The 144,179-nt window shown below is 47.0% G+C and overlaps 3 protein-coding genes across 4 annotated transcripts; 1 reads left to right on the top strand and 2 right to left on the bottom strand.

Moving 5' to 3' along the window:
* The first annotated feature begins 27,990 nt into the window (after nucleotides 1–27,990).
* On the top strand, nucleotides 27,991–34,394 carry SQSTM1 (sequestosome 1). The gene is made up of 8 exons (XM_073568012.1): nucleotides 27,991–28,286; nucleotides 30,746–30,841; nucleotides 31,408–31,622; nucleotides 31,723–31,882; nucleotides 32,200–32,295; nucleotides 32,648–32,874; nucleotides 33,008–33,215; nucleotides 34,039–34,394. The coding sequence occupies exons 1-8, from the start codon at nucleotides 28,106–28,108 to the stop codon at nucleotides 34,194–34,196; spliced, it is 1,341 nt and encodes a 446-aa protein (XP_073424113.1). The 5' UTR covers nucleotides 27,991–28,105; the 3' UTR covers nucleotides 34,197–34,394.
* Nucleotides 34,395–39,592: 5,198 nt separating this feature from the next.
* On the bottom strand, nucleotides 39,593–55,265 carry MRNIP (MRN complex interacting protein). Its single transcript, XM_073568011.1, has 7 exons — nucleotides 55,111–55,265; nucleotides 54,978–55,037; nucleotides 53,628–53,716; nucleotides 45,925–45,997; nucleotides 44,703–44,827; nucleotides 40,692–40,776; nucleotides 39,593–40,161 (listed from the first exon to the last, which is right to left on the bottom strand). The coding sequence occupies exons 1-7, from the start codon at nucleotides 55,165–55,167 to the stop codon at nucleotides 39,703–39,705; spliced, it is 948 nt and encodes a 315-aa protein (XP_073424112.1). The 5' UTR covers nucleotides 55,168–55,265; the 3' UTR covers nucleotides 39,593–39,702.
* Nucleotides 55,266–59,095: 3,830 nt separating this feature from the next.
* Nucleotides 59,096–129,776, bottom strand: TBC1D9B (TBC1 domain family member 9B). 2 transcript variants are annotated; one of them, XM_073568009.1, is made up of 22 exons: nucleotides 129,408–129,776; nucleotides 123,265–123,375; nucleotides 119,357–119,475; nucleotides 114,972–115,200; nucleotides 105,921–106,179; nucleotides 105,612–105,819; nucleotides 95,835–96,065; nucleotides 95,166–95,309; nucleotides 94,392–94,542; nucleotides 93,673–93,887; nucleotides 93,432–93,549; nucleotides 84,510–84,795; nucleotides 84,277–84,406; nucleotides 83,675–83,773; nucleotides 83,266–83,334; nucleotides 79,210–79,450; nucleotides 78,826–78,891; nucleotides 74,501–74,572; nucleotides 71,144–71,194; nucleotides 69,606–69,665; nucleotides 63,749–63,855; nucleotides 59,096–63,548 (listed from the first exon to the last, which is right to left on the bottom strand). In XM_073568009.1, the coding sequence occupies exons 1-22, from the start codon at nucleotides 129,523–129,525 to the stop codon at nucleotides 62,856–62,858; spliced, it is 3,777 nt and encodes a 1,258-aa protein (XP_073424110.1). In that variant the 5' UTR covers nucleotides 129,526–129,776; the 3' UTR covers nucleotides 59,096–62,855. The 2 variants fall into 2 exon arrangements, with proteins under 2 accessions (XP_073424110.1, XP_073424111.1); XM_073568010.1 differs by lacking the exon at nucleotides 71,144–71,194 and having other exon boundaries at nucleotides 129,408–129,775.
* Nucleotides 129,777–144,179: the final 14,403 nt, after the last annotated feature.

The following is a 144,179-nucleotide window of genomic DNA, read 5'->3' as shown; positions in this document are numbered from 1 at the left end:
TATATATAACACAGTGACTATCAAAGCACAGGCAATTTAAAGGGCACTGACACAATAAACAACCTGAATAGAACACATCGAGGTAAGGCAGTTGAATGCAATTATATGGCATTTACAGTGGAGTACAACAATGGCACACAGTGAGAACGTACATGAGACATATTTTACACAAAGCGCACGGGCAGGAGAGAGGGCGCACTGAGGTCCTCCGCTACCTCCTTACACCTGCATCAAAAAATATATCAAATAAGGGAGGGGAAAAACGCAAAGAAAACATGCAATAATCAAAGAACATTGTTTTATTATGTTGTGTGATTCCAACTCCTGCAGAAGGAAAACAATAGAAAAAAATGCAGCTTTTGCGCTATATGCCTTAGTGTTACATTTTTATTACATTTTTTAATGGGTTTATCCCATTTATGAAATCCACCGTACATATACGGCGCATGTCACAAGCGGGTATATGGAACGAGCTCCCGCAGTGAGCCCACCCCATACCCTGCAGGTGATTGTTAGGCGTCAGGATTCTTCGGCTGCACGGGATGGATCTCAAGCCTTGTCTGGTGCTGTGGTCTCGCATTCAGGCTCGGCCGCTGGGATGACTGCTCAGCGCTTTGCCCAGGATCTTGCTGCATGTGTAGTGACTGCTGGTTCTCCAGCTAAGCCTATGGTGACTACTAGTTTACATGTGCAGCACTGTGTCCAGATTTCACTCTACTGAGCCTGTCCATAATATGGTGCCTTCCCATTGGTGCTCGGATGTCAGGTGCTCTGGTGATGTGGCAGCTTCAGATTGTTCCACAGGCAAGGTCCTGTCTGTCTGGACTTGAGCAAGGTATAAAAAGCTCTCAATGGCGCACGCCTGTGCACTAGTATCTTGTGTTTGTGGTGTGCTGGTGGCTTCTACTGTATACCACCTTGTGTGAACGTGTGCCGCTATTGCACTGTGAGTGTTGGTCTAGACAGGCAGTGTAGGGTGTGAACTCCGGCTTGAATTTAGCATCTGTACCGGGTATCCTCAGGCGTGCGTACTAAAGCACACCGTGTGTCAGAGCAGGGTCAGCCACCAGCTTAGTCTTCCCTGGGGGTTAAGTTATAGGGACCCCAACTAGTATTTTTCTATACGCCTGTGCAGTCTAGCAGTTTATAGTCCTTTGTGCGATGCTTCATAGTACCGCTCTGTGGTGTAACAGCTTGTTACTTTGCACTCTGTACACACTGAGCGACATTTAACTCAGTGTGCTTTAAGTGTTTTCTCGCAGCTTTGCTCCACCATTGTGCTAGCTGCGGTTTCTCCATCACTGCACGCTGGACCCTGGGTTGCGAACGCACCTTATTATAATTTCTTATTTGGTGCATTCCGCCAATCCTAACAGTGATGGCTGTGTTTTACAGCCAGGACCTGACGTTAACAACTGCGGAAGGAGCAATTACACCATTTTTTTATGCCATTTACTGATCACCATGGTTAATATGATTGCTGTGTTGTACAGATGTTTAGGGTTGCCGCCAGCAATTTCAAGGCCCCATACTGGCAAAATTTCCAGGCCCCCTTGAGACTCCAGGCCAGGCTCCACCCTCCTCCCCTTCCCCAGTCCCACCATCCATTCTTGGAGAAACTCAATTTCTGCACCAAGTCCTCACCAATCACACATTAACAGCTCTCTTTGAACACCATATCTGTTAGGTGTTGGGTTCCTGTTGCTGCACAGCGGGAATCCCGAGCCCTGCTCCCGGCGGTCTCCCATTCCTCCCCAGCCGCAGAGGAGGTTGCTCAGCAAACTCATCGGTCCTGGCGCTCTGCCCAGACCACCCCGTTGGTTTGCTTGCTGCTGCCACCTCTGGCACAGCTATGGCAATGCAGGCTGCTCAGCAGCGAGATTCTCCAGGGACTAGGTCCTCATGTCGGGCCACTGAGCATGCCCGTGGAGTAATCTCCCATTGGAGATCGAAGGTCACGTGCTCAGGTCCTGCTCCTGTTCGGATTGGCCTATCCGAGAATCCAGGAAGGTCCCGGACGCTCACGGCTATAAAAGGTTCGCATGGCCGCTCGGACATAGTAACATAGTAACATAGTTTTGAAGGCTGAAGGAAGACCTTATCTCCATCTAGTTCAGCCCATTTTTAGTGCAGCTGTTCTGCATTGTTGTTCCTGGGGAAGGCAAAAAACCCACAGAGTAGAAGCCAATTTTCTCCATAGGGAAAAAAATTCCTTCCCCTAAGCTGGGTCAACCATCTACCTATAATATTATGTTATTCGTAACCTTCTATACTGTTACTCACAAGAAAAGCATCCATTCCTTTCTTAAATTCATTCAGTGAGTTGGCCATCACCACTTCCTCAGGAAGAGAATTCCAGAGCCTCACTGCTCTTACCGTGAAGAACCCTCTTCTATGCTGGTGCAGAAATTGTCTTTCCTCCAAACGAAGAGAATGCCCCCTTGTTCTTGTCACAGTCCTTGGTTCAGTTCAAACAGTTCATTGGAGAGATCTCTGTATTGCCCTCTGATATACTTGTACACATATATTAGGTCTCCCCTAAGTCTTCTCTTTTCTAGAGTAAATAGACCTAATTTTGATAACCTTTCTGGGTATTGTAGTGAACCAACTCCATATATCATTTTAGTAGCCCGCCTTTGAACCCTTTCAAGTTCAGTAATGTCTTTCTTGAGCACCGGCGTCCAAAATTGCACACAATACTCCAAGTGTGGTCTGACGAGTGATTTGTACAGAGGAAGAATTATGTTTTCATCTCGTGTCCCCAGACCTCTTCTAATGCATCCCATGACCCTATTGGCTTTGGTGGCAGCTGCCTGACACTGGGCACTCCAATTTAACTTCTTATTAACTAAGATGCCCAAGTCTTTTTCCATGTCTGATTTCCCCAGCAGTTTCCCATTTAGTAAGTAATTGTAGCATCTGTTTCTCCTTCCCATGTGCATAACCTTACACTTATCTGTGTTAAACCTCATTTGCCATTTTTCAGCCCAATTCTCCAATTTACTCAAATCTGTCTGTAGTTGCAAACTGTCCTCCTTTGTGTAACTACCTTACATAGTTTTGTATCATCTACAAATACTAATATTTTACTGTGTAAGCCATCCACTAGATCATTAATAAATATTTTAAATAGTAGGGGGCCCAATACAGAACCCTGTGGTACCCCACTAGTAACCCTGGCCCAATCTGAGTATTCCCCATTAATAACCACTCTTTGCTTTCTATCACTAAGCCAGCTACCTACCCATCTACACACATTTTCCCCTAGCCCAAGCTTTCTCATCTTACTTACCAGTCTTTTATGTGGGACAGTGTCAAATGCTTTAGAGAAGTCAAGATACATGACATCCAATGATTCTCCTTGGTCCATTTGAGAGCTTACATCCTCATAGAAGCTGATCAGGTTAGTTTGACAGGAGCGATCCTTCATAAATCCATGTTGATATGGAGTTAAACATTTATTAACATTGAGATATTCCATAATGGTATCCCTCAGAAACCCTTCAAAAATTTTACCCACAACAGATGTTAAGCTTACCGGCCTATAGTTTCCAGGTTCCCTTTTACACCCCTTTTTGAATATTGGTACCACATTTGCTTGCCGCCAATCAAAAGGAACAGACCCTGTTTCTATAGAGTCTTTACATATAAGGAATAGAGGCCTGTCTATCACATTACTTAACTCCCTTAATACCCGAGGGTGAATGCCATCAGGGCCTGGTGATTTGTCAATTTTAATCTTACTATAGCGGTTCTGCACTTCTTCCTGGGTTAGGCAGGTAATACTTAATGGGGAGTTTACATTATCACTCTGCATTTCCCCTGGCAAATCCTTTTCCTGTGTGAACACTGTTGAGAAAAAAGTATTTAAAACATTTGCTTTTCCCACATCGCTCTCTATGATTTCACCCTCATTGTTCTTTAAAGGGCCGACACCATCAATTTTAATCATTTTACTGTTTATATAATTAAAGAATAGTTTGGGGTTTGTTTTACTTTCCTTAGCAATGAGTCTCTCAGTTTCCACTTTTGCTAAATGTATTTGTTTTTTACACATTTTATTTTTTTCTCTATAACTCTTTAATGCTTCTTCATTGCCTTCTTGTTTTAGCTTCCTAAATACCTTGTTCTTGTTATTTATTGCCCTTTTTACATCCTTATTTAGCCACATTGGTGTTCTCCTGTTCCTAGCCCTTTTATTTCTGTATGGTATGGCTAGATCGCAGTGGGTGTGTAAAACGGATTTAAATATTTCCCATTTATTTTATGTGCTGCTATTTTTGAGGACATTGTCCCAATCAATTCAGCGAAGGTCCTCTCTAAGCTGATCAAACTTTGCTTTCCTGAAATTCAGCGTTTTTGTAACCCCCTTCCAGGGCACCATACTGAAGGACAAGTGGAGTTATATTATATTGTGGTCACTGTTCCCTAGGTGCCCATCGACTCGTACTTCTGTTATTCTATCTGGCCTGTTGCTTAAAATTAAGTCCAGAAGGGCTGTCCCTCTAGTTGGGCCCTGCACAAGTTGTGACAGATACAGTGGGGCAAAAAAGTATTTAGTCAGTCAGCAATAGTGCAGGTTCCACCACTTAAAAAGATGAGAGGCGTCTGTAATTTACATCATAGGTAGACCTCAACTATGGGAGACAAACTGAGAAAAAAAAATCCAGAAAATCACATTGTCTGTTTTTTTTTCATTTTATTTGCATATTATGGTGGAAAATAAGTATTTGGTCAGAAACAAAATTTCATCTCAATACTTTGTGATATATCCTTTGTTGGCAATGACAGAGGTCAAACGTTTTCTGTAAGTCTTCACAAGGTTGCCACACACTGTTGTTGGTATGTTGGCCCATTCCTCCATGCAGATCTCCTCTAGAGCAGTGATGTTTTTGGCTTTTCGCTTGGCAACACGGACTTTCAACTCCCTCCAAAGGTTTTCTATAGGGTTGAGATCTGGAGACTGGCTAGGCCACTCCAGGACCTTGAAATGCTTCTTACGAAGCCACTCCTTCGTTGCCCTGGCGGTGTGCTTTGGATCATTGTCATGTTGAAAGACCCAGCCACGTTTCATCATCAATGCCCTTGCTGATGGAAGGAGGTTTGCACTCAAAATCTCACGATACATGGCCCCATTCATTCTTTCATGTACCCGGATCAGTCGTCCTGGCCCCTTTGCAGAGAAACAGCCCCAAAGCATGATGTTTCCACCACCATGCTTTACAGTAGGTATGGTGTTTGATGGATGCAACTCAGTATTCTTTTTCCTCCAAACACGACAAGTTGTGTTTCTACCAAACAGTTCCAGTTTGGTTTCATCAGACCATAGGACATTCTCCCAAAACTCCTCTGGATCATCCAAATGCTCTCTAGCAAACTTCAGACGGGCCCGGACATGTACAGGCTTAAGCAGTGGGACACGTCTGGCACTGCAGGATCTGAGTCCATGGTGGCGTAGTGTGTTACTTATGGTAGGCCTTGTTACATTGGTCCCAGCTCTCTGCAGTTCATTCACTAGGTCCCCCCCGCGTGGTTCTGGGATTTTTGCTCACCGTTCTTGTGATCATTCTGACCCCACGGGGTGGGATTTTGCGTGGAGCACCAGATCGAGGGAGATTATCAGTGGTCTTGTACGTCTTCCATTTTCTAATTATTGCTCCCACAGTTGATTTCTTCACTCCAAGCTGGTTGGCTATTGCAGATTCAGTCTTCCCAGCCTGGTGCAGGGCTACAATTTTGTTTCTGGTGTCCTTTGACAGCTCTTTGGTCTTCACCATAGTGGAGTTTGGAGTCAGACTGTTTGAGGGTGTGCACAGGTGTCTTTTTATGCTGATAACAAGTTTAAACAGGTGCCATTACTACAGGTAATGAGTGGAGGAAAGAGGAGACTCTTAAAGAAGAAGTTACAGGTCTGTGAGAGCCAGAAATCTTGATTGCTTGTTTCTGACCAAATACTTATTTTCCACCATAATATGCAAATAAAATGAAAAAAAAAACAGACAATGTGATTTTCTGGATTTTTTTTTCTCAGTTTGTCTCCTATAGTTGAGGTCTACCTATGATGTAAATTACAGACGCCTCTCATCTTTTTAAGTGGTGGAACTTGCACTATTGCTGACTGACTAAATACTTTTTTGCCCCACTGTAATTATCCTTGGTCACTGACAGAAATTGGTTTCCTTTCTGAGATACGCAGGTTTCAGTTTCCCAGTCTATGTCGGGGTAGTTGAAGTCCCCCATAATAATCACCTCATTGTGATTTGCTGCTTTGTCTATTTGTTTCAATAATGCATTCTCAGTGGTTTCTGTTATATTTGGTGGCTTATAACAAACCCCTACGAGGATTTTATTACTTTTCCCTCCTTGTATCTCCACCCATAGAGACTCCACCTCTTCATTTCCCTCTTGTAAATCTTCTCTTAGTGTGGGCTTTAAAGTGGACTTTATATATAGACAGACTCCACCCCCTTTCCTTTTTTTACGCGCTAGGATACACTGTATTTTCAGACTATGAGGAGTGAGTGATGTATACACGTTTGAATGTCTCTGGTGACTGACTCATTAAGAAACCCCTACCCTTGGTACGCATGTGTTGTGCAGCCTAGCCTGCTAGCGCCCAGGCTTAGGTGTAGGTAGGGCAGAGTCGGAGTCAGGCATTAGCCCCCATCAGTGACTCGGCACGCCTCAATGCACGTGCTCCACACTCCGTAGCAAGCGTCTATAGCGGCGTTCGCGGCAGCGACGCTGTGCGCTCAGAGGGCCTAGAGGAACTCTAACCCCATGTCCTTGGGGTAGAGTTCTGTGGCCGCTTTCTGTGCGCTTTTTGGCCGGGCTCTGTGAGCTAAACAGGCTCCGGTATTTGCGTTCAGCGGCTGTGCGGCTCTGTGAGTCAACAGAGTTCGCTCCTGTTCACACTGGGTGACGTAACCCACGTGTGACTGTTTTCACGCCGGAGGGTAGGTTGACAGCGCTAGAGCGTTCCACCTCAGCTGCGGATGTTACCTCTGTCGCTGTTCAAGCAGCTACAGAGGCTGTCGCCCGTGTCTCCACAGCCAGCCCTGCCCCAACCTTGTCTCGCCTCCCGCTGCCCGAGAAATTCTCGGGTGATAGTGCATCATTCAGGGGTTTCGTGAGTCAGTGCTCCATTCACCTGGAGTTGCTGGCCACACGATTTCCCACTGAGCGGGCCAAAGTGGGATTTATCATCTCCCTCCTGTAGGGCAGGTCCTTGTGGGCCACCCCACTGTGGGAGCGTGAGGATACCCTGGTACAGAGTGCCACCCATTTTCTGCTCACTCTGAAGCAGGTGTTCCTGGGACCTCGGGTCACGCATGACACCGCACTTCAGTTGCTGGCCCTAACCCAGGGTCCGTCAATGGTCAGCCAGTATGCCATCTTCTTCAGAACTCTGGCCTCCGAGCTGGAGTGGCCAGATAAGGTTCTCATACCTATATTCTGAAGAGGCCTGGCTCATCATGTCAAAGATGCCCTGGCTACCAGGGAGGTGCCCACCACTTTGGAGGATCTAATTACGGTCTCCACCCGAATTAATATTCGCTTCACCGAGCGAGGGCTGGAGCGCTCCAAGTCCAGCCAATGATATAGGTTGGCTCCAAACTTTGCTAGACCGCTGGAATCTCTCCCGGTCAGCCGCCCGAGCCTCCAGAGGCCATGGAGCTGTCCCGCACGGGTTTCCAAGTCCTGGCCTGCACGGGTATCTCCAGTCTGTTTCCGTTGTCCGCAGACTGGGCACGTTGCTAACCAGTGCCCACAGCGGTCGGGAAACGCTCACGTCTAATGGTTATCAGAGGGGGCCTACAAGACACAGCGACTTTCTCGTCCAAGCTCCTGTTTAAAGGGGCGTTAGAGTTCAATTCTTCCACTGTGATTGTGGAGGTTTGCGTGGACACTGGGGTGGAGGGCAATTTCATGTCGTCTGCCTTCGCCCAACAACACGCAATCCCCCTGGTCCTGCTACCTCAACCAGTCACTATCAGAGTGGTGAATGGTGCGACACTCCCGTCCCAAATCACCCACCAGACGGCTCCACTGAGACTCTCACTGTCTCCTTTTCATCAGATGCTGTCTCTTCTTGTTATGCCCGAAGGTATCGACCAGGTCCTCCTAGGGGTTCCCTGGCTACGATTTCACTCTCCCCACATAGAGTGGTCCTCTGGAAAAATCCTCGGTTGGAGCAAGTCCTGCGAGGGTAGGTGTCTGAGGGACTGCGTACAGGTCGCTACCTCTGAGGTTCCCACAGATCTGTCCTCGCTTCCCAAGCAGTATCAGCAGTATGCAGACGTTTTCTCCAAGAAGGCGTCAGAGACCCTTCCGATGCACCGCCCTTACGACTGTCCTATTGACCTCTTGCCCGGTGCTGAGCCTCCTCGGGGTCGAGTCTACCCCCTATCTCTCCCAGAGACATAGGCCATGTCTCAGTATATCAGGGAGAATCTGGCAAGAGGATTCATTAGAAAGTCGGTGTCCCCGGCGGGAGCGGGATGCTTCTTTGTCCAAAAGAAGAATGGAGAATTACGTCCGTGCATCGATTACAGGGGTCTTAACGCCATAACCGTTAAGAACAAATATCCTCTGCCCCTGATATCAGAACTGTTTGATAGGCTACGGGGAGCGAGAGTGTTTACTAAGTTTGATCTGCGGGGAGCCTATAACCTCATTCGCATCCGTGATGGGGACGAATGGAAGACGGCATTTAACACCAGAGACGGGCACTATGAATACCTGGTGATGCCCTACGGGCTATGTAATGCTCCAGCCGTCTTCCAAGACTTTGTGAATGATATCTTCCGGGATATGCTTACCACCTCGGTAGTAGTCTATCTGGACGATATTCTCATTTACTCTCCAGATATTGACTCCCACCGGAGTGATGTTTGCAAAGTTTTCGATCACCTGCGGGCAAACTCCCTTTATGCCAAGTTGGAGAAATGTGTGTTTGAGCAGGAGTCCTTGCCTTTCCTGGGCTACATCATCTCTGCCCAGGGTTTGGCCATGGATCCTGCCAAACTACAGGCGGTGATGGATTGGCAAGAACCCCATTCTCTCAAAGCGGTGCAGCGCTTTATGGAGTTCATAAATTACTATCGACAATTCATTCCCCATTTCTCAACTTTGGTAGCACCCTTGGTAGCCCTCACCAAGAAGGGTGCAAACCCCAAACTGTGGACGGAAACTGTCTCCAAGGCCTTCGCTTCTATTAAATCCCACTTCGCTAGTGCTCCCATTCTACATCGCCCCGATGTAGATAAGCTCTTCATTCTGGAGGTGGATGCCTCTTCCGTCGGTGCTGGAGCGGTCCTGTTCCAGAAGGACTCGCAAGGTCGGAAGCACCCATGCTTCTTCTTCTCTAAGACCTTCACACCGGTGGAGAGGAATTATTCCATCGGGGACAGGGAGTTGCTAGCAATGAAGCTGGCATCTCAGAGTGGAGACACCTCCTGGAGGGGGCTCGCCACCCTTTCCAGGTGTTCACCGACCACAAAAAGTTGGTCTATCTACAGACAGCCCAGCGGCTGAATTCTCGCCAGGCCAGATGGTCCTTGTTCTTCTCCCGATTCCATTACACCCTGCATTTTCTCTCCGGGAAGAAGAACGTCTGGGTCGACGCTCTTTCTCGCTCCGTGGTGTCATCGGAGGAGGAGCCTCGGCTGATAGTCCCATCGGAGAGCCTGAGGACCGTGGCTCCGGTTGCTCTCGAGTCGGTATCTCCGGGCAAGACTTTTGTCCCTGCCCATCTGCGACCAGAGGTCCTCTCTTGGGCTCATTTGTCCATGGTAGGGGGACATTTTGGGACCAAGTGGACCTCTGATCTCCTGGCAAGGACGTACTGGTGGCCGCATATGGCCTGTGACGTCAGGGACTATAATGTATTCAGGCGTGCGTCTATTGCACCCAGAATCGGTCCTCTCGGCAGCGGCCCGCTGGGTTACTCTATCCCATGCCGGTAGCGGACAGGCCCTGGGAGATGGTTGGTATGGACTTTGTGGTGGATCTGCCCAAGTCCAGTGGCAGCACCGTCATTTGGGTGGTCACCGATTATTTCTCCAAGATGGTGCATCTGGTGCCACTCTCGCGGCTGCCTTCTGCACGTGGCCTGACAGCGTTGTTTATTAAACATGTCTTCCGCCTGCACGGCATGCCGGATAAGTTTGTCAGTGACCGGGGTCCTCAGTTTGCGTCTCGGTTCTGGAGAGAGCTCTGTTCTCTGCTCAGCATCGAGCTAAATCTCTCCTCAGCCTATCATCCCGAGAAGAACGGGTTGGTTGAGAGAGACAACCAGACCCTGGTGACATATCTGCAACATTTTGTCTTGGCCAGGCAGGATGACTGGGCATCCTTGCTGCCGTGGGCGGAGTTTGCTTTGAACAACGCTGTGGCCGACTCCACCGGTCAGACCCCATTCCTCTTAAATTATGACCAGCATCCGTGCGTCCCCGTGCCCATACCCGTGTCATCCACCGACTCTAGGGTGGCAGACAGGGCGGTGGAGGCACGTGACATTTGGGATCGCACACAGGATGCTATCCGGGCCTCCAAGGAGAGAATGAGGGCCTCCGCTGACGCACACAGGCGTCCTGCTCTGACCTTCGCCCCTGGCGACTTAGTCTGGCTTTCTGCCCGAAACATCAGGCTGCGGGCTGAATCCGCTAAGTTCGCACCGCGCTATATTGGCCCTTTCAAGGTCCTCGAGCAGATCAATCCTGTGGTCTACCGCCTGGCCCTTCTACCACACTTGGCTATTTCTGACACGTTTCATGTGTCCCTCCTTAAGCCGGTTCACATGTCCGGGTTTTCTGAGCCATCTGCCAGGACATCAGACCTGTCGAGTTTGAGGTCAATGCCATTGTGGGATGCAAGATGATGCGGGGCAAAAAGTTTTATTTGGTGGATTGGAAGGGTCATGGTCCAGAGGCTCGGTCCTGGGAGCCGGTGGAGATCATCCACGCTCCACTTCTCATTGTGGAATTCAAGCGGAGCGAGGCTCGGAGAGGGGGGGCCCTAGGAGGGAGGATAATGTTAGGCGTCGGGTTCCTGTTGCTGCACAGCGGGAATCCCGAGCCCTGCTCCCGGCGGTCTCCTATTCCTCCCCAGCCGCAGGAGGTTGCTCAGCAAACTCGTCGGTCCCGGCGCTCTGCCCAGACCACCTCCGTGGGTTTGCTTGCTGCTGCCACCTCTGGCACAGTTATGGCAATGCAGGCTGCTCCGCAGCGAGATTCTCCAGGGACTAGGTCCTCATGTCGGGCCACTGAGCATGCCCGTGGAGTGATCTCCCATTGGAGATCGAAGGTCACGTGCTCAGGTCCTGCTCCTGTTCGGATTGGTCCATCCGAGAAGCCAGGAAGGTCCCGGACGCTCACGGCTGTAAAAGGTTTGCATGGCCACTCGGCCATGTGCTAGGATACACTGTATTTTCAGACTATGAGGAGTGAGTGATGTATGCACGTCTGAATGTCTCTGGTGACTGACTCATTATGAAACCCCTACCCTTGGTACGCATGTGTTGTGCAGCCTAGCCTGCTAGCGCCCAGGCTTAGGTGTAGGTAGGGCAGAGTCGGAGTCAGGCATTAGCCCCCATCAGTGACTCGGCACGCCTCAGTGCACATGCTCCACACTCCGTAGCCAGCGTCTATAGCGGCTTTCGCGGCAGCGGAGCCGTGCGCTTAGAGGGCCTAGAGGAACTCTAACCCCCTGCCCTTGGGGTAGAGTTCTGTAGCCGCTTTCTGTGCGCTTTTTGGCCGGGCTCTGTGAGTTAAACAGGCTCCGGTATTTGCGTTCAGCGGCTATGCGGCTCTGTGAGTCAACAGAGTTCGCTCCTGTTCACACTGGGTGACGTAACCCACTTGTGACTGTTTTCACACCTCTCTATTCTTCCACCATTACCTAGCAGCAGTGTACCACCTCTGCACGGTGGACCCCGGGCTGCGAACGCACCTACTATTATTTATAATTTGGTGCTTTCCGCCAGCCCTAACAATATCACATACATAGTCATCTGAATTTGCTTTGGTGTAAAAGATTCTGCCACCATGACAAGATACACTATTTTGGCAAGGCCCTACTCTACTCTATCCTATTAAAAATGTCTCAAAATATCCAATACTCTTTTTAGGTATAGTTTTACTTATTTTCCTTCAAGGGAATGTGTCACATAACTTTTTTAAAATGACCAAAAAACCACATACAAGTAACAAATACCATCACACCATGACCAGACTACATATTACCACCACATAGTGAACGAATAATCCAATCCTGACATTTAATGAAAAAACCCCACAATACTAATATTATACACAGGAGCTCTGTACATAGTATACAATGTATCGTGTCAGTGTTCAGGTAATACACTGACTCACCAGTGACATCTCTAGTCAAAGTCGTTCATCTTCACTTTTCTTCTTCATCCAGCGCAGACCGCCATCACTTCTTCCAACCAGGACTTATCTCTGCAGAAAATTACACACAATTATCTAGAGCACCACTTCCAGAGCATATTCCCCACTTTTTCATCAACTTCTACACTACATCAGATTCAGAAAAAAGCGACATAGTGTCACCCTGGACAGTAACAGGACCACCCATTGAAAATAGTATCCTCAAAAATAAAATACATCACAACAGTAATATTATTCCTTAATTAGCCCCAACAGTAATAATGTCCCACATCCTGGCCCTTTCCAGTAATAATAATTTCACATCCTGGCCCCACATGTCTCATTCCTGGCCCCTATGTATGTAATTTCTGGCCTCCAGGTGTCTTCTTTGTGACCCCCATGTGTCTCATTTCTGGCCCCCATATATCTGTTCCCCATATTGAGGCTTTTCAGCACAAGCAAATAAAGAAAAACGGTTCTTATTACGTGGCCATGGTCCAGCAGCATCCTCTTCCTTTTTGATATACGGTCCGGATGCGCCGGCACATGGCGGTGACATCATACACCAGCGATGTGCATGCCAACATCAGCTGCCGGCCTTTGACTGGGTGGTGGCTGGTAACTATTAAGTGCAAGAAGTCGGTGGCAATATATTTCAACTGCATGTGCAGTAGAGGTTGCACGTTCAGTTGAGTACTGAACCATTTATTCACCGTGAGAAACCCCAATTTAAAGATACATTAAAAATATAACTTTTAATAAATGTTATAGAATTACTAATATAGTGAAATAAACACATACCACCACCAAAGTATCATATAGACACTTCATAAGAAATACGGTACCTAGGGAGGTGCGTGTCCCTATAGTACACTGACTTGCCCCTACCTAACAGCGGAGGTTGGCACCCTAAATCCTGTGCAATAGCTCCCCCGCTTGTCGACGGCTCACCCTGATGACCCTATAGGCCCTACTATTCAGCAGGAGAGAAAGAAAAAAGTTTCAGCACTAAAAGGAGATGTCAGAGTATTGGAAAAAAATGGTGCTTGAGATATTTTAGTTTGTAATTCAAAGATGCCTTGTATAGAAATTATTTTTAGCTGCCCCTATATTCTCAACACTTCCTAACAATGGGGGTTGGCACTCTAGATGCTGCGAGAATGGTGCCCTGCTCGTCGGCGGCTGTCCCTTCTATCCCTTTACTGAATGTAGATGCCCAAAGAGCCTAATCTAGAGGGAGAGGGTTAGGGGTGCTTGATATCAATGGCTATAAAGAAGTAATTGATGCCACATGGTGTATAGCCATAATATTAAAGTGGGAATGATAATAAGATAATAAGAATGTTTCAAACACTCAAATAAGTTAAAGTGCTTAGTGCCTTGTAAGCTCAAAGAATGTAATAATTATATATAAAATCACTCAGATAATTATAACGGTGGGACAGTTCAGTGACAAATGTGCAGCATAATCAGCAGAGTCATAGTAGACAACCTGTGACAATGTCACATTTAGCAACTAGTATAATCAGAAGTCCAGCATGGTCAACAGAGCAATAATAGACAATCTGTGACCACATAACACTGAACAGACAGCCATACACACAAAGTATACTCCTTCACCTACATTTTTTCTGTGAAAACAAATTCTGAACCAGCCCAACCCATCCCTGCCCTTGGGGTCTGGTGAGCAGAAACAAAAGTGGGGGAAACCCGGGCTGGGTGAGACCGCTGTCAGATTCTTTCTTTACCGCCCAATGGTATACATTTTTGTGAGGCACATGTGGTGTCAACATACTCATTTGACCCCTAGATGAATTAATTCAGAGGCGTAGTTTGTAATATAACATAATTTATGGGGGGTTTCTGCTGTTCTTGAATCTCAGGGGATCAGTCAATGTGACATGGCACCCTCAAACCATTCCAGCAAAATAGGACCTCCAATATGGCACTACTTCCCTCCTGAGCTTTGTACTGTGCCTCAAAAGTAGTTTTCAACCACATATGGGATATCAATGTGCTCAGGAGAAATTGCAGAACAAATTGTATGGTACATTTACTCTTGTCACCCTTGTGAAAATGAAAAAATTGGGGCAAAACCAACTTTTTTTGTGGCAGAATTTTTTTTTCTCATTTTCACAGTTAAACTTTTAAAATTCTGTGAAGCACCTGTGGGTTCAAGGTGCTCACCACACATCTAGATAAATTCCTTGAAGGGTCAGATTTCCAAAATGGCTTCTCTTTTGCGGAGTTTCCACTGTTTAGGCACATAAGGGGCTCTCCAATCCTGACATGGCATCTGCTAATGATTCCAGCCAATTTTGTGTTCAAAAAGTCAAATGGCGCTTCTTCCCTTCCGACCCCTGATGTGCGCTCACACAGTAGTTTTGCAACTCATATGGGGTGTTGGCTCACTCAGTAGAAATTGCACAACAAGAGTCGATATTCTCCTATTACCCTTGTGAAAACAAAAAATGTTGGGCTAAGAGAACATTTTTGTTGGAATAATTAGATTTTTTATTTTCACAGGTCAACGTTATAAGAACGTTCTAAGAAGTACATGGGAGTCAAAAGCGTTCAACACACATTTAGATAAGTTCCTTTATGGGAGTAGTTTCCAAAATGGGGTCACTTGTGGGGGTTTCCACTGTTTAGGCACATCAGGGGCTCTCCAAACGCGACATGGCATCCGCTAATGATTCCAGCCAATTTTGCGTTCAAAAAGTCAAATGGCCCTCCTTCCCTTGTGAGCTCTGCCATGAGACCAAACAGTAGTTTTCCTCCACATATGGGGTATTGGCAAATTTTATGTTGCATCTCCTACTGTTACCCTTGTGAAAAGCTAATTTGGGGCTAAAACAACATTTTTGTGGGGAAAATATGATTTTTCATTTTCTCGGCTTAACGTTATAAACTTCTATTAAGCACTTGCTGTTCAAAGTGCTCACCACACATCTAGATAAATTCCTTGAGTGTTCTAGTTTCTAAAATAGGGTCACTTGTGGGGTGCTCCCACTGTTTAGGCACATCAGGGGCTCTCCAAATATAACATGTCGTCCGCTCTCATTTCCAGCCATTTTTGCATCAAAAAGTCAAATAGTGCTTCTTCCGTTCTGAATCCTGCCATGCCCCCAAACAGTAGTTTCCCCCATACAAGTGGAGTGTCAACGTACACTCAGAAATTGCACAACAAATTTTGGGGTCCATTTTCTCCTGTTACCCTTGAGAAAACAAAAAAATTGTGGATAAAGTATTTTTAGTGTGAAAAAAAGTAAAATGTAATATTTTTCCTTCCACGTTAACTTCTGTGAAGCACCTGAATGGTTAATAAACTTCTTGAACGTGGTTTTGAGAACCTTGATGGATGCAGTCTATAGAATGTTGTCACTTTTGTGTATTTTCTGTCATATAGGCCCCCCAAAGTCACTTCAAATGTAATGTGGGCCCTAAGATAATGGTTTTGTAAATGTTGTTGGAAAAATGAGATCAGCTGTTCCCGATGTCGGTGATGGCCGGAACCACTTAGGCTGTGTGCACATGTTGCGGATTCTGCTGCGGTTCCGCTGCGGTTTTGGCCCTGCGGAAACGCAGCAGTTCCGCTGACAAGGTACAGTACAATGTAACCCTATGGGTTTTCAAAAATGCTGTGCTCACGCTGCGTTTTTTTCCGCGCGGTTTTGCTGCGGTTTACAAACCGCAGCATGTCAATTGTTTGGGCGTTTTCCGCAGCGGTTTCACACCTTTACCATAGTAGAGGTGTGAAACCGCAGGGCAAAACCGCAGGATAATCCGCAGATAAACTGCAGGTCACTTGACCTGCGGTTTTACCTGCGGATCCGCACGGAAAAAAACGCAGATGAATCTGCAGCGTGTGCACATAGCCTTAGTGACGGAGCTGCACGGCACAGCTCTGCCAACTGAATAGTGACCGCGTCCAGGCACATCCACCCCCTATTGATTCAGTTGTTTGCAAACACTGTGAACTGCTGATCAGTGGGAGTGACGGGTGTCGCATCCCCACCGATCAGACATTGATGACCTGTCCTAAAGATAGGCCATCAATGTTAAAGTACTGGACAACCCCTTTAAATAGGCAAATCTAGGTATAGGGAATCTGACAACAGTTTTTTTGCTACTCCATATGAGAACAGCAAAACGTAAGGACAGAGACCCTGATTCCAGCTTGGTATCGCTTGCTAATTTTTGATAAAATCAGTGTTTTATCTGTCCTCTGATTACTGAGCTCTATATAACCTTGCCCACACCACTGATTGACTGTTATCTGCCCATGTACAGTGTTCACAGAAAGCTGTCAATCAGTGGTAGGGGCGGGGTTATATAAAAGCAGGTTTACTAGTTCTCTAGTGATAATCTCCTACTGATAAAAGGGATTTAATCAAAACTACAGCAAGCAGCCCAGTAAAGGCCCCGTCTCACATAACGAGATCGCTAGCGAGATCGCTACATGTGACACGCAGCGGCGACCGCCCCCCCGCTGGATATCGCTGATCGTACTCGAATATTCTGGGCCATTTTTTTTGTGTCCCGCTGGCCAGCGCGCATCGCTGTGTTTGACGCCGACGAGCGACCTCGTTGGCGACGCAGAACTCAGGGACACAGGCGTGAGTCGTCAGAATAGCTGCTGTGTGACAAGGTCCCAACGTCCGCCGAGGTCGTTAAACAGATCGCCGTATCGCTGGTGCGTCATTGAGTAGATCTGCCTGGTTGGCAGCTTACTAGCAGCCATGTAGCGACGCACCAGCGATCCTTACCAGGTCGTATCGTTGTCGGGATCGCTGGTGCGTCGCTATGTGAAACGGGACCCTAAGTGAATCAGTGCCTCTGCATTGATTAGGTGGCAAAAACCTGGTTTCAAATTCCCTTTAATGATAAAAATTAAGCTTTTTTTATAAATAAGAATTTATGTTACAGAATTGACAAATGTAGAATATCTAAAAAAAAAAAAAAAAAGGAAAAAGGTCATAAGAAAAAAAAATGACGTTTTTGCGTGACATGTTCTGGTCTGATGAAAGCAGGCGTAACCGGACTAGACAAGAACATGAGAGATAGCAGACCCGGAGGCCGGCACCGTGTGAGCATGACTCACAGTCACCTGATCCCTCGGGGAGGAAGCAGCCATTGTATCGTGCGAGTCATTATATAACTGACAGGTGCAGACTATGACATGATGAACCTGAGGCCCAGAGTGACTCAGCAGATCTGCGGCCTACAGTGACAGCACACTTTATGGCATGTCATCAGCTCCATGTAGGCACTGCCATATATACCGATGGGATCTGTGAAGATGGCTGAGCTCGGTGATCACCATATTCTAATAATATATTAATATATCAAAGGATTGCATTGTTGCCTAATATATAAATATATAATATGGAGTAATGGATTGTGCCTCCTTTTTACAACATTTTGCAGGTGTCCGTGGGAAATTTTTGCCAGGCTCACAATCTCCTTTCTAGTTAATCACAAAGGTGTTGAATGGGGCTGAGGTTCGGGCTCATGTTCTTCTACACCAAACAAGCGTTTCTAGACCCTGGCCTCATCACGGGGCCTACCGGCGAAACGTGTGGAAATTGTTCCCCCACATGGTCGCTTCAATTGCCATACATATAGCTACTAACACCTTCATGTTTACCCTTCAGCATCTTAAAGGCCTACTACTGTATCCATATTACAGTTGTGCTCAAAAGTTTACATACCCCAGCAGAATTTTTACTTTCTTTGCCATTGTTCAGAGAATATAAATGATAACACCAAAACTTTTTCTCCACTTATGGTTAGTGGTTGGTAGATGCTATTTATTGTCATACTACTGTGTTTTCTCTTTTTAAATCATAATGACAACCCAAAACATCCAAATGACCCTGATCAAAAGTTCACATACTCCATTTCTTAATACCATGTATTGACCCCTCTAACATTAATGACAGCATGAAGTCTTTTGTGGTAGTTGTGGATGAGGTTCTTTATTTTCTCATATGGTAAAGCTGCCCACTCTTCTTGGCAAAAAGCCCCAGTTCCTGTAAATTCCTGGGCTGTCTAACATGAACAGCGCACTTGTGATCTCCTCAGAGTGGCTCAATGATATTGAGCTCAGGAGACTGAGATGGCCACCCCAGAACCTTCACTTTGTTCTGCTGTAGCCAATGACAGGTCGACTTGGCCTTGTAACCAGTTTTGGATCGTTGTCATGTTGGAACGTCCAAGTACTTCCCAGGCCCAACTTCCGGGCTGATGATTGCAAATTTGCCTCCAGTATTTGCTGATAACGTGCTGCATTCATCTTTCCTTCAACTTTGATCAAGTTTCCTGTGCCTTTTGTAGCTCACACATCCCCAAAACCTCAGCGATCCACCTCCGTGCTGTACAGTAGGAATGGTGTTCCTTTCATCATAGGCCTTGTTGACCTCTCTCCAAATGTAACATTTATGGTTGTGGCCAAAAAGTTCAATTATGGTTTCCTCACTCCAAATTACCTTGTTCCAGAAGTTTTGAGTCTTGTCTCTGTGCTGTTTTGCATATTGTAGGTGAGATACTTTGTGGCATTTGTGCAGTAATGTTTTTCTTCTGACGACTCGACCATGCAGCCCATTTTTCTTCAAGTGCCTCCTTATTGCACATCTTGAAACATCCACACCGCTAATTTTCAGAGAATCCAGTATTTCAGCTGATGTTATTTGTGGGTTTTGCTTTGCATCCTGAATAATTTTCCTGGCAGTTGTGGATGACATTTTTGTTGGCCTGCCTGACCGTGGTTTTCTTTTTACAGAGCCCCTGATTTTCCATTCGTTAATCACAGTTTGAACGCTGCTGACTGGCAATATCCTGGGGGCAGCGCATGCTCAGATTCAGATCTCGTCTCTCGAATCCCGATCTGAATCTGAGTATACGTGGGCTCCAGTGGCCATTTTCCCGGAGGCCACCGCATCGCAGCAATGTAGCTACCTGGGCCTCCGGGCTTTGGGGAAATGCCGCCGCAGCGTAGAGCCCACATGCTGCACAAAGAGGAGCCATCGCCGACCCCCAGCACAGAGCCGCCACACTGCTGATGGAGGAGCCGCTGCCGCCCCCCCAGCACAGAGACCCGCAGATAGCACCTCTGCCACCAATGAAGTAAAAGGGGGATGATAACTCCACTTACACCTTCCCTGTGAGACGCCCCCTCCCCTTGTCATCGGGACCACTCCCCCACTATATGCAGATTGCTCCACACCCGGTGTATAAGACGACACCCGGCGTATACGACGACCCCCAACTTTTAAGAAGATTTTCAGGGGTTAAAAGGTCATCTTATATGCCGGAAAATACGGTATCTATTATTTTAAGATTTGCTGTATGTAATCCATCTCTTCTATCCTGTCGGCTCCTGCAGTGATTTTACAGAACCCCACTTGATTTACCGGCTTTTCTTCTATCTATCTCTCTATGCAATATAAATACATATATTTATGTGTATATACACTGTATATATACACTCACTGGCCACTTTATTAGGTACACCATGCTAGTAACGGGTTGGACCCCCTTTTGCCTTCAGAACTGCCTCAATTCTTCGTGGCAGAGATTCAACAAGGTGCTGGAAGCATTCCTCAGAGATTTTGGACCATATTGACATGATGGCATCACACAGTTGGCGCAGATTTGTCGGCTGCACATCCCTGATGCGAATCTCCCGTTCCACCACATCCCAAAGATGCTCTATTGGATTGAGATCTGGTGACTGAGGAGGCCATTTGAGTACAGTGAACTCATTGTCATGTTCAAGAAACCAATCTGAGATGATTCGAGCTTTATGACATGGCGCATTATCCTGCTGAAAGTAGCCATCAGATGTTGGGTACATTGTGGTCATAAAGGGATGGACATGGTCAGCAACAATACTCAGGTAGGCTGTGGCGTTGCAACGATGCTCAATTGGTACCAAGGGGCCCAAAGAGTGCCAAGAAAAAATTCCCCACACCATGACACCACCACCACCAGCCTGAACCGTTGATACAAGGCAGGATGGATCCATGCTTTCATGTTGTTTACGCCAAATTCTGACCCTACCATCCGAATGTCGCAGCAGAAATCGAGACTCATCAGACCAGGCAACGTTTTTCCAATCTTCTACTGTCCAATTTCGATGAGCTTGTGCAAATTGTAGCCTCAGTTTCCTGTTCTTAGCTGAGAGGAGTGGTACCCGGTGTGGTCTTCTGCTGCTGTAGCCCATCTGCCTCAAAGTTCGACGCACTGTGCGTTCAGAGATGCTCTTCTGCCTACCTTGGTTGTAACGGGTGGCAATTTGAGTCACTGTTGCCTTTCTATCAGCTCGAACCAGTCTGCTCATTCTCCTCTGACCTCTGGCATCAACAAGGCATTTCCGGCCACAGAACTGCCGCTCACTGGATTTTTTTTCTTTTTCGGACCATTCTCTGTAAACCCTAGAGATGGTTGTGCGTGAAAATCCCAGTAGATCAGCAGTTTCTGAAATTCTCAGACCAGCCCTTCTGGCACCAACAATCATGCCACGTTCAAAGGCACTCAAATCACCTTTCTTCCCCATACTGATGCTCGGTTTGAACTGCAGGAGATTGTCTTGACCATGTCTACATGCCTAAATGCACTGAGTTGCCGCCATGTGATTGGCAGATTAGAAATTAAGTCTTAACACACAGTTGGACAGGTGTACCTAATAAAGTGGCCAGTGAGTGTATATGTCACTGACATATATATATACACACATCTATTCTATGTGTATATTTTTATTCTATCTATTTTATTCTAACCTGTCAGTGTGATTTTACTGTAAACTGCACTGAAATGCCGGCTTTTCAAAGGACACCGATGCGTATTTCTCGCAAGTCACACTGATGGTCCGGGTGGTGTGTGATTTTTTTCACGCACCCTCAGGCTTGCATTGGCGAGACTCGGCCGATATACACGTACTATTGCAGCATGGTGCGATTTTGCTTGCACGTATAATACAGATGAGAAAGAAACGGATGATGGGAGCTGCCCCATAGATTACCATTGGTCCGAGTGCTATGTGATGTTTTCTATCATAGCACTCGTCCGTATTCAACGCTAGTGTGACTCCGGTCACACATAACGACTCACCAGTGATCCCGACAACGATATGAACTTGTCAGGATCGCTGGTGAATCGCTACATGATCGCTGGTGAGCTGCCAAACAGACAGCTTCACCAGCGATCAGCACCAGTGACGCCGAGCGGGCGCGTCGCTGTGTATGTTAGTTACCAGCGCACTGATGCAGGGAGCTGGTAACCAAGGTAAACAGCGGGTTTCTAAGCGTCACGCGTCACGTAGAAACCCGATGTGTACCTTTGTTACCAGCGCGCTGATCGCTGGTCTCCCGCCTGTCACACGCAGCGATGTGTGGTGGCCAGCGGGAGACCAACGACCCAAAAAAAGTCCTGACCTTTCATGAACGATCAGCGATACCCGGCAGGGGGGCTGATCGCTGATCGCTGTCACACACAGTGATCTCGCTCGTGAGATCGCTGTTGCATCACAAAACTTGACTCAGCAGCGATCTCGCTACCGAGATTTAGTGTGACGGAGGCTTTAGTTTGTGTGGCATGAATCTCTGGTTTACACATGTGAGCATTCTGTAATGAGTCATCTCCCTCTGGGTCTCACTGCACTGTTATATTATTATTTATATAGCACCATTGATTCCATGGTTCTGTACATGAGAAGGGGTTACATGCTAATTACAGATATCACTTACAGTAAACAAACTAACAATGACAGACTGATGCAGAGGGGAGAGGACCCTGCCCTTTCAGGCTTACATGCTACAGAATGGTGGGGAAGGAGACAGTAGGTTGGGGGGTTGCAGCAGCTCCAGTGTTGGTTGAGGCGATATATCCAGTAGTGGTGAGGATGCAGCGGGGATCATTGCAGGTTGTAGGCTTTCTTGAAGAGGTGGGTTTTCAGGCTCCGTCTGAAGGATCCAAATGTGGTTGATAGACGGGACGTGTTGGGGCTAAGAATTCCAGAGGATGGGGACTATTCGGCAGAAGTCTTGGAGGCGGTTGGGTGAGGAGCGAATAAGTGTGGAGGAGAGAAGGAGGTCTTGGGCGATTACGTGAGGGAAGGTATCGGGAGATTAGTTCAGAGATGTATGGGGGAGACAGGTTATAGATGGCCTTGTAGGTCAGTATTAGTAATTTGAACTGGATATGCTGAGGGAATGGGAGCCAGTGAAGAGATTTGCAGAGGGGAGAAGCGGAGGAGTAGCGAGGAGAGAGATGAATATGATCCTGGCAGCATGACTCAGCCGTGGTGCTGTGTACAGGATCCATTACCCAGGCTGCAATGACAACAAGGCCAGAGCTGCGCAGCAAGTGATCACATGACTCGTCTCACTGTACCAGCAGGGCCCCTCCAAGGGGGTCTGACTTCTCAAACAGTTGAGTTCCCTCCTCAAGGGCTGGTAGTGGGGGGGAGGAACTGAGGCCGCACGTGACGGAGCACTGGCTTATTATATTATATAACAGCTCAGGATGGGACAGAATAACCCACCGGGCACAGGATGGGACGGTATAAGCCACCGGGCACAGGATGGGACGGTATAAGCCACCGGGCACAGGATGGGACGGTATAAGCCACCGGGCACAGGATGGGACGGTATAACCCACCGGGCACAGGATGGGACGGTATAAGCCACCGGGCACAGGATGGGACGGTATAAGCCACCGGGCACAGGATGGGACGGTATAAGCCACCGGGCACAGGATGGGACGGTATAAGCCACCGGGCACAGGATGGGACGGTATAACCCACCGGGCACAGTATGGGACGGTATAAGCCACCGGGCACAGGATGGGACGGTATAAGCCACCGGGCACAGGATGGGACGGTATAACCCACCGGGCACAGGATGGGACGGTATAAGCCACCGGGCACAGGATGGGACGGTATAAGCCATCGGGCACAGGATGGGACGGTATAAGCCACCGGGCACAGGATGGGACGGTATAACCCACCGGGCACAGTATGGGACGGTATAAGCCACCGGGCACAGGATGGGACGGTATAAGCCACCGGGCACAGGATGGGACGGTATAACCCACCGGGCACAGGATGGGACGGTATAACCCACCGGGCACGGGATGGGACGGTATAAGCCACCGGGCACAGGATGGGACGGTATAAGCCACCAGGCACAGGATGGGACGGTATAACCCACCGGGCACGGGATGGGACGGTATAACCCACCGGGCACGGGATGGGACGGTATAAGCCACCGGGCACAGGATGGGACGGTATAAGCCACCGGGCACAGGATGGGACGGTATAAGCCACCGGGCACAGGATGGGACGGTATAACCCACCGGGCACAGGATGGGACGGTATAACCCACCGGGCACGGGATGGGACGGTATAAGCCACCGGGCACAGGATGGGACGGTATAAGCCACCGGGCACAGGATGGGACGGTATAAGCCACCGGGCACAGGATGGGACGGTATAACCCACCGGGCACAGGATGGGACGGTATAAGCCACCGGGCACAGGATGGGACGGTATAAGCCACCGGGCACAGGATGGGACGGTATAAGCCACCGGGCACAGGATGGGACGGTATAACCCACCGGGCACAGGATGGGACGGTATAACCCACCGGGCACGGGATGGGACGGTATAAGCCACCGGGCACAGGATGGGACGGTATAAGCCACCGGGCACAGGATGGGACGGTATAAGCCACCGGGCACAGGATGGGACGGAATAACCCACCGGGCACAGGATGGGACGGTATAAGCCACCGGGCACAGGATGGGACGGTATAAGCCACCGGACACAGGATGGGACGGTATAACCCACCGGGCACAGGATGGGACGGAGTAACCCACCGGGCACAGGATGGGGGTATAAGCCACCGGGCACAGGATGGGACGGTATAAGCCACCGGGCACAGGATGGGACGGTATAAGCCACCGGGCACAGGATGGGACGGTATAAGCCACCGGGCACAGGATGGGACGGTATAACCCACCGGGCACAGGATGGGACGGTATAAGCCACCGGGCACAGGATGGGACGGTATAACCCACCGGGCACAGGATGGAACGGAATAACCGACCGGGCACAGGATGGGACGGTATAAGCCACTGGGCACAGGATGGGACGGTATAACCCACCGGGCACAGGATGGAACGGAATAACCGACCGGGCACAGGATGGGACGGAATAACCCACCGGGCACAGGATGGGACGGTATAAGCCACCGGGCACGGACCCCAAATATTCACATACAGGAATGGTGGCATTGCATGCTTGTGTCAGCTTTCTCTATTGTTGTCCTCCATGACGGGTCTGGAATCACTGACTCCATATTATATAGTCCATCTATTCTCACATGATAACAGACACCTAATGTTTTCCTCTTACTGTTATGTTTTTAATTATCACTTAAAAAAATAAATAGGGGCAGTGTGATGGCTCAGTGGTTAATAGTGTGATGGCTCAGTGGTTAATAGTGTGATGGCTCAATGATTAGCAGCATGATTTTTCAATGGATATAGTGCAATGGCTCAGTGGTTAACAGCGCGGTGGCTCAGTGGTCAACAGTGTGGTCACTCAGTGGTTAGTAATGCAGTGGTTGTTAGCAGTGTGGTGACTCAGTGGTTAGTAGCATGGTGTGGTGGTTCAGTGGTCAACTAAATGGTTAGTAATGCAGTGGTTAGCAGCATGGTGGCTCAGTGGTTAGCAGTGTGGTGGTCCTGTGGTTAGCAGCATGGTGGTCCTGTGGTTAGCAGCATGGTGGCTCAGTGGTTAGCAGTGTGGTGGTCCTGTGGTTAGCAGCATGGTGGTCCTGTGGTTAGCAGCATGGTGGCTCAGTGGTTAGCAGTGTGGTGGTCCTGTGGTTAGCAGCGTGGTGGCTCAGTGGTTAGCAGTGTGGTGGTCCTGTGGCTAGCAGCATGGTGGTCCTGTGGTTAGCAGCATGGTGGCTCAGTGGTTAGCAGTGTGGTGGTCCTGTGGTTAGCAGCATGGTGGCTCAGTGGTTAGCAGTGTGGTGGTCCTGTGGTTAGCAGCATGGTGGCTCAGTGGTTAGCAGTGTGGTGGTCCTGTGGTTAGCAGCATGGTGGCTCAGTGGTTAGCAGTGTGGTGGTCCTGTGGTTAGCAGCATGGTGGTCCTGTGGTTAGCAGCATGGTGGCTCAGTGGTTAGCAGTGTGGTGGTCCTGTGGTTAGCAGCGTGGTGGCTCAGTGGTTAGCAGTGTGGTGGTCCTGTGGTTAGCAGCATGGTGGCTCAGTGGTTAGCAGTGTGGTGGTCCTGTGGTTAGCAGTGTGGTGGCTCAGTGGTTAGCAGTGTGGTGGTCCTGTGGTTAGCAGTGTGGTGGCTCAGTGGTTAGCAGTGTGGTGGTCCTGTGGTTAGCAGTGCAGTGGCTCAGTGGTTAGCAGCATGGTGGCTCAGTGGTTAGCAGTGTGGTGGCTCAGTGGTTAGCAGCGTGGTGGCTCAGTGGTTAGCAGTGTGGTGGCTCAGTGGTTAGCAGTGTGGTGGCTCAGTGGTTAGCAGTGTGGTGGTCCTGTGGTTAGCAGTGTGGTGGTCCTGTGGTTAGTAGCGTGGTGGTCCTGTGGTTAGCAGTGTGGTGGTCCTGTGGTTAGTAGCAGTGTGGTGGCTCAGTGGTTAGCAGTGTGGTGGCTCAGTGGTTAGCAGTGTGGTGGTCCTGTGGTTAGCAGTGTGGTGGTCCTGTGGTTAGTAGCAGTGTGGTGGTCCTGTGGTTAGTAGCAGTGTGGTGGTCCTGTGGTTAGTAGCAGTGTGGTGGTCCTGTGGTTAGTAGCAGTGTGGTGGTCCTGTGGTTAGCAGCATGGTGGCTCAGTGGTTAGCAGTGTGGTGGTCCTGTGGTTAGCAGCATGGTGGCTCAGTGGTTAGCAGTGTGGTGGTCCTGTGGTTAGCAGCATGGTGGCTCAGTGGTTAGCAGTGTGGTGGTCCTGTGGTTAGCAGCATGGTGGTCCTGTGGTTAGCAGCATGGTGGCTCAGTGGTTAGCAGTGTGGTGGTCCTGTGGTTAGCAGCGTGGTGGCTCAGTGGTTAGCAGTGTGGTGGTCCTGTGGTTAGCAGCATGGTGGCTCAGTGGTTAGCAGTGTGGTGGTCCTGTGGTTAGCAGTGTGGTGGCTCAGTGGTTAGCAGTGTGGTGGTCCTGTGGTTAGCAGTGTGGTGGCTCAGTGGTTAGCAGTGTGGTGGTCCTGTGGTTAGCAGTGCAGTGGCTCAGTGGTTAGCAGCATGGTGGCTCAGTGGTTAGCAGTGTGGTGGCTCAGTGGTTAGCAGCGTGGTGGCTCAGTGGTTAGCAGTGTGGTGGCTCAGTGGTTAGCAGTGTGGTGGCTCAGTGGTTAGCAGTGTGGTGGTCCTGTGGTTAGCAGTGTGGTGGTCCTGTGGTTAGTAGCGTGGTGGTCCTGTGGTTAGCAGTGTGGTGGTCCTGTGGTTAGTAGCAGTGTGGTGGCTCAGTGGTTAGCAGTGTGGTGGCTCAGTGGTTAGCAGTGTGGTGGTCCTGTGGTTAGCAGTGTGGTGGTCCTGTGGTTAGTAGCAGTGTGGTGGTCCTGTGGTTAGTAGCAGTGTGGTGGTCCTGTGGTTAGTAGCAGTGTGGTGGTCCTGTGGTTAGTAGCAGTGGGGTGGCTCAGTGGTTAGCAGTGCAGTGGTTCAGTGGTTAGCAGTGTGGTGGTCCTGTGGTTAGTAGCAGTGTGGTGGCTCAGTGGTTAGCAGTGCAGTGGTTCAGTGGTTAGCAGTGTGGTGGTCCTGTGGTTAGTAGCAGTGTGGTGGCTCAGTGGTTAGCAGTGCAGTAGTTCAGTGGTTAGCAGTGTGGTGGTCCTGTGGTTAGTAGCAGTGTGGTGGCTCAGTGGTTAGCAGTGCAGTGGTTCAGTGGTTAGCAGTGTGGTGGTCCTGTGGTTAGTAGCAGTGTGGTGGCTCAGTGGTTAGCAGTGCAGTGGTTCAGTGGTTAGCAGTGTGGTGGTCCTGTGGTTAGTAGCAGTGTGGTGGCTCAGTGGTTAGCAGTGCAGTGGCTCGGTGCGGCTCTGAATACATTTGTGCTACATAAATAATACATAGAATAATGCAATAAATTACTGTAAAGTTGAAACAAGTTAATGTTTGTATGGATTCTCCACCATTGGGACAATTTTTTTTACTTATATTTGGGGATAAAAATCATTTTTGCAATTCTGACCATAAATATTGACAATCTTGCCCAGTTTGGCATTTCCATTGGTTTCCAGAGATCATGACTCAGCTATTCTCTCCACATACGGGCCCTGGGATCTGCGGCCACCCAGCATGCACCGCGCCCCCCCCCCAGCTCGGGGGATCCCCCTGTGTTTTGCTATCTCATCGTGACATCACACAATCCTTCCAAAGCCTGATGGGCGTGGTCAGCCTGGGCTGTCAATCAAGAGTAGGCGTGGCTTAGCTTTAGAACTCGGGTAGTAGGCGTGGTTATATGGCAGTCGATCAAAAGTAGGCAGGCAAACCACAAGGCGTGGCTAGCATTTATTGGGCGTGGCTAGTGGCAGAGGGGGTGGATCTGGGTGCGATCAGCTGGTGGGAGGGGGATTTCCCGGGACCTTGTTTATATGCGGGAGGCTGCGAGGACCGGACCGGACACAGACGAGCTGCGTACTCCGAGCTCTGCGCATTCCTGCTGCGACATCAGCGCCACACATCCGGGAAGAAGAAGAAGCCGCCCGCCGCCATGCCAGTCACAGTGAAGGCGTACCTGCTGGGCAAAGACGAGAGCCACAAGGAGATCCGGCGCTTCACCGTGCCGCTGGGCAAGTCCGCCCCGCCGAGCTCCGGCTGCGAGCTGCTCAGCACCAAGGTGACGGAGGTGTTCCAGGGCCTGAGAGGGGGCTCCTTCCAGATGCTCTACAGAGGTGAGTGTGCACCGAGGGCCCTGCGGCATCGGGGGCTGCTGCCAGCACAGGGGGCGCGGGGTGTGCCCAGTGCCAGCTGGAGACCGGCGCCATATACAGCGATAACCCCCCCCCCCCCCATGCACTGATGCCCCCCATACACTGAAGCCCCCCATATAGTGATGCCCCCTATAAGACAGAACTCTGTGCTCTCCTGCAGCGCTGCCCCAGCATATGTTGGCGCTGTGCCCCCGCTCTTCAGTCATTATTAGCCTGAATAATCTATCGGGGAGGGGGCACCACTCAGAAACACATTACTAGATACAATGGGGGCTACCTAAGGCATGTGACAGTATGCTGCAAGAAAGAAGAGGCCAGCCGATGGCCGGGGACCGCTGCACATAGTAACAAATAGCTTTATTACAGTATAGGAGAAGCCCCCAGACCTCACACTGATCATAGCCCGTCTAGAAGAGAGCTTCCCATAAACCGTTCTTGGCCCCAGTGCCGACACTGCACACGGACCAAGGCGAGCAGGCTGATAATGGCTGACCCGCAGACCACCCTTGCCCCAGAGGAAGCCACCCTAGTGGCGAAACACGTTGGGCTTCGTTCTGGCCCCCTGACTATGCACCAGCGGAGTGATCTGTCTGTAGCATCTCAATCATGGACCTGAGCAGCGGCATTAGAGCGGCGGCTCTGCCAATAAGCTATTATTCGCCTGCTTGCCTTCGCCCTTTCCCGATCTTTCAGCCTTTGGATCTGTGGCTAGTAGAACACACCGCTCTAGATGTGCCGTGACTGTCGTTCAGTATTCGCAGGTTTCGCCGCTGGTTTTATGTCTTCATTTGCTTCTGTATCTTCATTATTTCGGTGGTCTCTCCTGTGCTCTGAGTGGACAGGCACTGTAGCTTTTGGGGTCTCGCCAGTGACCTTCTGACTCCCTTTATTGTAGGACAAGAATGGTTTATAGCTATCTCTCGTCTGCACATCTATGATGGGTTTGATGTCTGGGGGGCTTCTCGCATACCGTAATAAAGCTCTTTGTTATGTGCGGTGGTCCCCGGCCATCGGCAGGTTTCTTCTTTCTTGCAGTCGTTGTTAGCGAGTGTCTTCCATCTCCTCCCACGATCTGAGCGGTGACGCCGGAGGAATGTGCCCTCTGTGACCATTAGATCATGTGACAGAGGAGGAGTGGGAGCGCTGTAGGGTAAAGGTGGCTGCGGAGCTCCTGTGGGTGCGGGGCGGCCCGGGGTGCACACCACTTCTCACCTTAGCGCCGTTCACACCAGAGTTAGACAATTGTTTCTCCAAATTCCTGTACGACCTTGTGTGTCAGCGCCTCCCTGGTTTCTGTAATGGGATCTGTCTGGTTTTTGTTATGTTTTCATTTTACCGGAAAGGCACAGGTTCCTTCTACATCAGCCTCATATATGGCGATGCATGAGGCTGGGGAGTCTGGGGTCAGGAGGCACGGTGGGCAATGTGACGCCGGCTTTAGACTAGAGAGTGGGCACAAAACTGATCGGGCGGCATGAGTGACTATGATAAATCAGGCTGTGTCTGTACGACTGTAGAAAATCAGCCACATGGTGCTTGGAGGAATACGTGGCAGAGCAGGGAGGCTGATTCTTGTCCTGTACCTGCATATATGCTGGATGTTGGCCCCCTAGTGTGCCCACCCCTGGGTTCACTGCTGTAGGGTCAGAAGTTCAGTGGGAACATATAATGACTGTTCTCTAATGGAATTAGTACCTAGATATAAGCCACCGTCCCCTCTTTTCTATGCCTGTTTTGGCTGCAGACCTGAGCCGGCGCTTAGACGTTGGCTGCTGGTTTGTACTTGGTATTAACTAAGAAATGCAGTAAAAGCAGTGGGTGGCTGAGATGGGTAGAGTCCAGCAGAACGCGACACGCACTGCCTGGATGCCAGCAGCTCCATTCTAAACTCGTGTATAATTGGAAAATTATAATCTGCCAAGCTGCCTCCAGCACTGCCCAGCTGTTACCTGCCTGCCTCCAGCACTGCCCAGCTGTTACCTGCCTGCCTCCAGCACTGCCCAGAAGCGTGGGTCTGCTGTTGTTACCTGCCTGCCTCCAGCACTGCCCAGAAGCGTGGGTCTGCTGTTGTTACCTGCCTGCCTCCAGCACTGCCCAGAAGCGTGGGTCTGTCGTTGTCACTTGCCTCCAGCACTGCCCAGCTGTTGTCACCTGCCTTCCTACACTGCCCAGAAGGGCAGGTCTGCTGTTGTTACCTGCCTGCCTCCAGCACTGCCCAGAAGCGTGGGTCTGCCGTTGTCACCTGCCTTTCAGACCTCCAGTTGCTAAGCAACAGGCAGAAAACATTTAAACATTTTGTTTATAAATAAGTATTTCCGAGGCCAGCTGACCCGGGAGGATGGAAGTGACACAACGGTTTCCTTGATCTGAGCTCGTTATTCACTTATCAGCATTTAATTTTCTGTTTCCTTTATTTCCAGATGAGGAGGGCGATCTTGTTGCTTTCTCCACTGATGACGAATTGAACATGGGCCTGGAAATGATCAATGATGGTGTTTTCCGTCTGTACATTAAAGGTTTGTGTTGCCTCATGTTTAATTTTCATGGCTACTATCATTCATGAACATTTCTAGAACAAAAACCTAAAAAAAAATGAACTGGACTATAAGTTGGTACACAGTGTGTAGGTGCGTGTTCACACTGAACAGACAAAACCCAAGTTAAAAACAGCGAGCAAATAACTAGCAATTGTGCGTAAAAATAACACGGGGTACTTGATCCACACCTCTGCTTGTTATTGATCGAATCTAAAATCGCCCACCCGAACTTATTATTTAGGGGTCCAAAGGCAGGGAACCCTGCTGACCTTAACAGGTCGCTTGTTGAGGTGGATCAGTCACGGCAATCACTCCAGTTGTTCTCTATGGGACTGTGGAGATGACAAAGTTCATTGCTCGACTTTATTCCTCTTCCTTTGGATGGGATATAACGGTGTACGGTTCACAGGGGCCCATTGTGATACTGCCACTGAAGGGCCACGTACATCTGAAGTCGGCCATGGTCTTCTAGTTGTGGCCTGACGCCCCCATGTCTCTAGATCTCTGCTGTGATCACCTTCTCATTTTACTTATTTCTTTCCCAGAAAGGAGAGAGTGCAAGCGAGAACACCGCGCACATGGTGGACCAGAAACCCCCCAGAACGTGGTGCACCCCAACGTGACCTGTGACGGGTGTGAGGGTCCTGTCGTTGGCAATAGGTACAAATGTCTGACTTGCCCTGACTACGACCTGTGCAGCACCTGTGAGGGCAAAGGGATCCACAAGGAGCACAACATGATCATGTTCCCGACTCCCATGGTAAGGAGCCTTTCTGAATGCGTTTATTCCTAATACGACCTTTGTGTGTATTTGTGGACACGCCGTCTGTCTTACACTGACCGTTTATTCTTTTATCCAGCCCTTTGCACATGGTCGCTGGATGCGCAAGATGCGCCATGGAGGGCCACCATATCCATGGATGCATGGCTGGGGGTTCCCGGGCAGAGGACATCTCTGGGCTAACTGTCAGCGTCCACAAGGATGCAATGCTCCAACTAACCAGCCCACCGCCCCGGAAGGTAAATACTACGTTTCTGACAATTGCTGTGTGCTTTTTTTTTTAACCTTAGTTTCTCCAATCAGAGGAAATGTAGAATAGAAATACGTCACCACTTCTGTATTTATCATTCTCTCTGGATTTTGGATCACATGTACTGAACGTGTGAATGCGGCCTTAAAAAATTATTTTGTCCCCCCCCCCCCCCATATTGAGCAGTTAATAGCAATGACTTGTAGCCACTGTTGCTGTCACCCAGAGACGCTAATTGCTTCATTTACAAACTTTGCTCTCCTATGTGACTTTGTTTTTCTTTTCAATTTTCCTTTGAAACCAAAGGCGACTCTGGCAATCCTTCACAGCCGTGCAGCGATCCTAATGTCGCCTTCTTGCAGAATGTCGGCGAGAGCGTGGCTGCCATGCTGAGCCCCCTGGGTAGGTTTATTCTATTACTGTCCGTCCTCGCAATTCACTTATAATGTAACACTGAAAAATATATATTAAAGTTTAGCTGTTCCTTCATAGAAAACTGGATAAAAAAGAAAATCTTTATTTCCCCCATAAAGTAAAAACTGCCTTTCCTGCACAGACCAGTCTATGCCCAGAGACGGTCCTCTATCTCAAGCACTTTAAATTGTCATCCAGTCTTTTAGTGAGTGGTATTTCTCAGTCGGCATTCTGCCAGCACTATAGGCGCTAGAACTTAATTTCCCTCCCTGATTTTGCTCTCTGCGCCATGACAAATGTTTGTGTGTATGTCTTCCTAATACATTATGAATCCCTGCAGGAATCAACGTGGACATTGATGTGGAGCATGGTGGAAAGCGCAGTAAGGTTTCAACTCCACAGCCCGGTTCTGAAGCCAAAGACTCTCAATCAAGCAGCACCTCCTCCACCCAAAATCCCCCGAGTGACAACAGTAGATCTGAAGAGGGCGCCGCTCCCATGGACACAGACAACATTGCTAAACAGATGGAAGGCGTACACTTGGATACGAACACACAGCAGAGCAATGTGAGTACCGGTGTTGGGGAGCGATGGCGGATGTGTACTGTGTGTCTATGGCATATACTGTATAGGCCCCCCGAGCTTTTACAGACACTGGACACATTTGTTTAGTAAAATGTGTAATTTTCATTCTCTGCAGGAACAAGGCGAACAGAGCGGTGGCAGCGCGTCAGGGGGCGATGAAGACTGGACTCATGTGTCACCTAAAGAAGTCGATCCGTCCTCCGGTGAGCTGCAGTCCCTTCATCTTCTGGATACAGACGTCCCGAGTCCCTTAGACCCACAAAGAGCTACACAAGCACCCACAGGTCTAAGAGAAGCGGCTGTCTATCCACATCTCCCCGCAGGTAACTTGATATTCTGGACATTTGGGTTTTTTTTTTGTATATAGTGTACATTTGGGCGTGACTTAAATGAAATATAGATTTTATTTTTTTTTTTTTTTTTTCCCTCTTCACCATTTGTCCTTCCAGATTAGTTTTAAGTGTATAGAATTCAGGACCCCATAGAGGTGCTGGGGCATATTGCAATCCTCGATGAGGCCAGCCATTTTTGGACTACCAGTTCTCTATTTTAAAAGGAGTCAGTTAGCACAAGATGACTGTTCAAACCAAGTACAAGCGCTTGGTGCACCCCTAGCTTGGCTAAACTGTTAGTTTCCCCCTCCCATCTATCTGTTCCTTCTCCTCGCTGTGTAAAGCCAGAGCTGTCAATCAAAGAAGAAGGCAGAGATGGCTGAAGAACAAGTATGGTTGTGTAGGTGCACAGAACTGTTTGGCCACGCCTTAACGCACCGAGCACCTGGGCTTGGTTTGAACAGTCATTTTGTACTGAAGGTTCCTTTTAAGGACTCAGATTTGAAGGTTACCGCTGTAGTACGATCGTATATTGTCTGATATATAATGCGCATTTCATAAAGATGAGAGGACAGGCTGGTTTACATTACTATTATGGTCAGCTCCTCTCAAATTAAATAGGAATTAATGGGGGGGTATTCCATTTTGCATAAATGATTTAGTAGATAGCTTGATCAGTGTGGGATCCATTTTATTTTAAGAGGAGAAAAAGAAGCTGCGAGGGGACGTTCATTGAGAGTGTCCGACATTGCGGGAGTAGGGTCGTAGTAATTGATCCTGTGCAGTAATCGCTCTTATTTGCCCCCTTTTCTAGAAGCAGACCCTCGTCTCATCGAGACCCTTTCACAGATGCTGTCCATGGGATTCACAGATGAAGGCGGCTGGCTGACTCGTCTTCTGGAAGCTAAGCAGTATGACATAGGGTCTGCCCTGGACACCATGCAGTCTGTGCGCCATATTCCTCGCGAATAGACAGCGTTCCTCTATGCTTTTATTATATCTTTGCCTTCTATATATTCCACTAAATTACTAGTATGATTACTGTGGGGAAATCTCATCTATTTCTTCAAATGTTGAAAAAAAGTTATATGAACTATTTCTCATATAATCTGTCACCTCTGCGCATTGTGATGGTTCCTGTCAAGATCATGGAATAAATCATATCAAGTACTTGTCTCGCATCATTAATGGGTTCATAGTCCCTCTGCGTCTATGCCGGGGGTCCCCCATCCTTTACATTGAGAGCCACATTCGGCTCTGCAAAATGGTTGTGAGCAAAGAAATTGCAGGAGGGTCTAATATCCAGAGTGCCCGTTATAACAGTGCAGGTTCCCCCTAGTAATGCCCGGGGTGCCTTAAAAAGTAATGATGCCCCAAGTGACCCTGTAGTAATGCCTCCTTTGAGGAGTCCTCTACAATGAGGCATAAAGCCACCTGCAATTTACAAGTGTGGGAGCGATGGAGCCATGGGGGGTGTATTGGCATCCTGCAGATGAGGGTTAGCGTGGCCTTCGCAGCCCCTGATCTAAACCTAAAGGTCCTAGGAGTTGGGGTCTACTTCTATCACTTTGCGTTGAGAGCTTTGATATTCTGCCAATAGGCTCCCATTATTATAGAATTGACATTGTCTTGTGTAAAATATTTATATTACACATAATCGGGTTACGATGAATACTTTCATCTTCCACAAAGTGATTGGGATTTATACTGTACGTTAACAGACCTGCAGTGCGTTGTTTAAATCTGCAACATCAATTTCTCTTGCGGGCACGCTGATTTTTATGTGGCTTTTCCCCATAGAATTGAATGCTGGAACTCTGTGCCATTAATAACTCACATGACTCAAAGTTTTGTCAAATTAGATAAATCTATTAAACCTGATTCTTCATAGTTTTTACTGAATATATGAATTGATATCTTCATATTCCTAATTTACTCTCACAGTTGTCCAATGCTAACTATTAATCTACAAAATCTCCAACTTGTCACAAAACCATTTATATATTTCACAACTGTTTGTCCTTCAAGCCATCATCCAGAGGTCAAGAGGAAGGGGTGAAATGGGATTAACTCCCATTGTCTTCAGGTCAATAAACCACACAATGGTCAATCAACATTCTCAAACGATAATAGGTCGATGACCCGCTCACCTGTCTAGCAGAGATAAAACAATAAGTTAGGGCCCTGTCACACATAGCGATACCCGGCAGGGGGGCCGGTCGCTGATAGCTGTCACAGCGATCTCACTGGTGAGATCGCTGTTGCGTCACGAAACTTGTGACTCAGCAGCGATCTCGCTGTGTGTGATGGGGGCTTTACAATAAACAGCAGCTTAAGTGTCAACATCCAGGCTTCAAGCAAAGACAGACACAAACTGAAAAGTCTACATAAAAATAATGTATGGCTTCTGGCCTACTGAGTATACAGTTAGGTCCATATATATTTGGACAGAGACAACATTTTTCTAATTTTGGTTCTAGACATTACCACAATGAATTTTAAACAAAACAATTCAGATGCAGTTGAAGTTCAGACTTTCATTTGAGGGTATCCACATTAAAATTGGATGAAGGGTATAGGAGTTTCAGCTCTAACATGTGCCACCCTGTTTTTAAAGGGATCAAAAGTAATTGGACAATTGACTCCAAGGCTGTTTCATGGACAGGTGTGGGCAATCCCTTCGTTATGTCATTCTCAAGATAAAAGGCCTGGAGTTGATTTGAGGTGTGGCGCTTGCATTTGGAAGGTTTTGCTGTGAAGGAAACAGGCGGTCAAAGGAGCTCTCCATGCAGGTAAAACAAGCCATCCTTAAGCTGCAAAAACAGAAAAAGCCCATCCGAGAAATTGCTACAACATTAGGACTGGCAAAATCTACAGTTTGGTACATCCTGAGAAAGAAAGCAAGCACTGGTGAACTCATCAATGCAAAAAGACCTGGGCGCCCACGGAAGACAACAGTGTTGGATGATCGCAGAATAATCTCCATGGTGAAGAGAAACCCCTTCACAACAGCCAACCAAGTGAACAACACTCTCCAGGAGGTAGGCGTATCAATATCCAAATCTACCATAAAGAGAAGACTGCATGAAAGTAAATACAGAGGGTTCACTGCACGGTGCAAGCCACTCATAAGCATCAAGAATCAAAAGACTAGACTGGACTTTGCTAAAAAACATCTAAAAAAGCCAGCACAGTTCTGGAAGAACATTCTTTGGACAGATGAAACCAAGATCAACCTCTACCAGAATGATGGAAAGAGAAAAGTATGGCGAAGGCGTGGTACAGCTCATGATCCAAAGCATACCACATCATCTGTAAAACACGGCGGAGGCAGTGTGATGGCTTGGGCATCCATGGCTGCCAGTGGCACTGGGTCACTAGTGTTTATTGATGATGTGACACAGGACAGAAGCAGCCGAATGAATTCTGAGGTATTCAGAGCCATACTGTGTGCTCAGATCCAGCCAAACTGATTGGTCGTCGTTTCATACTACAGATGGACAATGACCCAAAACATAAAGCCAAAGCAACCCAGGAGTTTATTACAGCAAAGAAGTGGAATATTCTTGAATGGCCAAGTCAGTCACCTGATCTCAACCCAATTGAGCATGCATTTCACTTGTTAAAGATTAAACTTCAAACAGAAAGGCCCACAAACAAACAGCACCTGGAAACCACCGCAGTGAAGGCCTGGCAGAGCATCAAAAAGGAGGAAACACAGCGTCTGGTGATGTCCATGAGTTCAAGACTTCAGGCAGTCATTGCCAACAAAGGGTTTTCAACCAAGTACTAGAAATGAACATTTTATTTACAATTATTTAATCTGTCCAATTACTTTTGGTCCCTTTAAAAACAGGGCAGCACATGTTAAGGAGCTGAAACTCCTAAACCCTTCATCCAGTTTTAATGTGGATACCCTCAAATGAAAGCTGAAAGTCTGAACTTCAACTGCATCTGAATTGTTTTGTTTAAAATTCATTGTGGTAATGTCTAGAACCAAAATTAGAAAAATGTTGTCTATGTCCAAATATATATGGACCTAACTGTACGTCTGGATCATTAAGATTAAATGCTCTGTCGTCACACATGTTTAATAGGTTGTGCCTGGTCTTGCAGTCCAGCTCTATGTGAGTGAATAGGTCAGTGCTGGAATCCCAGACTAACATGGCACCATACTTGAAAGAAAGTCATGGTTTTATTTTGGACAACCCCTCTAAGGGGCCTGTCACACATAGCGAGATCGCTGATTTTGTGCCGCATCAGCGACCGGCCACCCCCCGTCGGGTATTGCTGATCGTGCAGGAATGTCCTGGGCCATTTTTTGATCATTGGTCTCCCGCTCACCAGCACGCATCGCTGCGTGTGGCAGTAGGAGACCAACGATCAGCGAGCTCCCTGCGCTGCAAGCAGATGCTAGGAGCTGGTATCCAAGGTAAATATCGGGTAACTAAGCACGCACGGTGCTTAATTACCCGCTGTGTACCTTGGATACCAGCGTGCTCACGCTGGGAGCTGGTATCCAAGGTAAACAGCGGGTAACTAAGTGCCACGTGCGCTTAGTTACTCGATATTTACCTCGGATGCGAGCTCTCTGCGTGAGCACGCTGGTATCCAAGGTACACAGCGGGTAACTAAGCGACGTGCGCGCTTAGTTACCCAATACTTACCTTGGATACCAGCGTCCTCCCTGATCGCTGGTCGGTCTGCCTGTTTAGCAGCTCACCAGCGATCCTGACCAGGTCGTATCGTTGTCGGGATCACTGGTGCATCGTTTGGTGTGGCGGGACCCTAAGAGGCTGCTCATTAAAAGTCAACATGCAACTTGTTACATGCAGGGGTCTGTTTTTTAGCTTGTATGTGTTCTGCAATAACCCCTCAGGGCTAATCTGTAATCCTCTAAATATGTAATGAAATCCTCCAAATAAACCTTTACTACTAAGCAACTCGTGACTGTCCGTGTGAGCCTGAGTCATTATGTGATAACGGCACGCTGGGAGTTGTAGATTCACTAAACAGATTTTAGTTTTTGCTCAGTAGTCTGCTTTGTGACCAGAATAATTCAGTAATACTCATTTATGGGCTGTTACATTGCCATATTGAGGATCAATATCAGATTGGTGGGGTCCAGCTCTTCACCGATCCAGCAGAGGTCAAGTATAAACCATTGTGTAGCTGAACAGCACTGTATCCAGCTAGTGGCCGCTGCACAGCAACTCCAAGTCAAATAAAACATACAAACCTGCTCTATGGGCCAGAACTATGGTAGTGCATCCCATCCTGGACGATTAAAGCCATCAGCCAGTCAGCACAAGCCACCATATACATACTCATGTTCTGCTGCGTGCGCGAGGGGCCTCCATAGCAAAACACTCCCCATAGTACATGGTCGGCCAGATTTGTTTAGATGAACAGCAACTACACCACTGATTTAATGTGTTTGGGCTCCTTAAGGGCATGTGCAGGACACCAACGAACACACCGGGTTTTGCCAGAGGAAGACGCATGATGACATGCCAGCATCTTTGGTCCTAAAGAGTCTATTCGATTAGTTTTACAAACTATTCAGCAGTTTCTAAGCAGATGGTGCCTGAAGAATGGTCAGGTTATGACTACCCAAAAACTGAACATGGGCGCTGCAAGTACCGTATATACTAGTGTATAAGCCGACCCCCCCTAATTTTTCCACAAAAAACTGGGAAAACTTATGGACTCACGTATAAGCCTAGGGTAGAAAATGCAGCAGCTACTGGTAAATTTCAAAAATAAAAATAGATACCAATAAAATTGAGACATCAGTAGTTAAATGTTTTTGAATATCCATATTGAATCAGGAGCCCCATATAATGCTCCATAGAGTTCATGATGGCCCCATATAATGCTGCACAAAGGTTAATAATGGCCCCATAAGATGCTCCATAGAATATACCCCATATGCTGCTCCATAAAGGTTATGACCCCATAAGATGCTCCATAGATTATGCCCCCACATGCTGCTGCAAAAAAAATGCCACTCACCTCTCAAGAAGGCAGATGCTGCTTAAACGGAGATCAATGTGACTATGCCTACCTCATTAGCCAATGGTCCCATAAGTGGTCCTGCCCCAATCATTTAATTGCTGCAAATCAAATGGGCCTTGCTGTGCTCCGCTCTCTCCAGACCCACCAAAAAATAAATGTGAAAGGCTAAAAAAGCTAAGATTCTCAGCCTCAATCCACAAAATTTCAGAAATTCCAAAACTAATTAGTTTAGATTCAGTTTGCTTGTGGCGTGGCCTAAACAGGTGAGCAAGGTTTCTTTCATAATTTTAATGTTTCCTCCCCCATTGGCCAATTCTCTGTTCATCATGAAGAACCCCTTTAATAACCTGTACATTGTTAAAACATTTTATTAACTGCTCGAACACTCAATCTGTGCACCTTTATAGTGCTGAACTAATGTATATATTACTGTACACAAAAAATGCATTTTACATCCATCTTAATAGTCGGCATCAAAATCTTCATCAGTCTGAAACAGATTAGATAGGATACTGGATCTCTGTAGACAACTGGCTTTAAGGCTGACGCCTGCCTGCAGATCTGCCCCGCGCAGACTCCATCCTAGAGGAGAGACCTGTGCAGATGACCTGTGTGCTGCAGTAGGCTCATTATTCTGCAAAACATCTTGCCTGTTGGTTTTGAAGCCATCTGGCCCGTTCCTCTTACTTCGGTCAACTGGATTAAAAACCATGTCCATTTTGGGCTCCCTCTTCAGGATGCTGGCAGTACTGCAGGTGGAGTGTTTAGAACATCCCTCTGATGTGTTCATCAGAAGAAATGTTCCAGAGCTGTTGGGCAGAGGCAATGTATGCGATACAGGTCTGTCTTGCCATGTCAGGCATCCCATGTCTTCTGATGTTCTACAGGAAAACTGATTTGTTCCTAATGGGTTCTCACTCTTAAAATGAAAATAAATACAAATTAACATTGCCAAGTAAAATTCCACATGTAGCACAATAAAACAAAAAGCTTATTGTAGTACAGTTTTACAATATAATTTCATCATTAGGGACTAAGGGCACAAGTACATGCTGACACATCGTTTATACTGGTCCACCAGACCCACAGGTGCTATAAAGTGACGGTACGGTGTCTGAAAGTAATCAGTCCACGGAAGAATAACTCTATAAAACTACCTACGGTATATTATGCTACAATTTTTTATTCTAGGCCTTCTCAGGTTCCATGTAAAAATGCTCCAGTCCCCAACTAAAAATTTCAGTTGTATTATGGGCCCATAGAAAGCTGGAGACCACAGACATGATAGACGGCGGTAAAAATGAGGCGTACAATTTTGCTGCCCGACATAAGATCTTCAGGATTGGCCTAAGATCAAAACTTCACCAACGTGATCTTCCATCAATCTACCAAATATCGGGAGACCACTTGGACCGGATTTTCCGTTTTATTTAAGCTTTTAGCACCCACCTGGTAGATTTTCTTCTTTGAAATGCTTTCTTTCTTATTCTCCTTGTAGAAATCTCCTTCAGGGTCTGGTGAATGCAAACGTTTCCTAAAATAGAAGATTATAAAAAAACAGAATTACACACACTTTCTAACAAACATGTCTCAGGGCTCTTTGGATCACTGAAATCCATCTCACAAACCCATGAATTAATTTGCCAGGTGAGCCCAATTAAAGGAAAACTACTTAAGAAGGACATTCCACATTAATAAGAAGGCCACAGGTTTCAAACAGTAATGGGAAAGAAAAAGAATCTTTTGCCGAAAAGCATCAAATAGTGCAATGTCTTGGACAAGGAATGAAAGCATAAGTTTTCGTGAAATTTCTAAAGTGTGAGCATAGTAATGTGAACAGATTTGAGGCTGATACAGTGCACAGGTTCATGCAGATAAAGGCATAATGAGGAAGGTTTCTGAGAATCAGATTAATTGGACTAAGCATACTAATACTAACTTTAAAACAGTCTTGTGTTACTGATGAGTGCCGTGGAACCTTGGAAGGTTTAGATGGATGGGCTACTTGATGGTTGGTAGAAGGCTATCAAGTCCCAACACCGCTGCGACATCAGCAAAGAGGTGGCAGAGTCATGTTTTAGGGCAGAATCATGGGGAGTGAGCAGGTAGGCCCCTTTAGGTTCCCTGAAGGTGTAAAAATGACCTTGGCAAAGTACACTGCTCAAAAAAATAAAGGGAACACTTAGGCTAGTTTCAAATTTGCGGACGGAGGAGCTGCAGACTTCCTCCGTGAAGCTCCGCCTACTCCGATCAGTTCCGCCTATTTCTGCATGCTGTCTGTGTACCTACCTTTAGCATTGGGTACGCAGGTCGTGTGGATATATGCGGATGCCTCCGCATGCTTTGTTTCGATGATGCGGCGAATATAAATTCCAACATGCTGCGTTCGGCGCAGGTCGCCGCACCGTCAAAACGACGCATGTGGAGGCAACTGCATACAGCGGCACGGCCTGCGTACCCAATGCTAAATATAGGGTACGCAGGCCGCATGCAGAAGTATGCGGCCGTAGGCAGAGCTGACTGGAGGAGGCACGGCAGGGGGTGGAGCTGACCGGAGGAAGTCCGCTGCCCACCGCAGCTACTCCGTCCGCAAATGTGAAACTAGCCTTAACCCCTTAATGTCCAATGACGGACACAGTCCATCATTGGACTTCTCCCCTGCTTTGATAAGGGCTTCGGCGCTGAGCCCGTATCAAAGCCGGGACATGTCAGCTGTTTTGAACAGCTGACATGTGCCCGCAATAGGCGCAGGTGGAATCTGACGGGCCGGAAATGAGGTCATCGCTGACCCCAGTCATGTGATCGGGGGTCAGTGATGCATTGGCATAACAACCAGAGGTCTCTTGGAGACCTCTATGATTGTTGATGCCGCTTTGCTATGAGCGCCACCCGGTGGTCAGCGCTCATAGCTATGCAGTAATTCTGCTACACATAGGCGATCAGCTCATCGCCTATATGTAGCAGAGCCGATAAAGTATGGCATGCTTCTAGCCTCCCATGAAGGCTACTGAAGCATGACAAAATTAGAAAAAAAGTATTTTAAAAAAATATGAAAAAAATAAAAAAGTTCAAATCACCCCCCCCTTTCATAGAATCATAGAGTTGGAAGGGACCTCCTGGGTCATCTGGTCCAACCCCCTGCTCAAAGCAGGATTCACTAAATCATCCCAGTCAGATGTCTGTCTAGCCTCTTTTTGAAGACTTCCATTGAAGGAGAACTCACCACTTCTCGTGGCAGCTTGTTCCACTCATTGATCACTGTCAAAAAGTTTTTTCTAATATCTAATCTGTGTCTCCTCCCATTCAGTTTCATCCCATTGCTTCTAGTCTTTCCTTGTGCAAATGAGAATAAAGTTGATCCTTCTACAATGTGACAGCCCTTTAGATATTTGTAGACAGCTATTAAGTCTCCTCTCAGTCTTCTCTTTTGCAAACTAAACATTCCCAAATCCTGCAACCTTTCCTCATAAGACAGGGTTTGCAGACCGGTCACCATTCTGGTCGCTCTTTTCTGAACTTGCTCCAGTTTGTTGATGTCTTTTTTAAAATGTGGCGCCCAAAACTGGACACAATATTCCAGATGAGGTCTGACCAAAGAGGAGTAGAGGGAAATAATGACTTCACGTGATCTAGACTGTATGCTTCTGTTAATACATCCTAGAATTGCACTTGCCTTTTTTGCTGCTGCATCACACTGTTGACTCATATTCAGTCTGTGATCTATTAGTATACCCAAGTCTTGTTCACATGTGCTGTCACTTAGCCCTATTCCTCCCATTCTGTATATGCTTTTTTCATTTTTATTGCCCAGATGTAGTACTTTGCATTTCTCCCTGTTAAAAACCATTCTGTTAGTTGCTGCCCACTTCTCCACTTTCGCCCTATTCAAAATAAAAAAAAAAAAAAAAAATCCCACATACACATATTAGGTATTGCCGTGTTCAGAATCGCCCGATCAATAAAAAAAAGCATTAACCTGATCGCTAAACGGCGTAGCAAGAAAAAAAAATCAAAACCCCAGAGTTACTTTTTTTTGATCTCTGTGACAATGCATTAAAATGCAATAACGGGCGATCAAAAGAACGTGTCTGCATAAAAGTGGTATCATTAAAAATGTCAGTTCGGCACGCAAAAAATAAGCCCTCACTCGACCCCAGATCACGAAAAATGGAGGCGCTACGGTTCTCGGAAAATGGTGGGGTTTTTTTTAGCAAACTTTGGATTTTTTTTTTCACCACTTAGATAAAAAAGAACCTAGACATGTTTGGTCTATGAACTCGTAATGACCTGGCGAATCATAATGGTGGGTCAGTTTTAGCATTTAGTGAACCTAGCAAAAAATCCAAGCAACAAACAAGTGTGGGATTGCACTTTTGTTGCAATTTCACCGCACTTGGAATTTTTTTCCCGTTTTGTAGTACACGACATGGTAAAATCAATGGTGTTGATCAAAGGTACAACTCGTCCTGCAAAAAATAAGCCCTCACATGGCCATATTGACGGAAAAATAAAAAAGCTATGCCTCTGGGAAGAAAGGGAGCGAAAAACAAAAACGCAAAAACGAAAATAACCCCGGTCCTTAAGGGGTTAAACAACAGAATATAACTCCAAGTCATTCAAACTTCTGTGAAATGAAACTGTCCATTTAGGATGCAACACTGATTGACAATTTCACACGCTGTTGTGCAAATAGAATAGACAACAGATGGAAATTATTGGCAATTATCAAGACACCCTCAATAAAGGAGTGGTTCTGCAGGTGGGGACCACATCTCAGTACCAATGCTTTCTGGCTGGTGTTTTGGTCACTTTTGAATGTTGGTTGTGCTTTCACACTCGTGGTAGCATGAGACGGACTCTACAACCCACACAAGTGGCTCATGTAGTGCAGCTCATCCAGGATGGCACATCAATGCGAGCTGTGGCAAAAAGGTTTGCTGTGAATGTCTGCTTGAAGAAATTCAAGAAGAAACTATCCAAAAACTCATAAGTTCAATGGATGCAAGAATTTTGAAGGTGCTATCTAAGAAGGGGTTCTATGTTGGCATGTACACTGCTCAAAAAATAAAGGGAACAATTAAACAACACAATGTAACACCAAGTTGATTACATGTCTGTGAAGTCAACCGGTCCAGTTATGAAGCAACACCGATTGTCAATAAATTTCTCCTGCTGTCGTGCGCATGGAACAGACAACAGGTAGAAATGATAAGTGTGAAGACACAGCATTTTATCTTGATTAACCAGATGTCTAAATTCAGTAAATGTTTGGAAACTCTGTGGTACATAATTTGGAAAAACACTTTGTGAGTTTTTTTTTTTTACTTTAGTTTTGAAATAAATCATGTTATAATCGGGAGGATTACACCACCGGTCAGTGATGATAGTTACCATATTTGAAGTCATTGCATATATTTTTTTTTTAAAGATATATCTATGAAAAGGCAGAGAAGACACAACCTGACAGTCGTCGGTGGACAATCCTGATGAGGGTAGTAGTGCTCGCGTTCAGTATTAATATGACCCTGCTCCTCGTCACGGTTTTCTTCCAGATATTTATTCCAGCGGCTCATGAGGGCGGCTTCCTGTGTAGAATAATTCACCACTTATTATGATTTATATATAAAGTTATAACTACAGAGGATCCCTCGGCTCTCAGGACAGGTTGCTTTTAGTTAACTTCACAATTCGTCCATATGAAATACAAGCACTGCAATGGACGTGTCGGCTGTCTGCGCCTCTTTAATGGGGGTGTCAAACTATAATAAAAAGTATCTCTAAAGTCCATCAGTCCATGTTTACATGTCTGCCCCGGTGATGCCACCATCTAGGACTCGTGACAAGGGAAGTGTTTGTCAGCTGTGGCCGTGTCAGGACAAAGACTAGTGCGGGACCTGAATAGGGGACTTACAAGAGGTATTGCCCCAACAAGACCCCCCAAATGTATCTGTAACTATTAAAGGGAAGGTGTTATCAGAAAATGACATTGTATAAATGAGGAGTTAAAGTTAAGGATAAGGCCATTAACCTGCAGATATATATAGTGGCACAGCTGTATACAGAATAAGTGATTAAATGATGGAAGGATTGCGTCCCCTAAGAAAAAAAGGGGTGCTAAAAAACAACGTTAAAAAATATGTATTTTTTCAAGAATATAAAAATTTTAATCACATCCCCCCTCCCAAAAAAAAATAAAATAATCAAAACAAACATAAAAGTCCAGTCTATCAAAATATTAATCACATTGGTAAACGCCATAAAAGAGAACATGATAACATTGACGTGGCAGGATCACGCGTTTTCGGACCCAGCAGCACGGTGAAAGATGCAATAAGCGATCAAAACGTCGTTACCCCAAAGCAGTGGCAACAAAAACGTCACATCAGCAACACAAAAAAAGTCCTCACAAAACAATCAATGTGGAAATGAACGCATTACAGGTGTCGGAAAATGGCGACACAGGCAAGAGGTTTTCATTCTTCCAGTTCTTGGGATGTTTGGCATTGCTGTACTCTTACTGACCTGGAGAATCCGGCTAAAAGGTCACTTTTTACTACACAATGAACGTTGCAAAGAGAAAAGCCCCAAAATCAGTTATGTCGTGGCTTCTAGAAGAAGGGGAGAAAAAAAAAACGATAGCGCAAAAACGGAAAATAGCCCGGTCATGAGGGGGTTAAGCTACCTGTGAAGCCGTAGGACTCGGATGTGATTCACCACCAGGGTCTTCATCAGAGACAGAACTTGGACAGATTCCTCTACAAAACATAACAAAAAAGGAGCCCAAGCGTCATCAATATCATCAATCTCATCACCCTCCTCATCACAACACATTTTATATTTAGCACAAATAAGATCTCTATTACAGCGAATGTAAAAACATGGAAACCGCTGAGAATGATCCCTTGATTGGACCCTTCTACTAGACTGACAGTTACACCATCACTTAATTATTGGGGGGCTGGGGAAATCTGTGACCCCATAGCGATGCTCCCAGGACATTCAGCTGTGCAGGGAACTGCGGCCGCCTCATTCACTCGGAGATGTTGGGCTGGATTAGAAAAACATGGCAGCTTTCTTCAGAAACAGCACCACCACTGACCATTGGCTGTGCGTGGTATTGCAGCTCAGCTCCTTTCACTTCAAAGTTGCAACAAATAACTGATGGTCAGGAGTGACGCTGTTTCTGTTAGAAAAGTGATAATTACTTACCGGTAATTTGATTTTCCAGAGCCATGACAGCACCGCAGACATGAGAGATGGTATACGCCCCCAGGAAACCTGTAGCAGAGACATAAGAAGGGGGCGGCACCTCTCTCCTCAGTTTGTTTCAGAGTATGCAAAGGTAACCGCCTTATTAGTTTACATACATGTTATATAACAGTGTTACTAATATACACACACACACACACACACACACACATTCAGATACAACCTTACATTTTCTAGTGCACCACACACCCATCACCAAGATAGGGCGGGAGTAATGCGGTGCTGTCATGGCTCTGGAAAATCATATTACCGGTAAGTAATTATCATTTTTTCCCTTCCCCATGACAGCACCGCAGACATGAGAGGAAAGATAGAATAGACTCCTAGGGTGGGACAACAGCAGACAACACCTTTCTCCCAAAGGCCAGATCTGAGGGCCCTAGGTCTAGTCTATAGTGCCAGAAATGGATGGCGAGGACCACACTGCTGCTTTACAGATCTGCTCAACCGAAGCATTTGCCCTTTCAGCCCAGGACGTGGCTATGGCTCGTAGAGTGAGCTGTTACACCCAGTGGGGGAGTCAGACCTGAGGAAGAGTAAGCCAATGCAATACTCATACGTAGCAATCGTGCAATCGTTGACTTTGAAACTTTCTTACCCGTTTGTCCCCTGAAAGGAGACAAAAAGGGCTGATGACTGTCACCATGATTTTGAGGCTTCTATATATTGAAGCAGGCAACGTCTGACATCTAGACAATGGAAAGCTTTTTCTCCCTGGGATTTGGGGTTTGGACAAAACAAGGGCAAAATTATCTCCTGCTCCCTGTGGAATTTACCTTCAGTAGGAAGGCCGGATCCGTTTTTATGATCATTCTATCACCCAAAAAGGTGGTATATGGTGGATTTACAGATATTGCCTTCAGCTTGCAGACACGACGAGCTGAGGTTAGGGCCACCAGGAGTACTGTTTTTAGCGTTAGCTCCTTTATGGAGATGGAAGCAATAGGTTCAAATGGAGACGCTGTCAGTGCCATTAATACTAAATTTAGATCCCAGGGAGCTACATTAGATGGTAATTTTGTGGGTCTGGATGTAAAGGAGGCCCGAATGAATCTATAGATCCATGGGTGATCAGCCAGTTTTTGATCAAACAACGCCCCCAGGGCCGATACCTGCACCTTTAAGGTGCTTGTGGACAGTCCTTTTTCCAGCCCTTTCTGGAGGAACTCTAGGACCTCTTTTATTTGGTATTTTTTGGGCTGTCCCAGTCCATTGTCGGTCCGTGAACTGTAAGAATTTTTCCCAAATTTTTTGGTATTTACGTGAAGTTACCTCATTTCTGCTAGCGAGCAGGGTGGTTATTAACGGGACTGAGAACCCTTTTGCTAGAAGGAGTCCCCTCTCAAGTTCCACGCAGTGAGGTGCAGCCCGTGAACCCGGGGATTTTCTACTGGGCTCTGGTATAGCAGATTCGGGGTATCTGGGAAGATCCATGGGTCCGAGATAGATATGCATTTGAGCCATGTGAACCATGCCCTCTTCGGCCAGATGGGGCAACCAGGATTATTCAAGCTTTGTCCTGTCGGATCTTTTTCAAGACTACAGTAATCAATGGAAACGGGGGGGGGGGGGGGGGGACGCATAGGCCAGACGAAATTTCCACTGGTGTAGTAGCGAATCCACCCCCTCTGGTCGTTCTCCTGGATTTAGGAAGTAGAACCTGTCCACTTTTCGATTTTCCCTGGTAGCAAATAGGTCTACCTCTGGTGTGCCCCAGGCAGCGCAGATTTCCCCAAAGATTTTTGGATTTAGGGACCATTCTCCCTGGTGTGGTACACGCCAGCTTAAATAATCGGCCAGATAATTGTCTGGTCCCTTTAAATGTGTACCCGATAAGGATAGAAGATTGTTTTCCGCCCATGCGAATAATTCCCTGGCTTCTGCCATAAGGGTTGCAGACCTTGTGCCCCCTTGTCTGTTTATGTATGCTATGACCGTGTTGTTGTCGGATAATATGGCGACATGTCTCCCTTGCACTTCTCGCTTTACTAGGGGAAGGGCTCGCCTCACAGCCGCTAGTTCTTTTAGATTTGAGGATGCATCCCTGATTCCGGGTTCCCACTGGCCCTGTAGGGTTCGTTTCACTATGTGTGCCCCCCAGCCACTCGGACTTGCGTCCGTGGTCAGTACCACCGAGTTTTGAGTAGTCCAAGGCTCTGATCCGTTTAAGTTTTCGGTGCTCAGCCACCATTTTAATGACTACTGCACTTAAGGTGAGAGAATGATCTCCCGGTTTAAATTGGAGGGACCCCTCTCCTGCTCTGATCTGCCACTGTAGTTCTCTCGTATGGGCTTGTGCCCACCGGACCGCTGGGATTGTTGCTGTTAACGTGCCCAGGAGTGACATTGCCTCTCTTACTGATATGGCTTGACCGGATTGTATCAGTTGTATTTTTTGTTGGATAGCCCCTATTTTCCTTTCTGGAAGAATGCACTGCTGTTTTAAGTCCAATTGAATTTCAAGGAAATCTTGTGACTGAACTGGAGTTAATCTGGATTTTTTTAGATTGATCATCCAGCCTAACCTGGTCAATATTTCCAGGACCTTTGCTTGTCGTTTGCTATGACGAGGAAATCGTCTAGATAGGGTACCAATAGGGTATTCTCCCTTCTTATAAAAGGACGCTACTTCCCCAATGATTTTTGTAAATATACGAGGGGCTACTGATACCCCGAAGGGTAGGCACTGGTGATGAGTGGGGACTTGAGCAATCTCTACTACCAATCTTAGATATTGTTGGTGTTCTCCCCATATTGGCACATGGCAATAGGCATCGGTAAGATCTATTACTGCCATGTAGCAACCCGGGTCGAGTAGCTTCACTGCTGATCCCAAGGTCTCCATTTTGAATTTCTCTGTTCTGATGTATTGGTTCAGGGCTTTGAGATTGAATATGGTTCTTAGTGACCCATCTGGTTTTGGCGTGAGGAACAGAGTGCTGTAAAACCCTTTCCCTTCTTGATGATACAATACTTTTATTAGTACCTCTTTTTGTATGAGGAGTTGAATCTCCTTTTCTAGCGTGGCCTAATTCTTTTTGGCTACCAGAGTCACTTTTACTCTTTGAGGTGGAAGGCTTAGAAAACTTAGTTGTAGGCCCCCAGCTAACAGGTCAGTTACCCATTTTGAGGCGGGCAATGCTACCCATTGATGGACAAAGAACCGAAGCCTTCCCCCGACCGCCCTGGCGTCATTGCTTAGTATCGGGTTTCGGGGTGGTTTTACTAAAAAGGAATCCTCTCTCTTTTCCCCTCCAGGGTCTTCCCCGCGTGGCTCTATCGTCTGGCCGCCCTCGGCTCCCTCTATTCCCTGTTCCACGAAACGACGAGCGAGCTTCAGTCCACCGATGCCTAGGGAAGGGGGGTGGAAACAGTTTTTTATCTGACGCTTTTTCTAAAATTTCATCCAATGCTTTCCCAAACAAGTATTGACCCTCACAAGGGACGGCGCAGAGTTTAACCTTTGACTGGAAGTCTGCCGACCAGTTTTTTTTAACCATAGTGCTCTGCGGCCTGAATTTGAAAGGGCACATGCACGGGCGGCACCTCGGACGGAATCTACTGCGGCGTCAGCCAGGAATCCCGCTGCCTTCTGTAAGTAATGTATTGCCTCCAGCAGTGTCTCCCTTGGGCATTTATTCTTAATTTGGTCACTTAATTCGTCTAACCACTTGACCATGGCACGTGCTGTACAAGTGGCGGCCACCCCCGGCTTAAACGACCAAGCCGATGCCTCCCAAGCAGATTTTAGAAAAGCGTCTGCTTTCTTGTCAAGGGGATCTTTTAAGGCGCCCATGTCCTCAAATGGCAATGCTATTCCTCTGGATGTACTAGCAATGGCGGCATCTAGTCTGGGAGCTTTTTCCCATTTATCACACAACTCCTCATCAAACGGGTATTTACGTTTGAGCGCCTGCGGTATGGACATTTTTTTGTTGGGTTTTTTCGATTCCCTCTTGATTAAATTTAACAGGTTATCATGAAAGGGAAAAACCCTTCGTTTTTTCCCCTCAAGATTACTAAACATAGCATCTTGAATTGATTTTGGCTCTTTTGGTGTTTCCAGTCCCATTGTGGACCTTACAAGTTTTAGTAATTTCCCAATGTCCTCAGATAGGAAATATGGACGACCCTTTTCCTCGTCCGAGGAATCCAGGTCCGAGTCTGAGGGCCCTCTCTCTCCTTGCTCTTCCTCAGACTCTATGTCGGTAGTTATTTCTGTGGGAGGAAGAGGAGGAGGTGGGGGCGGGGGTGAAGCAGGTGTTACATCGGAGCTAAGTGTAGTCTGCTCCTTCAATTCATCTTTGACTGTCGACTTTACTTGATTCCGCATCATAGTTTTAATGCTCTGGAGCAGGGATGGTGACTCTTCGACCACTGTTTTTTTAATGCACGAGCGACAGAGCCGCTTCTCATAAATTTTAGCTAGGGCCTTTTTGCATAATGCACACTTCTTTTGTTTTGACGTGGCCTTTCCCTAAGGAAGACATACATAGGGCAGTTGTTAATATAATGTGTTGCCTTACCAAGGCACTCACCCGGCCCTCTGGGTACCCCGGTGGCCTGTGGCTCTTCCTCCTGCGCGCGCATCTCGCCTTCAGGATCCTCCTGCGCGCGCATCTCGCCTTCAGGATCCATCTGCGCGCGCATCTCGCCTTCAGGATCCATCTGCGCGCGCATCTCGCCTTCAGGATCCATCTGCGCGCGCATCTCGCCTTCAGGATCCATCTGCGCGCGCATCTCGCCTTCAGGATCCATCTGCGCGCGCATCTCGCCTTCAGGATCCATCTGCGCGCGCATCTCGCCTTCAGGATCCATCTGCGCGCGCATCTCGCCTTCAGGATCCATCTGCGCGCGCATCTCGCCTTCAGGATCCATCTGCGCTCCGCTGCTGATCTAGCTCTACAACTCCGGAGCCTGTGTGCAGCCTCTCAGGGACCGGTGGTACCTGCCTTGCTTCCCTTTTTATGGAGGTGCGGTGCGCGCTTCTGGGACCGCTCCCTCCCGGAAGTGCCCAGTACACCGCTCCCCTGGCGTGTGACGTCACTTCCGGTGCGACCCCGGAAGCCGTCGCCTGCATCGTGGTGGCCACACCTCCCCCAGACCAGCCTCCCACTGGAGCGTCCGCCAGGGAGTCTCACGAGGAGGGCATCGTTCACAGAGCCCACCAAGCTGGGCCGACAGGCGCACGCCACCGCGCCCAGCTGCCATCCTCTCCCCGCGGACCTCGGCCTCCTGACCGGCTGACAGAGGGGGATCCCTCCGGAGGTACAGACTCTGCCCCCCCAGCATTCGCCTGCGGGAAACAGGAAACCAAACTGAGGCGAGAAGTGCCGCCCCCTTCTTATGTCTGCTACAGGTTTCCTGGGGGCGGATACCATCTCATGTCTGCGGTGCTGTCATGGGGAAGGGAAAAGCTATGTTCTTCTAACCCCGTACAACCCTTTAAAGACCAAGGACCGTACGTTCCTGACCAGGCCAATTTTTTCAATTCTGACCAGAGTCGCATTACGGTGCATTAACTCTGGAACACTTGAACCAATCCCAGTAATTCTGAGGTTTTTTTGTGACTGAAAATATCGGAAATTTGGTGAAAGTGTCACACATTTCAAACTTTTAATTTTATGCCCTTAAACCAGAGAGTTATGTCACACAAAATAGTTAATAGAAAAAGTAACATTTTAATTTTTTTCCAACAAAAATTTAACTTTAGCCCCAAATTTTGCATTTTCACAAGGGCAACAAGCGAGATTGCACAGTACAATTGGTTGTGAAATATCTCGTGAGTACATAGATACCCCATATGTGGGGGAAAACTACTGTTGGTTGCACGGCTGGGCTCAGAATGGAAGGAGCGGCATTTGAGTTTTGGAACTCAAAACTGTGTAGAATCATTAGTGGACACCATGTCACGTTTGGAGAGCCCCTGATATACCTAAACAGTGGAAACCCCCCCACAACTGACCCGATTTTGTAAAATACACCCCTAAAGGAGCTTATCTAGATGTGTGGTGAGCACTTTTGAAAACCCAGGTGCTTCACAGAATTGCATAACATTGAGCTGAGAAAAAAAACACATTTTTCCCACAAAAAGTCATTTTAGTCCTATTTTTCTATTTTCACAAGGGTACCAGGAGAAAATGGCCCCCAAAATTTGTTGTGCAATTTCTCCTGAGTACATCGATACCCCATTTGTGGGGAAAACTACCGTTTAGGTTCCTGGTAGGGCTTGGAAAGGAAAGAATGACATTTGTGAACAGTCTTTAATGGAATGGTCTCTGCAGGCGTCCTGTCACGTTTGGAGAGCCCCTGATGTGCCTAAACAGTGGAAACTTCCCACAAGTGACCCCATTTTGGAAATTAGACCCTTCAAGGAATTTATCTTAACATGTGGCGAGTACCTTGAAGCCACAAGATGCTCAACACAATTTTACAACTTTGAACTGTGAAAGTGGAATTGTTTTATTTTTCCTCACAAAAATGTTGTTTTAGCCCCAAATTTTACATTTTCACACAAGTGGGTAAAAATGGCACCAAAATTTGGCACACAATTTCTGCTGAATGCAGAAATACCCCAATACGATTCCTGGAGCACAGAGTCTCATAGAATAGTTTGCAGACTCCATATGCAGAGCTGCTAAGTGCTCAAATGACCCCATTTTGAAAATTATAGACCTTTGGGAATTTATCTCCAGGTGTAGTGATGATTTTTACTCCACAGCACTCTGGTCCCACCTCAGTCTGTTGCCCCCGCTACTGCGGTCAGATCCTCTGCACTGCTCGGTACAACGGACACATTGCAGTGACGGCATCGTCCCCACTGACTTGAGACATCAGACACAGAAGAACAATGATGGGAGAGGAAGCTTCAGCTGACGCTCCCTACTCCATCGCTTTCAATGAAAATTCAATTCTGGGTGAAGGTGCAATGTCAGACGGGGGGGGGGGGGGTTGGGGCCAGTGTCATGGGCCAAATATACTCACCCTGTGGGCCAGAGATTGACATATCAGTCAGGAAGTTACCCACTATCCAACGATTAAGGAATAATGTCTATACTTACTGCAATACCCCTTTAAGAGAACTTTGTACCAGAGATAGATATAGATCTCACTTACCCATCAGCGCCAGTAGCCGCCTGCCCCTGTAGAAGGTTCAGCTTCTGGACATGGTGTCTGCAGTCGGCCCCTGAACCTTGACCATAAACCTGCAAAATTAACATTTTGGAAAGAATGAGTGCGAGGTATAAGGGGTCCCAGGAAGGGCTGACTGTAGTCGAGGCAGCACGCGGCTCTTCCGCAGCTCGCCTGCAATCCTGCACTGTGACCACAACGACCCACGCATTAGAAGAGCCCAAATAACTGTAAAGGTGACGGTCACATTACTTTTATGCCCTACACTTGGAACCGCACAAAGAAGTATTTAGACGCCAATATCATACATGTCCAGGGGACGAATACCAAAAGAGTGTCCTTTTTAAATCATGTTGAACCCTTATATATCGGTATGCCTCGTTTTCTAATGCATGTATACTGCCATCCTGTGCACGTATGGCGGAAACGCATCAATAAAGCATGTAATCAGCACCCAAGTATATCAATAAAGCTTGGTGAAACCAGAGTACAAGAAAGTCTCAAAAACAAGGCAGCTTTATTTCAAAAAATGACACATCAGAGACATAAAAAAAAAGCAAGTAACCGAATTGAAACAACAGATGAAAAAAATCTACAAGACTCATCAAAAGCTCCTCATGGGAACATAGCGAAAGGCTCAGCGCCCACGATCAGCGAGAAGCCGCGCATGTTCTCCGCGTCTCAATCGCTGCCGTCTATTGAGTGAAGGGGACTCCACGTGTGATCACTGAGCCGGGCGCAGTCACCGCGTCCAATACATTGCACAGCTGAAATATCTGTTGCGTCTCCGTGAGGGAAACTGGCACGCTGCGGTCTAGAAAGCCACGCCGCACGTCCGTCACCACAGGCGATCCTTAGGCGTCAATGCACGGACCGTGGACATGGGGGTTCTATAAACCCCATCCACTGTGCGGTCACATCTGGCTGCTGCGGGTAGGACGCTGCATAAAGACACAGCGATTCCTGATCGGGTGAACGGAGCCTTACACTCCCACTCAGTTTTTTCCTTTTCCACATTATATGGCAAAACTAATGGTGCGTTTCAGATCTACAACTCATGCTGCAATAAAACAAGTCTTCACACAGCAAGGCATGCCAATGGAGGAAAAGAAGCGTCCATGTTATACACATTATATATAGACGGACAAGCAGCTAATTGTGGCTTTTTAAATACGCCCCCCTCATATTACAGCGGTCTTGTTGCCCACCGCAACCACGGCGGTCTCCGCGTGCAGACGTCAGATCGACTGCTAGAAGCAACAAGGCCGCGATCTCTGGGTCACAGGGATACCACTACCACACGGGGGGCTCACAGCGTGGACCACCAGCACTCACCCTCAGCACGGTCTGCTTCTCCCCACACAGCTTACACGACCATTTCTTGCTCTTTTTTACCTGCACAGATGACAGGTCTCATTAGAATGTCGGGATAAAGAAATAAGCGATGACTGAGGAACGTGACCTCTACCTGCTGCACCTGGAAGACGTGACAGGAGTAACACCTGAGCACCTGGAACTCCTGCATCTTTGGCGCAGGCGCACAGCTGGAAAACTGCGCGGGAAGAGCTCGGTATTGTCTGTGAACTTCCTGATATGGAGACTGCGCCCTCTTGTGGACGCACTCGGTACTGTCTGCTATACTTCCAGCAGGTTACCCTGCGCCCTCTGGTGGACGATCTGGGAACACTGTGCTGTAATTTCTGCAAGTTACACTGCGCCCTCTGGTGGACATGGTCTGTACTGTCTGTTGTACTTCTTGCACGGTACTTTGCGCCCTCTGGTGGACGTGCTGTGTACACTCTGTTGTACCTTTTGGACAACACACTTCGCCCTCTGGTGGACATTCTCTGTACGGTCTGCTGTAGTTCCTGTAGAGAGCATATGGCGCCCTCTGGTGGACGTCCTTGGGTACAGGCTGCTGTAGTTTTCGGTTCCATAAAAATTTAATTTTCTTTCAGTTTATTTTTGAAAATAAATTAAATGAAATGACAGATAGAAATATTCTGGCACTTAGGGTTTGAGTTTTTTTGTATTTTTTTTGCCATTCACAGCATGAATTTTTCAAGTTCACATTGAGACCAAATGTGATTTTTTTTATGAAAGGATGAGTAAAGAGTGGTATGAACTTCAACATTTTATTTAAATGTTCTGCTTTCTTTACATCATATGTTGGTCCCCACAGGAGATGTAACGGGAATCTGTCACCTATTTTTTGCCAACTAATTTGATCGCAGCATAGTATAGAGACCCTAATCCTAACGATGTGTCACTTATTATGCTGCTTGCTGTAGTTCTGCTAAGATCACTAGAAGAAAAGTAAACCTGCTGCCATGTACTCCTCTATATGCATGAGCTCTGTATAACCCTGTCCCCACCACTTTCTGCCTATGCACAGTTCACACCGGACATTGCCAATCAGTGATGTGGGAGGGATTATACAGGGCTTAGCTTTCAGAGATCTGCAGCAGAGAAAACAGTTTTCATTCAAAACTGCAGAAACCAGTAAAGTGTCACATCGCTGGAATCAGGGTCTCTGCCCATTCATCAGGCTGCGCTCAGGTGAGGTAGCAAAAACTTGATGACAGATTCCCTTTATTGTAACAAGTTTGGAAATGATCCCCTATCCAAAAGATAGGGAATAGCTTTCGGCATGCTGGGGGTCCGATCGCTGGGCCCCTCACTGATCCTGAGACCCGGGATTCTGAGAAGCCCGGTGTGGATGGAGGGATGGTCGATCATGCACATCTCCACTCCATAGATATTGTATAGAGAGGAGATGCAGCATCGGGACGAAACCAGCACATAGCACAACATGGCAGACATCAAAATGTTGGCTGTATATCAGGGGTCTCAAACACACAGCCGGGGGCCACATGCGGCCCCAGAAGCTGCACTCCGCGTCCTGCATGGCTTTGGCGCTCCCAAGACAAGGGGCATAATTGCCAGGAGCAGAAAGGGGCCGCTGACACCAGCAGTTTTCAACTACATAATCAGATGCACTTTCCATTGAAATACACTGGGGAGCAGAGAGCCACCGGCTACCCACCCCCCCAATAGCTACAGTTGTGGCCAAAAGTATTGACACCCCTGCAATTCTGTCAGATAATACTCAGTTTCTTCCTGAAAATGATTGCAAACACAAATTCTTTGGTATTATTATCTTCATTTAATTTGTCTTAAATGAAAAACACAAAAGAGAATGAAGCAAAAAGCAAAACATTGATCATTTCACACAAAACTCCAAAAATGGGCCAGACAAAAGTATTGGCACCCTCAGCCTAATACTTGGTTGCACAACCTTTAGCCAAAATAACTGCGACCAACCGCTTCCGGTAACCATCAATGAGTTTCTTACAAAGCTCTGCTGGAATTTTAGACCATTCTTCTTTGGCAAACTGCTCCAGGTCCCTGATATTAGAAGGGTGCCTTCTCCAAACTGCCATTTTTAGATCTCTCCACAGGTGTTCTATGGGATTCGGGTCTGGACTCATTGCTGGCCACCTTAGAAGGCTCCAGTGCTTTCTCTCAAACCATTTTCTAGTGCTTTTTGAAGTGTGTTTTGGGTCATTGTCCTGCTGGAAGACCCATGACCTCTGAGGGAGACCCAGCTTTCTCACACTGTGCCCTACATTATGCTGCAAAATTTGTTGGTAGTCTTCAGACTTCATAATGCCATGCACACGGTCAAGCAGTCCAGTGCCAGAGGCAGCTAAGCCACCCTAAAACATCAGGGAACCTCCACCATGTTTGACTGTAGGTGCCATGTTCTTTTCTTTGAATGCCTTTTTTTCTCCTGTAAACTCTATGTTGATGCCTTTGCCCAAAAAGCTCTACTTTTGTCTCATCTGACCAGAGAACATTCTTCCAAAACATTTTAGGCTTTTTCAGGTAAGTTTTGGCAAACTCCAGCCTGGCTTTTTTATGTCTCGGGGTAAGAAGTGGGGTCTTCCTGGGTCTCCTACCATACAGTCCCTTTTCATTCAGATGCCGACTGATAGTACGGGTTGACGCTCGGGCTGCAGGGCAGCTTGAACTTGTTTGGATGTTAGTCGAGGTTCTTTATCCAACATCCGCACAATCTTGCATTGAAATCTCTTGTCAATTTTTCTTTTCCGGCCACATCTAGGGAGGTTAGCCACAGTGCCATGGGCTTTAAACATCTTGATGACACTGCGCACGGTAGACACAGGAACACTCAGGTCTTTGGAGATGGACTTGTAGCCTTGAGATTGCTCATGCTTCCTCACAATTTGGTTTCTCAAGTCCTCAGACAGTTCTTTGGTCTTCTTTCTTTTCTCCATGCTCAATGTGGTACACACAAGGACACAGGACAGAGGCTGAGTCAACTTTAATCCATGTCAGCTGGCTGCAAGTGTGATTTAGTTATTGCCAACACCTGTTAGGTGCCACAGGTAAGTTACAGGTGCTGTTAATTACACAAATTAGAGAAGCATCACATGATTTTTCGAACAGTGCCAATACTTTTGTCCACCCTCTTTTTTATGTTTGGTGTGGAATTATATCCAATTTGGCTTTAGGACAATTCTTTTTGTGTTTTTTCATTTAAGACAAATTAAATGAAGATAATAAAGATTTTGTGTTTGCAATAATTTTCAGGAAGAAACTGAGTATTATCTGACAGAATTGCAGGGGTGTCAATACTTTTGGCCACAACTGTATACAAGCCCCCAGCCAATCAGAGGCCGGCAGCTGACATCAGCATGGCCGTAGCCAGCAGTGCATGACAGATACTGGACAGGTGGAGGACGCTGCTCGAGCGGAGCAAGGACACGTGAGAAGTTATTTGTTTTTATGTTTGAATCCAGGCCGGGGGGACATTATCACAGGATGGGATCCAGGCCGGGGGGACATTATCACAGGATGGGATCCAGGCCGGGGGAACATTACTACTTCACAGGCTCCAAAACATCGCGCCCCTGTGCAGGCGTACTTATTTGCCCTGTTGAGGGCAGAGGAAAGTACTGCAGTGCGCAGGCGCCAGGAAAGGTCAGAGAGGTCCGGCGCCTGCACACTGCAGTACTGTGGTCTGCCCTCAACAGGACAAATAAGTACGCCTGCACAGGGGTGCATTGTTGGGGAGTTTGTGAAGCAACAGGAGGGTGGTGATCATAAGAAAATGGGAGGCGCCAGAAACGAACCTCCGACACCCACCGGACCAGACCGCCCTCCCGGGTGAGTACAATAAAACTCATCTTTCAGGCTGCATCGGGGGCTTATCTACAGCATTACAGAATAAGTCCTGAAAGGCGGTGACCGCAGCTTATAGCGGCCACAACAGCTGACAGGTGCACTTTCTTTTCTCCATTCACTATCACACTTCTGTCTTATTTTGCAGCATTTTTTCCACACCGGCCTAAGACTTTTCGATCCTGTACATCCTCTGCCAAATTTACAACCAGTCAGTGACAGTATTAGATAGGAAGAAATCCCTCTGCAGAACGAGTTTCATTTTATTGAATGCATGACAAATCAACAGGTTTTAAAAAGGAACAGATCATTTCTTTGACAATTAAAAATAATACAGTAGTAATAAATTATTCCATAATGAACATGAGCCACATACAGCGCCCAGTGCATATGTCCGCACATCGGGGCCACACACACGGTATATACTGTGACTGGAGGCGCGCTCCAACTGCGCTATGTGCAGGATACAAGTGGGATCCGGTTCACACACATAGGAGATTATATATATATATATATATATATATATATATATATATATATATATATATATATATATATGTATGCGCCATCGCTGGACTTTATACCTTCTTTGTCACTAGTGTAAACGTCTATTACTAGAACAGGGACATGTGTGTACAGAAAACGCGATACCGGCGGCTCCGGTGTCATCTACCACCAATGGGGAAAACAGATTGTTGCCCATAGAAGTCGCGTTGACATAGACACTTTTTTCCTAGTTTTCATATCTGAAGGTTGGTACAATGATTAGGAAACGTGTGCATGTATTAGGGGTGTATATATACACATGTCCTCATATAAACATGTGCAGTGCATACAAGCTTTCAAGACATTTCCATTATTCCGCCATACGGGCTTTTAGAAAATAGTTAAAATTTGGTTCCCATAACATGCAGTAATATTACAGACATATCAATGATCCAATGCACGGCCGCCACCGCAACGCCTCTGTGTGACCGAGAGTTCGCCATTATACACTGACGTATACAGGACATTGTAGGGTCGGTATAACGATGCAGAAGTCTGTAGGACTGACGGCTCTCATAAAGCCCAGGATGTCCTCTGGGCTGTGTCTGGTATTGCAGCTCAACCCTTAAAAAAAAGTAAGATGCAATACCAGACAAATCCAAGGAGCATGATGGCGCTATTGTGAAGAGAAAAAAAATTATATTTTATAATTATAGATAAGTTTTATCTTTCTTTCACTATCAGCCTCGATCTTTTCCCATGGAGGCTCTGGCACTTTCCTTTTAACACTTTAGAATATACATTAACTCAGTTACTATTTTTGCCATAAATGCCTCAAGATCAGTGAGCGGATGGGATGGATTGTTAGAGATATAAATGTAGTCATATCATAGAGGGAATACAGCAGGGTGCATATACATTATATAGGGGATACAGCAGTATATGTACATGTAGATGCGCCCTGCTGTATACATATAGATGCAAGGGAGAGCTGGGCCTGCAGCAGCCTCATGCACAGGGGCAGTGAGAGCCCTGCTGAATGAAGCCACGCCCACCTATCGGTTTCCAAAGGGCTGTTTGAGGCAGCATGCACAAGGGCAGTGAGAGCGCTGCTGGGTGATGCCCCGCCCACCTATCGGTTTCCAAAGGGCTGTTTGGGGCAGCATGCACAAGGGCAGTGAGAGCGCTGCTGGGTGATGCCCCGCCCACCTGTCGGCTTCTAAAGAGCTGTCTGTGGCAGCATGCACAGGGGCAGTGAGCGCTGCTGGGTGATGCCCCGCCCACCTATCGGTTTGCCAAAGGGCTGTCTGCGGCAGCATGAGCGCTGCTGGCTGATGCCCCGCCCACCTATTGGTTTGCCAAAGGGCTGTCTGTGGCAGCATGCACAGGGGCAGTGAGAGCGCTGCTGAGTGATGCCCCGCCCACCAATCGGTTTCCAAAGAGCCGTCTGCGGCAGCATGCATAGGGGCACTGAGAGCCCTGCTGAATGAAGCCCTGCCCATATGTTAAGCCACACCCACCAGTTTCCAGTGTTCTGAACTCAGGGGGATTTTGACGTGACATCACAAGCAGTCAGGGGATTCTTAGCCAGAGATCATGTCACCTTGTTACAGAAGGATTTTAAAAAAATCATGGTAAAGAGCTTATCATGGCAAGTAGTTCACATGAGAGACATGTAAAGTAGTTACCAACCCCTTTAAGGAAAAATTCCAGCAGAAAGTGTTAAAGGAGTCTGTCAAAGGTGCTCTGTGCAGTCTTGGTCTGTCGAAACAATTCAGTGCACCTTTCCAGCTACTTCTTTTCCACGTATCTTTGCCTTTCTCTGGATCCTGTAAAGCCAAAGCTGTCAATCAAGGAAAGAGAAGACGGAGGAGAATAAAGGAGGTGGAGAGGTGCACGCAACTGCTCGGCCATGTCAAGGGTGCACGGAGCTCCTGTGCTTGGTTATTTTGTGCCAACAGACTCCTTTAAGACTAGTGCAGAATTTCGCAAGCAGAGACAGTTACAAGCTATCCCACCCCAGACCCCACCACCCACAACCCCCAAAAAAAGCAAGAGATTTCCAGTTTCTTCAACCCCTCTCCCCCATGAAACCCCCAAAAAATGTTTAGGTAGATTTCTTTTTCCCCACTAAATTCCATAGTAGCATTCTTTGTAAAAAGGCGGCAAATCAGTGGCAGCTTTACAGTAGTTTTTGCAATAGAGACAAAATCTATGAGAATCCACAAAAGGAAACGAAAAGCTGATCATTTCAGTTTCCTACTGGAAATCTGTGACACGCTGTAAAATCTGCAGAGAAAATATAACCCGATCCCCTATGAATTAATCCATAGAAATTTTTCAGAATTTCAAAAATTCAATAAAAAGGAGACCCTACCAAACTAGACCACGGTGGGCTGAGGTGCCAATGGTCTTCTCCTATTGGAAATGTAGGCATAGAGTATATATAGGAAGGCATTTATTAAAGCTTTTTCTTTAGGTTACGGAGGTGCACAGCTTTGTACGATGGTGCGTTGACCTATGAATTGGTGTGACGCCCATTTGAGTGTATAAATGGGTTGACCATCAAAGTGTTGTGTCCAAATCTCTCAACTTGACCCTTTCCTTATTCGTTCATACCGGTGTCTGAAACACAGAAGACGAAACGATGGCTGTGTACTATACAATGCATCACAATGTGTGGCCTCCTATAGCTGGAATGTACTGAACCCATCATCGATGTGCCAAAAAACAAAATGGCAGAAAAAGAGTCATATGGCATAGCGAACTGAAATGTTTCACAAGGACTAAGGAGCAGCATAGTGCATTGCCAACAGTTGGCGATATCTAGTGTACACAAGTTATGGAGAGAAAGACATATCATCGTTATCAATGGAGCGTAATATATAGGCACCAATCATGAAATAAAAGTGGGATGAAAGGGTAAAAAAAAAGCAACAACAACAAAAAAAAAAGGAACATCTATAGATGCGATTTGTAGACAATACGAGAGAAGTAAAATTTAAAAAAAAAAATTGGGATACTATTCGGTATACCAATATATTGCACATTAGCTATAAGTCTATGACACGGTGTATGTGTTGGTTCTACCATAGTAGCTGAAACAAGACATGACTTAGGCACCACACACACAAGCATAGAGCTATCAGGAGCAAAGGCATCTCTTAGTGCGGCACACAGGGGCCAGGGATGGAGTGATCTTCTCAATACGACAAAGGTGAAACCTGCCAGGATCAGTCAGAGGGTTAGTGATATGTAACTGGAAAAAGTGCAAATGTAGACTATGAAAGTGATTATCCAAAAAATGAAGAAGATACCATGCAGGGATGAAAGCTGCAAATAAAAACCTGAACTTTGTCTTTTGTACTTTTGAAGCTCAACTACATGAGGCAAGGTTTTTCCTGATGTTGGCGATGGGAGATGCATAATTATATGAAGCCAAGAAGAACAGCTTAGACGGGACCAAGTTCATGAGAAGTCTTCTTCTCTGGTTCAAAGGAGGCAAGAACATTTAAGATCTTAGCCTGAGACAGAGGAGAGTTCATGTTCACTTGAGGAGCTGATTTGTCTTTCAACTTTCTTCTGCTTTATCTTCTGAGCAATGTCCACTTTCTTCTCAAAGTAGCTGACCAGGGCTTGCTCGGTCAACATAGAAGCCAGAATCTGTTCAAAGGAGATTGACCATTCAGCATCAATGGTGCTCCCATATTTGGGTGTCACATTACCGGGCTCACACCCAACTAACACTGTGTCATCAGCAATATCCTCACACTGAAGCGAGCTGGCGCTCACCATAGAGTAGGAGGAAACAGAGGTATCATCCTTAGTTTCATCGTCAGAGGTGGGCTGCGTTGGAGGGCTGTTTCGCTCTCCGTTTCCTACCCCCTTTTTTAATTTTTGGATATCATCTTGGGTGATGGCTGACCGAGAGTTGCCAGGAACTGGAATGGGTTCCGTGGACTGTTCTTCTTTTGTGGTCCGCGGCTCCAGACCGGAGCTCTGTTCTTCCTCTTCTTCACTCGAGGGTTCCCTTGTTATATTTGTTTTCCCATCCTCAGCATTTCTAAGGGGAGGATTGGAGAACTTCTTTCCCACCTCACCAATCCGTAGCAGAAGACTAGCCACTGTGGCTATGGCATGGTATAGTTCTTGTTCCACCGGGTCCTCGCTGAACATATTGTAGAATGTCTTGCACAGCTCAATAAATTGCTCCTGTTGAGTAAAAAAAAAAAATGTATCACAAAGGGTACAGAAAATTACAGAAGGGATCTTCTTTTCTTCTTTGATCAGGGTGGCTTCACCCTGTTCATTTAAAAATGCCCTCCCTTTAAATTAGTAGTGAATGGGAAAAGAGGAACAGAGGAACATTAGATAGAAAATAGCTTTTGAAGATCAAAAACATTATATCTCACCTGATTCATCTTGGGTATGTCCTTTATAGTCTCCTTCTTCTGCTCCTTCTCATTGGCCCACATGCGCAGGTAGTACTTATAGTCCGGGGCACCGGTTGTTTTCTCCTCTAATAAAGGGAAAATATTATTAACGTACAAGCACTAAGCCTCCTTTCTTCTCTGTGCTGCATGTCTTAATTGTCTACTGCATGAAGTTTAGGAGCCCTTATATTACTTTTTATTTTGCAGACAGTGCACGATGTGGGGAGCGCGAGGGACGGAGAGAGAGAGGGCGAGGGACGGAGAGAGAGAGAGAGAGGGCGAGGGACGGAGAGAGAGAGAGAGAGAGAGAGAGAGAGAGAGAGAGAGAGAGAGAGAGAGAGAGAGAGAGAGGGCGAGGGACAGAGAGAGAGAGAGAGAGAGAGGGCGAGGGACAGAGAGAGAGAGAGAGAGAGAGGGCGAGGGACAGAGAGAGAGAGAGAGAGAGAGAGAGGGCGAGGGACAGAGAGAGAGAGAGAGAGAGGGCGAGGGACAGAGAGAGAGAGAGAGAGCGCGAGGGACGGAGAGAGAGAGAGGAGCGCGAGGGACGGAGAGAGAGAGAGGGAGCGCGAGGGACGGAGAGAGAGAGAGGGAGCGCGAGGGACGGAGAGAGAGAGAGAGGGAGCGCGAGGGACGGAAGAGAGAGAGAGGGAGCGCGAGGGACGGAGAGAGAGAGAGGGAGCGCGAGGGACGGAGAGAGAGAGAGGGAGCGCGAGGGACGGAGAGAGAGAGAGGGAGCGCGAGGGACGGAGAGAGAGGGAGGGAGCGCGAGGGACGGGGAGAGAGAGAGAGAGGGAGCGCGAGGGACGGAGCGCGAGGGACGGAGCGCGAGAGAGGGAGCGCGAGGGACGGAGAGAGAGAGGGAGCGCGAGGGACGGAGAGAGAGAGGGAGCGCGAGGGACGGAGAGAGAGAGGGAGCGCGAGGGACGGAGAGAGAGAGGGAGCGCGAGGGACGGAGAGAGAGAGGGAGCGCGAGGGACGGAGAGAGAGAGGGAGCGCGAGGGACGGAGAGAGAGAGGAGCGCGAGGGACGGAGAGAGAGAGGGAGCGCGAGGGACGGAGAGAGAGAGGGAGCGCGAGGGACGGAGAGAGAGAGAGAGGGAGCGCGAGGGACGGAGAGAGAGAGAGAGGGAGCGCGAGGGACGGAGAGAGAGAGAGAGGGAGCGCGAGGGACGGAGAGAGAGAGAGAGGGAGCGCGAGGGACGGAGAGAGAGAGAGAGGGAGCGCGAAGGGGACGGAGAGAGAGAGAGAGGGAGCGCGAGGGACGGAGAGAGAGAGAGAGGGAGCGCGAGGGACGGAGAGAGAGAGAGGCGCGCGAGGGACGGAGAGAGAGAGAGGGCGAGGGACGGAGAGAGAGAGAGAGAGAGAGAGAGAGGGCGAGGGACAGAGAGAGAGAGAGAGAGAGAGGGCGAGGGACAGAGAGAGAGAGAGAGAGAGGGCGAGGGACAGAGAGAGAGAGAGAGAGAGAGAGAGAGAGGGCGAGGGACAGAGAGAGAGAGAGAGAGAGGGCGAGGGACCGGGAGAGAGAGAGAGGGAGCGCGAGGGACGGAGAGAGAGAGAGAGAGGGCGAGGGACGGAGAGAGAGAGAGAGAGAGAGAGAGAGAGGGCGAGGGACAGAGAGAGAGAGAGAGAGAGAGAGAGAGAGAGAGGGCGAGGGACGGAGAGAGAGAGAGAGAGAGAGAGGGCGAGGGACAGAGAGAGAGAGAGAGAGAGAGAGAGAGAGAGAGAGAGAGAGAGAGGGCGAGGGACAGAGAGAGAGAGAGAGAGAGAGAGAGAGAGAGGGCGAGGGACAGAGAGAGAGAGAGAGAGGGCGAGAGAGAGAGAGAGAGAGAGAGAGAGAGGGCGAGAGAGAGAGAGAGAGAGAGAGGGCGAGGGACAGAGAGAGAGAGAGAGAGAGAGAGAGGGCGAGGGACAGAGAGAGAGAGAGGGCGAGGGACAGAGAGAGAGAGAGAGAGGGCGAGGGACAGAGAGAGAGAGAGAGAGAGAGAGAGAGGGCGAGGGACGGAGAGAGAGAGAGAGAGAGAGAGAGAGGGCGAGGGACAGAGAGAGAGAGAGAGAGAGAGAGAGGGCGAGGGACAGAGAGAGAGAGAGAGAGAGAGAGAGAGAGGGCGAGGGACAGAGATAGAGAGAGAGAGAGAGAGAGAGAGGGCGAGGGACAGAGAGAGAGAGAGAGAGAGAGGGCGAGGAGAGAGAGAGAGAGAGAGAGAGGGCGAGGGACAGAGAGAGAGAGAGAGAGAGAGAGGGCGAGGGACAGAGAGAGAGAGAGGGAGCGCGAGGGACGGAGAGAGAGAGAGAGGGAGCGCGAGGGACGGAGAGAGAAGAGAGAGGGAGCGCGAGGGACGGAGAGAGAGAGAGAGGGAGCGCGAGGGACGGAGAGAGAGAGAGAGGGAGCGCGAGGGACGGAGAGAGAGAGAGAGGGAGCGCGAGGGACGGAGAGAGAGAGAGAGGGAGCGCGAGGGACGGAGAGAGAGAGAGAGGGAGCGCGAGGGACGGAGGAGAGAGAGAGAGAGGGAGCGCGAGGGACGGAGAGAGAGAGAGAGGGAGCGCGAGGGACGGAGAGAGAGAGAGAGGGAGCGCGAGGGACGGAGAGAGAGAGAGAGGGAGCGCGAGGGACGGAGAGAGAGAGAGAGGGAGCGCGAGGGACGGAGAGAGAGAGAGAGGGAGCGCGAGGGACGGAGAGAGAGAGAGAGGGAGCGCGAGGGACGGAGAGAGAGAGAGAGGGAGCGCGAGGGACGGAGAGAGAGAGAGGGAGCGCGAGGGACAGAGAGAGAGGGAGCGCGAGGGACAGAGAGAGAGAGGGAGCGCGAGGGACAGAGAGAGAGGGAGCGCGAGGGACAGAGAGAGAGGGAGCGCGAGGGACAGAGAGAGAGGGAGCGCGAGGGACAGAGAGAGAGAGGGAGCGCGAGGGACGGAGAGAGAGAGAGGGAGCGCGAGGGACGGAGAGAGAGAGAGGGAGCGCGAGGGACGGAGAGAGAGAGAGGGAGCGCGAGGGACGGAGAGAGAGAGAGGGAGCGCGAGGGACGGAGAGAGAGAGAGGGAGCGCGAGGGACGGAGAGAGAGAGGGAGCGCGAGGGACGGAGAGAGAGAGAGAGAGAGGGAGCGCGAGGGACGGAGAGAGAGAGAGGGAGCGCGAGGGACGGAGAGAGAGAGAGGGAGCGCGAGGGACGGAGAGAGAGAGAGGGAGCGCGAGGGACGGAGAGAGAGAGAGGGAGCGCGAGGGACGGAGAGAGAGAGAGAGAGGGAGCGCGAGGGACGGAGAGAGAGAGAGAGAGGGAGCGCGAGGGACGGAGAGAGAGAGAGAGAGGGAGCGCGAGGGACGGAGAGAGAGAGAGAGGGAGCGCGAGGGACGGAGAGAGAGAGAGAGGGAGCGCGAGGGACGGAGAGAGAGAGAGAGAGGGAGCGCGAGGGACGGAGAGAGAGAGAGAGGGAGCGCGAGGGACGGAGAGAGAGAGAGAGGGAGCGCGAGGGACGGAGAGAGAGAGAGGGAGCGCGAGGGACAGAGAGAGAGAGGGAGCGCGAGGGACAGAGAGAGAGAGGGAGCGCGAGGGACGGAGAGAGAGAGAGGGAGCGCGAGGGACGGAGAGAGAGAGAGGGAGCGCGAGGGACGGAGAGAGAGAGAGGGAGCGCGAGGGACGGAGAGAGAGAGAGGGAGCGCGAGGGACGGAGAGAGAGAGAGGGAGCGCGAGGGACGGAGAGAGAGAGAGGGAGCGCGAGGGACGGAGAGAGAGAGAGAGAGGGAGCGCGAGGGACGGAGAGAGAGAGAGGGAGCGCGAGGGACGGAGAGAGAGAGAGGGAGCGCGAGGGACGGAGAGAGAGAGAGGGAGCGCGAGGGACGGAGAGAGAGAGAGGGAGCGCGAGGGACGGAGAGAGAGAGAGGGAGCGCGAGGGACGGAGAGAGAGAGAGGGAGCGCGAGGGACGGAGAGAGAGAGAGGGAGCGCGAGGGACGGAGAGAGAGAGAGGGAGCGCGAGGGACGGAGAGAGAGAGGGAGCGCGAGGGACGGAGAGAGAGAGGGAGCGCGAGGGACGGAGAGAGAGAGGGAGCGCGAGGGACGGAGAGAGGGAGCGCGAGGGACGGAGAGAGAGAGAAAGAGGGAACACGAGGGATAGAGAGAGAAAGAGGGAATGCGAGGGACGGAGTGAGAGAAAGAGGGAACACGAGAGAGAGGGGGAGAGATCGCGATTGACGGAGAGAGGGAACGCGAGGGACGGAGAGAGAGAACACGAGGAATGGAGAGAGATCACGACTGACGGAGAGAGAAAGGGAACGCGAGGGACGGAGAGAAAGAGGGAACGCGAGGGACAGAGAGCAAGAGGGAATGCAAGAGAGAAGGGGGGACATACGCGAAATAGGGAGGCAGAGGGTAAAATGAGTAGAAGGCGAGATTGTGCCTATTGGCATCTTGTTGCTAAGAAAAGCCATAAATGCAGACAATGTGCTGATGCTTTCTGTAGCATAAACTGTAGTTTCAAGTCCTCTAAGGGGAGTAACAAATACAGTAAAAAGTGAGGAGTGGGGGGGAGGCTTTAAAAATATGAAAAAACAAACAAACAAAAAAAAAACAAAACACAAAAACAAATTCAAATCACCCCCATTTGCCCTATTAAAAATAAAACAAAAAAACATATTTGGCATCACTGCGTTCGTAAAGGTCAGAAAAAACATAAAATAAATTAATACGCTCTGTAAACTGCGCAACAAGAAAAAAAAATCAAATCATCAAAAATAAGTTTTTTGTGAGTGGTGTATGTTTGGTACCTGCGTACTCGTACGGACCTGGAGAATCATATTGCCAGGTCAGTATTACCATATAGTGAACATTAGAAACCTTCTCAATTAGATATGAATAAACCAAAATTAAGTCCAAATTGATAGAGACTTAAAAAGTTTTTATTTCATTACGCAATAAAAGGAAAACCAAACAAGTTGGACATAATACAATACCATAAAATGTCATAGTATAAGGAGATAGTTGCATAGTAAACACATGGGCCATGAATAAATATAGTGATCATAAAAAATCCATCAGCAATCTAAAGTGCATATAGTAAGCAGACACAGGGTCTGAAAGCTCAAATAAAGTGCATAGGAAATGTAATAAGATCATAGAAACCCGTGATCAGTGGCTCAATGTGTCTGATCACGGGTATCTATGATCTTATTACATTTCCTATGCACTTTATTTGAACTGATGGATTTTTTATGATCACTATAATTGAGAAAGTTTCTATTGTCTTTTATGAATATTCATATATGCTATCTGTGTATATAGTGAGTGATTCTCACTGATTGTTGGCTTTTTCATATAGTGAACATTGTAAATAAAAAACACTTTTTTTGCAATTACAATGCATTTTCAATTTATTTCTCCGTTTTCCAGAACACTATATTGTTAGAATGAAAGAAGTCATTCAAAAAGCATTAACTCGTGCAAAAAAAACCCCACAGTCCTGCATACCGCTATATTGCTGAAAAAGTAAAAAGCAATGTCTCTAGGAATAAGGGGTGGAAAAAAACGAAGAAAAAAAAAAATAACCCACCAAAAAAGCAACAAAAACCGTGACACCGCCATGTCATGAAGGGGTTAATTAGAGGCAGCACAGTATGTGTGTCTTCGTCATTACATCTATATGGGATATGAGCCTCGTGCTTAGCAGAACATTATGAGGCTGGGGAAAAAGACGCTATCAGACTAAGACCATAACGTTTATATCCATGGAAGCACACAGCTCTGCATTGGAGCCGTATACAGAAAAAGGAGGGATACTGGAGGTAGATCAGAGAAATAGTTGCAGTGTTTTAATTAAAAAAAAAAAAAAAAGATAGGAAATGTAAAAATACCTTTTTTATCTTGCGGTTCACTAATCTCCGCTGCAGATCCGTTGCCCTGTCCATCAGAGTCTGGAAATAAAACAAAGTGGTTATAAAACTGGAAATAAGAGACGACAGTATGGAGATTGTACGGTAATGATTCACTAAAGCCCAGGAGAGGAAGACATTATTGGCTAAATGTACAAAGATGTTAATACTTTAACACAAGAACATTCAAGCAGCTTCCAAAATGGCTAGCACCACTGCACAGTATGTACGTGGGGGTTGTGCGGGGTTAGAGAAAAGGGGCCAGATGTTTCCCAGAAGAAGGGCCACTTTGCTCTATAATGTTTGAACACAGCTCCTTTTTAGTAAACTGAGGCCAAGGGTGGAATTAAAGGAGACCAGTTTCTTGAAAGGGAATCGGTCATCACATTTGATCTAGGCAAGCTATTACTATGGCCATACAGGTTATAGACTGCTGAGAACAGTCCTCCCTGTTTGTCTCATATCAGCTGTGGTGTTGCTGAGAAATTATCTTTTATCACTTTATATCAGTGACCTCTTTCAGGCTCTGGGACGGATGGTGCCTGGAGAAAACTCTGCCTCCAGAGCTTATTTTACATGAAGTGGAGTTACCAGTGCGATGTGTAATGGTTACCATTGTGATGGCCGCTCTCTGCTCTCCTGATCTCACTGCAGAGCTGTGTGTGATTATACCTGACACATCTGCAGCTTCCAGCTCACAGGGCTGCAATATTTTACCAATTCAGCAGAGAGAGAAGCAAAATATGTGTTTGCAAGAAGACAAAGTTAATTTCTCCTGTTCTGTGTTAGTTACTTGTCTCACATTGGAAACTCCCCCTTCAGGGAAAACAAGCTCTGGAGGCAGAGTTATCTCCAAGCACTGTCCTCCCCAGAGTCTTGAAGAGGTCATTTATATGAAGTGATAAATGATGATTTCTCAGCAGCAACACATCTGATATGAGACACACAGGGAGGACTGTTTTCAGCAGTCTATAACTTGTATGCCCATATTAATAGTTTAGATCAAATTTAGGTCAAATGTGGTGACAGATTCCCGTTAATCCTGAACACTAAAACTAACGAAACGTGCATCCTACTCTGAATAAAAACAAGGAAGCCAACCATGCACAACGGCCTGAGAGACACCACCTAGGTAATATAGAACCTGACTGGTGCTGCAATGGTTTATTACTACTGATGAGCGAACATGCTATGATAAGGTGTTATCTGAGCATGCTCGTGTGCTAACCAAGCATCTTCGACGAGCTCAAGTAATATGTTTGAGTCCCCGCGGCTGCATATCTCACAGATGTGCGACAGCCGCAACAAATGCAGGGATTTCCTGATTGTTAGACAAACCCTGCATGTGTTGCAGCTGCCAAACAGCATCGAGACATGCAGCCGCGGGGACTCAAACGCGGAAGACACTCGGTTAGCACCTGAGCATGCTCGGATAACACCTTATCTGAGAACGTTCGCTCATCACTACTTATTACAAATTATCAGAGAGCTCAATGAATGCGCAAAGTAAAAAAACTAACCTGGAAACTCACTCTGGAGAATAAGATCCAGTTCGGAGAGATAGGGAGATACTGCAGTCAGAAAAAGAGGGGAGAAAGTTGAGGGTGGTGGGAGCACGGAATAGGTGGGAGAAAAGGTGGGAATCAGAAGAAGGTAAAGCTCTATATCTGAGAAAGGAGGAAAACCTGGTCTGAGCGGGCGCCCCACAGCACATGCGAGATATCTTCATAACCCTCCAATATGGCACTATTTACATGAGTGTGACAAACTGCTTGTTTGAAAGAGACATTCTTTGATCTGCACTTAAATGTGGGGCAAAAAAATAATTTTTGCAAATACCGTATTTTTCGCTTTATAAGATGCACCTGATTATAAGACACACCCCCAAATTTGGTGAAGAAAAATATTTTTTTTTTAAGTTATATGAAGGTGTGTCTTATAATGCCAGTGTCCGTCTTTCAAATCATATATATGTCCCTCATCCTGGTATCTATATAACACATATCCAGGATAGGGGGGCTATGGCCCCCCCCCCCGGTCACTATATGCCCCCCCGCTGGCACGCACACGGCCCCCCTCTCTATATGCCCTCCTGCTGGCATGCACATGCCCCCCCATCCCTATATCCTATATTCCCCGCTGCTGGCATGGACACAGGCCCCCCCGTCCCTATATTCCCCCCTGCTGGCATGCACACGGCCCCCCCTCGTCTCTATATTCCCCCCTGCTGGCATGGACACAGGCCCCCCCGTCCCTATATTCCCCCCTGCTGGCATGGATACGAACCCCCCCATCCCTATATTGCTCCCTGCTGGCATGGACACGGACCCCCCCCACCGTCCCTATATTGCCCCCTGCTTGCATGGACACAGACCCCCCCACAGTCCCTATATTCCCCCTGCTGGCAAGGACACGGACCCCCCCATCCCTATATTCCCCCCTGCTGGCATGGACACGGCTCCCCCGTCCCTATATTCCCCCCTGCTGGCACACACGGCCCCCCCCCCCCCCGTCCCTATATTCCCCCCTGCTGGCACACATGGCACCCCTGTCCCTATACTCCCCCCTGCTGGCAAGCACATGATAAAACAACAAACATTTAACTCACCTTCCGATGATGGCACCTGCTCCCAGCTTCCCCGGGGCTTTCCTGTGTCTGCGCCGACGTCCTCCTCCTGAGAGGGCGCGCGGCAGCAGCTGCTCATTAAGGCACTTCATTGTAGCTTCAGGACCTTCCTTCACGTGAACAATAGGACCTGCGGTCACGTGACTCGCAGCGCACACTGGGGGAGTCACGTGTCCGCAGGTCCTATTGGTCACGTGAAGGAAGGTCCTGAAGCTACAATGAAGTGCCTGAATGAGCAGCTACTGCGCGCGCCCTCTCAGGAGGAGGATGTTGGCACAGACATAGGAAAGCCACGGGGGAGCTGGGAGCAGGAGCCATCATCGGAAGGTGAATATAGTGACGGGGGGGTCGAGCGTAGGCACATGCAATATGCGCTGCTCCCCTGTCTACCAACTCGGCGCTGCTTCAGCACCAAGGTGATGGACAGCGGTGCAGTGAATATTACATGAGCCCAATGAGCTGGAGCAGTGACCTCCTGCTGTCTGCAGCCAACCCCAGCCCCCTGACACCATGCCAGAGCCGCCCCCCTACTCTATAGCGCAGCAGCACACAGATTCTGATTATAAGACGCACCCCTCACTTTCCCCCAAAATTTGGGGGAACAAAAGTGCGTCTTATAATCCAAAAAATACGGCAGATTTCATTAAAGATTTTGCACCGTTTGCCTTTTATAGCCTCGGTGTTGCACTTTCTATTGCTCAATGAGTTAACTGAGAATCTGTCAGTCAGACCACTACGATGATCTGACGGGGAGTTTGTAACGCTTATGTGTTCTTTTCTGAGCTCCTCTCGGCTGATTTATGACCAAAGACCACATCGACGTTGTCAAAGTGCCAGGGCGTTGCTCACTGTGTCCTCAGCGGTGACTGTAGCTGCTCCGGGCATGTTTCTAGGACTGAAGGACAGTGGCTGCCAGGAGGAATAATGTTCCTTTTCTCCCAGCAGCCGTGCTTTTAGTAAGGCGGCCGGACAGTATTAACCCTATATCTGCAGATTAATAGCAATTGAGGACATGACAGATTCCCTTTAGTTGAAAACTCTCCTTAGAAAATAGAAATCCCAGCAACTCATTATTTGACTTGACGATATCTATTCAGGAGTTTATTTTTGCAGTACACTAGGACAAAAAACCTCTGATTTTAAACGCAGAAAACTGACTTAATTCCAATTAAAGGGAAAGCATCAGCTTTTAGTAGAGAAAGAGAAGTGGAGCAGATAGAAATATTAATTAGTTGGAAAAGATTCAGTATAACTTGTATTTTATTCATTGAAATCCCTGGTGTTTGTAAATGAGTCCAGTGGGCGGTGCTATTAGTGATTGACGGCTATCTGTGCATGCACAATCATAGTGGGGAGACTGTCAGTCACAGAACAGGATCACCCGCTGGACTCATGTGCTAGGGATTTCAATGAATAATATGGACGTTTTCTGAAACTTTCCTACAAAAATGTATGTCGGTCTTATCAGCTCCTCCGGCTCTATAACATCCAGCCCGCAGATCAGATACCATTTTTAACATGACAGATTCCCTTTAATGAGAATCTTTCACCAAGTCAAATGTGGCCTCATTTTCCCCTTATTTTTCCATATATTTTTTTTTATTTAGTGCTTATTTTGATGGTCTTTACTAAGGGGTCGGCACTGGTTGCAGGATCCCCTGAGGTGTGACTTTAGGCTGCTTTGTATTATTACCCTGTGAGCTAATGTAATGACCCTGAAATGTAAAACCAAATAGAAAGGCCCATATTTCTGAAACTGAATTAAAACTGAAAAAATAAAATAAAAAATGGAAAACTCAGTGGAGCAGCAGGGATACAAAAAGAGCATAAATAGGCTACTTTTGACCAAATGACAAGTTCTAAAAAAAACTCAAAATGTTAAACAAAACAAACAAAACAGTATATGGATGTCCTTGTATATCATGCTAAAATATTCAGAATTTATTATATCAGTTTTAAGATGCTCAAAAAAACTCACAAGCATCATTGAATGATCAACACGATCATGCTGCAAAATAGGGTCCTCCATAAAGAAATAATGGAGCAGAGGTGGCCTCCAATCACCACGTTCTCTGGATCAGTGGTGATCCCAATAGCCAGACACCAAGCGATCAATAAGTTATTCCTTGTTCTACTGATAGGGGATAAATAATTTGGAAGACCCCCTCAAATACTTATAAAATGAGCGCTGCTCAGGTAACTGAGAACTTCCAGATTTCATAGCGATACACATTTGCGTCGGTCAGTTTACCTTCTGGAGTCACATCCTCAGTGAAGAAGTTGGTGGCTTCCAGGGCAGATTCTGCTTCTTCTGCACCGAGAGCTATAGCGAGAAAGTAGCAGGTATTCAGATTAACACCCAAAATCAAAGTGAGGTTTCCCAAAACATGGTGTAAACCCAACACATGAACATTCCCTTAGACAGGCAGCATATCCTACTCCAGTAATTTACAGAATAAGGGTGGTTTCACATTAGCGTTTAAGGCCGCAGCGTCTGCCTGCGCACGGCCGCCGCTAAGGCTAGTTTCACACTTGCTTTTTTTTGCAGCGCGTTTTTCCCGCAAAAAAACGCATTGAAAAAACGCATACAAAAGCATACAACTGCTGCGTTTTTTTCAAGCATTTTTATGAGCATGCATGAAAAAAACGCAGCGTTTTTATGCGTTTGTAAGCGTTTTTAGTGCGTTTTTACCGCGTTTGCGTTTTTTCCAAACATTAGGTGGCCCCTCACACTAACCAAAACCATGACTTTACTAACCCTAACCCTTAACCAAACCATACCCTAACCCTAACCCTGACCCTAACCCAAACCCTAACCCTTAACCAAACCATACCCTAACCCTAACCCTTAACCAAACCATACCCTAACCCTGACCCTAACCCTTAACCAAACCATACCCTAACCCTAACCCTTAACCAAACCATACCCTAACCCTGACCCTAACCCTGACCCTAACCCTTAACCAAACCATACCCTAACCCTGACCCTAACCCTTAACCAAACCATACCCTAACCCTAACCCTTAACCAAACCATACCCTAACCCTAACCCTGACCCTGACCCTAACCCTAAACCAAACCATACCCTGATCCTAACCCTAACCCTGACCCTAACCCTGACCCTAACCCTTAACCAAACCCTGATCCTAACCCTAACCCTGACCCTAACCCTTAACCAAACCATACCCTAACCCTAACCCTGACCCTGACCCTAACCCTTAACCAAACCATACCCTGATCCTAACCCTAACCCTGACCCTAACCCTAACCCAAACCATACCCTAACCCTGACCCTAACCCTTAACCAAACCATACCCTGATCCTAACCCTAACCCTGACCCTAACCCTTAACCAAACCATACCCTGATCCTAACCCTAACCCTGACCCTGACCCTAACCCTAAACCCCATAACTAACCCTAACTCTAACCCAAACCCCTAAATTCCATTGTCTAAACTAATGTTAAAAAAAAAAACGCATGTGCAAAAAAACGCATACATAAGCATGCCAATGCGCACGTATGCGCATCCATAGGCTATAATGGCCATTTTTAGCGCAAAACGTGAGCATACGTGCGCATGCGCTTTTTTGCAGGGCCAAAAAATGCAACATGCTGTGTCTGGAAAATAAAAACGCACACCCCAAAAAAACGCAGCGCATGAAAATCGCATACGTGCGCATGCCAGCGCGCAGGTATGCGCACCCATGTTAAATATAGGGGAAAAAACGCATGCGCAGGTATGCGTTTTTTTCCAGCGCAAAAAAACGCAAATGTGAAACCAGCCTAAGCCCCGCCCCCTGCAGCACCTCCGCAGGTAGGTCCGCCTACGGGCGCATGACGCTGCATGCGTCCCCTATCTTTAGCACTGGGGACGCAGGCCGTGCGCAGGTATGCATTTGGCGGCGCATGTGTCCTTTTGACGGGTGCACTGACCAGTGCCAAACGCAACCTGTAGCAATTTGGTGCGCTCGGCGCACCGTCAAAAGGACGCATGCGTCGCCAAACGGATACCTGCGTACGGCCTGCGTCCCCAGTGCTAAAGATAGGGGACGCAGGCAGCGTCATGGGCCCGTAGGCGGGGGCGGGGCTTAGCGGCGGCCGTGCGCAGGCCGACGCTGCGGCCTTAAACGCTAATGTGAAACCACCCTTAGACCAATGCACCAATGACAAGTAGAAAGGTGGAGCAACAAGCTGCTGGAGTCCAGTGCCCAGAGAAATGAACATTATATTAGCACTCAGGTAAAGGAAATAAAGAGAACAACAAGATACCATAAAGCATCCAAGATTGAGAGTCTAAAATAATTCCATCAGCAGCCAAAGATGGATTCACAGGCAGCAACAGCGCACGGTCAAAGGTGCAGGTCTCGTTTTAGACTCTGTGATGTCTAGATGGGCCAGTGTCGCTACTGGATCATGATTGGGATATAGCACAAGGTTACAACTTTTTGGATAAGCTCAAATGCTTGGGGGACGTCAGTTGGACATAAATTTGGTCAAGTCACAGGACACAGAATGATTCTAGCCAGGTCCCTCTAATTCTGCAATTTTTATTTTTTTTCCAGTGCTAGATTGCAATTTCTTGGGAGCATGATTTGATGCCCCTGAAAAACTGCAAAAATAAGTCTTAGCAGCCAGTGGAAAAAAAAAAGCTGAAGATTTCTCAAAATTTTTTAATATAAATTGTGATATGTAATAACATACATAAAAAACCCTAAATTTCAATTAAAAATCTAATTTAAACTACAGAGTATCTTCATTGTGTGTTACAATATATAGTGTGTGCGTGTCTCTGTATCTATCTATACATACATATTCATACACACTCCTCAAAGCTGAAATTGTAGCACCACGAAGGGAAAGTCGTGGAATTATGGAAATGACAAAACATGTTAATAATATGCAAATGAGCACCACAAACCAAAAATACATGAACACACTTAAACGCCTTGGCTGCTATCAATGAGATTATTAAAGGGAATCTGTCACCCCATTTTTGCCCCATAAGCTGCGGCCACCGCCATAAGGGGCTTATCTACAGCATTCTGTAATGCTGTAGATAAGCCCCCGATGAAACCTGAAAGATAAGAGAAAAAAAAAAAAAAAAAGAGTTAGATTATACTCACCCTGGAGTTCGGTACGGTCCAATGGGTGTCGCCGTCCCGTCCGGCGCCTCCAATCTTCATACGATGATGTCCTCTCCTCCTTGCTTCTCCCTCGGCTCCTGCGCACGTGTACTTTATCTGCCCTGTTGAGGGCAGAGCAGAGTACTGCAGTGCGCAGGTGCTGGACCTCTCTGACCTTTCCCGGCGCCTGCGCACTGCAGTACTTTACTCTGCACTCAATAGGGCAGATAAAGTATGAGTGCGCAGGAGCCGAGGGAGGAGCAAGCAAGAGGACGTAATCGTATGAAGATGGGAGGCGCTGGACTGGACTGCGACACCCACCGCCCCCGCCGAGTATAATCTAAAGTGTTTTTCTTATCTTTCAGGTTTCATCGGGGGCTTATCTACAGCATTACAGAATGCTGTATATAAGCCCCTTATGGCGGTGGCCCCAGCTTATGGGGCAAAAATGTGGTGACAGATTCCCTTTAATTGCTGTCTGAGGAACAGTCTGCCAAGATTAATGCACTTGTGCAAATCATCAAGATCCGCAGCTGGCAGCTCCCTTTGCAATTGGTTACCAATGGCATCCCAAATATGCTCGATTTGAGACGCTGCAGGGCATGGTAAAACAATTAGTATTACAGTGAGCAGCCTGCTGCCTGGCACTGCTAACTTGAAAAAAGGCCCCTGGGACACTTTAGAAAAAATGGCTGTACCACTGGCTCCACAATTGATCCATTCTGTACCACAAGTGAAATTGGACATCACGTACCAAGCCTAAGACATCAAAAGTGTCTGCACAAACTATAACATGGAGCTTGCACAACATTAGGCAACACGCCAAACCTTCACCTACAAGGGTTTCACTGACCCCGTGCTACCACTCTCAAACTATCATTGAGCAGAACAAGACCGCAACGGAGGCTGAAAAGGAGATCTATCCTCTCACTTAGGAGTCGCGCTTTTGTCTGTCACAATGACAGCTGGATATCCGTCTGGAGACCAGGAGGAAAAAACCATGGTCTTTAAGAGGGAACATCACACTGGTTCTACTCCAGGTGTGTATTATGGTGCGGTGTGGCATAATGCATGGTAGCCGGACCCTCCAGTCTTCATTCCTGGTACACAGGTATGTTCACACATTGCATTTTTTCCACACACACAAAAAAAACCCACATTGTTTTACAGTATCAGGAAAGTGATTTCTGAAATCTCTAGAAGATTTTTTCCTTCTTGGTGGTGCAATATCAATGTTGAGGAGTGTGGCTATACAGAAAACGGAGATAACGGCCATAAGCTACAGCAATGCTGAATATACTAGGACAGTGTATATGTGAGTACATAGTAAGGGAATGGCGAGTTGGCATCTCTGACCGCAGATGCCATTGTCAGCTCATCAATATAACACAATATCCTCTTTCCTTTTACGTATTCTCACAAAACCTTTAAATTAGACATATCTTCACTTACCGGGCGGCAGATGTAGTTTGTACAGAAATTTAAGCTTGTCTGTCATATCACCGTGATACATTCCTCCTAATAGCACAACATAAATGGCATAAAATTACAGTTACATCAGAGGAGAATTCTCTATGAGAATATATCACATACACAGAGACAGACTATGTAGGGGCATGACCCACTAACAAGGGGGAAATGGAAACATCAGGGTTTGTAAATTTCCAGGCAGAATAACAGAGGAACTAGAAAGTATGAATGAAGGATGGTAATTTCATGTGAAATACAAGTATTTAGTAACACAGACATGTCCAGGGTCCAGCTAGCACATTATGGAGCATCAGTAAAGGACCCTGCCATCTTCATGCTGGCTCAGAACTAGACGTCTACACTTACCGAGTCCAGTTACAAACTCTTTAAAGTTTATTAGCGAGTCTTTGTTAGTATCCAGCAGGCGGAAAATTCGAGAGGCCAGGATGGAAGTGTGAGGACCAAAAGACCAGGGTGTGAGCTGGGCGAACAACTCCTGAAACTGATCTAAGTCTATGCGGTACTGCTCCAGATAGGGCAGGCTGGGGTCATGGCGATTGCTGGATGTGCGGTTCCCGCCCCAATAACAGCTCATAAGATGCTGAGCCTGAGAAGGAAGAGACATTGCAGGCGTTATCACAATACATGCCTCTGTACGCTGCACCTGGATGACATATCACTATGCATGCACATTGGTGGGCCTTCATGAATGATGTGGCTTCATGTAAAAATACTAGTCACGCCAGGAAAAAGAAAAAAAAAACACTGCCTATTCTTCTGCTCTTGGCATTCAGGTCCTCTGCAATCCAACTTGGTGGGCACAGTGGCATGGGCACCACAGTGGCAAGTATAAGCCACCCTTCCCCTGCACGGTTTGTGCGGAGGCATTGACATCAATATCATCAGTGTGTGTCCAAACCTCAGCACACAAAAGGCTCAGACCTGCCTCCATGCCCCCCATGCCACTGTGCCTGCCATGTTGGATTGGAGGATGGAAAGCCGGGAGCAGAGGAAGTGCTTGAAGGTGACCGAATATCCTCCGCTATACAGTGCTGACATATCGAAAGATTGCAAAGGTGGAAGAATGGTTTGAAAAAAAACAAAAAACTGTCCATTAGTATGGGCCACCCGGCTCCAAAAATGCAGAAAAGTGGCAAGACAACTTTTACAGAAGTGATGATCAATAATCTGTGCGTGCTTGTATAGACAAATCTGACTATACTACACTTATTATCGCCTCCACGACAAGCGCCGTACATGCGCAAGTCAGAAGCGGGTTATGAAATGGGCCCACCAGTCAGGACCTGCCTCTAACAATCGCGGGTGGAGCAAAGCTACACCTGCGATTGTTAACTTGTGAAATGCCGCTGTCAATCTCCGACAGCAGCACTTAACACGTAGTTGTCACAAAGCCGCATTATTCCATGTGCCCATCAGCACATCCGTGACGTGATCACGGGTCACCGCTGGGTTGCTATGATGGCATGGGGTCTGCTGAAGACCTCCGTGCTTGTCATTACGGAGCTCCTGTGAAATCTTTTTTTTTTAAACCAGTTATTTTTATTTAGGTTTCAAAAGATTTTAAACAATAAACAGTGGATATCAATATACATGTAACAATTCACATATCTTGTAGTAATACAATCAAAGCCATCCCCCCCTCCCCCAATACTCCTTATGCCGGGTATACTTGAGAGTCTTAGCAATCATATCACCGCCATCCAGGCGGACCATATTTTTTCGAAAGTGCTTTCACCATGCCTTCGCCTGTAAATGCTTTCCTCTAAATGCATTACCGTGCTCCTGTGAAATCTAGCCTGTGGCCGGGCTTCAAAGGAGACCATGATTTCTGCTATACACAGCAATGACACAACCCAATATAGAGCTTTTTGGCAAACGTCTGATTTTTTTTGTTTCCCGACTAAAATAATAACAAAACTGAACAGGTTTGGAATCGCTGTAATCGCACCGATGAGTAAAATCAGATTGCAAGGACAGGTTTACCACAAACTTTACACCATGAATACAATTTAAAAAAAAAAAAAAAAAACCAAAAAAAAAAACAAGTGTCAGAATTGCGTTTCATTTTATACAATTTCTCACTTGGAATTTTTTCTCCGCTTTCCAATACACTATGACGCTATTCATTTTATCACATTCAAAAGTACGACTCGTCCTGCAAAAAACAAGCCCTGATATGGCTATGTGGAAAGAAAAATAAAAGTTATGGCTCTGGGAGGAAGGGGAGGAAAAGCGAAAAAGCAAAAATGGAAATTGGGTTAAAGTGAATGTTTCATAAAGAGATCTTGATAGAATGCTATCTGTATGTAACGTCTATTTCGCTGCGTTCTAATCACGCAGTGAATTCCGCAGTTGTTCACTGAAACATGCGCATTTAACGCATCCAACACATTCTATTGTGGAAATTTCTGTTGTGGAGACTGGCGTCTATGCAACAGAACTAGGATGCGGCTCGTAAACCTGCACCACCGGTGAGTTTACGCCGGCTCTAATAGAACAGTGGGCGTGAGATTTCTACAAATCCCATCCACTTTGCTTGTACCATAGAATGCAGTCAGTGGTCTGGATGCAGCATAAGTGCACTGCGTCCAAAATGCTGCTGTTCCTGCGTGTGGGCACATACCCTTATAGTCACCTCATCACTGACCTCCCTTACCACCTCACTGCTCGACATCCGGTCCTCTTCTTCCCGTTGTAGTGCATGTCCAGCCTCTTCACTGTAGGTCAGGACTTCTGGCTGAGTCCAGGAATTAGAGGTCACTATGTGTTGTAAGGTCAAGATGACCGTATCACGTGCAGTGACCTCTGTGGCCTGGACATGGCCGAAAGTCTTGACCTATAATGAAGAGGCTGGAGAAGCTCTGCGCGACAGTGGAAAGAAGAGGACCGGATGGTGGGCGGGACAAGACCTGAAGTTCGGGCCTATAATGAAGAAACTGGAAATGCTATATGTGCCGGAGCAAAGAAGACAACCGAATGGCAGGTAGAGGGCATCGAGGTGGCCAGAGAGGTGAGGAGAGTATTAGTTGTTTCGTTTTTTGCTAAACATTTCACATTTGTAACTAGTGGTCGTACACAAGTTGGATGTTGGCAAGTTAGGGCCTGCCTGGATGTGCATAGCTGATATAACCTAAACAAATCTAGAAAATAACCAATAAACCTTTCCACTATGCACAGTGATTCTCATGCAAACTTGGATATCTATAGAGCACCTAACTTAGGGCTAATGCAGACGTCCATGTAGATTGGTTCGAGCACGGACCGCTAATGCACAGTCAGAGATTGGATGTATATCCACTTTTAGGGTAGAACCAACAATCCACTTGAGAAGAGTTAACTGAAAAACTGGGAGACAGACGCGCTCCAGCTGGTAGCATGGCTATCATGCAGCAGGAACAATGAGAAAGTTCCTGGCGGGTGATGTCATAACCAGTTGAAGAGCGACCTCTGCTGGTAGATGTCCGTTCCTGCTCCTAAATGTTTTGAAAGCGCTTGGCTCCCTTCTTTAGGTCTTCTAGTCTAGCATTGAACCCTTCTCTGCAAGTAGATCATTGGTTCTACCATAATAGTGTATATATATTCAATCACAGATTGTGAAATATGCACAGGATACTACTAGCGAAGCTCAATCAAAATATGGCAACATTCACCAACTTCAGGAATTGGAGGTGGACAACTAACCCTTTGCAGGACTTTATAGCAGACAGTCCTGTTGTATATACACTTTTTCCGCTTTCTATATTCAGATTTGTAATACCTTTTCATACATTACTAATGTCATTGACCTGCTGGCTTCTGGTTGAGATGAGCATTTTTGGGATTAATGTATGGTGTTCAAGTGCACAGATTACTTCCCATAGACTTTAAACACTGGATGATCAAATCTTATCCCTACACCGATGCTCTAAAAGCTTCAGTGCAGTCTAAGCAGCTAGCACAAGATTGTGTAGCTTTGATGGTGTGAGGCTGGTAGTCACACTTAGCCAGACTTTCCAAAGAGAAGATAAGAATGGCTTATTACCAAGTTCACTTTCTTGATCTCTGTATACACAGTACCAACACTTACATTGCTTCCTCCTCCGAACCCAGTGAACACCTGATCCCTGGGTGCAAGGAGGGAGCAGGGACTGCTGGGTCCTAGGAAACAGGCCAAGAAGCTGAAATTCTCCTGTAGCTTTGGCTAATATGTCAGCCCCAGGTACAATGGAAATCAAAAAAATGTAATAATATTTTAAACCCCCCCCTACACACTAGAGAATTAGCGGTTATGGCTCGCACTAGTCTAATGTGTATTGGAGGGGGGGGGGTAGTTTTTTCTTTTTTAGAGTAATTACATTGCTATAGCGTAGCCAAATTTAACAGTGTGGGGACCAGAGATCAAATAACACAAAATATACTAACCTTGAACAGAACGTACATATCTTCAAGTTCTTCCATAGAAAAACCAAGATCAGTGGAAATGGCTCTCACCTAGTAGACAAGTATAAGAAGAATTAGGTGTAGATTATTATCTCAGTAGCCACTGAGAAAAAATATTGTGCCATCAGGACAACCCTTTTCTAAATGCAAAGGGAAATAAGCTGGCAAAACCATGGAGCTCATGGAAGCTGTGAGCGGTCACTTATTTTCCACTTGAACTCAAATGAATAAGCAACCATGTAGTAATATGATCTATGGAGTTCTCCAAAGTGTGGGTTTCTTTTTTCAGCCAGCTTCCCACTGTAGCCAAGACAGGTGACTCCTGAGCAGGCCCCTTCACGCCATTACATCCATATCAAAATATTTGGTTAAGTACAATTCTGTTTCTTACCACACTTCTCTTTGCAGAATCCTCTAAGGACTGGATCACCTTCAGCCTTTGCTTAAAGCGCATCTGCTCAATGTCATCTGCTCTCAGGCTGCTAAATTTCTAGAGGACAAAAAATGGTAATAGAAAATAGCAAAATTCCTGCCGTAATCCAGATGAATAAGAGGCAAGATGAGCTGTCCAGTGAACATAAGCCATCACCTATCCAATGGATGGGCGACAACTTGTTGATCATTTGGTGTCTGCTCGCAGGGACTTGCACAGATTGATAAAAAGGGGCACTTTTATCCCGATTAGAAAGGAGCAGAAGTGCGCTTATCAACCGCAGCTCCATTTATTCCCTATGAGGCTGCTGAGCGCTGCACTCGTCTTTTTCCCGATAGCCCCATAGAGAATGAAATAAGTGGTGGTTGGGTGTCCGGCCAGCAGCTCCATTTTGCAAAAGGAATAAAAGTGTCCCATTGCGGCTAAAAAAAACAACAAACAAACAAAAAAAAAAACTGCAGTGGTTGAACCCCCACCGATCAGAAAGTTAGCACCTGTGGATAAAGAATAATTTTTTTCCCTTGACAAACCCTTTATTGGTCATCCTTGATGGAAGTTACCTCATATGATGCCTTGATGAGGTCAAATATTTCAACCTCAACCGGAGGGTCATCCCCAATTGTGAGAAGGGCATGCAGGTGAGGGATTGGAGGAGACACGCTCTGCTTGTTCACCACATTGTCAAGATATCTATTAACGAAAAATAATCATTACGTTATGTAAAAAGTTTTATCACTTCCCCATCAATCCCCAAAATGTTAAAAACAACCTAAACTCAAGAGTCAATGATTACCTCCCAAGTAAAGTCATGGCTTCCCCTTCATCGTTGGAGTTTAGCAGACTTTCCATGTTGGCTTCAAGCACAGCCAGGGACAGTTGTAGAATCAGTTTGATCCCTTCATAAAAGAAGCAGTCGACCACCACGACCGCACTCTCGAATGGCATGACGCTAAGAAACAAGGTGAGGAACCAAGACAGAGAAATGGTGGAGATCACTCCCAGCTCCTGCATCTTCTCAGACAGCAGTGGTAGGAACTCGCGGGTCAGTTCCTCAAATACACCCTGGTCCACTAATGCTCCTGAAAATCCAAACATGGAGTACGGGTCACAACACTGACAATAAAGTGTAAATGTAAACTCTTAAGAGGAAGCGATTGGAAGTAGAATGGCAACAATGAAATCAAAAGACTCTGCTTCTCATGATGATATACCAAAATCTGCATCACGACCAGTATAAACATGACCTGTAAAATAATCTAAACAGGGTGTATACAGTGTAATAACGGGTCACATTACAATCAAAATAGCTAAAGAGGGGTAAAAAGCTGGAAATAAGCAAGATATTTAGTGATTGCTTGCCAGTATCGGGCCAAAACTAAAACCTGCCCATAGAGGGGGTAAGACACAAATGATTCAATATAAAATATAGTGAGTCCAAGGCAGATAGTAAACCTGGTCTAATACACTACAAACACAGAAATACGCATTATATACATGTGATTATTTCTGGGATGGCGCCATTCCCGATAAGTGTGTCGCCGAGTCTTTGTCAGAGGGTGGCGTCATCTCTACAGAAGCCTCCTCTTACACTGCATTAAGCCAACAGGAAGCTCGGCTGTAATTCGAACTACAATAAAAGAAAAGTCTGGACAGGGAGGCACTTGCGTCCCATCCCAGCTATCTCCAAAGCACGTCCTATGATCGATGGCACCAGCATTTTTTTCTTGCACACAGTTTATTGCATCCTTATCCATCTACAGATTAGATTTATTCATCGATTGCATACTTTTAGTGATTTTTATATTGCCATTTTATTCACTTTCTTGCCATCTAACTTTTTATGCTATAGTTGTTTCTGTATTGCATATATTTTGCAATTCTTGCTTCACATCACAGGAACTTTCGCCCTCCATGTTGGTGGGTCTCTTGCAGTATTTGGTCCATCCATGAGCCTACATATATGTTTGCAATGTTCTTAGATCAAATATTTACTTTTAAAATGGCATTTTTACAGCCGCCTTGCCGATTAATATACAGTTGTGCTCAAAAGTTTACGTACCCCGGCAGTATATTTTCATTCTTGGCTTTTTTTCAGACAATATTAATAACACCAAATGTTTTTCTCCATTCATGGTTAGTGGCTGGGTGAAGCCATTTGTCAAATACTGTGATTTCTCTTTTTAAATAATAGTGACAACCTAAAACATCCACATGACCCTTGATCAAAAGTCTTAGACTTTTTTTTCTAAATTTCCTATTGGCTTAATGTGGTTCAAAATTAGGCCTCTGTTATGGATATGCATTAAATCCAATATATCTATTACTAGTGGTTCGGATAGATTGAGGAGAAAACGACGAGTTTACTTATGCCTTTGCTTCAGTTTGGAGAAGTTTATGGGCATCCCTTATCTTGTTTTTGTGACCACTGTTGGTCAATAGTCCTTAGTTTAATTGGAATTTCGGACAAGACGCAGCATTGCATCTATAATTTAGTGCGCATGGGTGATTTGTAAGTGAGGGAGCTGAATGAACCAAAAGTGAATACTAATCTGAGTAAAGATTCTGTACGCTATCTATATTGCATCACTTAAAGTCCTGTCATGGAACATTAGAGGGTTGGGGAGTGCTAGGAAACGGAACATGGTATTCTCCCAGATACGTAGAACGCAAGCGCAGATAATATGCCTACAAGAAACTCATTTGACACCAGAAACTATATCAAGGACGAATAAGTCTTGGATACAATGGCAGAAACATGCTACACATACGTCCTAATCCAGGGGAGTGGTTGTTATGGTACACAGGTCTTTGAGGTGGTCGGATCAGGCGGCTAGGAGGGACTCAAAGGGCAGATTCATCTTTTTATATGCATTTATAGATATGGTTCCCTACTACTGCTTAACATTTACAGCCCTCCTCCGGCCAGGATGGACGTACTCCATCAGGCGGCGATCTTTGTATCACAGCATCCTGATGCTAAGGTATTATTCCTCGGAGACTTCAATATGATTCTTAATCCTTATTTAGACAGAATGAGTGCTGCAAATCCCTGACCTGGCAGCCAGGACACTACTGTGTTGGGTGCTTTTATAGAAGAGATGGGCTGGATTGATCTTTGGAGACAGGAGCATCCTTTTAAGAAAGAATTCTCCTGCTACACGCCGGCCGCTTGCTGTTTATCCAGAATCGACCACGCATTCGGAAATAGTGCTGTATTGTCGGATCTGCGTGAGATTCAGTACCTTCTTGGGGAAGTATCAGACCATTCTCCATTGGTGGTGTGCCTCAATCTGGATGGCCCTGGTAGACATAAGAGATTCTGTATACATCCATTTTGGCTATCCCTTATTGGGGAACATGATAGAATAATAGACCAACTCGATGTCTTTATAACAGATCATGATGATTTCCCAGATAGGTTGGTGCTGTGGGACACGCTAGGCATATCTGAGGGGGTGTGTTAAATCCACAATTTCATACATTAATAGGGAGTCACGTATTGGGGTGCAAAGGCTTGCAGAGGAATGTAAATCACTGGAAGTCGATCATGTTAATAACCCCTCTGAAAATTATTTGAATAAATGGCTTGGGAAAGGAAGGGAATATCTATTATGTTTACAGGAAAAAGCCCAGAGAAAACTTTTCTTTACTAAACAAACTTATTTTGAACTTGGTAATCAATCAAGTAAATTTTTGGCATATATGGTCCAGCAAAATCAAATGTCCCCATCCATTCTATCCATTAACACAAAGGAGGGTACCCCATTACTCAAGTCTGATCAAATTGCACGCAGATTTGAGGAGCATTTTAAAGAATTGTATAGTTCTCAATTGAATCATACTATGGAAGAAATTGATCAGTATTTAGACCAGCTTGAATTTCCTAAACTTTCTTGTGAGGATCAGGCATTCTTGGACAGAAACATCACTCTGGAGGAAATCCGGAAGGCCACCATGTCCCTGTCAAATGTGAAAACTCCCGGCCCTGACGGTATGCCCACGGAGCTATATAAAAGATATTTAGACCAGTTAGCGGCGGTCCTGTTGCGGACCCTCTCTGAGGCACTTTCAGGACACTCACTCCCCCAACCGTTTTATGATGCCACTATTGTGGTGATTCCAAAGCCTGACAAGCCTACTGACGAGTGTGGTTTTTATCGTCCCATATCCTTGCTCAATACGGATTATAAAATCCTTACGAAACTCATTGCTAATAGATTGAAACCTGTAATATTGGGCATTATACATGAGGATCAAACTGGGTTTATGCCAGGAAGGTCCACCTCCTCGAATATTAGAAGAGCGCAGGTTCTGACGCAGAAAGACGATAAATATAAGAGACCTTGGGCGATAGCCTCTTGGATACTGCAAAGGCATTTGACTCATTAGAATGGAAATTCTTGCAGCAGGTACTTCTGAGGTTCTGCTTCTCGGTTAAATTCTGTAGATGGATTGAATTGCTGTATTGCAAGCCGAGAGCTAACAGACTGGTGAATGGGGTGATATCGGAATATTTCAATTTGAGCAGGGGGACCAGACAGGGCTGCCCGCTATCTCCAATGTGGTTTGCGCTGGCGATTGAACCAATTGCACTTAAGATTAGACAGGATCAGTTGGTGAAGGGAATTAATATAAATTCTAGAGTGGATAAGGTTGGACTATATGCGGATGACCTGGTGCTCTTCCTGGATGGGGCTGAACAATCCCTTCCTAGAGCGATTGATCTTATAAATTGCTTTGGGAAATTTTCGGGTCTTAAAATTAATTGGAGTAAGTCGGTTGTTATGCCGATAATGGATGATATAACAGTACCCGTGTTGTTTGGTTTGTAAGTAGTACCAAATTGTAAGTATTTAGGCATAATAATTAACCGAAATCCGATTAAAGACCTTGGAGATAATGTATACCCCCCCTCGAGGATATGATGAAAATAAAGTTTGAGCTTTGGTCTTGTCTTCCCCTGTCCGTGTTGGGCAGACTTGGTCTAATTAAAATGATAATCCTCCCAAAGTGTTTATATATGCTGGAACATACGTCACTTAAGGTCCCCAAGGGTTACATCAAGAGAATGCATAGCTTGATAGCAGTGTTTATATGGGGCTCATCTAGACCTAAAGTAAATATCGTCTCCCTGCAGAGGCCCAAGAGGCAGGGTGGGTAGGCGGCCCCTGACCTTTTTCTGTATTATCTGGCTGGCCAATTACGATATTTAAAACATTGGTTGCTCCGGGATGGGCTCAATAATGCAGAGGCTCCTCTCACTCACTATTTGGGAGGGTGCACACCATGGGCAGTATTGGAGGGTTCATACAGACCACCTCGGGGTCTGCTGTTTGCACATAATTTGGCAATACAGGTGTGGCGGGAAAGTAAACATACTTTAAAATGTTCTGATCAGATTGGGGAGACTCAGATATGGGATAATCCTGAATTTACCCATCTCCAGGATTTGCAGGATCCAGGTTTCTGGAAGCAAAATGGTATAACACTCAGATTTTTGAAAATCAAATTTTATTACCATTCGAACAACTTCATATTAAGTTTGGAATTCCTCATAGAGTTCTATAGATATCTGCAGCTGAGACGTGCTATAGCATATAAATTCCCACTTCCCAGGATGCGTATATCTAAATACCCACTAACAGGAATATTGTCCACTCAGGGAACTACAGGTGTAATTTCCTCTTTATACACCTTCCTGTTAAATTCCAAAATTGCTTCCACCCAATTGGCTGTGGAGGGTAAATGGAGGCACCCAATCCCCTCCATCACCGATGACCAGTGGTGTGACGCACTGGAGGCGCATACGATGGTGTCTCCAGCGGCAAATAACAAATTGATCCAATTATATATGCTACACCAATCCTATTTAACCCCGAGCAAACTACCGTATTTTTCGCACCATAAGACGCACTTTTTCCCCAAAACTTTTTTGGGAAAAATGGGGGTGCGTCTTATGGTCCAGATGCACATACCAGGAGACACATCCGAGGCTGATGGGCGGCGATTTGGCAGATGATCGGTGGTGCGGGGGCTGCGCCGGCATTGGTGGAAATCCCGGAGCCCCCGCACATCCATCCCGGGCTGGTGCGGCACTTCTGCAGGTGATCGGCGGTGCAGGGGTTCCGCTGGCGTTTTCTGAAAGGCCGGAGCCCCCGCACTTCCATTGTTGTAATGCTGAATTGAGCTTCAGGAAAATGGCCGCCAGAGGCGGCGCATGCGCAGAGTGAGATCTCAAGAGACGAGATCTCGTCTCCCGAGATCTCACTATGCGCGGCCATTTTCATGACGCTCAATTCAGCATTACAACAATGGAAGTGAGGGGGCTCCGAGCTGTCACAAAACGCCAACGGAGCCCCTGCACCGCCGATCACTTGCAAAAGTGCCGCACCAGCCCGGGATGGATGTGCGGGGGCTCCGGGATTTCCACCAATGCCGGTGGAGCCCCCACACCACCGCGATCATCTGCCAAATCGCCGCCCATCAGCCTAGGATGGATTTGCAGGGGCTTTCACAAAATGGCAGAGCCCCCACACCACTGAACCTGCTGCACCAGCCAGAGATGTGCCAGACCACCTCCTGTGACCCCACTCCACCAGCGCTCCATATCACACCCTATCCCCCAGGTAAGCAGAATAATTCGAACTGTAATACGGACCCTCATTTGACGCATTAATTTTTTTCCCTATTTTTCTTCTGAAAATTTGGGGTGCATCTTATGGTCCGGTGTGCCTTATAGTCCGAAAAATACGGTATATAAATTCGGCAGAAGAGTAAATGATGAATGTCAGATGCGGGGAGGTTGGGAGCAGATTTTTGGCATCTCATTTGGGATTGTAGAATTATAAGATGATATTGGAAGGACATAATTTTTACACTAGAAGGGATAATTGAGATACCAATTGAATGTAGTCCACTGATGTGTGTACTGGGTGTGGTGGACGAAGAAATGTGGACTCATTACGACAGAATATTTCTCAGGGAGGTTCTGTTTCTCGCTAGGAAAATGATTGCATTGAGGTGGATGGGGGGGAAGGTCTCCTTCAGTCAATCAGTGGAAAAAATTAGTGAATAATATAATCCCATATGAGAACATTCTATTCAGGAACAGGGGATGTCCTCAGAAATTTCAAAAAATTTGGGAAAGATGGTGCGACTCGCCCTTGACACAACTAGCTCCTGATGCCATAACTTCCTCAGCTATGAGATAATAGTGTCTCTTTTTCAATGCATAAATGTGATGCTTTACGTGGACTCAGGAATATTCGCTCATTTGCTCATTACAACCCGAAAACCCGAATTGCTGCACACTTAGAACCCTGATTAAGAATCCCCTGATTGTGATGCAATGCTGTTGAGAACTGAACACATTATCCTTAATGTTTTTTTTTTCATTTGTGTTGTTAGTCTATTTTATTATTGAAAGTGTGCTTTTATAACTACTGTTGTGGATGATGTTTATGTGGATTAATCTACTTTCTTTATACTGCAATGCCACATATTGTTATGTTATGTTGTGGAATCTTTCAATAAAAAGTTAAAAAAAAAAAAAAAAAAAAAAAATAGGCCTCTGTAGAGATGATGCCACCCCCTGCCAAAGACATGGCGAAACATGCATCAGGGTTGGCACCATTCCAGTGGGAATCACATCTACTATGAGTGAAATAAATATTGAACACGTCAACAATTTTCTGCATAAATACATTTATGAAGGTACTATTGACATGAAATTCTCATGTCAGAAACAACCCATCCAATCCACACAGGCAAAAAACCAAACCATAGATGTCCATAAATTAGTGTTTAATAACGAAAAATGACAAAGGGAAAACAATTGAACACATGAAAAAGTGTACAAAAAGGATATAGAACATTTATAGAACACAGGCAGATATAAGACGGCCAGAGGATGGGCCGATATACTGTGAAGGAAATAATTATTTGATCCCTTGCTGATTTTGTAAGTTTGCCCATTAACAAAGACATGAGCAGTCTTTAATTTTAAGGGTCAGTTAATTTTAACATTGAGACATAGAATAGCAAAAATAAAATCCAGAAAGTCACATTGTATAAATTATATAAATATATTTGCATTTTGCCGTGAGAAATAAGTAGTTGATCCCCTACCAACCATTAAGAGTACTGGCTCTTACAGACTAGCTAAGACGCTCCTAATCAACTGCTGTCTTACATGAGTCTTTTATAAAGGTGACTCTGTCCACAAACTCAGTCAGACTCTAACCTCTACAACATGGGCAAGACCAAAGAGCATTCTAAGGATGTCAGAGACAAGATCATAGACCTGCACAAAGCTGGAGACAACTGTTGGTGCAGTAGTAAGAAAATGGAAGAAATACAAAATGACTGTCAATCGACATCGATCTGGGGCACCATGCAAAATCTCACCTCGTGGGGCATCCTTGATCATGAGGAAAGTGAGAGATCAGCCTAAAACTACACAGCGGGAACTTGTTAATGATATCAAGGCAGCTGGGAGCACAGTCACCAAGAAAACCATTGCAAACACATTACGCCGTAAAGGTTTAAAATCCTGCAGTGCCCGCAAGGTCCCCCAGCTCAAGAAGGCACATGTGCAGGCCCATCTGAAGTTTGCCAGTGAACACCTGGATGATTCTGTGTGTGATTGGGAGAAGGTGCTGTGGTCAGATGAGACGAAAATTGAGCTATTTGGCATTAACTCAACTCGCCGTGTTTGGAGAAAGAGAAATGCTGCCTATGACCAAAAGAACAATGTCCCCACTGTCAAGCATAGAGGTGGAAACATTGTTTTGGGGATGTTTCTCTGCTAAGGACACAGGACTACTTCACTGCATCAATGGGAGAATGGATGGAGCCATGTACCGTAAAATCCTGAGTGACAATCTCCTTCCCTCCTCCAGGACATTAAAAATGGGTCGTGGCCAGGTCTTCAAGCAAGACAATGACCCAAAACATACAGCCAAGGCAACAAAGGAGTGCCTCAAAAAGAAGCACATTAAGGTCATGAAGTGGCCTAGCCAGTCTCCAGACCTTAATCCCATAGAAAACTTATGGAGGGAGTTGAAGCTCCGAGTTGCCAAGCGACAGACACAAAATCTTAATGATTTAGAGATGATCTGCAAATAGGAGTGGGCCAAAATTCCTCCTGACATGTTTGCCACCCTCATCATCAACTACAAAAACCGTCTGACTGCTGTGCTTGCCAACAAGGGTTTTGCCACAAAGTATTAATTCTTGTTTGCCAAAGGGATCAAATACTTATTTCTCACTGCAAAATGCAAATAAATGTTTATAATTTCTACAATGTGATTTTCTGGATTTTATTTTTGATATTCTCTCTCTCAATTTTTAAATTAACCTACCCTTAAATGTAAAGACTGTTCATGTCTTTGTCAGTGGGGAAACAAAATCAGCATGGGATCAAATAATTATTTCCTTCACTGTAAAACGGCCCGAGGATAGGCCAATAGAAGACGGCCCGAGGATAGGCCGATAGAAGACGACCCGAGGATGGGCCGATAGAAGACGACCCGAGGATGGGCCGATAGAAGACGACCCGAGGATGGGCCGATAGAAGACGACCCGAGGATGGGCCGACAGCAATGATGCAAGGGATGTGATTATTTACTATTGAATAACAATACATAAAATCTGCAGGTTCCCTTAAGGATCTTACAGTTTATTATTTCAAAAGACAAAGCTGTTATGCCCTTACCGACAACTCGGGTGTTGTAATAATCTGGAAGCATCCGCTCACACAAAGACACCAGCAGCCAAAATGCCTCTTCCTCATTGCAGTACAGAAGTAGGACAGAAGTCACTATATTCATCGCCTGTAGAAGGAAATGACTATAGTTAGCTGCAGGCTTCCTGAGTACATGATCACACAACCTATATGGTACAGAGAAATAGATGTCTGCGCCTCTGTCACACTGAAGCTGGCATTGCAGTCCTACCTGACAGTACCCAATATTAGGGTTGCGAAAGGCATATGCGGTCAGCACGCGGCGTAGCGCAGCTATTCCTAGTTCATTCTGGAATGCAGGGTGCTCGGGCATTGAACGATGGAGGTCACGTTCTATCTCATCTGTTGCAAGGTTACATTTTCCAGTGGATTTCTCTACTAGTTCTGCATAATAACCAGGGTGCGTTGTCATCTCGTTTAAAGCACCTACGCATACAAAACAGGGAAAGAAAAAAAAAAGGTTACAGTGGCTGCAAACAAACAGGCCTCATTGTTTTTTCCAGAAGTGTTCAGACTGTTTCTCAGATCTACATAGGTAAAGGTCTCTGACCCTAGAGAAGCCGTCATCGTTACCAATAGTATCTTGTTAAGGGGTTCTGCTGACACACTCCTTGGTCTACACAGAGGGGTGTCAATTAAATGCATGTAATTGTGGCTAAAAATAAAGGTTTTACAATTCTGTTTAGTTCAGCATTTTGCACTGTTTTGCTTTTGCAGGCACTTTATTTTCCTTCTTCTGCAACTTTGATGTGGGGATATATTAGCTCAGAAAAAGACAGATAGAAGAGACGCAGACTTTCCGTTAGAACGTCCTATTCAGCCGACTGACAGATTCTCAGATAACAATTTTGCTTTCTATTAGCTGCAGAATGGGTTAACAGTGCAAATTTATAAATTAAGTCTAAGTCTAAGTCAAGGTTTATAGCTGACCTGAGAACAAGAGCCAGAGCTCTCCTCGTAAGTTCTCGGGGATGCCTTTCAGCACCAGTTCACGTGTCTTAGATGTCCGATACATGCACATCCCACGACCATACTCAAAGAAGTGAATGTTCCAGGACTCTTCCTTCATTTTTTCTTTAGCCTACAAAAAATAGAATATAAATCATTTATCTTACTAACAAAATATAAAATCAAAATGTAAACATTTCTGTACTCTCTCTGTATTTTATGTAACAATCTCCGCTATAGCTGCAATAAAGGCTTATCTGAAACAGACAGTGGCAGGTTTATTATCATGGCTTGGTCATGTATGCACACTGTTCCTCTATTCCATGTCCCTGGGCTGTGTGATGCACATAGTTATCTCTGTCAGTATGCAAATGTTTGTGTAAGGCTGCATTCATACATCCCTGTGATCCATCTGTTTGCTGCCGGTTCTCTCAGACAGTACCTGTAAACATAGAATTTCACTGATCCATACATGCATCCATTTTAAAAAAAGGATCTACGATACTCAGAGGACATATGATAGTCTGAAACGTTCTGTGGATCAGACTCTGCCATTTAAGTCTATGAGGGTTGGTATAAAACAGATGAAACACAAACGACTTACTTTGTACTTCAAGATTTCCTTCCGAGTGTCAAAAATAACAGATACAATTAGAAATACAACAAAAAGGTTCAGTGTGTGTGTGTGTCTGTGTGAGAGAAACTGCAAAGAAAGGAGGTCCTTTATAGCTCAATAACAGAGCAAGTATCCATTACCCATTTTGAACCCAGTTCTTCAGTGACTTCTCTGGGGAAGAGTTTCAGGAGGCCGTGACAGGCTGTAGGAGCGTCTGTACTATTAGTCTTCTGAGAATTTCCACGTCCATCATCAGTTGGGCTACTGGGAACAAGCTTTGGCACCTAATAGAAAAACATGTTAAAAATAATTAAAGAATTCTTGATTCATATACCTTGATAAATGTCTGATCGAGCGCCATCTCCGATCTGAAGACTATCAATCATAGGACAAATCGCTGCTTTTATAGCACTATACTAGCTCATTTATGTACATTTGATCCTTCCCATGTTCCTGGTTCTACTCATTGAAGCATAACATTGTGTGATTGAGGCCAAGTTCACACTTGCGTATGGCTGGTCTGCGTACGTCCTCCCTTAAGCTCTGCCTACGCTCCGCATGCATCCTGCGTTCCTATCTTTAACGGGAACGCAACATGTTGCATTTCTGTGCTGTCGGCGGGCAGGTCAAAACGCCGCATGCGGTCGCATCTGCATACAACGCATGTCCCTGCGTACCCAATGTTAAAGATAGGTACACAGAAGGCATGCGGAAGTAGGCGGAGCTTAAGGGAGGACGTGCACAGCCATACGCAAGTTTGAACTTAGCCTGACTTTTAAATAGTAATAAGCAGCAAGAGATTTCTGCACCTCATATGCACCATTCCCGCTGCTTCCTTTCCGCATGGCAGTCCATTGCTCCCCACCGCTGTCTCCTCCAGCCCTTTGCAGTGATGTCTTCTGCAGGAAATCTGAGATGCGCTGAACCAGAAAGTTCCTGTCTTTAAGGTTGGCGAACAGAAAAGTCATTTTCCCTTTAGTACTGATGGACAATGGCCTGGGAAGCACATTGGAACTATCAGCCTTCTCCACTATGGTGACCTGCAGTTCAGACAAAACAGCTCATTAGAAGCACTACTTTTGAGAAGGTGGTATTTTCATTACAACTGGACCTTTATAAAAAAAAAATAAAAAAAATAAAAAATACTACCTGTCATAGAAAATATTAAGATCCGTAACACACTTCAGTGAGTGGGCTTTCACCTCTCTCTTCCCTAGCACAAAATTGCAAGGAGAAAGAGCTTACACTCCTTTAAGTAGAATTACAGTTTAACATATGGGAAGTGAGGAAACTGCGCTTGTCTGAGAAGGCACAAAACTAATTAAGACTCCCTACAGAGTACAGGACAGGAAAGATCTTTTTCGGATGTGAAGATCAGGAAACATGTGTTAACGCATCCATGTAGAGAAGTGCAGAAGTCTCTTTTGTCCCCAGGAAGCACACCCTGACTTGAGAAGAAATCTTACATTTGCAGCCAGGTAGTTCACTGCCTATGGGAAGTTCTGAATATTGGGGTTTGTATAGATCCAATATTGATGAAACATACATTTTTAACTTCAGAAATAATCGGGAAAGAATATGCCAAATCAATAGTGGCTACATCGCCGACAATAGCCATGTCATGCTTCACATCTATGAAAAGGTAAAATTCCAATACAAAATTTGGAGGCGTTATCGAACTCCTGTGATGGTCAGGTGTGAAGATATCATGAATGTTGGTAATACCAATTTTTGAAAACTAAAACCACATCCCATAACCAACCCTGTTGTGTGTCATCAAAGGAGGGGTATGTGAGTACGTGTAACTCAGGTGCTGATAAAAGGACAAGGGGAATTATGATCTGTGTTCCAACAGAGAACTACATATCAGTGTATGCATGATTCCCATCCACTGGACGTTTCCAATCAAAGTGCTCTGTTTCTCTAAGCCATCTCTGTGACCAACGTAGTAAGTTTCTTTTGTTTCTCCTTTTATGTAATTGTATATGTTGTATTGTTTGCTCCCTTTGAAAATCTTTTGTATATTCTTTTTAAATACTGCCTATTGTTCTGGATTAAACATAAAATGTAACAGTTCTGTTCCTTTTGTTCTGTAAACCACACTCCTGAAAGCCATATGCTACCAGAAACCAGGAGTCCGATCGGTCTCCAAAAAACGATCAGTGTTGGTATCGAGTAGTTCTTGGGTTATTGTGGAAATAGCAGTGACCGTTCCAGAATATATACATTTTCCAGGAGTTGGAATCGGAAGTGTCTGTACCATACGCTCATTGTAAGTTTCTAAATAGCTTTAGTGGAAACAGTAATTGTTTAATTTTCCTGACGATAAGGGGCAGCACAGGGCTGTTGGTGACAAAAAGATAACAGCGTGGTGTTCTTACGCGATCTCCTTGACTGCAATCTTTGACAAATTTGTGGCAGTGGTGGGATCTGTGTGATCTCTCCGGTGTCATCTTTGACACTACCGTTTTATGTATACAGCTTCTATGAAGATCTATGTGCAACAGGTGGATGCAGCTGCAGCTCCATGGTTACAAGCTGCAAGCAAAACTGTGGTTTTGCCAAAAAATACAGATGGCACTGACCGGTTAAAATCTTCTTTATTCTGTTTCTTTAAAACATCGGCATAGGGAGGATGGGAGCAGGAGTGGAGATGACGACAGCTGTTTCGCGCTGCAGTGGCGCTTCTACTGGTCTCAGATTTTTTGGATGTACAGATCAGTGCTGTAGATGGTGAGTTGCAGACCAACGTATTTCGTAAACCCTCCACCACAAATGCCGTTCTTCGGTTTGATAGCTTCCATTCAAATCATGTAAAACGGTCTCTCCCTTAAAGCCAATTATTAAGATTGAAGAGAATTAATAATACCCAGGAAGGTTATAATCATCAAGCAGAGGAATTATGTGATAGCCCCTACAACGGAACCTATCCTAATGGTCTTCTTAATGAGGCTAAGAGGCTAGGGCTGATCAGATCAGGCAGGAGGTCGCAATCGTAGTCCTGCCCGTGGATCTGAAAAGAGATTCGTATTTTGTTTCAAATGTGGCTCTATGGATGGGGTTGTACGATCTGCCATTCGCAGGAACTGGCATATTTGGGAGCGTGATAAGGATATCGTAGAGGTGGCAGCAAGGGGTCCCATTATTTTCAATAGACGGGGTACTACCTTCGGTGACATAGTAGTAAAAAACGGATGGTGAAGCAACAAAGTAATTGGTTAAGCAAGAGTGTCCCACATGGTAATTTTAAGTGTGGACATTGTCCATTCTGTAGTTACCATATTGTAGATAGAACACTGTGCATCGGGGGAGTGTCTCATGTTGTTAAGGATTTTATCACCTGTAAAACAACTCACGTGGTTTATGTTGTTTTATGTTGTTGTAAAGCTTTTTACATCAGTAAGACCATTCGCCCCCTATATGTGAGATTTAGGGAGCATTATAATTCGGTTGGATCAGGCAAAGGTGTCCCACGCCTAATTAAGCATGTCAGGGAATCTCTCATGGAGGAAATGCAGAGGTACTTTCTTTTGCTGGCTTGGAAAGGGTGTCTCTTCCAGTGCAAGGGGGAGATTTACATAAACTTCTATTGAAAAGAGAGGCCATATGGATCATGAGCACTCGGGCACAAGAATCTGCTGGTCTAAATGAGAGATTGGATATGTCTGTTTTCCTATAATAAGCTTTCATGATTGTATGTGTGTGTTTTTTTATTTGCTTTTCTAAAATATTTTAACTGTCATTGATAATTGCTGCATATGTGTTGAAGCAGTGGGGGTTGGGTTTGATTGTCTCCCTCTGTTAAGAGGTGAGACTGGGCTCACTCCCCTCTGAGACCAGTAGAAGCGCCACTGCAGCGCGAAACAGCTGTCGTCATCTCTACTCCTGCTCCCATCCTCCCTATGCCGATGTTTTAAAGAAATAGAATAAAGAAGATTTTAACCGGTGAGTGCCATCTGTATTTCTTTTTTGGTGAAGTTGTTGTGCCTATTGCTTTGGAGTGGCACCCCGGTCTATGGAGAACTTCTTATACTGCACGCACTCTTAGGCGGCAGTTCACACAGGCATGTGCACAATGAATGCATTTTCTTGCTGTGCAGATTAATTCGTGGTTGGAGATATTTTAAAACTGTGGTTTTGTTTGGTCTGATCCTGCAGGCATGCATCATTCACATACATCAAGTTATCAATCGTCAAAGAAACAGGAACATGATCCTGGGGGTGCCAAAAAGTAAAATTTGCAGCTTGACTTCTCCATGACTGCCAGAGTTCAGAACATTTAAATTGCAGTCGAAATTATTCAGCTGGAAAAACAGGATTTTTAGTTGCTTACCGTAAAATCTGTTTCTCTGAGCCTTCATTGGGGGACACAGGAAACCATGGGTGTATGCTGCTGCCACTAGGAGGCTGACACTATGCAGAAAAAAGTTAGCTCCTGCTCCGCAGTGTACACCCCACCGACAGGAAGTAGGATGTTCAGTTAGTGAGAAAAAAGTAGGAGAAGCAATCTATAAACGAGAAAAACCACAGAAAACACAAATCCATACTGTAACAATATTATACAGTAAACTGTGCTGTTCAACTTGGGAGGGTGCTGTGTCCCCCAATGAAGGCTCAGAGAAACAGATTTTATGGTAAGCAACTAAAAATCCTGTTTTCTCTATCTCTTCATTGGGGGACACAGAAACCATGGGACGTCCCAAAGCAGTCCCCAAGGGGAGGGAACAGCAAACAACTCCAATCGGGACGAGGAAGTCACCCTTGTCACCTGCGAGGTCTTTTCACCCCGACCGGCACTTGCCGAAGCTAGGCATGGGCTCTGAAAAACCTCGTGGACCTGTGGAGGACATATGATCGCACTGCAGAGGTGCCAGAAGAAAGCCCAAAGAGTACCGCCAGGAGGACACACACTGCCCGGGCAGTGTGCATTGTACTGAAAGGAACGCAGTCGTTCCTGACCCGGAAACCCTACTAATGTCAACCAGATTCCGCGAGCAGACGCTGACCTGGAGGCCAGAGGACCTCTATACTTCAAGCCGGAGCTTGATAAGTACCGTTGCTGTGGCCAGGTAGCCTGATATGAGAGCGCCACAAAGGAAAAGTTTGAGGCGGACGAAAGAAAGGGAATTTAGAGTGATGTAGAGTGGACCCTTGATCCACAGGAAGTGCACCACAGCTGCTATAGAGTCTATGAGGCCCTAGGATTGGTGGAGAGCCTGAAAGGGAAGGCTACCAACTAAAAAAGAAAAATGAACCCTTCAGTTGCAAAAGCAGATATCGGCAAAGTCCTGAAGAAATCAGGACCTGGATAAGAGCTCCATGGAAAAATCATGCGATTCACAGGAGGCAAATGCTGAACGAAGAATTTCTTCCTGAGAACAAGGATGGACTCAATCCTAGATCCCGAAAAGGCACGCTGAGGAAAATGCGCTGAAGAACGACGAGGTTCAGCCTGAGGAAGGACAGCGCTTGACCTTCCGGTGACCTCCAATAATTTAGCGTATTGGAGCCACACGGAAGGAACGGGAAGCTGGTGAGCGACTTCTTTGGAGAGAATTTCACTCGTGAAACAGAAAACCAAATGAACCCCTAGATGGGAACGATGAGGCGAAAACATGTTTCCTGCAAGAGAAAATTTTTGGACAGTGAGGACGGTCAAATTTTCCGACCGGTCCCCAGCAAGAATGCTCTGATGAGCAAGCTAGACCATGTGTCTATAGAACTTTGTAGCACGGGTGGAGACTAAGGCAAGACACGATATAGCGGCGGATGGTTTCAAGGTTGACATTGCCAACTACTGTGAATTTGCCGTTGGAATCTCTGAGGGATGTACTTCTGGGAGAGGAAGGACCGTAAAAGTGGGAGACCTGGAACCGGTGGGTTCGTAGTCGCAGAAAAAGTCTAATTTGCGAAGGGCTCGGGAGGAAAGAGATATACTAAGGCACCCTCTTGTTTGGAAACGGCTGAAGGCCGTTCTGTGAGAAAATGACAAGACCTGAGAACAGGCCACTGAGAACCTGCGAAAGAGCCGAACACTGAAAACGTACTGAATGGAACCAGGGGATAATCTGGATCTCATCGCCGCGATGTAGGCTCAGGATGGCTATGAAAAGACAACTGACGGCTCGACTAAGGAGGTAGAACGAAGACTACTGGATGACTGAGATCAAAAGGAAGATAAACCCAGCATACCGGGATGAGGGTGGATATGGAAAAAAATAGTGTAGCTGGACATAGAAAAGTGATTAGTCGAGCAAGGAAAGTCCATGCAAAACATGGATTATGTCAACTGTAAGGAAAGTTGGGTCTAGGTAAATCAAATAGACACCAGAAGACAACTAGGCTGACGAAAGGCAGGTCAATCTGTATGACGATGTAAACGACCGAATCCATCCTGGACCCTCTGGAGCAGGGAAGGGATTACGGTGTGTAGACCCGCTAGCCTAAGTCTAAGACAACACGCGCCCGAGGATAACAGTGAAAAGATACAATACTAGACGAAGGAAGAAACGCGTTATCACCAGACTCATCCTTGGATCCAAGACTGGAGCAGCTTTCTACTCCGGTCGATGCTTGCTCAGAGTGAGATCCCACTCCTGTCTGAGGTGGGATATTTTTCCCGGTCACTTTCAGAAGTCACATGTCTGAGCTGCTGGAGGCTTTACTCGGCGTCTGTAAGAAAGAATAGGTAAGTTCCGACAGATAAGGAGCTTAGGTATTGTGGTAGCTCGAAGGCCCTTAGGGCAGGCAAGAACTTATAAACTACTGTTTGCCAAACATTAAAGATCCGCTCTGTGGGACAGAGATCCGTTCTGTTTGGACATGGTAGTGCTTACGTTTAACTGTTAACAAGCCACAGATGTTATTGACAATGAAATATGTAGCTGAGAGGTGTCTTTGACTCACCTGAAAGCGGCTTGCAACCGCAGCTGTAGCCCGCCCTGAGCAATAAATGCTGGGACCTCACCTCGAGTGGCGATTAGACAGGAGCTTAGGCAAAGGCTGTAAAAGACCGTGAGGGACGCGAGAGAGGACTCTCCTGAAAACGGGACTGTATAGCCAGATCGGTATAGTTGATGGCCTCGGGTACGTTTGAGTTACCAGGAAGACGGCATGTATTGACTAAACATGTCTGGTAGAGGACTATTCAAGTGCTTGATAAGGGATAGCGTACTGCTGCAATAGAACGCGAGGAACCTGAAGGCTAGAGCGTCTGACTCACCTGAACATGGTACAGAACACCAGTACCACTGAAGCAGTCAACCCCAGACACGTCTCCACAGCAATACGCCCGTTTGAACTACTGTACCTGGTAGGTGATGCGCTTGCAGCCTGGATAGCGGATATAGCCCAGCTGCAATCGGCTCTAAGTATCCTGTGTACAAATCAGCGTGGAGAGAACCCGGAGAATGGTATAGGAGACCGCCATTTCTGAGTTGTGGAGCGGTCTAGGCCTGGATACCTGACGACATTAGGCAGAATAACGGCTTGTGTGTTGCGGTCTAGGTACCTGACGGCATTAGGCAGAATAAAGGCTTGTGTGTTGTGGTCTAGGTATGAATACCTGACGGCATTAGGCCGAATAACGGCTTCTGTATTGCGGTCTAGGTCTGGGTACCTGACGGCATTAGGCAGAATAACGGCTTCTGTGCTGCGGTCTAGTTCTGGGTACCTGACAGCATTAGGCAGAATAACAGCTTCTGTGTTGCGGTCTAGGTCTGAACACCTGACAGCATTAGGCAGAATAATGGCTTCTGTGTTGCGGTCTAGGTCTGGATACCTGACGACGTCAGATAGAATAATGGCTTCACGAGTAGTAAGCCGTGCCACAAAGTCTGTAGTAAAGTAGATTCTGACCAGTCAATTCTTCTGACTGTAGAACAGTAGGCCTTGGATCAGAAAGAGACTAAACACTACTCTCTGTTGTGCGCCATGGTTCCGACTTCTGGACCTGCGAGTTGTGGTCAGCTTCTTTATCCGCTGAGCCACAGCAGACAATTGCCAGGTAACACGGACTTCTATCTAGCTAGAAGTCCGGCCCAACCCTGGAGACGTGAAGAGATATAAGCAGAATAAGGAGCTGCTTCTAACAGTATTAATCCAGCGTCCGGAGGGGGCTGCAGAAAAGTGAAGGGCGAGTGCCTGTGAGCCGTAGATATGGGAGCAGTTGCTATGCCAGGACCCCAACGTCTTTATGTGAAGCAATGGTTGAGACCTGCTCTGCTGAAAGTCAAGGCACCCATCTGTAATGGCCGAAAACACAACCATCGTGTGAAAAATCAGATCTCCGCCAGACATACTGATGCACTAGAGACTGCGCGGCAGAAGATTACAATTACGCCAGTAAAGTACACGACTCTAGAGTACTATTACATCAGTGACTGTACAGCTCTAGAGTATAATTACTTCGGAGACCATACGGCTCTAGAAAAAGCATTACGTTAGTGACTGTACGGCTCCAGAGACTGTACGACTGGGTCAACTGGGGGCTCCTGGACGGTGGGAGAGGAACACAGTGGTGGAAGAGGAGGAGATGGAGTGACTTAGAATTAGATATGAGAACAATCCCACTAAGCGCTGCCAGTAGGTTAGGGGACAGGGGAGCAGAGGAGGGAGTCAGTCTGCAGTGCAGCTACTGTACTTACGGCAGATGTCCTGTAGGAGACATCCTGGCTGTAGAGAGAGACAGGCAGGTCCCATAGATGGATGTGGCTCCTCTATACCCCAGCCGGAAAATGGCGTCTGTTAGAAGACGCAGGGCAGAATGCGCGCACTGTAAGGGCGGTCAGAACACCGGGAAGCCCGCTCTCAGCTAAACGCGGGGCCCGGAGGAGCAATATGGTGGCGGCTCCAGCCCACAGTGGAGGCTAAGGGTAGTGGGCGGAGCCTGACTCCACACAGGAAGAGGAGAGAAAGAGACAGGCGGGAAAAAAGCCCGCCCGGAGCCGAGAGGAAGGGGGGCGGAGTCAGCGCGGTAACTAGGCCCAAGTTGAAGCCGGGACCTAGATTACAGCCGGCGGCGCGGAAGGGGGGACCCGCGGAGGTCATAAATATGGCGCCAAACGGGTCCCCCACAGTGGCGCCAGGGTGCTAAAAGTGGCGCAAACAAAGCGCCATGACGCCGCTTAGACAGGCTGCAAGGGGGCACAAAGAATAGGAAGCCTCTGTGTGCCAAAACCCCTCTCTTCCGCAAAGGATCTGCAAGGCAGTACTGAGGCCCCCGGAACCAGCCGGAAGGTATGAACTGCGCTAGCCGCCCAAACCACACACTCTTTGAATAAAGATTTTTTTTTTTTCTCTTTCTTCTTCCTTTCCCGTTTTCTTCTCCTCTTCAGCACCTGGGGGGAAAGAGGGAAAGTACCTCCTCAATCACAAAAATCGGAAGTCTGGTATCCATGTTGCGGGACATCCGTATCTCCTTGACCGACAGGCTCTGGTGGGCGAGTGGGTGGGAGACGTAGGCAGGACCAGGTATTCTTTCTCTTGCGGATCACCGAACCGAAACACGCATCTGTGTTAGGGATTTTGGGGTCCTGCCGTCCAGATATATGAGGATACGGGGTGGCAGTACACGCCGTACTCATAGTCTCTGTGTGGGAGTACAGTAGTGACCATTCACACTGTATCCCTCCATAAACCTGAAAAGAAACGACGCACATTGAGGTAGATAAGGGTCTAGTGAAAGACCCGTGTCCACCTCCTACTGACACTAAGCTAAACTGAACATCCTACTTCCTGTCAGTGAGGTGTATACTGCGGAGGAGCTAACTTTTTTCTGCATAGTGTCAGCCTCCTAGTGGCAGCAGCATACACCCATGGTTTCTGTGTCCCCCAATGAAGCGATAGAGAAATCCATGACATGTATTAATATATGGGCATAATCCACAATGATGTCACAACGCTGGGATAATGCACAAGCCGTATCACAGCATAAAAATAATGCATACAGTAATGTCTGACTACAGGAATTCTTAACGCTGCAAAGCAAAAACGGAAGAATCATGCGAATAGCGACATAACAGTAGCAGAATGCAGATAGTGAGGTCTTAGTAGAGATAATTTTGCCAGTAATGCTAGAAGAGAAAAAAAATGCACACAGTGATATCATAGCAAAGGAAAAATGCACAAAATGACAACACAATACTGCAATCATGTGTATGGTGACATCACAGCGCAGACAGATGATGACAGCACAAGTCTTGCCTTGGACCCTCAGTGTACAGCGTTAAATTTTACTTCAAAGTCATCACTAATGATGAAGTTAGTTTCCCTTTATGCTGCACCCCAAAGTCTGCTACCCTGGTATCTATATCCATTCTAAAGAGTAATTACAGCTCACATTAACATTTCTGTCGCTATAAGAGACAATGACACACAAGCTAGAGGAGAAAAAGCATCATCAGTGAGCTCTGAACTTCCAGGTTCACAAGCAGGCATAACAAAGAAATTGGCCAAAAGCACAGTACGCAGTCTCATGAGACACACAGGTGGCTCTTACAGCTATACATAGGTGTAGGTTAGATGTCGACCAAACAACACATTTAAAACCAACCCTGCAAGACAGGACCCCATACCCTTGTGCTCACCTCCCGGAGGGGTATTATTAGGTGGCAAGCCTCCTCTTCCTTACTGGCAAAGCAGATGTAGTTATTGGAAACAAACATTTGACCAGGGATATGCATCTTGGCAAATGGTGTCCACAGTGTGCAGTCTGTGTGTCCATCCAGCCTTTCGTCCTTAGGAAGGCGAAACGTGGCGCGATACTGCTCATTCTTTGCTCTAGCATCGAGGTCTCTAAAAAGAGAAGGTGGTTACATCCAAGAAATGTGTAAAAAAGGGTATACGTACAAAGAGGTCATTTCTATATACAGCACCTAATCACAGAACACACACACCTCTTCAGAGCAGAGATGTTTTTGAGAGGACGTGTAGGTTTCGGCAGGTTCCGATCCTCCAGGAAGCCCTCGTTGTCCAGAAGCTGTCTCATAGCGATGTTGGCGAGCTGTTCCATTAGCTTGAAAGTCTCGCTGATGTTGAGGAACATGGAGAAAAAATATTCATTGTCCCGGGTGCTGACCTTGATGCATTCGGGGAAGAGAAGAGTTGCGTTCTTCTCTAGCTGAGTCACGTCAAGCCACTGGATGATCAATGTCACTACAAAGAGTAAAGGATGCGGAAAATAAATTACTAGAACTTCCCAGCCTTCGATAATAGTCTAGAGATCATCAGAACTAAATGTTATTGGGACAGAGAGGTCTGGTAGCTGCCATTTTCCTCAAGTAACCTGCTCTTGTGCCATTTGAGCTTTTGACTATGTTTATTTCAATTTATCCAAATTTTGCAGGAATGGTCAAGCATTAGCCCTTGGGAGCAGAATCTGAGGGCACAGCAGAGACCTTAGGCTAAGTGCCCAGGGTTGCAGAAATGTCCGCAGCATTTCCGCAACTCCCTGCTGCGGGTAAAACGCATGCGGAATTTGCATGCGTTTTCCCGCAAAACAGAAGCGTTTTTAACTTGCAGAATGCTTGCGCTTTTCCAAGTGATTTGAAGCATCGCTTGGAAAAGTGATTGACAGGTTGCTCACACTTGTCAAGCATAGTGCTTGACAAGTGTGACCAACTTTTTACTATTGATGCTGCCTATGCAGCATCAAGAGTAAAAGATATGTCAAAAATAATAAAAAAAAATAATTAAAAAAAGGAGATTTTTGTGTACTCACCGTAAAATCTCTTTCTCTTAGCCTTTAATTGGGGGACACAGAACCTTGGGTGTTATGCTGCTGTCCACTAGGAGGCGACACTATGCATAATCTGAAAAAGATTAACTTTGGCTCCTCCTCTGCAGTATACACCCCTAGACGGCGTCAGCCTTCTCCAGTTTTGTGCCAAAGCATAAGGAGGAACGTAACCAAATAACATAACCATGCCTGTAAGAAGGCTACTATGTACGAGCTCAAGAACAATATGAGAACTCAACAGGAAACAACGGCCCGTAAGGGCAACAGGGTGGGAGCTGTGTCCCCCAATTAAAGGCTAAGAGAAAGAGATTTTACGGTGAGTACACAAAAATCTCCTTTACTCTGTCGCCTAATTGGGGGACACAGAACCTTGGGACGTCCCAAAGCAGTCCCTGGGTGGGAAGCAGTGGACGAATATTGTGCTGACAGTCCCCTAGACTTGGGGTACTGCCGCCTGCAGAACCAGTCTACCCAGGCTCGCATCCGCTGAGGACTGGGTATGAACACTGTAGTGTTTCGTAAACGTGTGTAGGCTAGTCCAAGTGGCCGCCTTGCACACTTGTTGTGCCGAAGCCTGATGCCGAATGGCCCAGGAGGCCCCTACTGCCCGTGTAGAGTGTGCCGTGATACCGGCCGGAAGAGGGGAACTGTTAAGTCGGTAGGCCTCATGTATGGTGGACTTGATCCACCTGGCAAGGGTAGCCTTGGAAGCCGGCAACCCCTTGCGACTACCTTCCGTAAGAATGAAGAGGGAATCGGATTTCCGGAAAGGTGCAGTCCTGGACACGTAAATCCGCAATGCCCTGACTAGGTCAAGCGTATGCAGAGCCTTCTCCACTCTATGGACCGGAACCGGGCAAAGGGAAGGCAGTGAAATCTCTTCGTTAAGGTGAAAGTTGGACACAACCTTCGGAAGGAAGGATGGTACCGTGCGGAGAACCACCTTGTCCTGGTGAAAGGCTAGGAAAGGTCGTCTGCAGGAAAGTGCTGACAATTCCGACACTCTGCGTAACGAGGTGATAGCCACTAGAAAAACCACTTTCTGAGACAGAATGGAGAGTGGAACTTCTCTAAGAGGTTCGAAGGGTGGAGCTTGCAATGCTGTCAGGACCAGATTGAGGTCCCACGTATCCAGCGGACGTTTGTAGGGAGGAACCAATCGGGAAACTCCCTGGATGAAAGTCCTTACTTGCGGTTTAATAGCAATGCGCTTTTGAAAAAGGACTGAAAGCGCCGACACCTGACTCTTAAGCGAACTTAAGGATAGCTTGGCATCTAGGCCCGATTGAAGAAAACCTAGTACCTTCGGGAGGTAATAAGGGAGTGGGACTTGTCCATGAGATTCGCACCAAGAAAAGAAGGCTCTCCAGGTACGATAATAGAGCTTGGCGGAGGCGGGCTTCCTTGCCCTGATCATAGTTGCAATGACTGCCGGTGAAAAACCTGCCTGGGTTAGAATCCAGGTTTCAAGGGCCATGCCGTCAAATTGAGGGCCCCTGAATTCTGGTGGAAGAACGGACCTTGAGACAGAAGGTCGTGGCGGTCGGGTAGACGCCAGGGGGCGTCTGCCGTAAGTTGGACGATGTCGGCGTACCAAGTACGTCTGGGCCAGTCTGGCGCGATGAGGATGGTCGGAACTCCCTCTTGCTTGACCTTCCTCACAACCCTGGCTATTAGGGGGAGGGGTGGAAAAATGTACAGGAGTCGGAACTGGGACCAGTCCTGGACCAGGGCATCCGCTCCGAGCGACCGCGGGTCGTGTGTCCTGGCCATGAAATTGGGAACCTTGGCATTGAGATGGGATGCCATTAGGTCCACATCCGGGGTTCCCCATCGTTGACAGATCTGGTAAAAAATCTCGGGATGGAGAGACCACTCCCCCGAGTCCATTCCTTGCCTGCTGAGCAAGTCGGCTTCCCAGTTTTCTACACCCGGAATGTGTACCGCAGAAAGTACCGACCTTGTGTCTTCCGCCCAGCGGAGGATATGAGCCACTTCTCTCATCGCCTGGGCGCTGCGGGTCCCGCCTTGGTGATTCACGTATGCCACAGCCGTGGCATTGTCCGACTGTATCCGTATGTGCGAGGCTGCAAGCAAGTGATGAAAGGCTCTCAGTGCCAAGAGAATGGCCCTGATTTCCAGAACATTGATGGGCAATGTCACTTCCCTCGGTGACCACTTGCCCTGTGCCCTGTGATGTAGGTGTACCGCCCCCCAGCCTGTCAGGCTTGCATCGGTAGTCAGGATCTTCCATTGTCCTGAGAGGAATGGCTTCCCTCGTGTAAGCGAGGTTGGTTTGAGCCACCAATGCAGGGACCTCCTGGTTGATGACGTCAACCTGAACTCCCTGTCGAGGGAGAAGGGGTTCCTGTCCCAAGATCTGAGTATGGCTAGCTGAAGGACCCTGAGGTGAAACTGGGCAAATGGCACTGCCTCTATTGCTGCTGCCATCCTGCCGAGGATTCTCATGGCAAACCGGAGAGATCGAGGAGGACTGCGAAGGAGTGTGCGAACTCCCAGATGGATGGCCAGTGTCTTGTCCTTGGGAAGGAGCACCAGGCCCCTGGTGGTGTCGAATACCATTCCCAGGAATGTTAGAGTCCGAGTTGGGATGGTCGACGATTTCTGTAGGTTGACTAGCCATCCCAGGCGACTCAGAGTGTCTAGAGTGATTGAGACACTGACCTCGCAGTCCTTGAAAGTGGGAGACTTGACGAGGAGGTCGTCCAGGTACGGGACGACTAGAATGCCTCTTGAGTGCAGGACGTCCATGGTGGCCGCCATGACTTTGGTGAACGTTCTTGGAGCCGTGGCGAGTCCGAACGGAAGGGCGACAAACTGGTAGTGGTTTTGGTTGACCGCGAACCTGAGAAACCTTTGGTGGGCGGGAGCAATTGGTATGTGGAGATACGCATCCTGTATGTCTATGGAGGCGAGGAATTCTCCCTGCTCCATGGATGCAATGATGGACCGGAGGGACTCCATGCGGAAATGACGGACTCGTACGTAATTGTTGAGCTGTTTTAGGTCCAGTATGGGTCGGACGCCGCCTCCTTTCTTGGGGACTACGAACAAATTTGAGTAGAATCCTCGGAATCTCTCGTTCGCGGGAACCGGCACCACAACTCCTGATTGAAGGAGAGAGGAAACCGCTTGGTGGAAGACACGAGCCTTTTCTGGTGGTGTTGGAGGAACAGAAAGGAAGAACCGGTTCGGTGGAACGGAAGTGAACTCTATCTTGTATCCGGAAGACACTATTTCCCTGACCCACCTGTCTTCTGTAATAGGCAGCCAGACTTGCTGAAAGAGTAAAAGTCGGCCGCCTACTGGTGGGGTGTCTTCCGGAGGTCTCGAGTCATGATGAAGTGAAGTTCTGAGGTTTTCCTCCCTTGGGTTTCGCTTGGCCTGCTTTCGACTGCCAAGCCCTGTCCGGTCGCTGCTGCGTCCGTGGGTTGTCTCTGCGTGGAGAACGGTTGCGGTTTTGCACTGGGCGCGAAACGGACCAGCCCGAGGAATTCCGAAAGGATCGGAATCGCGTCTGGTTTCTTCGTTTAAACGTGCGTTTCGGTTTTAGTTGAGGGAGAGAGGTACTCTTACCCCCGGTGGCATTGGCTATCATGGTGTCCAACTTTTCGCCGAAAAGTCTACCAGTAGAATACGGAAGTCGCGTGAGGGACTTCTTTGAGGCCGCATCCGCTTTCCATTCTCGCAGCCAGAGGATACGTCGGATCGTGATGGCGTTTGATGCTATTCCCGCTACACCTCTGGCGGAATCCAGGGCTGCATGAATCATGTAGTCTGCTACCACTGCCATCTGGACCGCTTGGTCCGAGAGTTCAGGATTTGAAGCCTGAAGACCCTCCTGTAGTCTTTTGGCCCAAGCTAGGATGGCCTTGGCTGCCCAAACTGAAGCAAACGCAGGGCCCAGAGAGGCGCCTGCCGCTTCGAAAATAGAACGAGCCATGCGTTCTACTTGCCGGTCTGCTGCGTCCCTGAGGGTTGAGCTATCCGGCAGAGAGAGTAAAGTCTGCGCTGCTAGCCTAGAAACCGGAGGGTCCACTTCAGGTGGATCTGCCCATTGTTTGGTGTCTTCCTGTGGGAAGGGGTACTTCGCTTCCAGATATTTGCGATTAGCGAATTTTTTGTCAGGCTGCGCAAACTGTTTGGTAAGTATTTTCTCAAACTCATCGTGATTAGGGAAGACCTTAGGTGGTTTTTGAACACTTTCGAAGCAAATCCTATGTTTTGGGACTTCCGGGGGCGACTCTGGAATTTTTAGCACCCGATGAATAGAAGAAATTATGTCCTCAACTAGCGCTGTATTGCTAGGGGGAGAAGGTACCACGGACCTGACCGTTTCATTATCTGAGTCGGAGTCACAGATGCCCTCCGAATCCTGTGCCTCACTAAGGTGATCCCTGGAGGGCGACCTGGGGCGGGGGTCTTCTGTGGTGGGGGATCCCTGTGGTAAATTGCACTGTCTGTCTGTGGCAGGGGACTGCCCAGGAGACCTGGAATGACGCTGTCTCTCCCTAGAGGGGGACGACCTTGTGCTATAGTGCGACTCAGGTGATCGAGACCTGTGAGTCCGCTTACGTCTGTGAGAGTCGGAAGCAGCATGTTCCTGAGACAAGCTGTCCGTTTGCTGTGTACCGTCCATAGCCAGGGCCCGACTCTGCAGAGCTTGCAGCAATGTAGCAGTTAGGTTGTCTATGGACTGTGACATAGACTGAGACATCTGAGTTGCCCATTCCGGCGTGGCCTGTGACACTGAAGCGTCAGTAGGGACTCCCTGGGGTTCTGACCCAGAGTTCTGGATGCAGTCCCGGCAGTGCGGATACGTGCTGCCACTAGGGAGCGTGGCTTTGCAGGCTGTACAGAATGCATAGAAACATTCCTGCCTGGTTCTCTTCCTTGAGCCCGGCATAGTGCACAGAGGCTGGCTATAAGGGATCGTACAGGGGTGGCTACGCAGAGGGAACCCACAGAAAGCCTTATAGGAAGTATAGATTCACAGCTGAGTAATGAGAACCCAGCTGTGAGCTTACCCCACCGGTGTGCCCCTAGGTCCAGCGCCGACAGATCCAAGTTCTGTGCCCCCCGGAGACCGCTGTGATGCTTCTTTCCTGGATCTCATCCAGAAAAAATGGCCACCGGGGCTCTGAGGAGAGGGAGGAGGGGGCGGAGAGCTGAAAAGGGCGCGCTGGGCTGTGTAAAAACGCGCCCTTTCTGCCTCAATCCGCCCCTTCTATGACACTCCAGTGTGTCATTTTGGTCATCCGGGGGGCGGGCCGGGGAAAAGGCGGCGGCTTCAGCTAGGCCGAAGCCGCGGTCTAAATTTGAAGCCTGATGCCCAGGAGGGCTCCAGAGCGGCGCGGTAGTCCGGGGGGGGCGGATTTGTACCAGACCCCCCCAGAACGGTCGACTGGATAGCGGTGGGGGTAGCGGTTTTTGTATGGGGGGCCCCTGAAGGGCTATGGAGCCGCTGCTGCTGCAGAGACAGGGACGCAGCAAAAGCCCTGTTTCTGCTGTGCCATCCAGTCCGCACCCTCCCCCGGCCCCCACAGGATCCCTCAGCCGGCCTGGGGTCCCTGGAAGCTGCGGAATGCTGCCTGATCTCCGACCCTACCTGAGGCGTCTCAACCTAATACCCCCTGCGGGGGATTAGGGAGGGTGCGTCTGTCACCGTCAGGGGGTCTTCATCCTCGCCTCAACCTCAACCCAGACCCCTTAAGGGTGTTGGGGAAGGAGGGGGGTCTCGACCTCGAACCAGGACCCGAGGGACTGGGGAGGGAGCGACATGGGGGAAAAAACCACCTCAACCTCAACCGGGTACCCCTAATAGGGGACCGAGGAGGGAGCCATGCCGGGAGTCTCGCTGGAGACCCACTTTTCTTCATCTGTATTTCCGTGAAAAAAAAAGGAAAAAAAAAAAAAAACGGAAGAAAAAAGGTGTGCCTCCTTGCGACACTAAGCAAAAACTGGAGAAGGCTGACGCCGTCTAGGGGTGTATACTGCAGAGGAGGAGCCAAAGTTAATCTTTTTCAGATTATGCATAGTGTCGCCTCCTAGTGGACAGCAGCATAACACCCAAGGTTCTGTGTCCCCCTATTAGGCGACAGAGTAATAGAGATATACTTACCCTATGTCGGCCCCTGGAGTCGTCCCGCCCCTCATTGGCGCTGCCGGCAACTTCCATTCCCAGGGATGCACTGCAACAATGACCTCTGATGACGTAGCATCACGTGAGACCGCTACGTCATCAGAGGTGATTCGTGCAATGCATCCCTGTGAACGGAAGATGCTGGAAGTGTGGCTGAGAGGCGGGAAGGACTCCGGGGCCATCAGAAGGTGAGTATATCCCGATTTTTTACAGGAATATGGTACCCAGGGTCTGGAGGAGAGTCTCCTGTCCTCCAGGCCCTGGGTACCATCCGCTCATGAAGCGCTCACTTCACGCATGGTGGGCATAACCACATACATAAAGTGAGTGTTTCAACGTCATCCTATGGCGTCGAAATCGCCGCGATTCCGCAGAAATGGACATGCTGCGGATTTTACCCCTATGCGGTTCCCGCAGCGGTAAAATCCGCAGCATGGGCACAGCAACTGCGGAATCCCATAGGATTGCATGGGGGTGAGGTTTTTAAGAGTTTCCGCTGCGGCAAAAATGCGGAGGAAACGCTTACAAAACGCAACGTGGGCACACAGCCTTAAAGTTTTATAAGATTAGAAACACATGGCTGCTTTATTCCAAAAGCAATGCCACCCTTGTCTAATGGCTGTTTGTGAAGTAATGAGTTTATCCTAATAACCTCTTCCCCACTTGTGGAAGTACATGTATGTCACACGCTGGGAGCAGGTGTATGGAGCAAGCTCAGGAGCTGAGGACACACCATACCTAGTAGATTTCAGCTGTATTACACAGCTGAAATCTACATGCCCAATTGCTGCTTTTAACCTCTTAAATGCTGCTGTCAAACAGTCCTGGTTGCTATTGGGTTCCTGCTGAAGGACCCCATGGCTGCAATGTCAGCATTTCTCTGAAGCCCAGAGCCAGAAGTCTAATACGAGACAGTGGTTTTACCTACAAACTGCACTACAGCTGTATAGTATTTATATAAAAATCGATCAGGTGATCGCAGGTTCAAGACCCCTGTGGCGCCTAAAAAATAACAAAACTTTTTAAAACAACTAAAAATGTAAAAATTCAAACAGAAAATTAACATATTTGGAATCGCTAGGTCCATAAAAGTCAAATCTAGCAAAATGTAAAAGTATTTAATCTGTTCAACAAATGTTATAGAAAAAAAAAGGTGCCAAAATTTAAGCTTTTCAGTTGTTGCACCTCTGCTGTAAAAACAAATAAAATAAAGATATAAACATTGTATGTACCCTACATTGATATCAATAAATATAACAGCTTGCCATATGCAAAACAAGCCTTCATAAGGCTTCAGTGATTAAAAAAAAAAAAAAAAAAAAAATATTACAGATCTCTAAAATTGGTGACACAAATCAGAATATAATTTTTTTCAGATTTGTTTTTACCATTAAAATAATGAAAACTATATGAGTTTGGTATTGCGGTAATGATACTGACTTGGAGAATCATTATACCAGGTCATGTTTGCTGTACAAGGAAAGCAGTAAAAACAAAACCCCAAGCATGTTCACATGCAGTGGTTTTCTTTCTGCAGCAAAAAAATCTCTCTCGGCAGTAAAAATGTTGCGTTCAAAACACTTGTTCTTTCAGGTTTTTTGCAGGGATTTTTTGGTGCGGATAACGTGTGTGCTCTGCAGCAGAGAAAACTAATTCTGTACCCACTAAACTAAGTGACACATCGTTGGAATCAGGGTCTCTGTCCCTACATCATGGTGCTCTCAGATTTAATCGCAAAAAGAACCTGATAAATTCCCTTTAAACTTATTTTTCTACTTTCCAGCACACTGTACGGTAAAATGAATAGTGTCATTCAAAACTACAACTCATCCTACAAAAAAACAAGCCCACATATGGCAGCTGATGAAAAAAAAATAAATTCATGATTTTTGGAAGAAAGGGAGGAAAAAAGGATGTGAAAAAAGGAAAAATGGCTGTAACCTCATGGGGTTGAAAGGAGAATCAATGTGATATGTACAGACCCTTCAGAGAACGAGGAACTCGGTAAATTAGGAGAAACTGCATGACAAGTGATGGACATCTCACCTTCTTTCCCCAACAGAAACGAATAGAAGCAGAGATGATTGACAGTCAGGTAGAGCCATCCTTGTCTGGGGACCCGTCCCTTCCAGTAGCTGCAGGAGTAATAATTCACCAGCTTCTCCACCTCGGGCATCCCAAACTGCTTCCGCATTTTCAGCTCGGCTTCTTTGAACTTCCCGGGGTCCTCTTCATCCTTGGGCAGAAGGCTTTTATTCTCCTCAGCAATGATGCCCTGTCACATAAAAAAAAACAAAAAAAACACAAAACATTAAAGTCTGAACAGTTACCACTAGAGATGGTGTGAGTCAATTCACAAGACCCCGTCCAGCATCCGGAGCCGTAATTTGTGGCTGCTGCATGGGAGGCCTGGGAACCAGCTCTTACCTGACGGCATCCCTGGCTTTTCTTTTGATTAGTCATTGTTGTTGCGTGATGCCTACATGATGTCACGTCAGGCTGGCTAATCAGAAGGAAAGACCGGGATGCCGGGAGTTAAGAGGCGGTTCTCAGGACTCCCATCCCACAGCGGATGTGGCCCCTGGACCGGGACATGGGAATAAATTTGCACCAACTCTAGCTACCACCCAATGGACTTGTGTGCATGAGAATGAAGTGGTGTTTTTGTTTTCTACATGTATATTTAAATTTAACAAATTTTTACATATTTATCCCCCCAACCTATGGGACTTGAATCTGCGATCTCTTCTACGTATACAGCAACTTTGCAGCACAAGAGAAGAACTTCAGAAAAGTAGATGGGTGCAGCGGGTGTCTTTAGTAGGTCCGGTCTGCAATGTAACAGTCACTCCCCGGACCAGACTGCTAGAAGGGATTGACCAATACTTGGACAACCCCTCTCAATCACTATGTTTCCCCCATGTAAAATAATTACAGCCTGTACTCACCTCTGGAGCCCAGGACGTTCCAGTGATGTCGGTGCTGGGTATCCTGGGGCTCATGTGACGTCGATATGTCACGTGAGCCCTGCAGCCAAAGTGATGGCCCGTCGGACAAAACTGGCATCTGGAGGATGTCTCACTTTTTCCAGATGTCCGTTTTGTCTGAAGAAAGTGAGAGTGAAGCAGCCGCTGACTGGCTGCATGAAAAAACGTAGAGCGTACCCTGGGAGACCCAGCGCTGTCATCGCTGGAACGGCCCAGAGGCGAGTATAGGCTGATATTATTATACAAGAGTGAAATACAGTAATTGAGAAGGGTTGGTCTGAGTAGTGGACAATCCCTTTAAATGCTCCAGTCAGCAATTGACAGTGGAATTTAAAGGGTCGCTCTCACCTGGTTTTTGCTATGTAATCTTAGGACAGAAAAAGGGTTAAAACACAGAATTCAGAGATGTGTCACTTATCAGGCTGTGTGCGGTTTACTCAGTGAAGGTTTTATCACTACTGGGACTATCCACTAATCCAACAATGCCCCCTCCTGTGATAACAGATAGATGTCAATAAACAAGGTACATACAGAGCATAGTGTGTGCGGGAGCAGCTTTCAGAGCTCTGCAACATACTAAATCTAAAAACTCTGATTGTGCCACAACTGATGCACCCAGTAAACTAGGTAATACATCGTTGGACTCAGTGTCTCTTTCCCTACATTATGTTGCTCTCAGATGAGGTAGCACAAACCTACTGACTGATGAGTGAACGTGCTCGGATAAAATGTTATCCGAGCATGCTCGTGTGCTAACCGAGTGTCATTGGCGACTTCTGCTGCCCGACTAATCCATGTCTCTCCTCGCTATTCCCGTCTCCCCCCTCTGCCAAACCCTCCATTGGCTCGCAATTCCCCAACGAATCCAGTTCGAACTACTAACACTGACCTACAAAGCCATCAACAACCTTTCCCCTCCCTATATCTCTGAACTAATCTCCCAATATCTTCCCTCACGTAATCTTCGATCCTCCCAAGACCTCCTACTGTCCTCCACACTTATTCATTCCTCACACAACCGCCTCCAAGATTTCTCCCGAATATCCCCTATCCTCTGGAACTCCATGCCTCAACACGTCCGATTATCCACCACCCTCGGATCCTTCAAACGGAACCTGAAAACCCATCTTTTCAGGAAAGCTTACAATAACCATTCTGCCGCCTCACCACCACCAGAACTGCTGCACCCCCGACCTTCTGTCTCTTCCCCACTATCCCATAGAATGTAAGTCCACAAGGGCAGGGTCCTCTCCCCTCTGTACCAGTCTGTCATTGTAAATTTGTTTACTGTTAACGATATCTATAACTTTGTATGCAACCCCCTTCTCATGTACAGCACCATGGAATTAATGGTGCTATATAAATAATAATAATTGGCGTGCTTGAAAAACATGTTCCAGTCCCCGCACCAGCACATCTCATGGTTGTTTGACAGCCGCAACACATGCAGAGATTGCCTAAAAAAAAAACCAGGAAATCCATGCATGTATTGCGTCAGTCGAACAGCAGCGGCATTTGCAGGCGCAGGGATTCGGATATGTTTTCCGAGCACGCCGATGACACTCTGTTAGCACATGAGCATGCTCATCATTACTGCTGACAGATTCCCTTTAAGTGGCTAAATAATAGCTGGCACCTGCCATGTGAGTAACGAACGAGCTCTGCTCCCGACCCCATACACCCGAACACAACCTGTGATGAATATATACCAGTAAATATTATAGGTATATAGGTCATTAATAGGTTAAGTGCATATTAATCTTTTATTTAACTTATTGTGATCATATTCTAGCAGTGAGTTCTCTATATTCTGGGCTAATGACAGAATCTAGTCGTACACAACTTGAAAACAATGTATTTTTTCACTTGAATGCATTTCTTGATTTCAAGATTACTAAACTCTGGAAAATCAGATTCACCGGTGAACCACAGCCCCAGAGGGAGATCAGTCTCGAGAGCTGTGGTTTCCTACATCTCCTCCCTGTGATATCCCCAATATAAAGAAACAGGAAATGCACTAGAAGCTTTAACACTACAAGAAAGCCCCCCGCAAGCTGTGTTCAGCGCAGCCGGAGAGGAAACGGTGAGGAAAGCGCAGCTTTAGCTACTAAGACAGCACAATGATCGGGAGGGGGATTCTGGCAGGATTTACACATCCATAGTGGTTTTAACCTCCGGCATAGTGGAGCTCAGTGCGATCCATGCCCAGCAGATGCCAGCTGTGTCATACAGCCAGCATCGGCCTGTTACACGATCCAATCACTGCGGTTAAAAAGCTGCTGTCAATCCGGGTTGCGAACAGTTCAGTTCCTTGCACCCATCAGCGCCCCTTGCTGTGCAATCGGGAGTTGCTGACTGGTTGCAATAGAAGCGCGGGCCTTTCCCGAAGGCCCCATGATATGCCTGTGAAGCCTACTAATAGGTTGGGATTCATAGAAAACCATAGCTATATTCCAACAGTCTAGTATTGAGGAATATATGACAAGCAATCACATAATAGGTTTAAAGAAAAAAAAAAAAAAAAAAAAAAAAGACAAAATATATATATATATAATGTTCTTAATGTAGAAAAAAGAAGATAAAAACTAACCACATTTCCTCCTTAAAAACTAGACAAAAAAACATCTAATTTGGCATTGCAACGTCTACGGGTGTTTGATCTATTAACATATAAGACGGATTGTTCTCCCCCCATAAATTGCAATAATAAGCAATCAAAATAGCTGTATGACACCCACAGTGGTACCAATAAAAACATTAGCTCAAAAAAAAAAAATTTGGCCTCATGCAGCTTTATTAAAAATATTTAAACAGGTCTCCAAAAAAAAAAAAAAAAGTGGCCACAATCCAATTTTTGAATTCTTTTTCACTGTTTAAGTACAATAATATAAAAGCAAATTGCTCTCTAATATTGATAAAGTTAAAGATTGTCTACTACTCGGACAACCCCTTCTCAAACACTATGTGCCCCTCCTCAAGTAAAATAACACTTCTACTCCTCTCCTGGGATGTCGCCATTCCAGCAGTGTCAGCAGCACTGGCTCTCCCGGGGCTCGCGTGACATAATGTGCCAACAATCAGCAGTCACTTCACAGTCTTCTCATTCGGAGGTAACTGACATCCAGAGAAAGTGAAAGCTGTGGCTGCTTCTCCCACTTCCTCCGGATGTGTGATTTATGTGAAGGAGGGGACAGCGAAATGGCCGCTGATTGGCTACAGTATTGCTATGTCAAGCGAGCCCCGGGAGAGCTAGTGCTGACACTGCTGGAATGGCGAGAGCCCGGAAGGGCAGTCTAGGTGTTATTATTTAAACAGTGCTTGAGAACAGGTTGTCTGAGTAGTGGACATTCTCTTTAAGTCATCCATGACTCCATGCCCTGCCTTGTGCATATTTACACGTGGCCCCATAGATGAAGACATTACACATATTACTGCCATTATTACATGGATTTTCCCTTTGACGAAGGTTGTGATGTCATCCTCGTTTTCAAAGATGGAGAGAGTCTCCAGCAGATTGCTCTCCAGCCACTCCCAGTGTTCAGTGATCTCTTTACGGGATGATCCTGGAATGAGAAAAGTATCGGCAGTCATCAGTACACGATCGTTCTCGGTGATAGAGTCCATAAAAGAAAATCAAGGGGAGCCATAAAAACAAATGAAGCAGCATAACATACAGTAAAGATAAAATGCTGATTTATGAACCATCAGAGATAAAGGTTAAAAAAAATACAAGTTAGACAGCTTTTAAGATTTAAACAGTCATCTATGTTGTATCACAGATTGTTGCCACCTTTTGTTTATAATTTCAATTGATTGAAATTATTGACTTGCACCCTATTATTGAATTGCACCCTATGCGCAATTGACTTGCACATAGGGTGACCGATTTTCGTTTTTGGGCCCTCCTTTAACAAGTCATAACTTTTAACATTTTCCGTCTATAAAGCCGTGTGAAGTCTTATTTTTCTATGGGATTAATGGTCGTTTTTAATGACACCATTCCATTTATATGTAGTATAAAATAGAGGGGAAAAAATCCAGGACTATTACAGCAATAGCAAACTTATAGTTTAGGGGGGGGTTCATTCAGATTTTTTAGTGGGTTCAAAAAAAAAAAAAAAAAAAAAAAATCTGAATTTTGTATTTTAAAGAGAAAAAAATGGTTTTGGCCGTCATTTTCCGAAATCTGCTGTAACTTTCTTATTCTTCTGTTGATAGATCTGTGGTTGGGATTCTGCTTTGTGTGTGCCAAGCTGTAGTTTTTATTGGCACCAATTGGAGGTACATACAAGAAAACTACGGGAAATCAAAATGTTGTATATTTTGAGGAAGGAGCGGCAACCAAAAAACTAATTCTGCCAATTCAAATTTTTTTCTTTACGACATTTAGTTTATAGGTTACTTAAGGTGGTTTTCCAACAAAGTCATTTTTAATCAATAGATCTTGGAATAATAATAATTTCCACAATTGGAGGTCTTAAAAAAAAAAAAAAGTTCCTGTGCTGGGATAATATTATACATGTGCCCCTGTTGTGTACTGTGTAATGGCTGTATCTGACCGTGCAGGAACATGGTCTGATCATACCACAGCTCCTGGCCAGGGGGAAGCAAAGGAGAGTATACAGACAGGACAGCACGGGATCACAAATGATCCTGTGAGGTCAAACATTTCCCTGCCTATTTAAAAACAATGTTTCACCTCAAAGAAAGAATTTGCTGTGGTCCCGTGCTGTCCTGTCTGTACTCTCTTTTGATTCCTTGCCTACTCAGGAGATGTGGTATGTGCCGACCATGAACCGGAGCAGCTCTACATGGTCAGACACGGCCATTACACAGCAGGGGCACATGTATAAGATGATCTCAGCACAGGAACATTTTCTCTTAACACATCGAATTGTGGTACCTATTAATTAAAAATGTATTTTGTGGGGAAAACCCTTCCAATTTTGTATTTTGGTAGATTAGATTTTTACAAATGCAGCAATCACAATACTATATATATATATATATATATATATATATATATATATATATATATATATATACATATATATATATATATATATATATATATATATATATATATACACACACACACACAATACAGACCAAAAGTTTGGACACACCTTCTCATTCAAAGAGTTTTCTTTATTTTCATGACTATGAAAATTGTAGATTCACTCTGAAGGCATCAAAACTATGAATTACCACATGTGGAATTATATAATTACCGGTAACAAAAAAGTGTGTAACAACTGAAAATATGTCTTATATTCTAGGTTCTTCAAAGTAGCCACCTTTTGCTTTGATTACTGCTTTGCACACTCTTGATGAGCTTCAAGAGGTAGTCACCGGAAATGGTTTTCACATCACAGGTGTGCCCTGTCAGGTTTAATAAGTGGGATTTCTTGCCTTATAAATGGGGTTGGGACCATCAGTTGTGTTGTGCAGAAGTCTGGTGGATACACAGGTGATAGTCCTACAGAATAGACTGTTAGAATTTGTATTATGGCAAGAAAAAAGCAGCTGAGTAACGGAAAAATGAGTGGCCATCATTACTTTAAGAAATGAAGGTCAGTCAGTCCGAAAAATTGGGAAAACTTTGAAAGTGTCCCCAAGTGCAGTGGCAAAAACCATCAAGCGCTACAAAGAAACTGGCTCACATGAGGACCGCCCCAGGAAAGGAAGACCAAGAGTCACCTCTGCTGCGGAGGATAAGTTCATCCGAGTCACCAGCATCAGAAATCGCAGGATAACAGCAACTCAGATTAGAGATCAGGTCAATGCCACACAGAGTTCTAGCAGCAGACATCTCTACAACAACTGTTAAGAGGAGACTTTGTGTAGCGGGCCTTGATGGTAAAATAGCTGCTAGGAAACCACTGTTAAGGACAGGCAACAAGCAGAAGAGACTTGTTTGGGCTAAAGAACACAAGGAATGGACATTAGACCAGTGGAAATCTGTGCTTTGGTCTGATGAGTCCAAATTTGAGATCTTTGGTTCCAACCACCATGTCTTTGTGTGACGCAGAAAAGGTGAACGGATGGACTCTACATGCCTGGTTCCCACCGTGAAGCATGGAGGAGGAGGTGTGATGGTGTGGGGGTGCTTTGCTGGTGACACTGTTGGGGATTTATTCAAAATTGAAGGCATACTGAACCAGCAGGGCTACGACAGCATCATGCAGCGGCATGCTATTCCATCTGGTTTGCGTTTAGTTGGACCATCATTTATTTTTCAACAGGACAATGGCCTCAAACACACCTCCAGGCTGTGTAAGGACTATTTGACCAAGAAGGAGAGTGATGGGTTGCTACGCCAGATGAACTGGCCTCCACAGTCACCAGACCTGAACCCAATCGAGATGGTTTGGGGTGAGCTGTACCACAGAGTGAAGGCAAAAGGGCCAACAAGTGCTAAGCATCTCTGGGAACTTCTTCAAGACTGTTGGAAGACCATTTCCACTGACTACCTCTTGAAGCTCATCAAGAGAATGCCAAGAGTGTGCAAAGCAGTAATCAAAGCAAACGGTGGCTACTTTGAAGAACCTAGAATATAAGTCATATTTTCAGTTGTTTCACACTTTTTTGTTAATTATATAATTCCACATGTGTTAATTCATAGATTTGATGCCTTCAGAGTGAATCTACAATTTTCATAGTCATGAAAATAAAGAAAACTCTTTGAATGAGAAGGCGTGTCCAAACTTTTGGTCTGTACTGTATATACACACACACACTTTTTCCTTCATTTTTTTAGGTCGATTTGGTTGTGCTATGGGACTCGGACCTGTGATCAAAGATACTAAAACACTTCAGTAAATGAGGATCTAGTAAAAGTTATGTTCTCCTCTTTAGACCAGCCAGATGCGGGACTCACAGGAGCACCAAAGAAAGGAACAACATGGTCTCCAGCAGGTCCTGGGCTCCCTCAGTGCCCCATCTGTACCCCACAATCGCATCAAGTAAAGAGGTGGTGAGCAATGAGCACCTAAACAGACACCACCAGGACGCCGATATTTACATGGTGCTGTCAAAAACTGACAGTGACAAAAAAACGTCAGCGATCGTAGCTAGCTCAGCTCTCTGCTGTAAGACGCAGGCACTGGCTGTATAACACAGCTGGCAGACTGCACTGTGTGGAGAAGGTTCATATACCTGAACCGTGACTTTTTACACATGGAAGGATTAAAAGGGATTGTGCAGGAATTTTACATTGATGGCCTATTCTCAGGATGGGGGTGCGACACCTGCACCCTCTCTTGCTGGTCAGTTAAGGATAGGCTGGGCGCACGGACGGCACCATGACTGCCATTTGAGCAAGGCCTTAGTTCAGATCTTCGGTCGCTTACCACAGGCCACTGTCCAATAGATTTGTGATTCTTGGGTCTGGTGCAATATTCGATACGGAGCAACGCGAGCGCTCGAGTCCAATACGACATCTAGTGTCCCCACGAGTAAGCCTGGAGAAGAGAGAATGGTGAGAACAGCAGGACATCGCCTCTCGCCACGTGACAGTATTGTGTAATCCGTGTGCATGTGATGGCTCATCGTTTGGCTGACAACAATACACAGAAATGGGCTCACAAAGGTCACACATTCAGCTGTGTGCACATCACACATGCAGCCAGCACACACCCAGGTACACAGCTCTAGGGCGCTTTCACGCTGAGTTCAGGCCCCTGTTCTTTGGTCCTGTCGGGGCTTACCTCCAATCCCCCCCCCCAAAAAAAAACGAGACTCGGGGCTGTAGACTAGACGCAGTCTAGTAGGCGTACACGCCCGTAGATGATGCACGACGGCGCACATGTTCACTCAGTCGGCACATATGCCCGAATCCTGTATGCAGTGTGAATGCACCCTTACAAGCGAGTCTGAAAGTCATTTCTCTGCCAATTTAGACATTAAAAAGGAATCTGTCACCAGATGGTGTCCCCCATAATCTGTGAGCAGCATAATGTAGGGGCAGAGATCCTGATTGCAGTGGTATATTACTTACTGGGCTGCTTGCTGGAGTTTCGATAAAAATCACTGATTTATCAGAGGGAGATTATCACATTCATGGACTCTGTATAACCCCGCCCACACCACTGATTGGCAGCTTTCTGCCTATGCAGTGTACACAGAAAACTGCCAATCAGTGGCGTGTGCGGGGTTATACAGGGCTCAGCCTTCAGAGAAATGCTAGATCTGCAGAAGAGAAAAAAAGGATTTTATAAAAACAACAGCAAGCAGCCCAGTAAGTGACAATGCTGGAATAAGGGTCTCTGTCCCAACATCATGCTGCTCTCAGATGGTGAAGCAAATTGTGTAGCAAAGCAGTCTATACGGGGCGGCACGTAACACAGCAGTCTATATATACAGTACTGTATACAGGGGAAGGATATACCATAGTAGTGTATACAGTATATACAGGGCACTAAATATTACAGCGGTATACAGTATATACAAGGCAAGAGATATTAGAGGTATACACGGGGGGGGCAGCAGCGGACATTACAGCGGTATACACGGGGGGGTGCAGCGGACATTACAGCGGTATACACGGGGGGGGCAGCGGACATTACAGCGGCATACACGGGGGGGGGGCAGCGGACATTACAGCGGTATACACGGGGGGGCAGCGGACATTACAGCGGTATACACGGGGGGGGGGCAGCGGACATTACAGCGGTATACACGGGGGGGGGGCGGCGGACATTACAGCGGTATACACGGGGGGGGGGCGGCGGACATTACAGCGGTATACACGGGGGGGGCGGCGGACATTACAGCGGTATACACGGGGGGGCGGCGGACATTACAGCGGTATACACGGGGGGGCGGCGGACATTACAGCGGTATACACGGGGGGGCGGCGGACATTACAGCGGTATACACGGGGGGGCGGCGGACATTACAGCGGTATACACGGGGGGGCGGCGGACATTACAGCGGTATACACGGGGGGGCGGCGGACATTACAGCGGTATACACGGGGGGGCGGCGGACATTACAGCGGTATACACGGGGGGGCGGCGGACATTACAGCGGTATACACGGGGGGGCGGCGGACATTACAGCGGTATACACGGGGGGGCGGCGGACATTACAGCGGTATACACGGGGGGGCGGCGGACATTACAGCGGTATACACGGGGGGGCGGCGGACATTACAGCGGTATACACGGGGGGGCGGCGGACATTACAGCGGTATACACGGGGGGGCGGCGGACATTACAGCGGTATACACGGGGGGGCGGCGGACATTACAGCGGTATACACGGGGGGGCGGCGGACATTACAGCGGTATACACGGGGGGGCGGCGGACATTACAGCGGTATACACGGGGGGGCGGCGGACATTACAGCGGTATACACGGGGGGGCGGCGGACATTACAGCGGTATACACGGGGGGGCGGCGGACATTACAGCGGTATACACGGGGGGGCGGCGGACATTACAGCGGTATACACGGGGGGGCGGCGGACATTACAGCGGTATACACGGGGGGGCGGCGGACATTACAGCGGTATACACGGGGGGGCGGCGGACATTACAGCGGTATACACGGGGGGGCGGCGGACATTACAGCGGTATACACGGGGGGGCGGCGGACATTACAGCGGTATACACGGGGGGGCGGCGGACATTACAGCGGTATACACGGGGGGGCGGCGGACATTACAGCGGTATACACGGGGGGGCGGCGGACATTACAGCGGTATACACGGGGGGGCGGCGGACATTACAGCGGTATACACGGGGGGGCGGCGGACATTACAGCGGTATACACGGGGGGGCGGCGGACATTACAGCGGTATACACGGGGGGGCGGCGGACATTACAGCGGTATACACGGGGGGGCGGCGGACATTACAGCGGTATACACGGGGGGGCGGCGGACATTACAGCGGTATACACGGGGGGGCAGCGGACATTACAGCGGTATACACGGGGGGGCAGCGGACATTACAGCGGTATACACGGGGGGGCAGCGGACATTACAGCGGTATACACGGGGGGGCAGCGGACATTACAGCGGTATACACGGGGGGGCAGCGGACATTACAGCGGTATACACGGGGGGGCAGCGGACATTACAGCGGTATACACGGGGGGGCAGCGGACATTACAGCGGTATACACGGGGGGGCAGCGGACATTACAGCGGTATACACGGGGGGGCAGCGGACATTACAGCGGTATACACGGGGGGGCAGCGGACATTACAGCGGTATACACGGGGGGGCAGCGGACATTACAGCGGTATACACGGGGGGGCAGCGGACATTACAGCGGTATACACGGGGGGGCAGCGGACATTACAGCGGTATACACGGGGGGGCAGCGGACATTACAGCGGTATACACGGGGGGGCAGCGGACATTACAGCGGTATACACGGGGGGGCAGCGGACATTACAGCGGTATACACGGGGGGGCAGCGGACATTACAGCGGTATACACGGGGGGGCAGCGGACATTACAGCGGTATACACGGGGGGGCAGCGGACATTACAGCGGTATACACGGGGGGGCAGCGGACATTACAGCGGTATACACGGGGGGGCAGCGGACATTACAGCGGTATACACGGGGGGGCAGCGGACATTACAGCGGTATACACGGGGGGGCAGCGGACATTACAGCGGTATACACGGGGGGGCAGCGGACATTACAGCGGTATACACGGGGGGGCAGCGGACATTACAGCGGTATACACGGGGGGGCAGCGGACATTACAGCGGTATACACGGGGTGGCAGCGGACATTACAGCGGTATACACGGGGGGGCAGCGGACATTACAGCGGTATACACGGGGGGGCAGCGGACATTACAGCGGTATACACGGGGGGGCAGCGGACATTACAGCGGTATACACGGGGGGGCAGCGGACATTACAGCGGTATACACGGGGGGGCAGCGGACATTACAGCGGTATACACGGGGGGGCAGCGGACATTACAGCGGTATACACGGGGGGGCAGCGGACATTACAGCGGTATACACGGGGGGGCAGCGGACATTACAGCGGTATACACGGGGGGGCAGCGGACATTACAGCGGTATACACGGGGGGGCAGCGGACATTACAGCGGTGTACACGGGGGGGCAGCGGACATTACAGCGGTATACACGGGGGGGCAGCGGACATTACAGCGGTATACACGGGGGGGCAGCGGACATTACAGCGGTATACACGGGGGGGCAGCGGACATTACAGCGGTATACACGGGGGGGCAGCGGACATTACAGCGGTATACACGGGGGGGGCAGCGGACATTACAGCGGTATACACGGGGGGGCAGCGGACATTACAGCGGTATACACGGGGGGGCAGCGGACATTACAGCGGTATACACGGGGGGGCAGCGGACATTACAGCGGTATACACGGGGGGGCAGCGGACATTACAGCGGTATACACGGGGGGGCAGCGGACATTACAGCGGTATACACGGGGGGGCAGCGGACATTACAGCGGTATACACGGGGGGCAGCGGACATTACAGCGGTATACACGGGGGGGGCAGTGGACATTACAGCGGTATACACGGGGGGGCAGCGGACATTACAGCGGTATACACGGGGGGCGGCGGACATTACAGCGGTATACACGGGGGGCGGTGGACACTACAGCGGTATACACGGGGGCAGCGGTATACATGGGGGCAGTGGACATTACAGCGGTATACACGGGGGCAGCGGTATACACGGGGGGGCAGTATACAGAGTAGTGGACATTACAGCGGTATACACGGGGGCAGTGGACATTACAGCGGTATACACGGGGGCAGCGGTATACACGGGGGCAGTGGACATTACAGCGGTATACACGGGGGCAGAGGACATTACAGCGGTATACACGGGGGCAGTGGACATTACAGCGGTATACACGGGGGGCGGTGGACATTACAGCGGTATACACGGGGGGCGGTGGACATTACAGCGGTATACACGGGGGGCGGTGGACATTACAGCGGTATACACGGGGGCAGCGGTATACACGGGGGCAGTGGACATTACAGCGGTATACACGGGGGCAGCGGTATACATGGGGGCAGTGGACATTACAGCGGTATACACGGGGGCAGCGGTATACACGGGGGGGCAGTATACAGAGTATACACGGGGGGCGGTGGACATTACAGCGGTATACACGGGGGCAGTGGACATTACAGCGGTATACACGGGGGGCGGTGGACATTACAGCGGTATACACGGGGGGCGGTGGACATTACAGCGGTATACACGGGGGCAGCGGTATACACGGGGGCAGTGGACACTACAGCGGTATACACGGGGGCAGCGGTATACATGGGGGCAGTGGACATTACAGCGGTATACACGGGGGGGCAGTATACAGAGTAGTGGACATTACAGCGGTATACACGGGGGCAGTGGACACTACAGCGGTATACACGGGGGCAGCGGTATACATGGGGGCAGTGGACATTACAGCGGTATACACGGGGGGGCAGTATACAGAGTAGTGGACATTACAGCGGTATACACGGGGGCAGTGGACATTACAGCGGTATACACGGGGGCAGCGGTATACACGGGGGCAGTGGACATTACAGCGGTATACACGGGGGCAGTGGACATTACAGCGGTATACACGGGGGCAGTGGACATTACAGCGGTATACACGGGGGCAGTGGACATTACAGCGGTATACACGGGGGCAGTGGACATTACAGCGGTATACACGGGGGCAGTGGACATTACAGCGGTATACACGGGGGCAGTGGACATTACAGCGGTATACACGGGGGGCGGTGGACATTACAGCGGTATACACGGGGGCAGTGGACATTACAGCGGTATACACGGGGGCAGTGGACATTACAGCGGTATACACGGGGGCGGTGGACATTACAGCGGTATACACGGGGGCAGTGGACATTACAGCGGTATACACGGGGGGCGGTGGACATTACAGCGGTATACACGGGGGGCGGTGGACATTACAGCGGTATACACGGGGGCAGTGGACATTACAGCGGTATACACGGGGGGCGGTGGACATTACAGCGGTATACACGGGGGGCGGTGGACATTACAGCGGTATACACGGGGGCGGTGGACATTACAGCGGTATACACGGGGGGCGGTGGACATTACAGCGGTATACACGGGGGGCGGTGGACATTACAGCGGTATACATGGGGGCAGTGGACATTACAGCGGTATACATGGGGGCAGTGGACATTACAGCGGTATACACGGGGGCACGGGGGGGCAGTATACAGAGTAGTGGACATTACAGCGGTATACACGGGGGCAGTGGACATTACAGCGGTATACACGGGGGCAGTGGACATTACAGCGGTATACACGGGGGCAGCGGTATACACGGTGCTGTACACACACGGTGCTGGGGGTTGCTGCCTCCTTGTTTACACCGTGCAGGAGTCTCCATGATGGAGGTGGTGTGAGGGGCACAGGGCTGCTGGCCGCACGCTCCCCGGTCCTCCCCGAGTCCCCCCGCCGTCTGCCCCCGCTGTCACCTGTCAGGCCTCCGCCTTTGCCGTGTCCCCGCCGCCGCTGCAGGATAAAGAACGGGTTTGCTCTCTCGGTCACCCACAGCGCGTTGGCCAGCAGCACCTCCTCCGGGTTCAGCCACATCCTTAGCGGCTGGGGAGCAGCCAGTCACCCAGGCCCGGTGCCGTCCTCAGTGCCGGTGTGGTCGGTGCTGAGCGCTGGACTGTCGGTCCCGACCTCCCGAGCTGCTCCTGGCTGTACAGTCCCGGGCTCAGGCCGTGGAGGCCGCTGACTGCTGTCTCCCCCTGGTGGACAGAGCGCAGGATGACAGGCCCGTGGTATTGTTATTGTAGTCATGGTGGAGGCGCCTCAGCACTGCAGCCATCACTGCGCGCTTCATTTTTTCCCTTTAGCGCTACTAAGTGCTCCTTCCAATAGGTGGCACTAGAGTTCTAGTCATCTTCCTCTCTGTGGAGACAATTTGCATAATTAGCATAAGTGCCATGTGTGATGCTATGGGCCCCGGGTATAAGGGGCCCACCAAGGTTGTAACTAGTGGGTGCAGGGGTTGCGGTCATAGCCACGCTTTGGAGGCGAGGGGGGTCCCAAAAGTTTCCTTTGGCCTGGTAGGAATGTTTGCATTGGGGCCCTCTGTGTCACATTATGTCCTTGGGGTCAGTTCTGGTCCGTGGTCCCTCCTATTATTTTTGCTATTCCCCAGGAGGTTGTTGACCCCTCCGGATTCACAGGCTCCATGTAAGATCTCAACTGGTGAGATAAGGATGATTCTGAGAAAGGTCAGGAATCAGCCCAGAACTACACAGGAGGACCTGGTCAATAACCTGAAGAGAGCTGGGACCACAGTCTCAAACATTACCGCCAGTAACACACTACACCGTCATGTATTAATATTCTGCAGGTCACGCAAGGTCCCCCTGCTGATGACAGCACATGTCCAAGCCCGTTTGAAGTTTGTCAATGATCATCTGGATGATACAGAGGAGGCATGGGAGAAGGACCATATGGTTATATGGTCAGATGAAACCAAAATAGAAATTTTTGGTGTAAACATTCAACATGTTTGGAGGAAGAAGAATAAGTACAACCTCAAAAACACCATACCAACCATGAAGCATGGTGGGGGAAACAACATACTTTTGAGGTGCTTTTCTGCAAAGGGGACAGGACGACTGCACTGTATTGAAGGGAGGATGGATGGAGTCATGTATTGCGAGATTTTGGCCAACAATCTCCTTCCTCAGCAAGAGCATTGAAGATGGGTTGAGGCTGGGTCTTCCAGCATGACAATGACCCGAAACACACAGCCAGGGTAACTAAGGAGTGGCTCCGTAGGAAGAATTTCAGGGTCCTGGAGTGACCTAGCCAGTCTCCAGACCTGAACCCAATAGAAAATCTTTGGAGGGAGCTGAAACTAAATGTTGCCCAGCGACAGCCCCGAAATCTGAAAGATCTGGAGAAGATCTGTATGGAGGACTGGGCCAAAATCCCTGCTGCAGTGTGCGCAAACTTGGTCCAGAACTACAGGAAACATCTGACCTCTGTAATTGCAAAGAAAGGTTTCTGCACCAAATATTAAGTTCTGTTTCTCTATTGTATCAAATACCGTACTTATTTCAAGCAACGAAATGCAAATTAATTATTTAATAATCATACAATGTGATTTTCTGTTTTTTTTTATTTTTAGATTCTGTCTCTCACAGGTGAAGTGTACCTACGATAAAAAATAACAGACCCCTCTATTCTTCATAGGTGGGGGAAACTTGCAAAATCGGCAGTGTATCAAATACTTATTTTCACCACTGTAGCTGAATCCATGCTACATGGCAGAAGTTTTATTCCAGTCCCTGACTGGCGTAAGATTTCTGGCATAAGTACCGATACAGCGTGTCATGATTTAGACAGGTCGTGGTGTCAGGCCCTATTTCCGCCCAAACCTTCAAATAATGAGCCCAATTTATTTTTTATAAGTCACATTTCTTTTGCCTTGTGAAATTTTGTTGACTTTTTTGTGCCAATATTTTCAAATTGGAGCACGTAGTTGATGAATTTTACACAAAGTCAAAAATGCTCTTTATTTTTTACTTTAACTTATTTTGTATACTGGAGCACATTTGCACAAAATTTTAGCAATTTTGTTTTTTAACCCCCTACACTCGCTAAGCCTGTTTTCTCCTTCATGATGCAATTTTTTTTACTTTTGCAAGGGTAACAGGAGAATATGGACCCCAAAATTTGTTGTGCCATTTTCCCTAAGCGTGCCGATACCCCATATGTGGCTGAAAACTACTGTTTGGGTGCATGGCAGGGCTCGGAAGGGAAGGCGCTCCATTTGACTTTTTGAATGTAAAATTTGCTGGCATAATTAGCAGACGCTGTGTCATGCTTGGAGAGCCCCTAATGTTCCTAAAAAAATTATTTTCACCAGGTAACAGGATAAATTGCACCATACAATTTGTTGCACAATTTCTCCTGAGTACACGGATGCCCCATATGTGGAGGAAAACTACTGTTTGGGCGCATGGTAGGGCTCAGAAAGGAAGGAGTGACATTTTGGAACGCAGACTTTGATGGAATGTTCTGCGGGTGTCATGTCACATCTGGAGAGCACCTAAACAGTGGAACCCCCCCCACACACACACACAAGTGACCCCATTTTGGAAAATAGACCCCTCAAGGAATTTATCTAGATGTGTCTTCAGCACCTTGAACCCTTAGGTATATTTTTCCCACAAAAATATTGTTTAAGGCCGGTTTCACACTAGCGCTTTTTCAGCGCGCGCACGGCCGGGGGTAGCTCCGCCCCCGAGCCGGCTCTCTGCCCGGCGTGCCCGCCCCTTCCTTGTAGCGCCGCCTCCTAGCGGACAGCGGCGCCTGCTATCGGCGCACCCTATCTTTAGCATAGGGTGCGCCGATCGTGCGCAGGCCGTGCGCTAGTTGCGCTTTGACCTGCGCTGCGCACTTTTGACGGTGCGCCGTGCGCGCCAAAATCCGAAAAGTTTGATTTTGGTCGCGCACGGCGCACCGTCAAAAGTGCACAGCGCAGGTCAAAGCGCAACTAGCGCACGGCCTGCGCACGATCGGCGCACCCTATGCTAAAGATAGGGTGCGCCGATCGCAGGCGCCGCTGTCCGCTAGGAGGCGGCGCTACAAGGAAGGGGCGGGCACGCCGGGCAGAGAGCCGGATCGGGGGCGGAGCTACCCCCGGCCGTGCGCGCGCTGAAAAAGCGCTAATGTGAAACCAGCCTTAGCCTCATTTTTTTTTTTTCATTTTCACAAGGATAGTAGGAAAAAAATGGATATGTGGTAGAAAAATACTTTTGAGGCACTGTGCAAATCTCAGAAGGGAAGAGGCGCCATATTGGATTTCATATTTTACTGGACTGGTTTGAGGGTGCCATGTCACATTGGCAGAGCCCCTGAGGTGCCAGAACAACAGAAATCCCCTATATGAGTACTTATTTTACAAACTACACTCCCCAATGAATTCATCTAGGGGTGCAGTGATCATATTGACACCACATGTGCCTCACAGAAATTTTATACCATTGGGAGGAGAAAAATGAATAAATTAAATTTTTACCACTAAAATGTTATTTTAGCCCCAAGTTTTTAACTTTTCTAATGAATATTAGAAAAAAAAAGGACCTCAGTATGTTGTAAAGATTTCGCCTCAGTGCGCCAATACCCTACATGTAATCGCAAATTACTTTTCAGGCAAAGTGCAAAGCTCAGAAGGGAACGAGCGCCATATTATAGTGGAGACTTTACTGTTATGGCTTGCGGGTGCCATGACCCACTGGGAGAGCCCCTGAGTTGACAGAATAGCAGAACCCCCATAAGTGACCCCATTTTACAAACTACACCTCTCAATGAATTCATCTAGGGGTGCAGTGATCATATTAACACCACAGATGTGTCACAGAATTTTATACCATTGGGCAGTGAAGAAAAAATAATTACATTTTTACCACCAAAATTTTGTTTTAGCCCCAGAATTTACATTTTCACACAAGGAGTGGGTAAAAATGGCACCAATATTTGTCTCGCTATTTCTGTTGAACGTGGAAATACACCATATGTAGCTGTACAGTACTGCTTAGCCATACAACGAGATTCAGGAGTGCCTCCTGGAGTGCAAATTTTTATAGAATAGTTTGAGGACTCCATATGCAGAGCCCCTAATTGCTAGAAGAACAGAATACCTCCCTCGAGTGGAAATTACACCCCTTTGGGAATTTATCTACAGATGTAGTGATGATTTTGGATCCAATGGCGTTTTCCAGAAACAGGCAGCAGTAGATGTTGCTGATTGAAAATTACAAACTGCCATTGTGGTGCCCAGTACGTTGTGGTGACCAGTACCTTGTGGTGACCAGTATTTTGTAGTCACCAGTACGTTGTAGTGACCATTATGTTGTAGTCCTTAGTACGTTGTTGTGACCAGCTCATGCTTCTGGAGACATGCACCCTTAAATTAAGCGGGCTCTCATAGCTACAGAAAAGCTAAACATGTGGACGCTAAATGTGGATTAGGCACACTGGGGCTCAGAAGGGTGGAGGCATTTGGATTTGGAAGCTCGTAATTTACTAAATTTATTTTTTTTTTGGGGGGGGGGGCATGAGCAATTTAGCTTTTCCAGAGCCTTTGTGCTACCAGTAGCGCAGAAGTCCCCTATATTTCCATTGACAGATGACGGACCTGAGTGGTGACTTGCTTTTTTTGTGGATTGAGTTGAAATTTTTATTGGGAGCATTTAACATAACGTTTGGGATCATATTTATCCTGCGCTGACCACTGAGTACATACATCAGGGTTTCCATCTAAATCTCCTAGTGATGTGATTCAGATGAAACCTCCGAGGGATCCATTCACTACAGTGAGGAAGCAGAGTTACTCTGGACTATGTCTGGCCTCTGGTCAGTACTGTCATTTTTTCTTAAGTGCACAAAACTGTGGCCGACAGCACTTTTATGCGTGCCTAAAAAGACGGACACCGCCAGATCACAGGTCAGACGGCGTCCACAATGCCTCCATCTGCCTCATTACAGGGAATCCTCCACTGGAGTTCAGTCTGAATCAGGTATTTCAGAGATTTTCATGAAAACCCCAATGTAAGTGCTCAGCGCAGAGCACAGGATAAATATGTGATGTGCCCCGAGCCTTACTGTGATTTTTGAGAGGCAGAATAACTGAATTAACAACAGGTGAAGAATTGGTTTTATTTATTTTTTACACCATTCCTTGAGCTTTATAAGTGATTAGATGACTTTATTCTTCTAGTTGGTGGGCAGAACGGTGACTCAGTGGATAGCTCTGCAGCCTTGCAGCGCTGGAGTCCTGGGTCCAAATCCCACCAAAGACAACATCTGCAAGGAGTTTGTATGTTCTCTCTGTGTTTGCGTGGGTTTCCTCCCACATTCCAAAAAGACATACAGTTAGGGAATTTAGATTGTGAGCTGCATCGGGGACAGTGATGATAATGTGTGCAAACTGTAAAACACTGCGGAATATGTTAGCGCTATATAAAGATACAGTGGGGCAAAAAAGTATTTAGTCAGTCAGCAATAGTGCAAGTTCCACCACTTAAAAAGATGAGAGGCATCTGTAATTTACATCATAGGTAGACCTCAACTATGGGAGACAAACTGAGAAAAAAAAATCCAGAAAATCGCATTGTCTGTTTTTTTTTCATTTTATTTGCATATTATGGTGGAAAATAAGTATTTGGTCAGAAACAAGCAATCAAGATTTCTGGCTCTCACAGACCTGTAACTTCTTCTTTAAGAGTCTCCTCTTTCCTCCACTCATTACCTGTAGTAATGGCACCTGTTTAAACTTGTTATCAGTATAAAAAGACACCTGTGCACACCCTCAAACAGTCTGACTCCAAACTCCACTATGGTGAAGACCAAAGAGCTGTCAAAGGACACCAGAAACAAAATTGTAGCCCTGCACCAGGCTGGGAAGACTGAATCTGCAATAGCCAACCAGCTTGGAGTGAAGAAATCAACTGTGGGAGCAATAATTAGAAAATGGAAGACATACAAGACCACTGATAATCTCCCTCGATCTGGTGCTCCATGCAAAATCCCACCCCGTGGGGTCAGAATGATCACAAGAACTGGGAGCAAAAATCCCAGAACCACGCGGGGGGACCTAGTGAATGAACTGCAGAGAGCTGGGACCAATGTAACAAGGCCTACCATAAGTAACACACTACGCCACCATGGACTCAGATCCTGCAGTGCCAGACGTGTCCCACTGCTTAAGCCTGTACATGTCCGGGCCCGTCTGAAGTTTGCTAGAGAGCATTTGGATGATCCAGAGGAGTTTTGGGAGAATGTCCTATGGTCTGATGAAACCAAACTGGAACTGTTTGGTAGAAACACAACTTGTCGTGTTTGGAGGAAAAAGAATACTGAGTTGCATCCATCAAACACCATACCTACTGTAAAGCATGGTGGTGGAAACATCATGCTTTGGGGCTGTTTCTCTGCAAAGGGGCCAGGACGACTGATCCGGGTACATGAAAGAATGAATGGGGCCATGTATCGTGAGATTTTGAGTGCAAACCTCCTTCCATCAGCAAGGGCATTGAATATGAAACGTGGCTGGGTCTTTCAACATAACAATGATCCAAAGCACACCGCCAGGGCAACGAAGGATTGGCTTCGTAAGAAGCATTTCAAGGTCCTGGAGTGGCCTAGCCAGTCTCCAGATCTCAACCCTATAGAAAACCTTTGGAGGGAGTTGAAAGTCCGTGTTGCCAAGCGAAAAGCCAAAAACATCACTGCTCTAGAGGAGATCTGCATGGAGGAATGGGCCAACATACCAACAACAGTGTGTGGCAACCTTGTGAAGACTTACAGAAAACGTTTGACCTCTGTCATTGCCAACAAAGGATATATCACAAAGTATTGAGATGAAATTTTGTTTCTGACCAAATACTTATTTTCCACCATAATATGCAAATAAAATGAAAAAAAAACAGACAATGTGATTTTCTGGATTTTTTTTTCTCAGTTTGTCTCCCATAGTTGAGGTCTACCTATGATGTAAATTACAGACGCCTCTCATCTTTTTAAGTGGTGGAACTTGCACTATTGCTGACTGACTAAATACTTTTTTGCCCCACTGTAATTATTATTATTACCAGATTTATATAGTTACTTATGTGTGTCGGCTGTCATGCACTAAAAGATGCATTTTTTTTGCAATAGCCATACTTTGACAGATTTAATTTTTCCATATTTTTGCCTACACAGTCATGTAAGGGCTTGTTTTTTTGCCGGACAAGTTAATATTTTTATTTTTGCCATATGACATTTTTTGATCGCTTTCTATTCCGTTTTTTGGGGAGGCAGAAAGTACAAAAATCAGCAATTAAGGTTTTTTTTTTTTTTCTATGCTGGTCCACGTGTAGTAAAATTGATAAGGCAACTTAATTCTTCAGGTCAGTACGATTGCAGCAAAAACCACATTTATATTTTTTGATGCTTTGGCGCTTTTACACAATAAAAACTATTTTGTAGAAAAAAAAAATTCTTAACTAGTGTGACATTTTTATAGGCCGGGTCATTGCGGAGTCGACAGTATCATATACAGTACAGACCAAAAGTTTGGACACACCTTCTCATTCAAAGAGTTTTCTTTATTTTCATGACTATGAAAATTGTAGATTCACTCTGAAGGCATCAAAACTATGAATTAACACGTGGAATTATATAATTAACAAAAAAGTGTGAAACAACTGAAAATATGACTTATATTCTAGGTTCTTCAAAGTAGCCACCTTTTGCTTTGATTACTGCTTTGCACACTCTTGGCATTCTCTTGATGAGCTTCAAGAGGTAGTCACCGGAAATGGTCTTCCAACAGTCTTGAAGGAGTTCCCAGAGATGCTTAGCACTTGTTGGCCCTTTTGCTTTCACTCTACGGTCCAGCTCACCCCAAACCATCTCGATTGGGTTCAGGTCTGGTGACTGTGGAGGCCAGGTCATCTGGCGTAGCTCCCCATCACTCTCCTTCTTGGTCAAATAGCCCTTACACAGCCTGGAGGTGTTTGGGGTCATTGTCCTGTTGAAAAATAAATGATGGTCCAACTAAACACAAACCGGATGGAATAGCATGCCGCTGCAAGATGCTGTGGTAGCCATGCTGGTTCAGTATGCCTTCAATTTTGAATAAATCCCCAACAGTGTCACCAGCAAAGCACCCCCACACCATCACACCTCCTCCTCCATGCTTCACGGTGGGAACCAGGCATGTAGAGTCCATCCATTCACCTTTTCTGCGTCGCACAAAGACACGGTGGTTGGAACCAAAGATCTCAAATTTGGACTCATCAGACCAAAGCACAGATTTCCACTGGTCCAATGTCCATTCCTTGTGTTCTTTAGCCCAAACAAGTCTCTTCTGCTTGTTGCCTGTCCTTAGCAGTGGTTTCCTTGCAGCTATTTTACCATGAAGGCCTGCTGCACAAAGTCTCCTCTTAACAGTTGTTGTAGAGATGTGTCTGCTGCTAGAACTCTGTGTGGCATTGACCTGGTCTCTAATTTTAGCTGCTGTTAACCTGCGATTTCTGAGGCTGGTGACTCGGATGAACTTATCCTCCGCAGCAGAGGTGACTCTGGGTCTTCCTTTCCTGGGGCAGTCCTCATGTGAGACAGTTTTTGTAGCGCTTGATGGTTTTTGCCACTGCACTTGGGGACACTTTCAAAGTTTTCTCAATTTTTCGGACTGACTGACCTTCATTTCTTAAAGTAATGATGGCCACTCGTTTTTCTTTACTTAGCTGCTTTTTTCTTGCCATAATACAAATTCTAACAGTCTATTCAGTAGGACTATCACCTGTGTATCCACCAGACTTCAGCACAACACAACTGATGGTCCCAACCTCATTTATAAAAAGAAATGCCACTTATTAAACCTGACAGGGCACACCTGTGCAGTGAAAACCATTTCCGGTGACTACCTCTTGAAGCTCATCAAGAGAATGCCAAGAGTGTGCAAAGCAGTAATCAAAGCAAAAGGTGGCTACTTTGAAGAACCTAGAATATAAGACATACAGTATTTTCAGTTGGTTCACACTTTTTTTGTTACTTATATAATTCTACATGTGTTAATTCATAGTTTTGATGCCTTTAGAGTGAATCTAATTTTCATAAACATGAAAATAAAACTCTTTGAATGAGGTGTGCCCAAACTTTTGGTCTGTACTGTATGTGTACTTTTTTATTTTTTTTCATAAAAATATTTATTTATGGGTACAATATATTTTTATTATTTTGTGATTTAAAAAAATATATATTTTTACAACTTTTTAAACTTTTTTTTTCTCTACCTAGTCCCACTTTGGGACTTTGAATTTCAGCACTCGGAAAGCATAGCAATGCAGGAGTATTGTTATGCCTTGTAACTGTGAGTGCTGCACTGACACAAGTCAGTTAGATATTGAACTGTGCATGATCTAACTACCTTGCTAGAGCCTGTTAACCTAGATGTCGTAATGACAACGGGGTCACCATGGCAATGATTGGGCCCCGTAATGACATTGCAGGGGCCCCGGACGGAGGGCAGAGGGGGCTCCCTCCCTCTGCCTGCCTTCTAAACGCTGCGATCGATATCGATTGCAGTATTTAAGGGGTTAAACTCTTGGGAGCGGTGTGGGCTGCCCTTCCTGCCAGGTGGTGCCGCATTTTTTTACGACTGACGCAGGGCGACAGTTCTAGATTTGCATCCTCTGAGGCTTTCCGTTCCAATTCATACTGGTAGATGTAGAGTTAACTGCTGTGTGGCCTGGAGGGGCTGCAAGCTATTTATAAAGAATAAAGTAGACTTAAAAGGGTTGTTGCCTTTCATTTAATTTCCTCCTATGGCAGGAGTTTGTTATAAAAAAAACCCACGCGGTACTCATCCTTCCCAGGTCTACTGGCAAGTCTCTGCCACTGCTCCTGGTGTCTGGCATTGACTGTGGCGCTAACGTTTCCTTGATAGTGTGAAGGGAGCCAGGGTCATACACGTGGTTGAGATACATTGCTCAAACGTGCCCTGGTCTCCAGCCACATACAGTGGGGAAAAAAAGTATTTAGTCAGTCAGCAATAGTGCAAGTTCCACCACTTAAAAAGATGAGAGGCGTCTGTAATTTACATCATAGGTAGACCTCAATTATGGGAGACAAACTGAGAAAAAAAAATACAGAAAATCACATTGTCTGTTTTTTTTTCATTTTATTTGCATATTATGGTGGAAAATAAGTATTTGGTCAGAAACAAGCAATCAAGATTTCTGGCTCTCACAGACCTGTAACTTCTTCTTTAAGAGTCTCCTCTGTCCTCCACTCATTACCTGTAGTAATGGCACCTGTTTAAACTTGTTATCAGTATAAAAAGACACCTGTGCACACCCTCAAACAGTCTGACTCCAAACTCCACTATGGTGAAGACCAAAGAGCTGTCAAAGGACACCAGAAACAAAATTGTAGCCCTGCACCAGGCTGGGAAGACTGAATCTGCAATAGCCAACCAGCTTGGAGTGAAGAAATCAACTGTGGGAGCAATAATTAGAAAATGGAAGACATACAAGACCACTGATAATCTCCCTCGATCTGGTGCTCCACGCAAAATCCCACCCCGTGGGGTCAGAATGATCACAAGAACGGTGAGCAAAAATCCCAGAACCACGCGGGGGGACCTAGTGAATGAACTGCAGAGAGCTGGGACCAATGTAACAAGGCCTACCATAAGTAACACACTACGCCACCATGGACTCAGATCCTGCAGTGCCAGACGTGTCCCACTGCTTAAGCCTGTACATGTCTGGGCCCGTCTGAAGTTTGCTAGAGAGCATTTGGATGATCCAGAGGAGTTTTGGGAGAATGTCCTATGGTCTGATGAAACCAAACTGGAACTGTTTGGTAGAAACACAACTTGTCGTGTTTGGAGGAAAAAGAATACTGAGTTGCATCCATCAAACACCATACCTACTGTAAAGCATGGTGGTGGAAACATCATGCTTTGGGGCTGTTTCTCTGCAAAGGGGCCAGGACGACTGATCCGGGTACATGAAAGAATGAATGGGGCCATGTATCGTGAGATTTTGAGTGCAAACCTCCTTCCATCAGCATTGAAGATGAAACGTGGCTGGGTCTTTCAACATGACAATGATCCAAAGCACACCGCCAGGGCAACGAAGGAGTGGCTTCGTAAGAAGTATTTCAAGGTCCTGGAGTGGCCTAGCCAGTCTCCAGATCTCAACCCTATAGAAAACCTTTGGAGGGAGTTGAAAGTCCGTGTTGCCAAGCGATAAGCCAAAAACATCACTGCTCTAGAGGAGATCTGCATGGAGGAATGGGCCAACATACCAACAACAGTGTGTGGCAACCTTGTGAAGACTTACAGAAAACGTTTGACCTCTGTCATTGCCAACAAAGGATATATCACAAAGTATTGAGATGAAATTTTGTTTCTGACCAAATACTTATTTTCCACCATAATATGCAAATAAAATGAAAAAAAAACAGACAATGTGATTTTCTGGATTTTTTTTTCTCAGTTTGTCTCCCATAGTTGAGGTCTACCTATGATGTAAATTACAGACGCCTCTCATCTTTTTAAGTGGTGGAACTTGCACTATTGCTGACTGACTAAATACTTTTTTTCCCCACTGTACATGCAATGTCCCCTTTGCAGCATACATTTTGTTATGCCTTCTGTACCATCAGGGTCCCATCTGGTCTGCTATGGGTTCACTCCTACTGGTTTCACACAAAGAGAGACATAGTCCAGTTTCAACTTGTAACAGACAACTTTACTTGTATTTTTTCGCAGTACGTTCAGTTCAGTTACAGCAATTTCACAGGAAACATCACAGTATACATCCTTGTCTATTCCTGTGCTTTTCCCTATTCTCGAATGCTCCCAGGTCGTACCGTTTCATCTGGTACAGCAGCATTCCTTCGACTGTCCAGCTTCACTACCTTCAGGAGTTCCCCTGTGCATTTTGCCTCAGACATAAGGGCATCTGCCCACTTAGTAAGCTGCCACATCTTGGTGCTGCCCTGCATTCCACTGTTGCTGAATCCTCCAGTACTTAAGCCCTGGATGACTGGGCTCCTATCTTGCAAATGTTGCTGGGTCATTGTTCTGTCCCTGGCTCTAAAGCCCTAAAGGACTGTCTGGACTGCCTGGCCCTACTGACTACAATCAGGAAATACTCCTGGCTTACCCACAGTAGGCCCCTTCTAAGTTAACTATTTGTTACACAAGATTCCTATTCCTACAATGCCCCCTCTAGCGGCTAACCCTATAACTACACTTTCCCTTTCTACACAATATGCACAAATATATACATAGCAACATACAATACACGAACAATACAATCCCAACACGAGAAAATGGGAGGCGAGCACCACGTGAACCTGGCGCACCCCTTTTATTTTGTTCCATTCCTTTGAAACAACCTTATTAAAGATGAATTGAATTGATTTTCAGTCACAGAAATTTTTCTAACAAAATCTGCAGTGTATGAATTCACTCTAAACTCTGAACATTGAGACTTGAAGCTCCGTAGGAGATGAATTAGATGCCGTCCATTAGGGTAAACATAAGAGAAAGAGTCTGTCAAGCGCTAAAGTCAGTCATAGCCGACTGATTGGGGAATTGTCTCCATTGCCGATTCCAGAAACACCATGGACACATTTGTCCATGGATTTCATCACGGATTTTCCTCTGTCTGGTAGCAAAACTGCTATCTGGGTGGTAGTTGACTGATTCAGCGGACAATCTCATTGTGTTCCTTTGTCAGGATTACCTAATGTAGACACACTCTCCAGGTTGTTTATTTCTCATATTGTAAGGTTACATGGGATCCCTCTTAACATTGTGTCTGATAGGGGAGTGCAATTTGGCTCTTAATTCTGGAGAGGTTTATGTAGTATTCGGGATTGACTTGTCATTTTCATCAGTTTACCATCCTGAAACCAATGGTCAGACTGAGAGGACAAATCAATCTTTGGAACAAATTTTAAGTTGCTTTGTGGCAGCTCGGCAGGAGGACTGGTCTTTGTTTTTACCTCTTGCTGAGTTTACTTTTAAAGGGGTTGTTCACTACTAGGACAACCCCTTCTTAAACTAAATAATCGGCCCTGATAAAATAATAAAACCTATACTCACCTCCAGAGCTTCTCCTCCAAGATGAGATGTTAGAAAGGATACTTTTGCCCAATCAATGAGGAATTGGTGGGACAACAGTTCAAAGTGCAGCAAGCACTAGTTGATAAAATCTCGGCATTACTTCGGATCCCCATCAAAACGTGGTGGTGCAGGCAGACGGTGTTTAGGACTTCAAGCATGATTTGTAGACAGAATGGTCACTACAAAGGTTGCGGCAGCTTGAACTGGAGTGGATGCGGCGGCTGATGTCAGAGTGTCTAGGCGGACGTTAATAGTCCGTAGACAAGATAAGATCTTGTCTTGCTGAATTCTCTGGTCATCTCGTAGTACAGGTCCGATCCTGGAGGAGTATGAGAGTCAGTGGGTTCCAGTGGTGTAACTAAGGGAACATCTGTTTCTTCACTAGAGCCCCTGATGGTTTGGTTAGAATTGAACCCAGGTGAAAGCCAGGTACTACTCCAGGACGGACCCCAAAGCCATGGCAGCTGACCCTCAAAGGGACAGGGTAGCAGGACTGGCCGGTAACTGGTTAATAGGAGGTATACAGCTGGTATTCAGATGTGGGATCAGGCACAAACAGGATAGGTACAGGAATATGGAATGGCCACAGTTACGGGATCACAGGTACAGGTTCAGATGGGTCAGGAGTAGGCACAGGCAGAGCGGATTCGGGTATAGCTACAGCCGGACAGACAGGATCAGGTGCAGACTGAGCGGACTGGGTCAGGTAAACTGGACGGACAGGATCAGATTCAGAGAGTACAGGTACAGGGACCGTACAACTAGGTAGCAGGAAACTTACTGGTGCTAACGTTGCTAAGGCACCTCCAATTTGGGGAAGGTGCCTTAAATAACTAATGTCTCACAGCCATTAGCTGGAGACATTTTCAGAAGTGACCTTGGCCCTTTTAAGAAGCAGGGAACCCACGTGTGCCCTGAGTATTCTCCCAGGAGACCTGGGAAGAGACAGGACAGAAACAGCGGGCACCGTAGCAGCGTGGCAAGGTGAGTGAGGAAAGGAGCCACATGCAGGTGCTCTTGCACTGATCTAACAGCAATCAGTATTAATGAAACCCATATGCAAAAATGATTTTTAGACGTATATGCATTTACAGTCATGGCCAAAAGTGTTGGCACCCTTGAAATTGTTCCAGAAAATGAAATATTTCTCCAAGAAAATTATTGCATTTACACACGTTTTGCTATACACATGTTTATTTCCTTTGTGCGTATTGGAACAGCACAAAATAACTGAAAAAAGGCAAATTGAACATAATTTCACACAAAACCCCCAAAATAGGCCTGAAAAAATTGTTGGCACCTTTCCAAAATTGTGGGTAAAGAAGTTTGTTTCAAGTATATGATGCTCATTCAAACTCACCTGTGGCAAGTAACAGGTGTGGGCAATATGAAAATGATGCCTGAAACCCGATAAAAAGGGGAGAAGTTAACTCAATCTTTGCATTGTGTGTCTGTGTGTGCCACACTAAGCATGAAAACAGAAAGAGGAGAAGAACACTGTCTGAGCACTTGAGAACCAAAATTGTTGGAAATATCAGCAATCTCAAAGTTACAAGTCCATCTCCAGAGATCTTGATGTTCC

Source organism: Dendrobates tinctorius, unplaced genomic scaffold (assembly GCF_039654945.1).
Source record: "Dendrobates tinctorius isolate UK_male_01 unplaced genomic scaffold, ASM3965494v1 ptg000020l, whole genome shotgun sequence".
NCBI lineage: Eukaryota > Metazoa > Chordata > Amphibia > Anura > Dendrobatidae > Dendrobates > Dendrobates tinctorius.
This window is presented reverse-complemented; position numbering and strand designations above follow the sequence as displayed.

What these genes read in the sequence shown, in the direction of transcription:
- SQSTM1 (XM_073568012.1), top strand. Translation starts at nt 28,106, where the DNA reads ATGCCAGTCACAGTGAAGGCGTACCTGCTGGGCAAAGACGAGAGCCAC. An exon ending in CTTCCAGATGCTCTACAGAG is followed by an intron (nt 28,287 to 30,745) that starts GTGAGTGTGCAC and finishes CTTTATTTCCAG; the next exon opens with ATGAGGAGGGCGATCTTGTT. An exon ending in CGAACACACAGCAGAGCAAT is followed by an intron (nt 32,875 to 33,007) that starts GTGAGTACCGGT and finishes CATTCTCTGCAG; the next exon opens with GAACAAGGCGAACAGAGCGG.
- MRNIP (XM_073568011.1), bottom strand. Translation starts at nt 55,167, where the DNA reads ATGCAGGAGTTCCAGGTGCTCAGGTGTTACTCCTGTCACGTCTTCCAG. An exon ending in AGAAGCAGACCGTGCTGAGG is followed by an intron (nt 53,717 to 54,977) that starts GTGAGTGCTGGT and finishes TTAATTTTGCAG; the next exon opens with GTTTATGGTCAAGGTTCAGG. An exon ending in GCGGCTACTGGCGCTGATGG is followed by an intron (nt 45,998 to 53,627) that starts GTAAGTGAGATC and finishes TATGTTTTGTAG; the next exon opens with AGGAATCTGTCCAAGTTCTG.
- TBC1D9B (XM_073568009.1), bottom strand. Translation starts at nt 129,525, where the DNA reads ATGTGGCTGAACCCGGAGGAGGTGCTGCTGGCCAACGCGCTGTGGGTG. An exon ending in ATATGTACGTTCTGTTCAAG is followed by an intron (nt 79,451 to 83,265) that starts GTTAGTATATTT and finishes CTTCCTTCTCAG; the next exon opens with GCTCAGCATCTTATGAGCTG. An exon ending in TCTCCAGAGTGAGTTTCCAG is followed by an intron (nt 69,666 to 71,143) that starts GTTAGTTTTTTT and finishes TTTTATTTCCAG; the next exon opens with ACTCTGATGGACAGGGCAAC.